Source organism: Ranitomeya variabilis, chromosome 8, assembly GCF_051348905.1.
Source record: "Ranitomeya variabilis isolate aRanVar5 chromosome 8, aRanVar5.hap1, whole genome shotgun sequence".
NCBI classification, from domain to species: domain Eukaryota; kingdom Metazoa; phylum Chordata; class Amphibia; order Anura; family Dendrobatidae; genus Ranitomeya; species Ranitomeya variabilis.
In genome coordinates, this window is record NC_135239.1 from 48,529,940 (window position 1) to 48,674,118 (window position 144,179).

Here is a 144,179-nt window from a genome sequence, read left to right on the forward strand (position 1 = left end):
TGATAAAAAATAAAAACACCAGAATTATTTTTTTGTTGCCGTAACATTGCAATAAAATGCAATAACAAGTGATCATAAGATTGTATCTACCCCAAAATGGTATCGATAAAAACATCAGCTCAGCATGCAAAAAATCCCGACCCCAGATCCTGAAAAATAAAGACAATACTTTTTTTTTAAAACAAACTTTGGATATTTTTTTCACTACTTAAATAAAACAGAACCCATACGTGTTTGGTGTCTACAAAATGGAAATGACCTGGAGAATGATAATGGCAGGTCAGTTTTAGCTTTTAGTGAAAATGGTAAAATAAAAAAAATAAAAAAAAAACAATTGTGGAATTGCACTTTTTTTTACAATTTCACAGCACTTGGAATGTTGATGCATATGGCAGGGGATATTTTGTCTCATGCATCAACAGAGGGGCATTTGCAAAGACACATCACCGACCTGTCAGTGGCAGAAATGAAACAGCTCAACCCTCCTTGTCTCGGATCTTCTTATATCAAGCACCATAGTACAAGCAGAGCGGTAGGCAGAACAATAGAGTTTTACTGGAAACCAGCTGAGAGCAAAGTTGTAAAACCACACATGCCTCTATTTTAATGTATATAGCAAAAGATGAAATTGGTTAGGCAGAGTTGTGTACAGAACCTTGAAGTGCATAGAATAGAAGGTAATCAAAACATGGATTGGCAAAATGATGTGCCAAATATCCGTGGCAGATGGAGCTGAGCACAATACAGCAGGGTTGTGCTTTGAAGCCTATGCTAATTAACATATTCAGTAAGGCTACTTTCACACTAGCGTCGTTTGGCCTCCGTTGCAATGCGTCGTTTTGGAGAAAAAACGCATCTTGCAAAAGTGCTTGCAGGATGCCTTTTTTCTCCATTGACTTGCATTAGCGACGCATTGCGACGGATTGTCACACGTCGCATCCATCGTGCGACGGATGCGTCGTGTTTTGGCGGACCGTCGGCCCAAAAAACCGCTACATGTAACTTTTTTTGTGCCGACGGTCCGCCATTTCCGACCGCGCATGCGCGGCCGGAACTCCGCCCCCTCCTCCCCGGACCTTACAATGGGACAGCGGATGCACTGAAAAAATGCATCCGCTGCCCCCGTTGTGCAGCGCTTGCACAGAATGTGTCGGTACGTCGGGCCGACGCAGCGCGACGGCCCCGTTCCGACGCTAGTGTGACAGTAGCCTTAGCCAGCTTTTAGCAGTTAAAAACTCCGAGAGATGGAGTGAGTCAGGAGCACTGAAGAGGGGGAAAGGCATGCAGCACTGAGGAGAAGCAGTGTTGTGCTGAGAAAATGTTTTAGCAGTACAGTACAAGAATATGTCTGCTCATTCAGGTATGTGAAGCTGGATGCAAAAAGTGGCAGAAAGGAATGAAACCAAACAAAGGCACAAGAAAGCATACATCTTGGGCTGTATATTAACAATCAGTATGTATATATAAAAAGAGGTTGCCGCGCTGAAGGCACTTACAATTTGAAGTGTAGTCCTATGTAGAAAATGTCCGTATTATACAGAAAAAAATCTTCTCCACTATTCAGTGGTACTCAGCAATGGGAGCGTCCTCCCCGTGATTGCAGTCCCCCGAACGATACCCGCCGCTGTGTATCAGCGGTAGCCTCGGCCGATGGCGCCGCTGTAGCGTGGCGAGGTTAGCGGGGGGCGTGGTGTGTTGGTGACGTCACCTGTCCGTGGTTGACGGACGTGTGCAAGGGCCAATCCCGACGCGTTTCGAGGGAACCGTCCCTCTTCCTCAAGGTATCCTCCTGACAGTTCTGCACACCTTACTGGCTGGTTTGCCTGCTGCTGTTCCTTTCCAGGCACACGTGTTCAGCGCCTTTGTGATTTTTTAGTGTTCCTAACAATCAGTATGTGTTTACCGCGTTTTGTGAAAAATAATGTGATCGTAGGAAGAATTCTTACAATTTCACCTTCTGTAAATGCAGACAACATCTGATCAAAGATTTGTGAATTTTATAAATGTATTTGTGGTAGCAGACAGCTTTTATGGGGTTATATACTGCAGAACAACGGGACATTAGCCACATGTCTGCCATGACACAAAAGCCTTGCTTACCATTTGCTTAACTGTGGGTGGACTCAAAAGCTAAAAAGATTTTCTGCAGGTACCCGATTACCAAACAGCTTTTCTGAAGACCTTCCTATCGTTACAAGAAATTAGCCACAAGTCTGTCTCACTACGAAGGATCTATGAGTGAACTTCATCTAACAACAAAGTACCCTGAAGAACAGTTTGAAACAAAGCTTTACACTCTGCACTTACAATCATGGACACACCTTGCATCAAAAATATAAAGGCAGAAAAAAATGACAACTTTTTGGAACCCAACAGGAATTGTTTTACTGTGTTGTTATGAAGTCACAACCTTTACGTGCACCAGAGAGTTTTTTGCCATAAGGATCGACAAACAGCAGAAGACCTCTACAAAAGAGACATTTGCATTTTCTCATGACTTCTTAGTCCATCACACCAATTTTTGTTTTTGAAGCCCAACTGTTACCACATTGGTAACAGTGGTAATGAGAAATGGTTACAATAAAAAATGGTTAGGAGACATTATTTTGGAGTAAGGTTTGATGGTAACCAACAAATATTTGATTGAAAAGAATATGTTAAGGTGGTAGAACCAGGGGTGGAATGTATTGTAAAATGTTAATTTAATGGTTCATTTTGATTTTAACCCTTTAATATTGATTTAGCTTTTGAAAAGGTGGATGTCAGAGTCAAGGGAATACAAGGTATGTTGGCACTTCCAGGACAAAGGCATTCCAAAGTGTGAGCTCAAGGTCTCCAAAGACTTATGACACCAGTCTACAGTTTAGTCAGGGGCATCCACAACACAAGGAGGGGGATGTCAAAATGTTCCTAGGGTAGAAAGTTTGAGTTACACAAAAGGCAACAGAGTCCATATGATACTGCAGGATGGATAGACTATTCTTGATAATTTAACCTTCTAAACTACTGGGCTTCAGAGCTGGGGGGGAAGGAGGTAGAGTAACCCAGATATGCAAGGTTATCCCATATCTTTTGATATCTTGTCTGCTTAGCTATTGAGAATATCTTTTGATATACTGCATATATTTTGCCATCTTATAAGGTTTTATATTCTCTTGCATGTATTTTTCATTAGGATTTCAGGAAACTGAATTTTTTCATATAGCCAATGTGTAGGAATCAATTTATCTTCCATCTTCAAATCCATGATAGAACACCAGCGTTTTAGGCCTCCACAGATTTATTGTAACTTAGAAACATACATTGCCTGCATTTGTGTCATACATTATAGTGAGATATGACTAGAATTTAAAGTAGGAATGCTTATAGCTTGATACATGTATAATGTCATAAATAGAAAGTGTTTGGATTACTGTATTTGTAAAGGAAAAGATAGGAAACAAGTTGTAATTTGAAAGAAATGTCAAAAGTACCTACCTCCTGGAACACTGTAAACTTTGTATGCATTTTCATTCAATGACACAGCTTTCAATTACAGTACTTACAAGAACACAGAGTTCATTTGATAAGCATTTTTTAAGGATTCCATTCTGGTTATTATAAAAGAGTTAAAAAGAAAGCTAGCCCTTCTACAATCTTCATGTGGCTTAAAAACTCATGCTTACTGTTATTTTTATTTAGGGAATCCTTTCAAAGATCTATAATTCATGCTGACATTATTTAAAATAAAAATTCCTTTTTACGTGATGTCCAGTAAAATAAAAATTATGAAAATCTTGTTTTAGACAAATAAAAAGGCCAAAGTCATGTCATGTAGGGAGAAATTTGTATCTTTATCTTTTATCAAATATTCAGAATTTCTAAAGATTATTAAAGATGATCAAACAGATTTGGCACAAATTTAATTAAAAGTTGAATTTTATTAAATTTGTAGGTCCTGGAAAGTTTGAACAATATGCATCTCATTTTAAGTAAATTGTCAAAAAAATAGCAACCACTATTTTACAAATTGCTGAAGTCACAGAAGGCCGACATGTTCTCAGGCATGACCACTGTCGTATTATCACATGGGATAGCGCAGTCAGTCAGGAGACACTATTATGTAGTCTGTATAAAAGTCTAAGCAGTGAATGCAGCTGCCACTTTAGTGTTATCTTTAGAGAGAAGACATCAGAGATCACAGCGGACCAGTAGAGAGAGGTAAAACGGTGAAAAACTTCTGATAAATACTCCAGACAGTAGTGTCTTGAATATATGCAACAGTAAAGAAGATAAGAGTAGGAGCATGCAAATAAGTCTGGAGTCACACTAGAAAATGGTATCCGATGCAAAATGCTAATGACACTCGGCTCCAGCTCTGTTGGGAGCGTGAGCTGAGTATAAGGGTACCGTCACACAGTGCCATTTTCATCGCTACGACGGCACGATTCGTGACGCTCGAGCGATATCTTTACGATATCGTTGTGTCTGACACGCTACTGCGATCCGGATCCCCGCTGATAATCGTACGTCGTAGCAGATCGTTTGAAACTTTCTTTCGTCGTCTAGTGTCCCGCTGTGGCGGCATGATTGCATCGTGTGACACAGGTTGTATACGATGTGCTCACAGTAACCAACGGCTTCTACATCGCAAATACGTCATGAAATTATCGCTTCAGCGCCGTGTATTGCAACGTGTGACCGCAGTCTACGACGCTGGAGCGATAATCATACGACGCTGCAACGTCACGAATCGTGCCGTCGTAGCGATGAAAATGGCACTGTGTGACGGTACCCTTAGTGCTCTGATCCTCTCACATGAGGGAATCGCAGCACAGGTGCAGAGGAGACGGAGAAATTAATTTTGGGTGATATCTGAGTGAAGTGAGATGCTTCACATGCACCCATAGATTTGTATCTGTATTTGATCCAAATCTCGGATGCAATCGCACCGTGCTAAGATTATTTTCTCATGCCAATTCGGGATGTAAAAACAATCACAGATGCGAGCTGCCCCATAGTTTAACCCCTTCAGCCCCCAAGCCTGTTTTCACCTTCATGATGAGGCCAAATTTTACAATTTTGACCAGTGTCACTTTATGTGGTAATAACTCTGGAACGATTCAACCAATCTCGCAGTTTCTGAGATTGTTTTTTGTGACGTATTATACCTCATGATAGTGGTAAAATTTCTTCTATATGACTTGTGTTTATTTGTTTAAAAAAATAGAAATTTGGGAAAAGTTTAGCAATTTTGAAAATTTTTATTTTTACGCCTTTAAATCAGAGAGTTATTTAACTTAAAATTGTTAATAAATAACATTTCCCACATGTCTACTTGATATCAGCACAATTTTTGAAATATAATTTTTCTTTGTTAGGAAGTTAAAAGGGTTTAAAGTTGACCAGTAATTTCTCATTTTTCCAACATAATTTTCAAAATCATTTCTTTTAACTGACCACATCACATTTGAAGTGACTTTGCATGGCCTATATGACACAAAATGGGCAAAAGTTACACCATTCTTAAGACTGCACCCATCAAGGTACTCAAAACCACATTCAAGAAGTTTATTAACCCTTCAGGTGCTTCATCTGAATGAATGGAATGGGAAATGTGGTGGGATGGCTTTTATGCCATTTTTGATCAAAAACAGTATTACTAAAAACTGTGTTATTTAGATGCACTTTTTGCTTTTTACTTATTTACAGCAGGGGTTTTGCTCATTTTTTCTCTTATAAGTTTTAAAATCAGGTATTATTAGTTTGGAATCTTCGAGGGGTGAGGTCCATACAGGGTCAGAAAAGGTAGGCGGTGGTTCGGATTCTGTCCTGGAGAAAGAGGAGGAGGAAAAATAAAGTAAGATGGGATCCTCCTCCTCACTGTCAAGGCCAGAGGCAAGGAAAGTGTATGCCTTCTCCCCTGAAACGTATGCCTCCACCGCTGAATACCGGGTTTGAGATGAGTGGGATTTTTTTTTTTTACGTATGCGAGGCCGGTCAGTGATGTGCGTAGGGCGGATGCATGGATGTGGTGCAAAGGGGAGGAGGAGAAAAAATGAACAGGGACAAAAAAAAGTCCTTGGCATAAACAAGAACTTGTGCTAATCAGTGGTGTACGTCTGATCAGTGACTGCAGGACATACACACAGAGTGGTGCAAAGGGGGAGAAGAAAAAATAGTCAATGAAAAAAAAAACTTGTGGAAAACAGTGAGCACAAGTGTGGATCAGTGATTTGAATCACTGATCAACATCCAGCAGCTGCTGGATGCACGCACGGAGGTGGTGCAAAGGAAAAGGGTAGAAAAATGAACACCAACAAAAAAAAAAGTACTGGAAACCAATGAGCCCGGACGTTGATTAGTGATGCACACTGATCAGCGCTTGGCAGCTGCAGGATGCATGAAAAAGAAGAAAGTGCCCCAAAAAACAAGCGATCAAGTACTGATCAGCACTCGGCGGCAGAGGGGGGAAAGGGGCATTGGGGTAGATGAGGAGAGACCAGACAAGCAGGAGCGGTGATAATCAGGCAGCAGCAGCAAGATCTGTGTTGTCACAAATGGACAGAGTGACCGCCCTGAACAAATCCGAAGCTAGAATGAGGAATTAGAGCACTAGCCTATGATCGACGCTCTTACAGCACCTATCTAAGCCTGGACATCAGAGTTTCGGGCAATCTGATTGCCTGAAACTCTGAGAAACGCTATGATTGGCTGCTCAGAATTGAACAGCCAATCACTGCGATCGTACTTGCAGGGTGCATCGCCGCCCCCCGGGACGACAACTCCAGATGGCACTGGAATTTTAATGCCAGCACCGTGACCACGGTCGCAGTGCTGCATTAAACATGAGACGTATCCATATGCCCTAGTTCACAGGGACATATGGATATGTCTCCAGTGGTAAAATGGTTAAATTGAAAAATAAAATTAAATTGTTTTGGGTGGAAAAAGAAAAATAAAGAACTAAAATAATATGGTTGCATAAATATGCATGCGTAACCTTAAACTAGTACTTTGCTGAAGCATGCTTTGAATTTATGACAGCATATAGTCTTTCTGGGTAGGAGTCTATCATCATGGAACATTTCTAGAATTGGAAATCTTTGTCCATTCTTCCTGGCAGTAGTGCTCTATATCTGTCATAACATTTTCTCACATGCTTTTGGCAGTCTTCATGAAGGTTTGTTAAAAAAACAGCTGCATTTGATGTTTTTCTTTGCAAGAATAGGTTTCTGTCCTGCCACCCTACCCCACAGGCCAGACATATGAGGACTACAGGAGATTGTTGTCACGTGCAATACATGACCAGTACTTGCCAGAAATTCCTGCAGGTCCTTCAATGTGGCTGCCTCCTGGACCACTTTTCATCTAGTCTTTTCATGAGGGGCGTCGAGTTCTAGGTAACGTCACTGTTGTGCCAATTGTAGCAACTTCTTGATGACCATCTTCACAGCATTCCATGGTGTAACTAATGCCTTGGAAGAAATTTCTGTACCCTTCTCCTGGTAACTTTCAACAGGGTGTCAGGGTGAAAAAGCCACGCGAAACGCGCGTCCGGGGGGACCGAGTGAGGTGGGGAGGCCATACCTGATCCACAATGGGTAAGCAGCGACTATATGTACATATGAATACGTGATCATTAGTGTTGAGCATTCCGATACCGCAAGTATCGGGTATCGGCCGATATTTGCTGTATCGGAATTCCGATACCGAGATCCGATACTTTTGTGGTATCGGGTATCGGTATCGAAACAACATTAATGTAAAAATGTGTAAAAGAAAGAATTAAAATAAAAAATATTGCTATACTCACCTCTCCGACGCAGCCTGCACCTTACCGAGGGAAGCGGCAGCGTTCTTTGTTTAAAATTCGCGCTTTTCTTTCCTTACGTGAAGTCCCAGCTTTGTGATTGGTTGCGTCGCAGTCACATGGGCGACGCAACCAATCACAGCAAGCCGTGACGTAATTTCAGGTCCTTAAGGATTTTAAAATTACGTCCCGGCTTTGTGATTGGTTGCGTCGCAGTCACATGGGCGACGCAACCAATCACAAGCCGTGACGTCACGGGAGGCTGGACACGCGCGCATTTTAAAATGCGCGCTTGTCCAGCCTCCCGTGACGTCCCGGCTTGTGATTGGTTGCGTCGCGATCAACCAATCACAAGCCGGGAGGCTGGACACGCGCGCATTTTAAAATGCGCGCTTGTCCAGCCTCCTGTGACGTCCCGGCTTGTGATTGGTTGCGTCGCGATCAACCAATCACAAGCCGGGAGGCTGGACACGCGCGCATTTTAAAATGCGCGCTTGTCCAGCCTCCCGTGACGTCCCGGCTTGTGATTGGTTGCGTCGCGATCAACCAATCACAAGCCGGGAGGCTGGACACGCGCGCATTTTAAAATGCGCGCTTGTCCAGCCTCCTGTGACGTCCCGGCTTGTGATTGGTTGCGTCGCGATCAACCAATCACAAGCCGGGAGGCTGGACACGCGCGCATTTTAAAATGCGCGCTTGTCCAGCCTCCCGTGACGTCCCGGCTTGTGATTGGTTGCGTCGCGATCAACCAATCACAAGCCGGGAGGCTGGACAAGCGCGCATTTTAAAATGCGCGCGTGTCCAGCCTCCCGGCTTGTGATTGGTTGACCGCGAAGCAACCAATCACAAGCCGGGACGTCACGGGAGGTTGGACAAGCGCGCATTTTAAAATGCGCGCGTGTCCAGCCTCCCGGCTTGTGATTGGTTGACCGCGAAGCAAACAATCACAAGCCGGGACGTAATTTTAAAATCCTGAAGGACCTGAAATTACGTCACGGCTTGCTGTGATTGGTTGCGTCGCCCATGTGACTGCGACGCAACCAATCACAACGCCGGAACGTAATTTTAAAATCCTGAAGGACCTGAAATTACGTCACGGCTTGCTGTGATTGGTTGCGTCCCGGCCACATGGGCGGCACGCGACCAATCACAAGCCGGGACTTCACGTAAAGGAAAGAAAAGCGCGAATTTTAAACAAAGAACGCTGCCGCTTCCCTCGGTAAGGTGCAGGCTGCGTCGGAGAGGTGAGTATAGCAATATTTTTTATTTTAATTCTTTCTTTTACACATTAATATGGTTCCCAGGGCCTGAAGGAGAGTTTCCTCTCCTTCAGACCCTGGGAACCATCAGGGATACCGTCCGATACATGAGTCCCATTGACTTGTATTGGTATCGGGTATCGGTATCGGATTGGATCCGATACTTTGCCGGTATCGGCCGATACTTTCCGATACCGATACTTTCAAGTATCGCTCAACACTAGTGATCATGTATTTTGGGCAATTTAGCCATGTGAGTTGGACATAGTGACTGCATTTGGTCATACGTTTTCTCTATACTTCGAATTGATGCTGCCACCCAAAAGGTTTATTTGTGTGCTCCCCCCTGACCTGGTCATTGCCGCATTTTCTCCTTTATGTGTCTTCTGCTATATGGCTGTATTGACAATACACCCATGTTTTGTATCTTACATATCTGTATTTGTATATGATTGTTATTACTTAATAAACCTTTTGAATATTGTTTTCTAAATATGTTTAAGTGGACTTTTTTCCTCCGTGTTCTTGTTTATGTAAAGGGGATAAAGTGTAGTGGCAAATAAAGTCTAATGTAGTAATGTTCATGATGCCACCTGTGGTGCTCGGCTTAAAGGGATCTGCTGGGGCCAATGGTAATGCAGCTTAGATGGTTTTGCTCTCCACAGGTGGAGCGGAGGCCCCAGGGCTACCAGGACAGTCTATGACGGGTTGTAGATGTTGGGATGCAGGAAATAATTGGAGGACACAGGATTTGCAGTCTCTTTACCTTTTACTGGTGAAATTGCAGTCCAGGGCAAAGGTTACAGGTGATCTTTGAAATTTGGGCAGCCTGGAAGCAGTTAGGTTGGGTTGGAAGCCTTCCTTTCCGTGCTGAATTCTAGGTTCTTGAGCATTAGCTTTCCTCAAGTCCCTCTCTCAGTCTGTCCTTTTAGTGGAACACTACCCGCATGGCAGGCATCTCGAGCCTTTTTACAGGTGTCCCTCTTTCGTGGTGACTCGGGCTCCAATCTGCTGCTGTGCCATCGGGTGTCAGTTGTGGCCGGGAGACCTGCAATCTCCTGCCCTCTGGTTTCAGCTATGAGGCATACAGTTCCCACATAACCTCGGACCCGGTGTCCGGTTTCTTGCGCTCAATCCTGGGGGTGAGCTCAATCGCAGCTCCACTCCCAGTTTCTCTCCCACTTGCTCCTTCTCGCTTCACTGTCTCACACAGACTGACTTCTAACTCCTCCTCCAGACCAGAACTTATAGTGAAGCTACCCTGAAACTGGGTCTAGAGCTCCCCCTTCTGGCCTGGAGTCAGGAAAGTGTTGTATGCTAGTGTTACCTGCTAAGGGGATTCCTTCTCACCTCCAGGCATGGCATCACCCTCCCCGGGAGGCAGGCAATACCACTGTGACAACCGGATTCCTGGGGTGTCACAATAAAACATCGGAGAGCACTCAGCCATGTTATACTGCAGTGTGAGCTTACCCTATATGTGATTGGCTAATTCTGAACGCAACTACATCCTCATTTATAAAAAGGGTACTCACACTTATGCAACTACATTAACCCCTTCATGACCTTGGGATTTTCCGTTTTTCCATGTTTGTTTTTCGCTCCCCTCCTTCCCAGAGTCATAACTTTTTTATTTTTCCGTCAATATGGTCATGTGAGGGCCTATTTTTTGTGAAACAAGTTGTATCTTTGAACGACATCATTGGTTTTAGCATGTCGTGTACTAGAAAACAGGAAAAAAATTCCAAGTGCGGTGAAATTGCAAAAAAAAGTGCAATCCCACACTTGTTTTTTGTTTGGCTTTTTTACTAGGTTCACTAAATGCTAAAACTGACCTGCCACTATGATTCTCCAGGTCATTATGAGTTCATAGACACCAAACATGTCTAGGTTCTCTTTTATCTAAGTGGTGAAAACAAATTCAAAACTTTGGTAAAAAAAAAAATTGCGCCATTTTCCGATACCTGTAGCGTCTCACTTTTCATGATCTGGGGTCGGTTGAGGGCTTATTTTTTGCGTGCCGAGCTGGTGTTTTTAAGGATAGCATTTTGGTGTAGATACGTTCTTTTGATTGCCCATTATTGCATTTTAATGCAATGTCGCAGCGACCAAAAAAACGTAATTCTGGCATTTCGAATTTTTTCTCTTTACGCCGTTTAGCGATCAGGTTAATCCTTTTTTTATTGATAGATTGGGTGATTCTGAATGCAGCGATACCAAATATGTGTAGGTTTGATTTTTTTTTATTGATTTATTTTGAATGGGGCGAAAGGGGGGTGATTTAAACTTTTATATATATTTTTTTTCACTTTTTTTTCACTTTTTTTTTACTTTTGCCATGCTTTAATAGCCTCCATGGGAGGCTAGAAGCTGTCACAATTCGATCGGCCCTGCTCACCGCCGGAGCCCGCATCAAAGCGGGGGTTCTGACCTCGGACGTACTATCCCGCCCAAGGTCAGAAAGGGGTTAATTTTAATTTTGTTACTTTTACTTTCCATCTCAAAATGATTTCAGTTTCTTTCTCAATGACTTTCTACAGATTATGGGTAACATTAATGGAAGCAAAAGTTTAGAAATGATTCTTCTTGGTATCATTATCGTATGATAAAAACCTGGCATTTTGACATGGGTCTATGGACTTTTTCCACTGTGTGCCATCTTTTTACAATTGAAAATTAGATCAAAGTGCACAACCTAACTGAAAAAAATATTCTGTAGCAATTCTCATTTGTGGTAAGTGAAATTATCTTTCCAAAAAAAAGAGCAATAACATATTAATTTCCTCATTAATCTTTCTACCTGAAAATTATTGATGACAAAATTAACACAAGAACCCCTAAAGCACTTTCATATGAGCGCAATATGTTATATTTCTTCTATAATGAACGTAAGCCTTATGAGCACATTAGTTCCCTTTAATAAGAGGACATTCATCACCACTGATCGTAAACATGGAGAACCACTAACTGATTTTGGAATACATTTTTACCAGAATCCTATGTGTTACATAGCAAAATACCAAAATAACAAACTAATGGTCATTCACAAAAAAAAACCCTGAAAGGGTACTTACAATTTTATGGCTGAACCACACTTCAATATGACTTTATTATAATTCTCAAGGTCGGCACTTGGATTTGGCAATCCTAAAACTAAACCTTTTACTTCAGTCTTTTTTAACCATTCTTTTGTGCAATGTTTTTTAGTATGAAAAATGGGAAAGAGCAGTGAAGTGGAAACAAAAAAAAAATCAGTCAATGACTTTGCGACATATTCTTCAGGTCAGCATGAGGATTGCAAGAAACGTTTGCATTTTTTATATGTTAATGTTTTAATGACTCTGTCACCCCCCTCCAGCCGTTATAAACTAAAAGAGCCACCTTGTGCAGCAGTAATGCTGCATTCTAACAAGGTGGCTTTTTTAGTTTGTGGTGCAGTTACAGCCAAAATAAAGCGTTTTATAATTTCGCCAAAATACTTCTCTTTAGCCCTGGAGGCAGGTCTTAACCCTTTTGATGCAACCGCCACACTTCAGTGACTCAAATCTTCTTCGGCGCCGGGCGCCGCCCCCTCCGCGCTGTTTTCCACTCAAATCCGGCACCCTCGTTGTTTAGTACTGGCTGGGGCAGGCTCTGGCCGTCTGACCTCACATGCAGTCTTAAAGACTGCGCCTGTGCGGCCACCCAGCTTGTGAATCTCAGCCCCGCAGTGTGTTATGGATTATGCACAGTGCGGGGCTGGGCTGGGATTGGGTGTAGGTGCGGACAGGTAACCTGCAATTAGTTGTCCTGCTGGTCTCTGAAATAAGGAGTAGAGGTCCTTACTCCCTCGGTGTTCTGGCTACCGGGATTCTGCGCCTCAGAAGGAGGCAGCCTGAGCGGGGCTGGTCCCCTTCTGGTATCCTCTCCCTTGCATCAACTTCCTTCACGCTCGCTGCAATGGAATTCTGCCTTTCAATGTCTCTTTCTGGGAGCTGCAGCTCTGAGGGCATGCACAGCTCCGTTAACCTTCTGTCCTCCTCAGACTCAGGTCTGGAACTGACTTCTACAGAACTCCTGTCTGAAGCTCTGTCAGGAACTAACTAACTTTCCCTACAGACTACCAGTTATATATATATGTGGGGAGTGACCTAATAAATAGGAGCAGAAGCTCTCCCTGGTGGCCTGGAGTGTGAATGTGTTCATGTTTGTGATACCTGGATGCAGTTATCCTCTCTTGCCTCCAAACGTAGCATCACTCTCCCAGAGAGGAAAGCAATACCACTGCGATGACCAGGACCCTGGGGCGCCACACTTTTTTTTTTGTTTTACTTTTGCACCAGCGAACTGTAATTTTTAGGGCACATACATTGTTTGAATACATTTCTAATGAATTTTTTTTTGCGAACTGTGGCAACAGAAAGATGCACATTTTTTTATTTCACTTTCTATCCCTTTACAGCATTTACTGTACTGGTTAAATAATTTTGCATTTTGACAGATCAAACTTTTGCTTACATGGCAATACCATGTGTATTATTTGTAAAAAAAAAGTGTAACTGTTTTGAGAAAAGAGGAACTTTTTTTTTTTTTTTTATATAAAAACAGTCCTTCTAGGGGACTTGAACATATGATTATTTATTATTGCTGTCAGGAATCATCCCTACCACTTCCACCAATTTGTCCTGAACACCACTCACTCGCAACACACGTGCCTTGGATGCTACTGTAAAGGGTGACTCCGCTACCCATACTCACTAGTCCACTCACCAATCATCATAGGCTGACAATGAGAGCACCCCACAGCCAGTTCTCACATCCATACCACACATTTTGCTGCCACAACTTGCTGTTTTGATAGGTCAACAACACAACTACACTGTGTCACACACACCACCTAGCTTTCCCGAGAGCCTGATAGGTACTCTTCTTGACCTCTGACACACACAGGGTAGCACAATCAAGCTATTCAGGGTTTGTGGGTACGTTTAGAGCAGCAAAGAACAAACTTATTACATTTTAGATTTATGTATACAAAAAATAGTACAGTGTATAAAAAAGGATACAAAGGGTAATATAACAAAAACACACATACCGCCAAAACCAATATAAAATAAAGGGATAGAATACAGATAATTCTTACAAAGTAGATTCGTTAGAGCTACTGGCAGAGGAGAACGTTGTTGGAAATATGGACAGATCTGCAGTACTTGCTGCTTTTCCTGGGGTCTGACATGCATATTTCTTAGATACCATGATATAAGTGTACCAGACCCTTGCACCTCCCTCAGCTGAGGTCAGGGGAAGACGGCTGATTAGATTTGATTCTAATCGAGTTTTAGGCTATATTTTGGCTGTCAGTTATACTTTCCTCCAAGAACCTCCTAAAGAAACAATATAGCCAACATCTTACCAAACATTAGAGTTGAGCGAATTTGTTCGGGTTCCTTCTTACTCGGCAAGATATAGCGCTTGCCGAATAAGCTGCAGAGGGATCCCGGCTTCCTGGATCGCGCCAGCTGATCGGCGCCGCAACTGCATGTGTCACGGCTGTGTCACAGTCACAGCATATGAATGGAGAGCCTGTTTGTTGGGCTCTCCATGCATGTGCTGTGACTGACACAGCCGCGACACGTGCAGTTGTGGCGCCGATCAGCTGGCGCGATCCAGGAAGCCGGGATCCCTCTTCAGCTTATTCGGCAAGCGCTATAGCTTGCCGAGTAAGAGGGAACCAGAACAAATTTGCTCAACTCTACCAAACATCCTTCAAGTATTCTATACATATCGCAAATAAATAAAATATATAAAAAATAAAATATATCCTTGATTTATTAATCTTACTTACAGAGAGCCAGCACTGTCCCCATTGGGGCTCACAATCTAGATTCCCTATCAGTATGTCTTTGGATTGTGGGAGGAAACCCACGCAAACACAGGCAGAACATACAAACTCCTGCATATATTCTCCTTGGTGGGATTTGAACCCAGGACCCCAGCGTTGCAATGCTAACCACTGAGCCGCAGTGCTGCTCATAATTCAGGGAATATTGCTTTCCTGTGGGTTGCCATCTACCAAACCTTTTGCAATTTTAGTCATATATTTGAATACGTTCCCCAATCATGGATATATCCATGGATTGTGTCAAACTTGGATTTTATAGATATGGCATAGAAAATTTTCTACTTCCTTTGCCATGGGAGGTCTCTGATATGGAACCGTACTGACTGCAGATATCTTCCCCTTGCATTGAAGCACCTTTTTGGTAATCAGGCTGTACACAGTCAGTTTGCCCTTCCAACAACTATTCATTTGAATGTGTGAAAAACGCTGCAAAAACAATGAAATAAATGATATGTTGCAGATATGAAAAGAACAGCTTTGATGGTCCAAATTTGCTAGGAAAAAATAAGCATTGTGTGCATGAGATTTCAGAAATCTCATTCACTTTGCTGGGACTGTAAAGTGAAGTGTTTTTTACCATTAAAAAACATGTGGAAAAAAAAACGGGACAAAAACATAATGTGTGAATAAGCCATTGGAAGAAAAAAAAACTCTAAGGCAATGTTCCCAAGTAGTGTAAATGCTGTTTTCCTGATGCATACCCACTGTGCGTTTAAAGATGCGGCAGAACTAAAGTATATCTTTGCCAAATGCTACTTTCCATATACAGGCAGGCATACGAAATATATCTCCGCTGTTCCCATGAGAAAAGTCAAAGAGACAATGATAGTCAGATATTGCAGGAAATTATTTGTAAAGTGACCTATTATCTTTCCAAAAGAAATTTGCTTTTGGCTAAGAGCAAAATAAGAAATACAGTAAGTGATTACTCAAGAAAAATGGTTAATCATCTATCTCATGGGTAAAGGAGATGTTCAAGCCTTGTGCTCTATTAAACTGGGAAGTATTATTTATATGAATTAACAAGAAAAGTTAAAGCAGACAAATTTAAGAGGTTGTCCAGGCCTTTCACGAACGTGTGCAGTCAATCTATGTGACTGCAGATTTGTGAATCCTCACATCATCATTGATCAGAGATCTCAATCTGCGCAAGTGCTGCCACCGGCAGATATTTTCCTAAAGCCTACCACCAGGAGAGCAATATTTAGTGCGGGGACTCCACTCCTGCTTGCACTGCTGACATTTTGATGAAGCCCACCACTGGGACACCCCCTCCTCCAAGCCCAGGGCGCACAGCATCGGCCCACTCTTTCTGCTGAAGGCTTCCTGCAGCGGCGATCTTGTCTCCTATGACACCATTCTGCCACACCCAGTAAGCTACATTCGAACAATAAGACACCCCCCCAATATCCTCCCAAATTGTGGGGAAAAATGTGTCTTATAGTCCTCAAAATAAGGTAGTCAATTTACATAAAAGGTGCATCTATGCTACAGCAGGGAGAGGGGTTTAAATAGTCTAACGGTACAAACCACAAAGGAAAGAAACATAATCGAAGGTACCAGGGGATAGCCTGGAAAGCATATTGTGATGAAAGGAGAAAACCAAGACATCCACCAGGTCTGCTATAAGGTCTGGGAGTATGTGAAAAATGTAGCTAACAATATGCCGACAGTGTCTGATCGCTGGATCCAAGTTTCACTAACAGCCAGAAGGTTAAGGGAATTAGAAAGAAAGAAGTCGTGAATGTTTGTTACACACTGACCTTGAGTTCCAGAGGGCACAATTAAAAGAGACAGGAGAAGGCATGCACTGAATGTTAGTAAGATTAGCAGTATTTCTATGTGCAGCAGGAAGAGAGTTATATTTACTAATGGAAGGAGGGCAATGGTTAGAGGAGATGTCGCCAGTGACTGCTTGTGATTATTTACCTTGTACTTTTGGCATAACATGGTAGTTTACAATGAGGGGAGCCACATTCACATATGATCTACCCCTCTCTTAAGTGCTAACTGGGCATAAAGGGGACCCATATTATTCCCATAGGTGCAGGGTCCACTTTCGTAGCTACTATCTATCAGGCATTTCTAGCATATGATTTTGATATGCCATCAATATCTAAGATGGTAATGCTTCTAAGTTTTTATTGCTGCCCTTAGGAAGTGATTCAACATGACTTGACATGACATGGCCACATCCTTTGGACCAGAAAAGCTTGTGCATCCCTGGTCTAATGATAGGTTAGCTGCACGATACCTGCTGATCAATAATGAATCCCAGTAGATGCAATGTCAATGGACATTTTCACTTCCTGATGTCATTTCTGGCCATTTCAGAACTCTCCAGTGTTTTTGTTTCCATCCATCTCAGGGTGGTTCTTGAAGTATGTTTGGGGGTCATTGTCTTGCTGGAAGACCCATAACCTAGGATGCAAACCCCGCTTTCTGACATGAGCACTACATTGCCACCCAAAATCATTTGGTAATCTTCAGATTTCATAATGCCTTGCATACAGTCAAGGCACGCAAGGCCAGAAGCAGCAAAACATCCCTAAAACAGTTTTGAACCTTCACCATATTTGACTGTAGGTATGGTGTTCTTTTCTTTGATGGCTCATTTTTGGGAGGTAAACAGTAGAAACATGTACTTTACTAAAAAGCTCTATCTTGGCCTCATCTGTCCACAAGATGCTTTGCCAGAATGATTTTGGCTTACTTGCCTACATTTTGGCAAACTGCAATCTAGCTTTTTTATGTATCTGTCAGCAGTGCGATGCTCCTGGGTCTCCTGCCACAGCACTTCATTTAATTGAAATGTCAAAGGATAGTTCACGCTGATACTGATGCACACTGAGCCTGCAGGACAGGTTGAATTTCTTTGGAACTTGATTGGGGCTGATTATCCACCATCCGAACTATCCTGCGTTGCAACCTTTCATCAAGTTTTCTCTGCCGTCTATGTCCAGACAGATTAGCTAGAGTGCCATGGGATGTAAACTGATCTTTCCTGTATTGGAAAAACCTGTCATGTCGGACGCTGTTCATACCAGGGCGTTCGACAGACAGCGGTAATTCCGCTTTTGTCCACTATGTGCTCAGTGGCATCGGCTAGATTTTATCTAGCTGGTCCGGGGTTAATTTAGCTGGTGCTCGGATTGGAAGCTGGGCCATGCCCACTGCCTTTAAATAGTTCTCCTGAACATTGGGCGTCACCGATTATAGCTTCTGTCTAGTGCTTGGTTATCTCGGTCTGGAGTGGTGAGCTAAGTAGTTGGAGTATCGTTGCTGGTGGTGTATTTCCCTTTGTCTTATTTACTCCTTCCTATATTTGTATTTGTTTTGTCCTGCGTATTTATAGTGTATTCCTGAGTGACTGCGGCGTGGTGTATATTTTCCGTTATCCTTGTCTGTGCTAACTGTGGGTATTGGTGTATTAACTCTTCACTGGGTGGTGGGGTGGTGGTTTCAGCCTAGAGTTGAAACAGGAGATAGGGTGAGGGTGGAGGCCTAGACATGCACACCATCAGTGTAAACTCTAGGTAGAGGGTCAGTCAGGATTTCCCTAGTCTGAGGGAAATTGCAGGGGCCCAGGTTATTAGCTCTTGCCCACCTAGGCTTCCCGTGACATTATAATCGGCCATATAAAAAAAAAAAAAAAAAGGGGTTTACTTTTTTTTTTGTTTTGTCATGGATTCCATGACTTCCATAACCCGCCAGTTGGAGGCGCTGTCCCTACAGATCACTGAGTTGAGGGGGGCAGTGCAGCAACAGGGACTAGCAGTATCTAATGTGCAAGCCGGAGTGACAGGTAGAGTTGCTGAGCCTAAGTTTCCTCTGCCTGAAAAGTTTGCTGGGGAACGTGTTATGGTTCTCAATGGCAAGAGAACATAGCCCAGCATACATAGGAACTAGCTCTTGGAAGGATGGAAACTTAAACTGACCATGAACTAAACCTGCCGCACAACTAACAGTAGCCGGGTAGCGTAGCCTGCGTTTTATCCCTAGACGCCCAGCGCCGGCCGGAGGACTAACTAATCCTGGCAGAGGAAAATATAGTCCTGGCTCACCTCTAGAGAAATTTCCCCGAAAGGCAGACAGAGGCCCCCACATATATTGGCGGTGATTTAAGATGAAAATGACAAACGTAGTATGAAAATAGGTTTAGCAAAATCGAGGTCTGCTTACTAGATAGCAGGAAGACAGAAAGGGTACTTTCATGGTCAGCTGAAAACCCTATCAATACACCATCCTGAAATTACTTTAAGACTCTAGTATTAACTCATAACATCAGAGTGGCAATTTCAGATCACAAGAGCTTTCCAGACACAGAAACGAAACTGCAGCTGTGAACTGGAACAAAATGCAAAAAACAAACAAGGACAAAAGTCCGACTTAGCTGGAAGTTGTCTGGTAGCAGGAACATGCACAGAAAGGCTTCTGATTACAATGTTGACCGGCATGGAAGTGACAGAGGAGCAAGGTTAAATAGCGACTCCCACATCCTGATGGGAACAGGTGAACAGAGGGGATGATGCACACAAGTTCAATTCCACCAGTGGCCACCGGGGGAGCCCAAAATCCAATTTCACAACAGTACCCCCCCCTCAAGGAGGGGGCACCGAACCCTCACCAGAACCACCAGGGCGATCAGGATGAGCCCTATGAAAGGCACGGACCAGATCGGAGGCATGAACATCAGAGGCAGTCACCCAAGAATTATCCTCCTGACCGTATCCCTTCCATTTGACCAGATACTGGAGTTTCCGTCTGGAAACACGGGAGTCCAAGATTTTTTCCACAACGTACTCCAACTCGCCCTCAACCAACACCGGAGCAGGAGGCTCAACGGAAGGCACAACCGGTACCTCATACCTGCGCAACAATGACCGATGAAAAACATTATGAATAGAAAAAGATGCAGGGAGGTCCAAACGGAAGGACACAGGGTTAAGAATCTCCAATATCTTGTACGGGCCGATGAACCGAGGCTTAAACTTAGGAGAAGAAACCCTCATAGGGACAAAACGAGAAGACAACCACACCAAGTCCCCGACACAAAGCCGAGGACCAACCCGACGCCGGCGGTTGGCAAAAAGCTGAGTCTTCTCCTGGGACAACTTCAAATTGTCCACCACCTGCCCCCAAATCTGATGCAACCTCTCCACCACAGCATCCACTCCAGGACAATCCGAAGATTCCACCTGACCGGAGGAAAATCGAGGATGAAACCCCGAATTACAGAAAAAAGGAGACACCAAGGTGGCAGAGCTGGCCCGATTATTGAGGGCAAACTCCGCTAAAGGCAAAAAAGCAACCCAATCATCCTGATCTGCAGACACAAAACACCTCAAATATGTCTCCAAAGTCTGATTCGTCCGCTCGGTCTGGCCATTAGTCTGAGGATGGAAAGCAGACGAGAAAGACAAATCTATGCCCATCCTAGCACAGAATGCCCGCCAAAATCTAGACACGAATTGGGTTCCTCTGTCAGAAACGATATTCTCCGGAATACCATGCAAACGAACCACATTTTGAAAAAACAGAGGAACCAACTCGGAAGAAGAAGGCAACTTAGGCAGGGGAACCAAATGGACCATCTTAGAGAAACGGTCACACACCACCCAGATGACAGACATCTTCTGAGAAACAGGAAGATCCGAAATAAAATCCATCGAGATGTGCGTCCAAGGCCTCTTCGGGATAGGCAAGGGCAACAACAATCCACTAGCCCGAGAACAACAAGGCTTGGCCCGAGCACAAACGTCACAAGACTGCACAAAGCCTCGTACATCTCGTGACAGGGAAGGCCACCAGAAGGACCTTGCCACCAAATCCCTGGTACCAAAGATTCCAGGATGACCTGCCAACGCAGAAGAATGAACCTCAGAAATGACTTTACTGGTCCAATCATCAGGAACAAACAGTCTACCAGGTGGGCAACGATCAGGTCTATCCGCCTGAAAATCCTGCAAGGCCCGCCGCAGGTCTGGAGAAACGGCAGACAATATCACTCCATCCTTAAGGATACCTGTAGGTTCAGAATTACCAGGGGAGTCAGGCTCAAAACTCCTAGAAAGGGCATCCGCCTTAACATTCTTAGAACCCGGTAGGTATGACACCACAAAATTAAACCGAGAGAAAAACAACGACCAGCGCGCCTGTCTAGGATTCAGGCGTCTGGCGGACTCAAGATAAATCAAATTCTTGTGGTCGGTCAATACCACCACCTGATGTCTAGCCCCCTCAAGCCAATGACGCCACTCCTCAAAAGCCCACTTCATGGCCAAAAGCTCCCGATTCCCAATATCATAATTCCGCTCGGCGGGCGAAAATTTACGAGAAAAAAAAGCACAAGGTTTCATCACGGAGCAGTCGGAACTTCTTTGCGACAAAACCGCCCCAGCTCCGATTTCAGAAGCGTCGACCTCAACCTGAAAAGGAAGAGCAACATCAGGCTGACGCAACACAGGGGCGGAAGAAAAGCGGCGCTTAAGCTCCCGAAAGGCCTCCACAGCAGCAGGGGACCAATCAGCAACATCAGCACCCTTCTTAGTCAAATCAGTCAATGGTTTAACAACATCAGAAAAACCAGCAATAAATCGACGATAAAAGTTAGCAAAGCCCAAAAATTTCTGAAGACTCTTAAGAGAAGAGGGTTGCGTCCAATCACAAATAGCCCGAACCTTGACAGGATCCATCTCGATGGAAGAGGGGGAAAAAATGTATCCCAAGAAGGAAATCTTTTGAACCCCAAAAACGCACTTAGAACCCTTCACACACAAGGAATTAGACCGCAAAACCTGAAAAACCCTCCTGACCTGCTGGACATGAGAGTCCCAGTCATCCGAAAAAATCAGAATATCATCCAGATACACGATTATAAATTTATCCAAATAATCACGGAAAATGTCATGCATAAAGGACTGAAAGACTGAAGGGGCATTTGAAAGGCCAAAAGGCATCACCAAATACTCAAAGTGGCCCTCGGGCGTATTAAATGCGGTTTTCCACTCATCCCCCTGCTTAATTCGCACCAAATTATACGCCCCACGGAGATCTATCTTAGAGAACCACTTGGCCCCCTTTATGCGAGCAAACAAATCAGTCAGCAGTGGCAACGGATATTGATATTTAACCGTGATTTTATTCAAAAGCCGATAATCAATACACGGCCTCAAAGAGCCATCTTTCTTAGACACAAAGAAAAAACCGGCTCCTAAGGGAGATGACGAAGGACGAATATGTCCCTTTTCCAAGGACTCCTTTATATATTCTCGCATAGCAGCATGTTCAGGCACAGACAGATTAAATAAACGACCCTTAGGGTATTTACTACCCGGAATCAAATCTATGGCACAATCGCACTCCCGGTGCGGAGGTAATGAACCAAGCTTAGGTTCTTCAAAAACGTCACGATAGTCAGACAAGAATTCAGGAATCTCAGAGGGAATAGATGACGAAATGGAAACCAAAGGTACGTCCCCATGCATCCCCTTACATCCCCAGCTTAACACAGACATAGCGTTCCAGTCGAGGACTGGGTTATGAGATTGCAGCCATGGCAATCCAAGCACCAACACATCATGTAGATTATACAGCACAAGAAAGCGAATAATCTCCTGATGATCCGGATTAATTCGCATAGTTACTTGTGTCCAGTATTGTGGTTTATTACTAGCCAATGGGGTGGAGTCAATCCCCTTCAGAGGTATAGGAGTTTCAAGAGGCTCTAAATCATACCCACAGCGTTTGGCAAAGGACCAATCCATAAGACTCAAAGCGGCGCCAGAGTCGACATAGGCATCCGCGGTAATAGATGATAAAGAACAAATCAGGGTCACAGATAGAATAAACTTAGACTGAAAAGTGCCAATTGAAACTGACTTATCAAGCTTCTTAGTACGCTTAGAGCATGCTGATATAACATGAGTTGAATCACCACAATAAAAGCACAACCCATTTTTTCGTCTAAAATTCTGCCGTTCGCTTCTGGACAGAATTCTATCACATTGCATATTCTCTGGCGTCTTCTCAGTAGACACCGCCAAATGGTGCACAGGTTTGCGCTCCCGCAGACGTCTATCGATCTGGATAGCCATTGTCATGGACTCATTCAGACCCGCAGGCACAGGGAACCCCACCATAACATCCTTAACGGCATCAGAGAGACCCTCTCTGAAATTCGCCGCCAGGGCGCACTCATTCCACTGAGTAAGCACATACCATTTACGGAATTTTTGGCAGTATATTTCAACTTCATCTTGCCCCTGAGATAGGGACATCAAGGCCTTTTCCGCCTGAAGCTCTAAATGAGGTTCCTCATAAAGCAACCCCAAGGCCAGAAAAAACGCATCCACATTGAGCAACGCAGGATCCCCTGGAGCCAATGCAAAAGCCCAATCTTGAGGGTCGCCCCGGAGCAAGGAAATCACAATCCTGACCTGCTGAGCAGGATCTCCAGCAGAGCGAGATTTCAGGGACAAAAACAACTTGCAATTATTTTTGAAATTTTGAAAGCAAGATCTATTCCCTGAGAAAAATTCAGGCAAAGGAATTCTAGGTTCAGATATAGGAACATGAACAACAAAATCTTGTAAATTTTGAACTTTCGTGGTGAGATTATTCAAACCTGCAGCTAAACTCTGAATATCCATTTTAAACAGGTGAACACAGAGCCATTCCAGGATTAGAAGGAGAGAGAGAGAGGAAGGCTGCAATATAGGCAGACTTGCAAGTGATTCAATTGAAAGCACACTCAGAACTGAAGGAAAAAAAAAAAAAAAAAAAAAATTTGTCAGCAGACTTCTTTTTTCTCTCCTTTCTCTGCCAATTAATTTAACCCTTTGTGGGCCGGTCAAACTGTTATGGTTCTCAATGGCAAGAGAACATAGCCCAGCATACATAGGAACTAGCTCTTGGAAGGATGGAAACTTAAACTGACCATGAACTAAACCTGCCGCACAACTAACAGTAGCCGGGTAGCGTAGCCTGCGTTTTATCCCTAGACGCCCAGCGCCGGCCGGAGGACTAACTAATCCTGGCAGAGGAAAATATAGTCCTGGCTCACCTCTAGAGAAATTTCCCCGAAAGGCAGACAGAGGCCCCCACATATATTGGCGGTGATTTAAGATGAAAATGACAAACGTAGTATGAAAATAGGTTTAGCAAAATCGAGGTCTGCTTACTAGATAGCAGGAAGACAGAAAGGGTACTTTCATGGTCAGCTGAAAACCCTATCAATACACCATCCTGAAATTACTTTAAGACTCTAGTATTAACTCATAACATCAGAGTGGCAATTTCAGATCACAAGAGCTTTCCAGACACAGAAACGAAACTGCAGCTGTGAACTGGAACAAAATGCAAAAAACAAACAAGGACAAAAGTCCGACTTAGCTGGAAGTTGTCTGGTAGCAGGAACATGCACAGAAAGGCTTCTGATTACAATGTTGACCGGCATGGAAGTGACAGAGGAGCAAGGTTAAATAGCGACTCCCACATCCTGATGGGAACAGGTGAACAGAGGGGATGATGCACACAAGTTCAATTCCACCAGTGGCCACCGGGGGAGCCCAAAATCCAATTTCACAACAGTACCCCCCCCTCAAGGAGGGGGCACCGAACCCTCACCAGAACCACCAGGGCGATCAGGATGAGCCCTATGAAAGGCACGGACCAGATCGGAGGCATGAACATCAGAGGCAGTCACCCAAGAATTATCCTCCTGACCGTATCCCTTCCATTTGACCAGATACTGGAGTTTCCGTCTGGAAACACGGGAGTCCAAGATTTTTTCCACAACGTACTCCAACTCGCCCTCAACCAACACCGGAGCAGGAGGCTCAACGGAAGGCACAACCGGTACCTCATACCTGCGCAACAATGACCGATGAAAAACATTATGAATAGAAAAAGATGCAGGGAGGTCCAAACGGAAGGACACAGGGTTAAGAATCTCCAATATCTTGTACGGGCCGATGAACCGAGGCTTAAACTTAGGAGAAGAAACCCTCATAGGGACAAAACGAGAAGACAACCACACCAAGTCCCCGACACAAAGCCGAGGACCAACCCGACGCCGGCGGTTGGCAAAAAGCTGAGTCTTCTCCTGGGACAACTTCAAATTGTCCACCACCTGCCCCCAAATCTGATGCAACCTCTCCACCACAGCATCCACTCCAGGACAATCCGAAGATTCCACCTGACCGGAGGAAAATCGAGGATGAAACCCCGAATTACAGAAAAAAGGAGACACCAAGGTGGCAGAGCTGGCCCGATTATTGAGGGCAAACTCCGCTAAAGGCAAAAAAGCAACCCAATCATCCTGATCTGCAGACACAAAACACCTCAAATATGTCTCCAAAGTCTGATTCGTCCGCTCGGTCTGGCCATTAGTCTGAGGATGGAAAGCAGACGAGAAAGACAAATCTATGCCCATCCTAGCACAGAATGCCCGCCAAAATCTAGACACGAATTGGGTTCCTCTGTCAGAAACGATATTCTCCGGAATACCATGCAAACGAACCACATTTTGAAAAAACAGAGGAACCAACTCGGAAGAAGAAGGCAACTTAGGCAGGGGAACCAAATGGACCATCTTAGAGAAACGGTCACACACCACCCAGATGACAGACATCTTCTGAGAAACAGGAAGATCCGAAATAAAATCCATCGAGATGTGCGTCCAAGGCCTCTTCGGGATAGGCAAGGGCAACAACAATCCACTAGCCCGAGAACAACAAGGCTTGGCCCGAGCACAAACGTCACAAGACTGCACAAAGCCTCGTACATCTCGTGACAGGGAAGGCCACCAGAAGGACCTTGCCACCAAATCCCTGGTACCAAAGATTCCAGGATGACCTGCCAACGCAGAAGAATGAACCTCAGAAATGACTTTACTGGTCCAATCATCAGGAACAAACAGTCTACCAGGTGGGCAACGATCAGGTCTATCCGCCTGAAAATCCTGCAAGGCCCGCCGCAGGTCTGGAGAAACGGCAGACAATATCACTCCATCCTTAAGGATACCTGTAGGTTCAGAATTACCAGGGGAGTCAGGCTCAAAACTCCTAGAAAGGGCATCCGCCTTAACATTCTTAGAACCCGGTAGGTATGACACCACAAAATTAAACCGAGAGAAAAACAACGACCAGCGCGCCTGTCTAGGATTCAGGCGTCTGGCGGACTCAAGATAAATCAAATTCTTGTGGTCGGTCAATACCACCACCTGATGTCTAGCCCCCTCAAGCCAATGACGCCACTCCTCAAAAGCCCACTTCATGGCCAAAAGCTCCCGATTCCCAATATCATAATTCCGCTCGGCGGGCGAAAATTTACGAGAAAAAAAAGCACAAGGTTTCATCACGGAGCAGTCGGAACTTCTTTGCGACAAAACCGCCCCAGCTCCGATTTCAGAAGCGTCGACCTCAACCTGAAAAGGAAGAGCAACATCAGGCTGACGCAACACAGGGGCGGAAGAAAAGCGGCGCTTAAGCTCCCGAAAGGCCTCCACAGCAGCAGGGGACCAATCAGCAACATCAGCACCCTTCTTAGTCAAATCAGTCAATGGTTTAACAACATCAGAAAAACCAGCAATAAATCGACGATAAAAGTTAGCAAAGCCCAAAAATTTCTGAAGACTCTTAAGAGAAGAGGGTTGCGTCCAATCACAAATAGCCCGAATCTTGACAGGATCCATCTCGATGGAAGAGGGGGAAAAAATGTATCCCAAGAAGGAAATCTTTTGAACCCCAAAAACGCACTTAGAACCCTTCACACACAAGGAATTAGACCGCAAAACCTGAAAAACCCTCCTGACCTGCTGGACATGAGAGTCCCAGTCATCCGAAAAAATCAGAATATCATCCAGATACACGATTATAAATTTATCCAAATAATCACGGAAAATGTCATGCATAAAGGACTGAAAGACTGAAGGGGCATTTGAAAGGCCAAAAGGCATCACCAAATACTCAAAGTGGCCCTCGGGCGTATTAAATGCGGTTTTCCACTCATCCCCCTGCTTAATTCGCACCAAATTATACGCCCCACGGAGATCTATCTTAGAGAACCACTTGGCCCCCTTTATGCGAGCAAACAAATCAGTCAGCAGTGGCAACGGATATTGATATTTAACCGTGATTTTATTCAAAAGCCGATAATCAATACACGGCCTCAAAGAGCCATCTTTCTTAGACACAAAGAAAAAACCGGCTCCTAAGGGAGATGACGAAGGACGAATATGTCCCTTTTCCAAGGACTCCTTTATATATTCTCGCATAGCAGCATGTTCAGGCACAGACAGATTAAATAAACGACCCTTAGGGTATTTACTACCCGGAATCAAATCTATGGCACAATCGCACTCCCGGTGCGGAGGTAATGAACCAAGCTTAGGTTCTTCAAAAACGTCACGATAGTCAGACAAGAATTCAGGAATCTCAGAGGGAATAGATGACGAAATGGAAACCAAAGGTACGTCCCCATGCATCCCCTTACATCCCCAGCTTAACACAGACATAGCGTTCCAGTCGAGGACTGGGTTATGAGATTGCAGCCATGGCAATCCAAGCACCAACACATCATGTAGATTATACAGCACAAGAAAGCGAATAATCTCCTGATGATCCGGATTAATTCGCATAGTTACTTGTGTCCAGTATTGTGGTTTATTACTAGCCAATGGGGTGGAGTCAATCCCCTTCAGAGGTATAGGAGTTTCAAGAGGCTCTAAATCATACCCACAGCGTTTGGCAAAGGACCAATCCATAAGACTCAAAGCGGCGCCAGAGTCGACATAGGCATCCGCGGTAATAGATGATAAAGAACAAATCAGGGTCACAGATAGAATAAACTTAGACTGAAAAGTGCCAATTGAAACTGACTTATCAAGCTTCTTAGTACGCTTAGAGCATGCTGATATAACATGAGTTGAATCACCACAATAAAAGCACAACCCATTTTTTCGTCTAAAATTCTGCCGTTCGCTTCTGGACAGAATTCTATCACATTGCATATTCTCTGGCGTCTTCTCAGTAGACACCGCCAAATGGTGCACAGGTTTGCGCTCCCGCAGACGTCTATCGATCTGGATAGCCATTGTCATGGACTCATTCAGACCCGCAGGCACAGGGAACCCCACCATAACATCCTTAACGGCATCAGAGAGACCCTCTCTGAAATTCGCCGCCAGGGCGCACTCATTCCACTGAGTAAGCACATACCATTTACGGAATTTTTGGCAGTATATTTCAACTTCATCTTGCCCCTGAGATAGGGACATCAAGGCCTTTTCCGCCTGAAGCTCTAAATGAGGTTCCTCATAAAGCAACCCCAAGGCCAGAAAAAACGCATCCACATTGAGCAACGCAGGATCCCCTGGAGCCAATGCAAAAGCCCAATCTTGAGGGTCGCCCCGGAGCAAGGAAATCACAATCCTGACCTGCTGAGCAGGATCTCCAGCAGAGCGAGATTTCAGGGACAAAAACAACTTGCAATTATTTTTGAAATTTTGAAAGCAAGATCTATTCCCTGAGAAAAATTCAGGCAAAGGAATTCTAGGTTCAGATATAGGAACATGAACAACAAAATCTTGTAAATTTTGAACTTTCGTGGTGAGATTATTCAAACCTGCAGCTAAACTCTGAATATCCATTTTAAACAGGTGAACACAGAGCCATTCCAGGATTAGAAGGAGAGAGAGAGAGGAAGGCTGCAATATAGGCAGACTTGCAAGTGATTCAATTGAAAGCACACTCAGAACTGAAGGAAAAAAAAAAAAAAAAAAAAAATTTGTCAGCAGACTTCTTTTTTCTCTCCTTTCTCTGCCAATTAATTTAACCCTTTGTGGGCCGGTCAAACTGTTATGGTTCTCAATGGCAAGAGAACATAGCCCAGCATACATAGGAACTAGCTCTTGGAAGGATGGAAACTTAAACTGACCATGAACTAAACCTGCCGCACAACTAACAGTAGCCGGGTAGCGTAGCCTGCGTTTTATCCCTAGACGCCCAGCGCCGGCCGGAGGACTAACTAATCCTGGCAGAGGAAAATATAGTCCTGGCTTATCTCTAGAGAAATTTCCCCGAAAGGCAGACAGAGGCCCCCACATATATTGGCGGTGATTTAAGATGAAAATGACAAACATAGTATGAAAATAGGTTTAGCAAAATCGAGGTCCGCTTACTAGATAGCAGGAAGACAGAAAGGGTACTTTCATGGTCAGCTGAAAACCCTATCAATACACCATCCTGAAATTACTTTAAGACTCTAGTATTAACTCATAACATCAGAGTGGCAATTTCAGATCACAAGAGCTTTCCAGACACAGAAACGAAACTGCAGCTGTGAACTGGAACAAAATGCAAAAAACAAACAAGGACAAAAGTCCGACTTAGCTGGAAGTTGTCTGGTAGCAGGAACATGCACAGAAAGGCTTCTGATTACAATGTTGACCGGCATGGAAGTGACAGAGGAGCAAGGTTAAATAGCGACTCCCACATCCTGATGGGAACAGGTGAACAGAGGGGATGATGCACACAAGTTCAATTCCACCAGTGGCCACCGGGGGAGCCCAAAATCCAATTTCACAACAGGAACGCAGTAAATTTGTTTCTTTTCGTGAAGCTTGCAAACTATATTTCCGTATGCGCCCGGTCTCCTCGGGTACTGAGGCTCAGCGTGTGGGCCTGGTGTTGTCTTTGTTAAGTGGGGATCCCCAAGCATGGGCGTTTTCTTTGCCATCTGATTCTGCTGCATTTGACTCTGTGGAGAGTTTTTTTTCCTTTCTTGGAAACATTTACGATGAGCCTGACAGAATGGCTCTAGCAGAATCTAAGATACGCACTATTCGCCAGGGGGAGCGAGTTGCAGAGGATTACTGTTCTAAATTTCGTTGCTGGGCGATCGACACACAGTGGAATGATCCAGCGCTGCGGAGTCAGTTTATTTATGAGGTTTCTGGAAGGGTTAAAAAAGCCCTTCTGATGTACGAGACTCCTGCTACTCTAGATTCCGCTATGAGTCTGGTTGTCCGCATTGATCGCCGTTTGCGTCAGGGGGAGCATGAGACACCACCTATGGGAGAGGGTTTAGGTTCACGTGAGGTTGCTGCAGGTGAGCCCACGGAACCTATGCAAATCGAAGGGGTGTCACATGTTAAGCGCTGAGCTCCTGTGCTCAGGAAGCAGGGAGCCTGTTTTTACTGCGGTGAAACTGGTCATTTGGTTAACATCTGTCCTCTGCTGTCTAAGAAAAACGCAACGGCGGAAAACTTCTAAGCTTAGAGGGTGTGGAGGAGGCCAATCTGAGCTTATGTATATCCTCCATGGTGGTTTCTCAATGCATGCTCCCTGCTAAGGTTATTATCGCTGGCAGTGAGCTGCCAATTACTGTTTTTGTGGATAGTGGTTCTGCCACAAATCTCATTGAGGAGTTTGCACGCTCAGCAGGTTTTAGGATTGAAAAACTGCCTCATCCTATCCGCGTGGTCACCATCAATGCTGCTCCTCTCTCACAGGGGGAGATTATTGAGTTTGTGGCTGAGGTTAAACTCCACATTGGGGTTCTACATTCCGAGCAGGTTACATGTAAGGTGCTCAGGAATCTTCCTGCAAAGGTGGTTTTGGGTTTTCCATGGTTGTCTATGCACAACCCGGTAATTGACTGGAAAACTCAGGACATAATTAAGTGGAGCGAGTTCTGCCAGGAGAATTGCCTGGCCACATGTGTGTCTGCTGTGACTTCAAGCGTTCCGGAGTCACTTCTGGATTTTGTGGATGTGTTCTCTGAGAAGGGTTGTTCAGAGTTGTCACCACATCGTCCCTATGACTGTACTATCAGGTTTAAACCAGGGGCCAAACTGCCTAAAGCAAGGATGTTTAACATCTCCGGTCCGGAGAGACAGGCGTTAGAGGATTACATTGCTGAAAGTTTGAGCAAAGGGCACATCAGGCCTTCATCCTCGCCTGTGGCAACAGGGTTCTTCTTCGTGAAGAAGAAAGATGGCGGATTACGCCCGTGTCTGGATTTCAGGGAGTTGAACCAGATTACGGTTCGTGATCCATACCCTATGCCATTGATACCGGATTTGTTCAATCAGGTGGCAGGTGCTAAGTGGTTTCCCAAGCTTGACCTCAGGGGGGCGTACAACCTCATAACAGTCTGTCAAGGTGATGAGTGGAAGATGGCTTTTAATACCCCTGAGGGTCATTTTGAAAATTTGGTGATGCCATTTGGGTTGACTAACGCACCTGCAGTGTTCCTACATTTCATTAATGATGTGTTCTCGCATGTTTTGGGGAAATTCGTTATCGTGTACCTAGATGACATTCTCATATATTCTTGCGACCGTGATACTCATTTAGATCATGTCAGGCAGGTGTTACAGCTTTTCAGAGAGAATAAGCTGTATGCTAAACTTGAGAAATGTGTATTCTCTGTTCAAGTGTTGCCTTTCTTGGGTTATATTGTGTCTGCTTCTGGTTTTAAAATGGATGCCGCTAAGGTGCAAGCGGTTCCTTGGGTTTTCTAACTACTATAGGAAATTTATCAAAGATTTTTCCATCATTGCTAAACCGCTTACTGACATGACTAAAAAGGGTACCAATTTCTCCGTTTGGCCTGAGGCTGTTGTGCACGCATTTGAATTTCTTAAGAACAGTTTTGTTTCAGCCCCCATTCTTGTGCAGCCAGACTTATCAAAACCTTTTGTTGTGGAAGTCGATGCGTCTGAGGTTGGTGTGGGGGCGGTACTATCACAAGGCTCATCTTTGAGTGATTTGCGTCGATGCGCCTATTTTTCCAAGAAACTGTCGCCCGCCGAACGTAACTACGATATCGGCAACAGGGAGTTGTTGGCAATCAAGTTGGCCTTTGAGGAATGGCGACACTTCTTGGAGGGGTCGGTTCATCAGGTTACCGTTATTACCGATCATAAGAATTTGCTTTATTTGGAGTTTGCCAAGCATCTGTCTCCCAGGCAGGCTCGCTGGGCATTGTTTTTCACGCGGTTCAACTTTGTGGTCACACTAAGGCGGATGCTCTGTCCAGGTGTTTTCCGGGGGGAGGACCTTGGGAGGATCCAGTACCCATCCTCCAAAAGGGTGTTGTGGTTTCGGCTCTCACTACCGAGGTTGAGGCTGAGATTGCCGAGGCTCAGGAGGAGGTACCATCTGAGCTTCCCATCAACAAATCTTTTGTACCGCTTCATCTCCGCTTAAAGGTTTTGGCGGAGCATCATGATGCTGTCCTGGCTGGCCACCCAGGGGTTAGAGGTACCTTGGAGTTTGTGTCACGTCGGTTTTGGTGGCCCAAGATCTGACAGGACGTGGTCTCATACGTGTCAGCTTGTACCATGTGCGCTAGGGCTAAGACGCCCCGTTCCCGTCCTGTTGGCACACTACTTCCTCTCGAGGTGCCTAGTAAGCCATGGATGGAAATCTCCATGGATTTCATTACTGATTTGCCCTCCTCAGCTGGGAACACGGTCATCTTGGTGATTATTGATCGGTTTTCAAAAATGTCGCACTTTGTGTCTTTGCCTTCATTGCCTAACTCTAAGACTCTGGCTCAGGTATTTGTGCAGGAGGTGGTCAGACTTCATGGGGTTCCGTCTGACATCGTGTCTGATAGGGGTACTCAGTTTGTAGCAAAATTTTGGAAAGCATTTTGCTCACGGCTGGAGATCAAGTTGTCTCATTCTTCGGCGTTTCATCCTCAGTCAAATGGTCAGACCGAGCGTATGAACCAAAATTTGGAACAGTACTTACGCTGCTTTGTCTCTGATAACCAGGAGGAGTGGTCAACGTTCCTTCCTTTGGCTGAGTTTGCCATCAATAATCTCCGCCAGGAGTCGTCTGGGGAGTCTCCGTTTTTTTGTGTTTACGGGCTACATCCTCAATTTTGTACTTTGAGTCAGAGGGGCTCTTCCGGCGTTCCGGAGGAGGACCAGTTAGGAGCACAATTGTCATCAGTCTGGAGGAGAGTTAAACAGCGCTTGCTGAGTGTGGGTGCTAGGTACAAACGTGTGGCTGACAGTAGGCGTGTGCCAGGTCCGGACCTGAGTGTGGATGACTGGGTGTGGTTATCCACAAAAAACATAAGACTCAAGATACCATCCCTTAAATTGGGTCCAAGGTTTATTGGTCCATTTAGGGTCGCCGCCGTCATTAACCCTGTAGCGTACCGATTGGAGCTTCCTACGGTGTATAAGATACACAACGTGTTCCACAGATCGTTGCTAAAAAAGACGGTGGGTCTTGTGGACACGACACCTATGCCTTCTCCAGTCTTGGTGGATGGTAATTTGGAATTCGAAGTCTCCAAGGTGTTCGACTCTGGTGTAGTGCGCCGCACTTTACAGTACTTGGTACACTGGCGTGGTTATGGGCCTGAGGAAAGGTCCTGGGTGCCAGCCTCGGACGTTCATGTGGATCGGCTGGTCAGTATGTTTCACCGCCGTCATCCGGACAAGCCGGGTCCTATAAGCCGTGAGGGCCCTGGGGTCCCTCGTAGAAGGCGGGGTAATGTTCATACCAGGGCGTTCGACAGACAGCGGTAGTTCCGCTTTTGTCCATTATGTGCTTAGTGGCGTCGGCTAGATTTTATCTAGCTGGTCCGGGGTTAATTTAGCTGGTGCTCGGATTGGAAGCTGGGCCATGCCCACTGCCTTTAAATAGTTCTCCTGAACATTGGGCGTCGCCGATTATAGCTTCTGTCTAGTGCTTGGTTATCTCGGTCTGGAGTGGTGAGCTAAGTAGTTGGAGTATCGTTGCTGGTGGTGTATTTCCCTTTGTCTTATTTACTCCTTCCTATATTTGTATTTGTTTTGCCCTGCGCATTTATAGTGTATTCCTGAGTGACTGCGGCGTGGTGTATATTTTCCGTTATCCTTGTCTGTGCTAACTGTGGGTATTGGTGTATTAACTCTTCACTGGGTGGTGGGGTGGTGGTTTCAGCCTAGGGTTGAAACAAAAGATAGGGTGAGGGTGGAGGTCTAGAAATGCAAACCATCAGTGTAAACTCTAGGTAGAGGGTCAGTCAGGATTTCCCTAGTCTGAGGGAAATTGCAGGGGCCCGGGTTATTAGCTCTTGCCCACCTAGGCTTCCCGCGACAAAACCATTACCAGTGCTATCCGTGTCCTTGTGTTACATATGCAGCGCCCCAGAGTCCTGTTCGTTGCAGTGATGTCGCTCTGCCACTAAGGGGAGTGATGTTACGTCTGATTGCACTAAAGGAGTTTCTCTGATCAGGTAACACTCGCACTACACTTCACACTCCGGCCACCAGGAGGGGTGGTTCTATCTAGTAGGCCACTCCTCACACTCTGGTAAAACTGGGGGTTGGACAGGAAGACAGGGAGAGAAGTAACTGGGAAGAGCTAGTGAGAGGACCTGTCAGGGATGGGATCCTGGCAGACTCCTAAGAGCAGAACTAACCAGTGAACAACGGGAATACAGAAAAGAGGCATTAGGACCAGAAGGAGTCGTGCTGTTAGACCGAGGCAACATCCTTCTGAGGCGCAAACAGTCGGTGGCCGGAACGCCGAGCAAGTAAGAGACTCTAAGTACTACTGCAAACCACGGCCGGACAGCCAATTATAGGTTGGCGGTCTCACACAAATCACCTAAGCAGACAACGGAGGCAGCTGTGGGAGAGGGGCGACTCTAGGGTCCCGGAAGAACTCCAGGCCTACCCCGTCATACGGGTGCGTCCTACCATATCACCTGGGGGATGGAGAGAACGAACATCAGAGACAGACAGAATCAGTTGTGAGGACTATCCCGGGAGCTCAGCAGGGAAGGACTACAACACACAGTGCTAGAAGGTAGACACTGATTCCCACCTGTAAAGAGAACTCCTGATGTGCCTTTGGACCGGCCGGTCTCAAACAGCCCTGTTGACAGCGCTCTGGACTGAGGATTCTAAAACCTTCAGTAAAGAGGTAAAGAGACTGCAACCTGGTGTCCTCGTTATTTATTGCGACCGGCACTTCACAACTTCACCATCATTCACCACTCTTTTACCGGACGTCCCCCTGACAGGCAGGGCCACGGACCGGGCTTAGCCGCCGTGACAACCCCCCCAGAACAGAGACTCTGAGGCCCGATGCCGGGTACCCCTCGGCCCTGCGGCAGTGGGGGCGCTCCATTTTGGCGTCACGAACAGGATCTACTTAAGCCTGAAGAATCAGGTCATGTGTGCCTTGGAACTGTGATTTATTGTGCTTGGACTGTGTATTGCCATTTACCGCCAAAATTCGCCATTGCCGCGCACGGAGGGAGGAGCCTTAGCTTTGTGGGCAGAACCGGCCAAAAGAAGCGCGGAACGGAAAGCGCGGTAAGGCGCCAATCCCGGAAGAGGAACTCCGACTTCCAGCAGGTTAGTGGGAGGAAGGGACAGCCATGTCCGAGTCGGGAGGAGAGGAGGTGGCGGCTGCAGCCGCGGACGCAGGGGCAGCTCCGGTCCCCGCAGCGGGCGAAGCCACGGCCCTAATACCACCACTGGCGGCCCCGGAGCCCGCTTTCCCCATCAGCCAGGCGGACACCGCCGCTACCACAAAGGCCATAATGCCCTTCTCTATGCCATACCTACCCGGAGCAGCCTGGCTCCCGCGATACTCTGGGGAGTCACATACATTCACTGACTTTAAAGAAGGGCTCTGCAGCCTGCTCGAGTTCTATCCCCTGACCGAGCCTCAGAAGGTTCATATGATAATCGGCCAACTCTTTGGAGCAGCTCTGAGAGAAGTGAAGTCCTGGCCCGCCGCAGATAAGGGAACGGCACAGCAGATTTTTGCAAAGCTTAAAGCCACCTTCGATACCCGTACAGCTACAGAAATTAAATTGACTTTCTATGGATGCAAACAGAGACCGCAGGATAGCTTACGGGACTATGCCCTTAATCTCCAGGCGGCGATGCGGGCCATTAAGCAGAGTGACCCCGACAGCATGCAGGATGAGGATAAACTCCTGAAGGAGCGGTTCATTGAGGGGCTCCTGTGCAGTCACCAACGGGGCCAATTGTACTTCTTGGCCATGCAAAATCCAGACTTGACTTTTGCGCAATTCAAGGATAAAGCTATCCAGGCATTGCAGGAGCGACAGCCTAGCCGTGCAGCACCTCTCAGGCGCCCCGCTCTCACATACCACCAGGAGGTGGCGTCGGATGTTCCAGTCGCCGCCGAGGCCGATGCCCAGAGCCTAGAAGACGATTCCCCTGCAGGACTCCGCCTCCAGATGCAGGAGCTGACCAAGAGCGTTGCTGCCCTGGCCCGGACGGTGCAGTCCCTACAGGAGGCCCCCAAGGAGAAGATCCAGCTGGCCTCCAGACTGGAGGATGTTCCTTGGATGCGACAGAGGAGGACTCCGCCGACCAGAGGCCGGGCCGACGATCGCTTCCATCAGGATGGACGACCCATCTGCCGCCGCTGTCATCAGGTGGGCCACCTTGCAAGGTACTGTCCTTTAAACGAGCAACCCCTGGGGCAAAGGGCCAACCCCCAGGAGTAGGACGGTCAGGCCCGCAGCATTGGAGAACCAAATACATTGGAGGACGACCAGTTCTCCCCGTAGTGGTTGATGGGATCCCCTTGAACGCTTTGCTGGACACCGGTTCTCAGGTGACGACTATACCTTACGTGCTTTATAAACGGTATTGGGAGGACACCGATATTACTCGTGGCCCTGACGATGATTTCACCATAATAGCCAGTAATGGTCAGCCGTTACCACAAGTGGGGTATAAGGAAGTCACCATCAAAGTGGGGCGGGTGGAATTGAAAGCCCAAGGGATTGTGATTGTTGATATTGATCGTCGAGAATGTAATCCCATGATGACTCTTGGTACTAATGTTATAGAAAATTGTCTTGCAGAAGTTATTGTTTTGTTGCAACAGGTGGCAGAAACTGCTGGTCACAGTGAGCAACGTGCCCTGCAGAAGGAAATCAGAGCTCTGATGCAGAGACAGCAGGTAGAGCTGACTGGTGGTGAGATTGGTCGTGTCACTGTGAGTGATTCAAACCCCATCGCGATACCCCCCCAGGAGTGAAATGTTAATATGGTGTCGGGCAGCCATAGGCCTCAGGGGAAAGGACTACCAGGCCTTGGTAGAACCCGTATATTCAGACAATAGGCCTACTATTCTAACCGCCAGGGGGGTGGTTGACGTTCGCCAGGGGAGGGTGCCTGTACGTGTCCTCAATTGTGGGGAGGAAGAAGTTCACCTCACCAAGTATGCCACACTCGCCAAATTGTTCACTGTTAATAATAGTGTGATACAGACACCTGAACCCTTGGTCCCGTCAAACGTGGCAGGGGACAACGCTTCTGCAGAGCACTCGAAAGACTGGTATCGGGAATTGCATGTGGGCACTGATTCTACCCCATTCCATCAAAAACAGGGGCCTACAGGGTGGTACACGAGTACGAGCAGGTATTCAGCAAACACCCCTTAGATTTCGGGCAGGTGAAAGGGATCCAACATCATATCCCCATGGGAGATCACCGACCCATAAAAGAGAGATATCGTCCTGTACCCCCAGCTCATTACCAGTGTGCCAAAGACATGTTGCGGGAAATGAAGGAGGTTGGGGTGGTGAGAGACAGCTGTAGCCCCTGGGCAGCTCCGTTAGTCCTTGTTAAAAAGAAAGATGGTACAATGAGGATGTGTGTTGATTACAGGCAGTTGAATCGCATTACACATAAGGACGCATACCCACTGCCCAGGATAGAGGAGTCTCTGGCTGTATTAAAATCTGCTAACTATTTCTCTACCTTAGATCTCACCAGTGGGTACTGGCAGGTTCCTGTGGCGGAGGCGGACAAAGAAGACGGCCTTCACGACACCAATGGGTCTCTGCGAATTCAATTACATGCCCTTCGGATTGTGCAATGCTCCAGGGACGTTCCAGAGGATGATGGAGTGCTGCCTGGGACACATGAACTTTGAAACCGTGCTGCTGTATTTGGATGATGTTATTGTTTTCTCTAAGACCTACGAAGACCATCTGAAGCACCTGGCCGAGGTGTTTGAAGCTCTGTCCAACTTTGGCTTAAAGGTGAAACCGTCCAAGTGTCATCTGCTGAAACCTAAAGTGCAGTACCTGGGCCATGTGGTGAGCGCTGAAGGAGTGGCCCCAGACCCAGACAAGGTCACGGTGATCAAGGACTGGCCAAAGCCCAGTGACCTCCACGAAGTCCGGCAGTTCCTCGGGCTGGTCGGCTATTACCGAAGGTTCATCAAGGACTTCACCAAGAAGGCCACACCCTTGCAAAACCTGTTGGTGGGACAACCAAAGAAGACTAAGGGGAGGAACACCCCATTTGACTGGAATGAGGAGCTGGAGGGATCCTTTACTTGTTTGAAGTCGGCACTGACGGGTGAAGAGGTACTGGCCTACCCCGAATACGACCAACCGTTTGTGCTGTACACGGATGCCAGCAATGTGGGATTGGGAGCCGTGCTGTCCCAGGTCCAGAAAGGCAAAGAGAGGGTGATCGCTTACGCCAGCAGAAAACTCCGTCCCACGGAAAGAAACCCTGACAACTACAGTTCCTTTAAGCTGGAATTCCTTGCCATCGTCTGGGCAGTGACAGAGAGGTTTAAACACTACCTGGCCTCTGCGAAATTCACCGTCTTCACGGACAACAATCCGCTAACGCATCTGGACACTGCCAAACTCAGGGCCTTGGAACAGCGGTGGATGGCCCGGCTGTCCAACTATGATTTCACCATCAAGTACCGGGCAGGACACAAGAATGCTAATGCCGATGCCTTGTCCCGAATGCCCAATTTGCCAGAAACGGGAGAAGACCCGGAGGCACTTGAAGAGGTGGAGCTGCCTGCCTTCCATCGCCCCAAAGCCACTCAGAACTCTCATCATGTGAAGAACAGGCACAAGAACCAACCAGATGCCACGCTGAATCCCCTGCCCCATCACGGATGGGCGGAAACCCAGGATGGTGACCCCGCGGTCCGTCGGGTGAAAGAGCTCTTGACGCAGGTAGGGTTGCACCCTGGCCCAGATGATCCACAGGAGACCCAACAGCTGTGGAAGGGGAGAAGCAAATTGTTTATCCATGATGGCAAGCTGTGCCGGAGGAGCATCGACCCACGTACTCATGAATTGGTGTGGCAGATAGTGGTGCCAAGGCGAGATGCGCCCATGGTTCTGGGAGCCTACCATGATGGAGCCGGACACTTCGGATGGAGGAAGCTAGAGAGGCTACTCCGAGGGAGGTTCAATTGGATTGGCATGAAGAGAGCCATTGAGAAGTGGTGTCGGGAGTGTGGTCCATGTAGTCTACGCAGGAAGGACCGTGGTAGTCAACGGGCTCCCCTGCGGCCTATCATCACCAAACGGCCGCTCGAACTGGTCACACTGGATCATGTGAAACTGACACCTAGCCGGTCAGGCTATATCTATGCCCTTACCATCGTAGATCACTACTCCAGATTTTTGGTGGTCGTACCTGTTAAGGATCTAATGGCTAGGACTGCCGCCAAAGCCTTCCAGCAGTACTTTTGTCGGCCCCACGGCTACCCGGAGAAGGTACTGACCGATCAGGGACCAGCATTCGAAGCAGAAGTGTTCCAAGAGTTCTGCCAACTGTACGGGTGTAAGAAGATCAGAACCACCCCATACCATCCTCAAACCAATGGGATGTGCGAAAAGATGAACCAAGTGGTGATCGACTTATTGAAGACCTTACCCGTGGAGGAACGGAACATGTGGCCGACCAAGTTGCCTGACTTGGTGGATATGTACAACCACATCCCAGTAAATTCCACCAATTGCACTCCAGCGTACCTGATGCGAGGAAGGTCTAGCCAGTTACCTGTTGATCTGGACATGGGGGTCCTAGTCTCCGAAGATACCTTGTCGGATGCGGATTGGGATGCAGAAAGGCAGCGAAGGTACCGCCAAGTACAGGAGTGCGTGAAAAGAAGTCATGCCCAGGCTAGGCAGAAACAAGAAAGGGACTACAACCAGCGTGCTCCTGCGATTCCCCTGTCCCCTGGTGAGCAAGTACTCAAGCGAAAGAGGAGACTACACAAGCTCGATGACCAATGGGAAGCGGAACCTTATACCATCCTGCCATCCGATTTCGACAACACGAAGGTCTGTCTCATCAGCAAGGACGGAGGGGAGACCTCGACAGCGATATCCAGGGATCACCTTAAGGTCTGCCCCGATAAGTTGAGAGAGAGGGAGGCGGCCCCAGAAATCTCCGCACCGGTGGAAAAGGAGAAGATGATCCACACCGTCCTTGGAGACTTTCCCCAGTCCTGGACTCAGATAAATCACGCCATCGTGGTACCTGTTCTAACGTTCCCACAGCCGGACCCACCAGAAACAATGGTAGTACCCGACCATCCGGCCCCGCAACCTCAACAAGCCCTACCTGAAGATGCTGTGCCGACCGCTGAACTGGCAGATCCTCCCTCTGCTATCGGTGAGCCTGCCGTACCCACTGTTGCTAGCAGCAGCCCTGAGAGCTCTAGCCTGCCAGCGCTACCCAGACTCACTAGAAGTGTAGCCAGAAGACAGTGCACTACACCAGCGGTAGCAAGTATAGCGGGCCCTGTTAGGTCAATAGCAACCCCTGCGCTGCGAAGGTCCACGCGCAGCACTCAGAATCAAACTCCCCTCCGCTACAAAACTTGGAGGTATTAATAAGGGCTGCTATTTAGTTGAAAATGTTTGTGTACATATCTTTTGTTACAGGTTGTAAAATGGACAATAGAGTAATGGACAGTGAATTGCTCAAAAACTTTCCAAAGGGGGGACCCCTTTGTTTACCCGGGGTCCCCGCTGTTTCAATCATTGAACTGAGAGTCATAAACTGTGCATGACCTAACTTTTGCAACGTTCAAGAGTCCTCACCTCCCATAAAGGGAAGCACTGTTATGTTTAATTGTTTATGCTATTTCAAAATTTTGTGTGTTTTCTGTTAACATGTATTGTTGTTCTTGTTTTCCCAGTCCGGGAGTACTGGATTTAACCGGGGGGGAGTGCAGCGCCCCAGGGTCCTGGTCGTTGCAGTGATGTCGCTCTGCCACTAAGGGGAGTGATGTTATGTCTGATTGCACTAAAGGAGTTTCTCTGATCAGGTAACACTCGCACTACACTTCACACTCCGGCCACCAGGAGGGGTGGTTCTATCTAGTAGGCCACTCCTCACACTCTGGTAAAACTGGGGGTTGGACAGGAAGACAGGGAGAGAAGTAACTGGGAAGAGCTAGTGAGAGGACCTGTCAGGGATGGGATCCTGGCAGACTCCTAAGAGCAGAACTAACCAGTGAATAACGGGAATACAGAAAAGAGGCATTAGGACCAGAAGGAGTCGTGCTGTTAGACCGAGGCAACATCCTTCTGAAGCGCAAACAGTCGGTGGCCGGAACGCCGAGCAAGTAAGAGACTCTAAGTACTACTGCAAACCACGGCCGGACAGCCAATTATAGGTTGGCGGTCTCACACAAATCACCTAAGCAGACAACGGAGGCAGCTGTGGGAGAGGGGCGACTCTAGGGTCCCGGAAGAACTCCAGGCCTACCCCGTCATACGGGTGCGTCCTACCATATCACCTGGGGGATGGAGAGAACGAACATCAGAGACAGACAGAATCAGTTGTGAGGACTATCCCGGGAGCTCAGCAGGGAAGGACTACAACACACAGCGCTAGAAGTGTCATGGTTCCCAATGGCAGGGACTCAGGCAAAAACGGACTAGCTCTAGGAATGATGGAATCTCAGATGACCGCGACGCTGAACCTAACACGCAACTAATAGTAGCCAGGGGTGTGCCTACGATTATCCCTAGACACCTCGCACCAGCCGGAGATCTAGTTACCCCCTAGTAGAGGAATACACAGACCTGGCTTGCCTCCAGGGAAACCCCAAAAGTGATAGTAGCCCCCCACATATAATAACGGTTAGGTAAGAGGAAAACACGTACGCAGTATGAATATAGATTCAGCAAAGAGAGGCCCTCTGACTAGATAGCAGAAAATACAAAAGAGGACTTTGCGGTCACCTCAAAACCCTAAACAGCCATCCTGAAATTACTTTAACTCCGTTATCAACTCATGACACCGGAGTAGTAATTTCAGATCACTAGAGCTTCCAGCAGCAAGAGAAATATAAATGCATGCTGGACAAACAAACACAAAAAATGCCAAAGATCCAACTTAGCTGAATTGCAGACTTGGAGCAGATAGCAAGCAACAGAGGTGCTCTGGTAACATTGATTGCCGGCACTAGAATGACTGAGAAGCCAGACTAAATAGGAAACTCCCAGTTTCCTGATGGGAACAGGTGCAAGACAAAAGTCAGCCAGTACCACCAGTAACCACCAGAGGGAGCCCAAAAACAGAATTCACAACATAGAAGGTAGACACTGATTCCCACCTGTAAAGAGAACTCCTGATGTGCCTTTGGACCGGCCGGTCTCAAACAGCCCTGTTGACAGCGCTCTGGACTGAGGATTCTAAAACCTTCAGTAAAGAGGTAAAGAGACTGCAACCTGGTGTCCTCGTTATTTATTGCGACCGGCACTTCACAACTTCACCATCATTCACCACTCTTTTACCGGACGTCCCCCTGACAGGCAGGGCCACGGACCGGGCTTAGCCGCCGTGACAACCCCCCCAGAACAGAGACTCTGAGGCCCGGTGCCGGGTACCCCTCGGCCCTGCGGCAGATGGGGAGCTCCACATACATGTGGCATCCGTGTGCTGCATCAGTGTGACACGTACCAGTGCCTTGGAAAAGCAGTACACTTAGTGCTATTGCCAGGCACTGGGTGCTGAATGCAGCTTTCATTATTGTCGCCTGGTCTCCCTGCAATCATCATCGGTCACAGTGCTGGCTCACGCTGCGTGAGAACAGCAGCTCTCTGACTGGCAGTAATAATCTTACTGAAGATCAGAGCCACTGATGCTTCTCATGGTGTCATTCAGATGAGAGCATGGGAAACACCCGATGTTTTTGGGTGCCGACTGCCGAACCCAAACAGTAACACGGTTCCTGGAGAAGTCCGTGTTCAGGATTCATCCCCAACTTTACAGGTTCGTCCATCTCTAATTAATGCCCATGTCTCACGATGATCCGGATGGCTTGGTGAGCGGTCACATCAATGATATGACCGGTCACATCAATGATATGACCTCTCTCCATGCCAGCTGGAACACAGTGAGCCTCGAGTGTTAGAACCGCTGCCTGTGACTGGAGATAACCTTAATAACGTCACCGCTGGTCACAGGCTGCCGCGTTCTCATGCTCAGACGTGTGTTCCAGCTGGCGTGGTGAGAGGTCATATCACTGATGTGACCGCTCACCAAACCATCTGAATCCTTGTGGAATATTATTATTATTATTATTTATTGTTATAGCGCCATTTATTCATGGCGCTTTACAAGTGAGGAGGGGTATACATAATAAAAACAAGTACAATAATCTTGAACAATACAAGTCATAACTGGTACAGGAGGAGAGAGGACCCTGCCCGCGAGGGCTCACAATCTACAAGGGATGGGTGAGAATACAGTAGGTGAGGGTAGAGCTGGTCATGCAGCGGTTTGGTCGATTGGTGGTTACTGCAGGTTGTAGGCTTGTCGGAAGAGGTGGGTCTTCAGATTCTTTTTGAAGGTTTCGATGGTGGGCGAGAGTCTGATGTGTTGTGGTAGAGGGTTCCAGAGTAGGGGGGATACGCGAGAGAAATCTTGTATACGATTGTGGGAAGAGGAGATAAGAGGGGAGTAGAGAAGGAGATCTTGGACATATGGACAATATGGACATTAATAGATTATTGGCGGAAAGGTGAGCATAAATTTGCTTTTTAATTTTTATTTTTTGTGAATAAATGGGCAAAAGAGGATTAGGGAGAGTTTATTTTACTTAAAAAGACTTTATGTCTTTATTACATTTGACTTGTGGTTACTAATGGGAATGTCTGATAGACGCCTCTCTATTACTAACTCCTGAGCTTGATGTCAGCGGCCATAAACCAGCTGACATCAACCCCACAACTATTACCCCACTTGCTACCGCACCAGGGCAAGTGGGAAGATCGGAGACTAAGCGCCAAATGTGGTGCATCTAGTGTATGCACCATTTCTGGGGTGGGTGAGGGCTGATGTTCTTAGTCTGGGAGGGGGACAATATCCATGGCCCCTTCCTAGGCTGTTAATATCAGCCCACAGCTGTCTGTTTAGCCTTTGCTGGTTAGTAAATATAAGGGGGACCCCATATCTTTTTTTTTTTGGGGGGGGGGGGTCTCCCCTATAAAAATAAGTAAAGTTTAAGAAAACAGCCTGGGAACCTTCATGGCTATAGGCTCCTTTTCAGAATATTAATATCAGCCCCCAGCTTTCCCTCAGCTGGATAAGAAAATGAAGGGGGGACCCACACTTTTTATTATTTAATTCACGCTATGCACACACAGCGGGTGCCGACTCCAACTCCCATCAGTCGCCTGATCTCGCTGATCGCAGGGAGACCAGGAGACAATGATGAGAGTCGCCTTCAGCGCCTGGGAACAGCGCTAACAGAACTGATACGTGTCACACAAAAAACAAGCCCTCGTATGTAAATGGATAGAAAAGTGATGGCTTGGCTATGAGGAAAAAAACAAGTGTACAAAAATGAAAGCTAGACTATTGCCATTTACTACCCTCTTTACTGAATGTACTGACCCCCCGCAAAAAATCATCATGTGTGAACAGGACTTATAATACCCTGATAAAAACATGTAAAGAACTAGCAGCCTCCCCACAGCCGCACGGTGACTGCACAGTGTGAGGAGGAGAAGGGCTGCTCCCGCCTCACACGCCGCTCCCCTCCCAGCGCCTCGTTCGGTAATTTCCGTCCTCGTGTCGTCGCTCGGCTCGCCCAGCACTCGGCTATTTCCGTCACATCGGGCGGCGCCATTTTGTTTATATCTGGAGTCGGCGCGGAGCTGCAGTTTAGGATCCCACAAGAAGGAGCGGTGACCAATCCGGCAATGGACGGGTAGGTGTCTTCTCCGGAGGTTGTGTGTTTGTGTGTGTCCCCGCTGATATCTTCCATAGATAGGACCGGTGTGTGGCGAGCGCGGCGGTTACCTCAGGAGCTGCAGCAGCTCCGTTATGGCGGGAAGGCGCTCGGGCTGTGTCCACCCTCCGGTGCGGAGGCCGCTACGCAGCACAGCCGCTCTGTGGAGACGGTGCGAGGCGGCAGCTCACAGGCCGTGAATCCGGGCGGAGGAGGAGGGAGAGCTTCCCACTGCCGCCATTGCCCGGGCCTCCATCACTGGGGACCTGCTGCCCTTATGGCTGCGGGATGGCTGCCGTCTATTGTTCTCTGGGAGCAGCCATTCCAGGCTCTGGCCTTGTGAGGCGGCCACTGGCTATATGCAGCCATAATGTACAGGGATAGTTCAGCCACAAGAGAATCCTCACATAGAGTCCCTTTTATTAAAGAGAATCTGTAACTACCCCCGAGACATATATATAACCCAATAATATGGGCATACAGGAGATAGAAATGTTACACTAGTCCTACTTGTATGCCTCATGTTAATCTGTCACTCCCAGGAACCTATATGACCTATTAATATGGGTATACAGGAAATAGAAATGCTCCACTAGTCCTACCTGTATGCCCATATTAATCTGTCACCCCCCATGTACATAACCTATTTAATATGGGCATACAGGTGATAGAAATGTAAGGGTATGTGTACATGTTGCGAATTTGCCTGCGGATCTGCAACGGATTGGACGCTGCGGATTCGGAGCAGTTTTCCATCCGGTGTACAGTACCATGTAAAACTATGGAAAACAAAATCCGCAGTGCACATGCTGCGGAAAATGCCGCGCCGAAACGCAACAGTTTATCTTCTGCAGCACATCGATTCTTTGTGCGGATTCCGCAGTGTTTTACACCTGTTCCTTAATAGGAATCCGCTGGTGTAAAAACAGGTGAAATCAGAACAAAAAAAGCAGGTAACACGCAGTGCGTTTTACCTTCAGATTTTTTTAAAATCTGCCTGGAAAAGTCCGCACACGAATCTGCAATGTGGGCACATAGCCTTACACTAATCCTACCTGTATGCCTCCTATTAATCTCACCCCCCCCCCCCCCCCCCCGGGACATATGACTTAATATGGGCATACAGGTGATACAAATGTTACTCTAGTCCTACCCGTATGCCCATATTAACGGCCTTGTTGCTGAGAAGTGTTGGGTTTTTTTATGTTAATAATTTCTTCCAGGCTGCGGGACGTGCAGTGCTGGAAGAAATCCCTGCTTCCTGTCTTCATAGTACTACTACCCCCCTACTACTTCTGCGCAGGTGACTTCTGCTCTGGTGACCTCTGGTGTGCGTGCCGATAAGGTGCTCTCCCCTCTTTTTCCCTGCATAGTCATCACGTACACACATGGTTCCTAACGATGACTGTTCAAGGAGGAAGTGGGGAGAGCACCTTATTGGAGCGCGCGCAGGAAGTCACAGTGACTCGCCAGCGCAGAAGATCCCTGAATGCAGCGCCCATAGAAGGGAGGATGAGGTATGGATTTCTGAGGGGGTGCAGGATTCTGAGGCCATAACTGATGCTGAATGGAGGGGGTAGTATTACAATGAAGAAAGGAGGCAAGGATTTTTTTTTCCTAGGCACCGCAGTTCCCAAGCCTGGAATCAAATCATTAGCATACAGAAATATAATATTTCTCAGCAACAAGATCATTACTATGAAGTATACAGGTAGGACCAGTGTACCATTTCTATTACCTGTATGCCCATATTAATAGGTCATATAGTTCACTGGGGGAGCCTGTTTGTTGGGCTCTCCATGCATGTGCTGTGACACGGCTGCGACACTGATCAGCCGGTGCGATCCAGGAAACCGGGTTCCCAATGCAGCTTATTCAGTAAGCGCTATAGCTTGCCGAATAAGAGGGAACCTGAACAAACTCGCTCAACTCTACTCATGACACACAGGAAGTGTCTGCTCAGCCAATCAATGCCTGTGGGTGGTGCCTTGTGACTGGCTGAGCCCATGTTTCTGATTGGACCAGGAACCGCAGAAGGGCATCAGCAAAACAGGAAAATCACCTGGAAAGTTCAGAAATATTATGTTTTTTAGGGTATGTGCACACTTATTTTTTTTCTATAAAATATTTTTTATCGTACAAAAGCGCAAAAACATAAAAAAAATGATATAAACGAGGTATCGCGTAACGGTATAAACGACCCCCCAAAGAAATTAATGAATAGCTGGTTTTTGGTCATCCTGCCTCATAAAAATCGGAATAAAAAGCGATCAAAAAATGTCACGTGCCCGAAAATGTTACCAATAAAAACGTCAACTCGTCCCGCAAAAAACAAGACCTTACATGACTCTGTGGACCAAAATATGGAAAAATTATAGCTCTCAAAATATGGTAACGCAAAAAATATTTTTTGCAATAAAAAGCATCTTTTAGAGTGTGACGGCTGCCAATCATAAAAACCCGCTATAAATAGTAAATCAAACCCCCCTTCATCACCCACTTAGTTAGGAAAAAATTAAAAAAATGTATTTATTTCCATTTTCCGGCTAGGGTTGGGGCTAAAGTTAGGGTTAGAGTTTGGATTACATTTACGGTTGGGAATAGGGTTGGGGTTAGGGGTGTGGTTAAGGTTACCGTTGAGATTAAGGTTAGGGGTGTGTTTGGATTAGGGTTTCAGTTATAATTGGGGAGTTTACACTGTTTTAGGCACATCAGGGGCTCTCCAAACGCGACATGGCGTCCGATCTCAATTCCAGCCAATTCTGCGTTGAAAAAGTAAAACAGTGCTCCTTCCCTTCCGAACTCTCCCGTGCGCCCAAACAGGGGTTTACCCCAACATATAGGGTATCAGCGTACTCAGGACACATTGGACAACAACTTTTGGGGTCCAATTTCTCCTGGTACCCTTGGGAAAATACAAAACTGGGGGCTAAAAAATTTTTGTGGGGAAAAAAAAAAAATTATTTTCACGGCTCTGCATTTATAAACTGTATTGAAACACTTGGGGGTTCAGAGTTCTCAAAACACATCTAGATAAGTTCCTTGGGGGGGGGGGGGGGGGTCTAGTTTCCAATATGGGGTCACTTGTGTTTTTTTTTTTTTTTTTTTTTTTTTTTTTTTTTACTGTTTAGGTATATTAGGGGCTCTGCAAATGCAATGTGATGCCTGCTGACCATTCCATCTAAGTCTGCATTCCAAATGGTGCTCCTTCCCTTCCGAGCTCTCCCATGTGCCTAAACCGTGGTTCCTCCCACTTATGGGGTATCAGCGTACTCAGGACAAATTGGACAACAACTTTTGGGGTCCTATTTCTCCTGTTACCCTTGGAAAAATACAAAACTGGGGGCTAAAAAATAATTTTTGTGGGGAAAATTTTTTATTTTTACGCCTCTACATTATAAACTTCTGTGAAGCACTTGGTGGGTCAAAGTGCTCACCACACATCTAGATAAGTTCCTTAGGTGGTCTACTTTCCAAAATGGTGTCACTTGCAGGGTGGATTGATTTAAATCACGCCGATTTAAATCATGATTTAAATCACGATTTAAATCAAAAGATTTTTTTCTATTTAAATCGGATCGATTTAAATCATGATTTTAATCATGATTTAAATCACTGATTTAAATCAAAAGGTTTTTTTTTAATATAAATCACGATTAAAATGAGAAGTGAGAGCAGTGCGCATGTGCGCCCATAGTTACACGGACGAAACTAGGGGCAACGATCTAACGCCAGGGTGAGGGGGGGACCCCAAAGTAAGTAAAAATCTTTTTTGTTTTACTATATGGCAATAGGTAGGTGTTTAAAAGCAGCATGTCTTAATTGTATAAACTATTAATAGCCTCCACATTTTGTTCATACTGCCCCTTTAATTCCACACTTCTAGCTTGGTTTCACTTTTGGTTTAGTTTCTTTTTCCATTCAGTTGACATGCCCAAACTTGTTGGATAGTCAGCATCCTACAGAAACCTCTGGAAGAGCATGGCATTGTGAATGTTACACATATACAGCCTTTATTCTACTGAGTTAAACAACTCAGCTTTATCTCATGATGGAAGAACCTTTGGATGGTAAAATATTTTCCTCAAAAAGCAGTTTATTGAAAAAAATCCGATTTAAATCAAAAAAATCCGATTTAAATCAAAAAAATCCGAGTTTTTTGATTTTTTTAAAAAAACATTGATTTTTATCCACCCTGGTCACTTGTGGGGGGTTTCAATGTTTAGGCACATCAGTGGCTCTCCAAACGCAACATGGCGTCCCATCTCAATTCCAGTCAATTTTGCATTGAAAAGTCAAACGGCGCTCCTTCCCTTCCGAGCTCTCCCTTGCGCCCAAACAGTGGTTTACCCCCACATATGGGGTATCAGCGTACTCAGGACAAATTGTACAACATCTTTTAGGATCCAATTTCTCCTGTTACCCTTGGTAAAATAAAACAAATTGGAGCTGAAGTAATTTTTTTGTGAAAAAAAAGTTAAATGTTAATTTTTTTTTTTTTTTTTTTAAACATTCCAAAAATTCCTGTGAAACAACTGAAGGGTTAGTAAACTTCTTGAATGTGGTTTTGAGCACCTTGAGGGGTGCAGTTTTTAGAATGGTGTCACACTTGGTTATTTTTTTTATCATATAGACCCCTCAAAATTACTTGAAATGTGATCCCTAAAAAAAAATAAAAAAATGGTGGTGTAAAAATGAGAAATTGCTGGTCAACTTTTAACCCTTATAACTCCCTAACAAAAAAAAAAATGTTACTTATTAAGTATTTTGTGTGACGTATCTCTGTGATTTGAGGGCATAAAAATTCAAAGTTGGAAAATTGCGAAATTTTCAAAATTTTTGCCTAATTTCCATTTTTTCACAAATAAACGCAGGTAATATCATCAAAGAAATGTTACCACTATCATGAAGCCCAATATGTCACGAGAAAACAGTGTCAGAATCACCATCATCCGTTAAAGCGTTCCAGAGTTAGAACCTCATAAAGGGACAGTGGTCAGAATTGTAAAAATTGGCCCGGTCATGAACGTGCAAACCACCCTTTGGGGTAAAGGGGTTAATGTATTCCTCTGGACAGCGGCTGTACCTTGCCCATAAATATTGCAATATGCAGTTACAGTAAGCTTGTGTATCACTGGCCTCTGCTCATATGTGAATGTAGTGGTTAAATATCAGCCATTAATCATATTTTTGAACCTGATTCAATAGTTCTCTAATGTTTAACGAGTTTTCCAACCTCCATGTAATCCTCTGCAGTTACTTTGTGATTACTGCCAGGATTCTGCGCTGTAGCTTGAGCAGTTGTGTGACCACGAGTATACTATTTTAATACTAGAAGTCTTGTGCTGACAAACTTCTCATCCACTTCTCACACTAGAACTCTGAGAGTTAGGCAATGTTCACACTTTGCGGCGTCCCTCTGCGGGTTCTCCCGCAGCGGAATTGATAAATCTGCAGGGCAAAACTGCTGCGGTTATCCCTGCAGATTTATCGCGGTTTCTGCTGCGGGATTACTCCTATACTATTGATGCTGCATATGCAGCAATATGCAGCATCAATAGTAATGTTAAAAATAATAAAAATTGGTTATACTCACCCTCCGATGTCCGGATCTCCTCGGCGCTGCACCCGGCACTCCGGTTCCAAAGATGCTGTGCCGAGAAGGACCTTCGTGACGTCACGGTCATGTGACCCGGGCGTCATCACGGTCATGTGACCGACGTCACCACAGGTCCTGTTCCCACAGCAACTTTGACCGGCCGGCCGCGTGCAGCGCTGAGAGGTGAGTATAACATGATTTTTTATTTTTATTCTTTTTTTTTTTTTTACCCCAAATATGGTTCCCAGGGCATGGAGGAGAGTTTCCTCTCCTCCACCCCGGGTACCACCCGCACATTAACCGCTTACTTCCCGCAACGTGGGCACAGCCCCATGCGGGAAGTAAGCGGTTCAATGCATTCCTATGGGTGCAGAATCGCAGCGATTCTGCACAAAGAAGTGACATGCTGCGGTTTTTAAACCGCTGCATTTCTGCGCGGTTTTTCCCGCAGCATGTGCTCAGCGGTTTGCGGTTTCCATAGGGTTTACATGTAAATGGAAACGCTATGGAAACTGCTGTGGAGCCGCAGCATCAAAATCGCCGCGGTTTCGCGGTAAAAACCGCAAAGTGTGAACATGGCCTAACAGGAAAAGTTGCTAGTTATGTGACCTCAGCTGTGTACAGTACTGGTCACGTGACGACCATTCAAGCTAGCTAGAGAGCAGAATTCTGACTGTAATTTGCATGCTGTCAGGATTCGATAATCTGCAGTCACAGCGAAATGCATGTGAAGCTTGGAAAAACCTTTAATTCTACCACTGCCTTCCACAAATATATCTACTAGATGGTGGCCCGATTCTAACGCATCGGGTATTTTAGAATATGTATGTATGTATATAGCAGCCACATAGTATATAGCAAAGGCCATGTAGTATATAGGAGCCATGTATATTGCAAATACTATGTGGCCTGTGCTATATACTATGTGGCTGATAGATAGATGGATACATACATACATACATACATACATACATACATACATACATACATACATTAGAATACCCGATGCGTTAATACTGCCCACGCAGTATATCCCTGTTAAAAAAAATATATATATATATATATACTCACCCGCCGGGATCCAGCGAAGCTCTGGCGATGCGCGCGCGGCTGCCGCCATCTTTCGTTCCCAGGATGCATTGCGAAATTACCCAGATGACTTAGCGGTCTCGCGAGACCGCTAAGTCTTCTGGGTAATTTCACAATGCATCTCTGGGAACGAAAGATGGCGGCAGCCGCGCGCACATCGTCGGAAGGTGAGAATAGCAGGTTTTGTTTTTTTATTTTTAACATTACATCTTTTTACTATTGATGCTGCATAGGCAGCATCAATAGTAAAAAGTTGGGGACACACAGGGTTAATAGCAGCGGTAACGGAGTGCGTTACACCGCGGCATAACGTGTCCCGTTACCGCTGGCATTAACCCTGTGTGAGCGGTGACTGGAGGAGATTATGGAGCAGGCGCCGAGCATTGACTGACTGCAGGGGAGTAGGGAGGGACTAATTGGACTGTGCCCGTCGCTGATTTGTCGTGGCAGCCATGACAGGCAGCTGGCGAGACCAATCAGCGACGCGGGAATTCCGTCATGGAAGTTGCTGACAGAAAGACGGAAGTACCCCTTAGACAATTAGATCTACTATATAATTGTCTGTCTAAGGGTCACTTAAGTCTGTCTTTCTTTCTGTCTGTCACGGATATTCATTGGTCGCGGTCTGTCTCTCATGGAATCCAAGTCGCTGATTGGTCTCGCCAGCTGCCTATCATGGCTGCCACGACCAATCAGCGACGGCCACAGTCCGATTAGCCCCTCCCTACTCCCCTGCAGTCAGTGCCCTCTCCATACTCCACGCAGTCACCGCTCACACAGGGTTAATGCCAGCGGTAACGGACTGCGTTATGCCGCGGGTAACTTACTCCGTTACCGCCGCTATTAACCCTGTGTCACCAAGTTTTTACTATTGATGCTGCCTATGCAGCGTCAATAGTAAAAAGATCTAATGTTAAAAATAATAATAAAAAATCATTATATACTCACCTACGCCGCCTTTCCCGCTCCTCGCGACGCTCCGGTGACCACTCCATGCAAGCGGCAGGTTCCAGTGGCAAGGATCTTGCATGACGAGAAGGACCTTCCATGACGTCACGGTCATGTGACTGTGACGTTATCACAGGTCCTGCGACCGCGACGTCGTCACACCCTGGGACCGGAAGCTGCCGCCTGCACCGCATACAAGCGTCGTTCACTACAAGGGTACCCTCGGAAGGTGAGTATGTTTATTTTTTATTTTTTAACCTATGACATACGTGACTGGGCAATATACTACGTGGCTCGCCGATATAGTACGTGGCTGTGCAATATACTATGTGGCTCTGTGCTGTAAACTACGTCGCTGTGCAATATACTACGTGGCTCTGTGCTGTATACTACTTCACTGGGCAATATACTACGTGGCTCTGCTGTATACTACTTCGCTGTACAATATACTACGTGGCTCTGTGCTGTATACTACGTGGTTGGGCAATATACTACGTGGTTGGCCAATATACTACGTGGACATGCATATTCTAGAATATCCAATGCGTCAGAATCGGGCCACCATCTAATAAATAAATAAATGTATGTATGTATACACTCTCTTAAACCAATTTATAGGAAGATAATAGTTGTTTTCTACGAACGCTTGGTTTTGCTTGGCAAGGTCTGAGGATGAGTAGTGTGGGAAGGATTGAGCATGTTGGACTTTACAACCTGATCTCTTTAAATCGTAACCGTTTTACTCTTTATTTCATAAATAAATAGTACTCATGAAAATAAGTTGCCTTGTAATATGTTATCTGAGAAATTTGCTTCTTTCTCTGCCAAAATTGATCAGTTATCAAAATTCTCAATCCTGTTGTAAAATCCGGAAGTCAGTGAAGACCTACTTTCCCATTAGGAATCTTTTACACATACCGGGTATTTTGCGGCCCATTATTGTGGGCCGTACCACCACGATTTTCACGGTCTTCCGCAATAGCGGACCACTGAATGAAATATTCCAGTTGCAAAGCTTTATTCATTACATAGTGGAATGTGTTGAGAACAATAAAACATGGAGATGATCAATGTAAATCCAAATTAATATCCCACGGAGGTCTGAATTTGGAATGATACGCAAAGTCAAAGTGGAAAATTAAATTACAGGCTGATCCAACTTCAGTGGATATGCCTCAAGATAAGGAATTGACGCTCAGTAGTATGTGTCCTCCACGTGCCTGTATGACCTCCCTACAATGCCTTTGCATACTCCTGATGAGGCTGCAGATGTTCCCCTCAGTGATCTCCTTCCAGACCTGGATTAAAGCATCAGTCAGCTCCTGGGCAGTCTATGGCATTGGTGGATGGAACAAGACATGTGCTAGATTTGATTCATGTCTGGGGAACGGGCAGGCCATTCCATAGCATCAATGCCTTCATCATACAGGAACTGCTGACACACTTCAGCCAAATGAGGCATAGCATTGTCATGCATCAGGAACCTAGGGCCCAGTGAACCTGTGTATGGTCTCACAATGGGTCTGAGGATCTCATGCTGGTGCCTCTGGCTAGTACATGGAGGGCTGTGTGCCCTCCAAAGAAATGCCTCCCCACACCATTACTGACCCACTGCCTTAACCGGTCATGCTGGAGGATGTTGCAGGCCCCAAAACGTTCTCCCATGGCGTCTCCAGACTGTCATGTCTGTCGTGTGTTCAGTGTGAACCTGCTCTCATCTGTGAAGAGAGCTGGGCTTCAATGATGAATCTGCCAACTTCGTTCTCTGGCAAATGCCACTCACTCTGTACAGTGTTGGGCTTTAAGCACAACACTCACTTATGGACATCGGGTTTTCATACCACCCTCATGGAGTGTTTGACAGTTTGAGCAGGCACTTGATGTCAGTTGCCTGCTGAAGGTCATTTTGCAGGGCTCTGTCACTGCTCCTGTTCCTCCTTGCACAAGGGAGGAGGTTGTGGTCTTGCTGCTGGGTTGTTGCCCTCCTACAGCCCCTTCCACATCTCCTGGTGTACTGGCTTGTCTCCTGGTATCTGTTCCATGTTCTGGACACTGCTGACAGAGCTATACTTCTTGCCACAGCTTGCATGGATGTGCCATCCTGGATGAGCTGCACTACCTGAGCAACTTCTATGGGTTGTAGACTCATGCTGCAGTACCTCTAGGGATGAGAGCAATGACAAAATGCAAAAGTGACCAAAACAGCCAGCAAGCATGAGAACAGAAATGGTCTGTGGCCCCCACCTGCAGAACCACTCCTTTTTATAGGGGTTTTCTTGCTAATTGCCTATTATTCCTACCTGTTGTCTGTTCTATTTGCACAACAGCAGGAGATATTGATTCACAATCAGTGTTGCTTCATAACTGGACAGATTGATTTCACATAAGTGTGATTGACTTGGAGTCACATTGTGTTGTTCAGGTGTTCCCTTTATTTTGAGTAGTGTATTTATACCTTTTTTCTATAGGAGACGTCCTGTTGTTCATGTTAGGATGAGCATGTGTAGGTGCATCACTATCGTCACCTGTACAGCGAGTTCAGCTTGTCTGCTCAAATAAACAGGACACTCATGCGCAGCGCAACGTACAGACAGCTCTGTGCTCACCCTAGTTTCTCATTTTGTATTAGTGCTGCTCAGCTGCATGATGGCAATATCTGAGAGTCCAGAGGACCAAAACTCCCCCAAGTATCAGCACTGCTCTGTTGCTGTGGTCACACAGAGCATGGCATTACACACGTCGACTAGCCAATAGAAACAAAGCTGATGACCGTCACGTGTACAACAGCCAGGTGATTGCTTCTATTAGTAACTAAAGCGCTGAGATCTTGTTGCCAAGATGTCCATTTGAGCATGCACCGCCCCCAGCAGCCATTTTCCTGGAGTCCACCGCGTAGTAAACCATGTAAGTGCTGGGGCTCTGGGCTTTCACAAAATGTCGGCAGAGCCCCTGCCCCACTGAACACCGGCAGCGGCCCACATCCGAACACACCCACACCCACCCATCCCCATCCCAGCCTGCGGCCCGCAGCAACGCTCCACCACTCTTGCCTCCTCCAGCAGTGACACTGGGACCCTGCTTCACCGCAGCCACCACCCCCGGTAAGCAATAAGACACATGGATTATAAGAAGCACCACCATTTTATAAAAAAAAAAAAATATCCTATTTTTCTACTCAAGATTGGGGTGTCTTATAATCCGCAAAATACGGTATATCGCGGAATGTCTAACGCGATTCTGTGAAATCTCGTAATACCCATTTGGTGTCTCCCAGTGGGTGTTGTTGGGCCTGAGGCTATTCGTTTTTATTTTGTGATTTATAGGGAATCCATCTCTAACAGCAGTTCTCATTTCCCCCCCAGAAATTAACAGCGGTTACTACAACTATACAACTAGAACCTCAGTGATGGCTAAGGTGCTTCTCTCTCTTTTTTGGGGAGTAGAATGCTGTAGATAAGCCCCTGATGGCAGTGTGTGTGTGTATATATATATATATATATATTTAGTACAATTGTAACCTGTGTACTGTCCATTATAAGTACCCATATTTTTCGGACTAGAAGATGCACCGGACCATAAGACGCACCCCAAATTTTCAGAAGGAAAATAGGGAAAATAAATTTAATGTGTCAAATGGGGGTCCGAATTCCGCTTACTGCGGAGAATCTGCAGCTCTGGTGGAGCGCTGTCACGGGGTGTTTTGTGGTCTGGTGATATGACTCCCATCCCAGACTGGTGCTGCAGATTTGGTGGTGTGGGGCTCCACCGACACTTTCTGAAAGCCTGGAGCCCCCGCACATCCATAGCTGTAATGCAGTGGCCTCCCGGAAATCCTATCCCAGTCTGGTGCGGCAGGTTCGGCGCTGCTTTGTGGTTTGTGGTTTCGTGAAAGTCCAGAGTACCCCCGCACATCCATTGCTGCAATGCAGTGGTCTCCGGGAAAATGGCCACCGGGAGCGGCACATGCTCAGATTGTGATCTCAGCAACGATATCTTGTTGCCGAGATCTCAATCTGAGCATGCGCCACCCCTGGCAGCCATTTTCCTGGAGGCCACCGTATCGCAGCAATGGATGTGCGGAGGTCTCCGGGCTTTCACAAAATGCTGGCAGAACCCCCTGCATGATGGAGAACCTGCCGCACCAGCCTGGGAAGGGAGTGTGATCATTGCCCTGCAGCATCGGACCGGGACCGCCACAGAATCGCCCGACTCCTGCTGCCGCCACACTACTTGTATATATTCTGACTATAAGACACACCCCCCATTTCCCCCCCCAAAGAATGTTTTGGGGACAAAAGTGCGTCTTATAGTCCACAAAATACGGTAAGTTAACAAAGACAAGATTTGTAAAATTGTCCTAACCTGTGAAATATCACTGCCATTGCATATGGATCACATGGACATCATTCTATTTTTTTTCTTTTGCGGTGTCAATCTGCATCTGTGCCGCTTTTGATATCAGCCCACTAGGCATAGGCAAAATGACCAGGGCTACATGACCTGATATAGCATTTGTTTAGTTCCCCCCCCCCCTGTATCCTGATGCTTTGTTGTCTGGGATTTCTTTCCCTCCCTGTTTGTGTTGTAGCTGGCGTAAAATAAGGGCAGCTGTTTTATCTCTACACATTGTAGTCCTGGCACACTGATATCTTTTACCACATTATTTGTATAATCTAGTGGTTTTATTCAGTAAACTTTGAAGCTCAGTGATTGGGGGGGGGGGAAAGACAATGTTGTGAGGACAGTCTGGCAGTGGTCGTTTCAGCCATATGCAATTGTTCCTTTGTATCCTGGCATTGATCCAGAGAGCAGTCAGCACATTGCATGGCTCTGTCTGGTGATGGAAGGGAGGAGGAGGGGGTCTGCTTATTGTGTCCAGCACAGCATCCGCCTTCCTAAATGCAGCTTGATGGAGATAATTGAGCCTTGTGGTGAAAAAGCAGACAAAACAATGGCCTGGATGAGATTAGGCTTTGGGAACACCCTATAATATAACTGTATGTTTCGTGGTGTATCTAATATATAAAGCTGAATGTGTGTATGTATGTATGTGTGTATGTCCGGGATTGGCATCTGAACCGTCGCAGCTACAGCCACAAAATTTTGCACAGTCACACGTCTGGACCCCGAGAGCGTCATAGGCTATGTTGTGAGGTGAAATTTTAACCCCGTGCTTTCCAATTCACCAAACAATTTTGCCCCTATCTACATAATGGGGAAAAAATGAAAGGAAAAGTGTTGGAGGCAAATTAACAGCTGCCAGATGTGAACAAGGGGGACTTAAAGAATGAGAGCGATGGCGCCAAAGAGTATATACTGTACAGTTGCTAAGGTGGGGCCCCGACATGGGATAATCACAACACCACCACAGGGATATGAACACACACAAAATGCGCCACACACTACCACGTGCTCAAACACCTATACCACCCTCAGCGCACATTTCACCACACATACACCAACCTCGCCACATAAAAGTTGAAACACAAAAGTCGCCGCTCAAAACTCGCCACACGCAAAACTCTCCACATGCAAAACTTGCCACACGTGCAAAACTCACCTCATGGAAAACTCGCCACACGTGCAAAACTTGCACACGCGGAAAAATTGCCACATGCACAAAAGTTGCAACACATGCAAAAGTTGCCTCACACAAAACTTGCACATACTCAAAAGGCACCACACATAAAACTCGCCACGCGCAAAACTCGCCATGCGCAAAACTTGCTGCACACAACTTGCTACACTAACCTGTCACATGCAACTCGACACACAAAAAGTTGCTACACGCATGTCGCCACACAACTCATCTCACAAAAGTCCCTACATGCATGTCACCACACGCAACTCAACACACACAACTTGACACACGAAACTCGCCCTAAAACACACACAAGTCTGGTATTATCCTTCAAAAATAAAAATCTGATTAATAAGCAGACAAACTACAAGAGCAACAAATGTACCATATAGGAATCCGGCAGCTGTCAGTCACATGACCAGTCTATTATGTGTATGTGTGAGCTAATATATACTGCCAGGGGGTGGGCTTACTGTTGGCTGGGGATTTATCAGGCTGCCAATTTAGCTTACAAATACTGAGGTAAAAATACTGACCAAATAACGTGTGAACGAGGTCTAATACAGGAGGAGATGACATACAGATATATACTATTTACAGGGGCGATGACACAGGTATATACTATATACAGGAGGAGATGACACACAGATATATACTATATACAGGAGAGATGACACACAGGTATATACTATATAGAGGAGGAGATGACATACAGGTATATACTATATACAGGAGGAGATGACACACAGATATATACTATATATAGGTGAGATGACACAAGTATATACTATATACAGGAGGAGATTACATACAGGTATATACTATATATAGGTGAGATGACACAGGTATATACTATATACAGGAGGAGATTACATACAGGTATATACTATATATAGGAGGAGATGACATACAGGTATATACTATATACAGGGGAGATGACACACAGCAGGTATATACTATATACAGGGGAGATGACATACAGGTATATACTATATACAGGAGATGACATACAGGTGTATACTATATATAAGGGAGATGACAAACATGTATATACTGATGTGAAAATGAGAGGTGTGAGGTGAAAATGAAAAGGTGTGAGTGCAAAATGAGAGGAGTGAGGGAAAATAGTGGAGTAATCGGAAAACGACAGATGTGAGGTCGAAATGACAAGTGTTAGGGGGGAATGAGAGGAGGGGGAAAATGAGAGGTGTGAGGGAGAAAATGAGAGGTGTGAGGGGGAAAATGAAAGATGTGATGGGGAAAATGAGAGGCGTGATGGGAAAATAAGAGAAGTGAGGTGCTATAACTAACCACAGATATTTACTATGCCCAGGCAACGCCGGGCTCTTCAGCTAGCTTAGATTTACAATCTCCATGCTTTTCTCATGGTCAACTTTATGTGGCCTGTTCAAGAGTTGGAACAGCCAAAAATCTGTTTGTCTTTGCACCTGAAGGAAAAACTAAGAATGTCGTTTATCAAAAGGCTCTCGAATAAGTAGTAGAAGATTACTTCACATTACTTGGCCAATTTAGTTAAATCTGTGTGGAATATCTCTGGTGTTGAAATATATGTTGTATAATGCTTCTATTAGCTTAGTTTTTGCCTTTTAATAATTACACTTCTATCTATTTGTTTTGTGTTTTTTTTTTTTTTTTGTGCAGAATATATTTTTGTTAACACATTCTATTTTGCTAACAGCAGTTATTACCCCGGGCGAAGCCGGGTAGTACAGCTAGTTGAAAATATAGTTACAAACACTGTTCTAACCGAGCCCATGTATATAATGGGGATTTTGTCTCCTGTCTCTTTTAAACTTGATTATGAAGCAATTAGCGTAATCTATTAAAATATAGACTTGCAACTATTTTAATATATGCTGAAAAACCCAGGAGCTCATGGTAACTATACAATTTTCATTCTACAAGCATCAAGTTTATCACAGTATATGCCTTTATTATGTGCACCCATATGATTCTTGAATCAGTCTTGTGGTCTTCAGTTATGGGTATTGGTGCCTTTTTAAAGGGGGTTCTCTGGAAATAGAAAATGTTTAAATCGTGTTATTTAAAAAAAAATAAATTTCAAAGATGCGTTTGTTACTAAATCGCACTGGTTTTATCTGGAAAGGTGATGTCTAATCCTTTTAAAATGTGTGATGCCATGTTCACACGCAACTTTTTTTTTTCAACTTTTTCAAACCTATTCTTTTGGCAGGAAAAAACCCCACTGCGTTCAAAATAATCTACTTTTCAACATTCTTGTTACTTTTTTTGGATGTGGATCACATCTGTGCTTTGTGTTTTATTAACCAAAATCTTTTGCAGGTTTTATTTTTTTCACTTTATATAAATGACATTTTCTTGGCTATGGGGAGGACACTGCCTGGAGTATCTCTGCTTCCATAGATTAGTTTACATGAAGGGTGAGTTAACAGTGTAATGTGTAAAGACCGATCTCTGCTCTCCTAATCTCACTGCAGAGCTGTGTGTGATTTATACCTAACACATTTCAGGTTCCTTTGAGCTTCCATCTCGCAGGCAGAAGGAGCTGCAATATTGGTACAATACAGCAGAGCTCAGAGTGCTGCAAAAAAAATGTGTTTGCAAGAAGAAAAAAATTATATAATTTCTCCTGTCTTGGGTTAGTTACTTGTCTCACATTGGTAACTCCTCCTTCATGTAAAATAATCTCTGGAGGCAGAGTTGTCTTCCAGGCAGTGTCCTCCCCATAGGCTGGAAGAGGTAATTTACATAAAGTGATGAGAGGATTTTTCACCATCAATGCATCTGATATGAGACATACAGGTATCACTCTTTTTCCGCAGTCTATAACCTGCATGTCCATATTAATAGTTTAGATGGGACAAATGTGGTGACAAATTTCCATTAAAGAACTAGCATGCAGTAGATTTTGGGGGGAAAAAAAGTACCAGCATTCTGAAATCTCATAACTTCTGCTATTACTATAAAAAGCATCTTTTAATTTAAAAAAAAAAAAATGCTGCGTGTGAACATAGTCTCGATGTAAATCTGTCCAGAAATATTAATAGAAAAGGTGCCTTTGAGCATGTGCACTAGGAAGCTTCACCTCTCCCTTCATATGCAAGATATTGTGTTCACTGGATATTCTAGTCTTATACTGGAGGTACGAGGGGTGGCTAGGTAAGGAGAAGCTGCTCACACTATTGTCCTTTTGAATGTCTTTTTAAATGTGACTGCTGTGACCTGAGACTGCTAACACTGTGGTATATGTTCTCTAGGCCAGTGCATTCACTGCACATTAAAAAGATGGAGTGGACAGCATTGAGAGCAGCCTTTCCTTAACCTCAGCTCCCCTGGTATTCCCAGTATCCAGTGTTGGATCAAATGGATAGCAGTGTGAGCAGTAAATGTTGGATAGCATTTGGCTGAATAATTGTTTGACCCCCCCACCCTTTATACAGGAATGCTTAAGGCGATGTGCACACGTTCAGTATTTTTCGCGTTTTTTTCGCTATAAAAACTGTGATAAAAATGCTAACATATGCCTCCTATTTACAGTGTATTCCGCATTTTTTGTGCAAATATTGCATTTGTTTCCGCGAAAAAAATCGCATCGCGGAAAAAAAAGCAACATGTTCATTAAAAATGCGGAATTGCGGGGATTCCGCACACCTAGGAGTGCATTGATCTGCTTACTTCCCGCACGGGGCTGTGCACACCATGCGGGAAGTAAGCAGATTATATGCTGTTGGTACCCAGGGTGGAGGAGAGGAGACTCTCCTCCACGGACTGGGCACCATATAATTTGGTCAAAAAAAAGAATTAAAATAAAAAATAGTCATATACTCACCTTCGATGGCCCCCGGAGTGTTCCCGCCTCTCACCGCTGCGTGCTGCCGCTTTGGTTCCTAAAGATGGTGTGGTTCAGGACCTGCGATGACGTCGCTGTCTTGTGATTGGTCGCGAGACCGGTCATACGATACGATACGATACGATACACTTTATTGATCCCGTGGGAAATTATGGTATCACAGCAGCACAACTTACATCATAAGAATCATAAAATGAATTACATAATTGACATGACAGTTTGTTGACAGAAGGACATTATCCATTAGAATAGGACAAACACAGCGGGTGAACTGAAAAGTAGAAGAAATAAAGTAGACAATCCCCTTTATGATTTAACCCTAATGTTATTGTTGTACATCCCCATAGCAGTTGGCACAAACGATTTCCTAAATTTTTCCTTCTTACACCTCAGAAGTATTAGCCGGTTACTGAAGGTGCTCTTCTGTCTCATGAATAGCTCGTATAGTGGATGTGCATTATTGTTCATGATTGCCATACACTTTTTCAGAGTTCTTCTCTCCACTACCTCCTCAAGAGAGTCCAGATTGCAGCCGACAGCAGAGCTTGCCTTTTTGATAAGCTTATTCAGCTTATTAGCATCAGAGGCCCGCACACTATTACCCCAGCATATGATTGCAAAAAAGATGGCACTTGCCACTACAGATTGGTAGAACATTTCTAACATTTTGCTACACACATTAAAAGACCTCAGTTTCCTTAGGAAATACAGTCTGCTCATCCCCTTCTTGTAGACAGTCTCTGAGTGGCATCTCCAGTCCAGTTTGCTATCCAAATGGACCCCCAAATATTTATAACTCTCCACCTGCTCTACCTCCTGACCAGCAATAGTGATCGGTAAGCATTCCAACTTAATCCTGCTATAGTTGGCCACCAACTCCTTGGTTTTCTTAACGTTTAGTTGTAGATAGTTACCATTGCACCAATCCACGAAATTCGACACCACCCTTCTATATTCCTCATCCCCCCGATCTCCCCTAATACATCCCACAACCACGGAGTCATCCGAAAATTTTTGAAGGTGGCAAAGATCAGATTTATACTGAAAGTCTGATGTATACAGTGTGAATAGAAAGGGTGCAAGCACCGTTCCCTGGGGGGCACCTACACTGCTCAGTAATCTGCTTGACACAACTGCTCCCATCTGTACAAACTGTGGCCGATCTGATAGGTAGTCAGTTATCCAATTTCTCATCCCCACCTCCACTTTCATATCAGTCATTTGTGTAGTAAAGGTGGCTGCAAGGAATTAAATGCACTCGAGAAATCAAAGAACATCGCTCGCACCATGGTTCCTTCAGTCTCCAGAAATGAATGTACACTATGTAACAGAGAAAGAATAGCATCATCCACCCCCAATCTATGTCGGTAAGCAAACTGAAGGGGATCGATAAAAACATTGACCCTTGGTCTTAAGTGAGCAAGCACTAATCTTTCCAAGGCCTTCATAGCGTGAGATGTTAAGGCTATCGGACGATAGTCATTTAGGGTTGCAGGAGAAGAAGTCTTGGGTACCGGCACCAGACAGGAAGTTTTCCATAACACAGGTACCCTCTGTGTTTGTAGACTTCCATTAAATAGGAGTGTAAAGACAGTACACAGCTGGTCTGCACAAACTTTAAGGACACGTGAGCTGAGTCCATCAGGTCCAGCAGCTTTACCAATGTTAAGTGACTTAAACTGCCTCCTCACATCATTTTCGGATACTCTAAAATTAGTCTGCTCCTCCTCCAATATCGATGTTGCAGAATTTGCACCCAATTCCCCTCCACTTCCAGTTGGCAGTACACATGTACTGCTAAATCTATTGAAATACTCGTTCATCTCATTAGCCTTGTCCAGATTTCCTCCCCCGTGATCAGACCTTACCTGAAGCCCAGTCAGTAATTTCATTCCTGACCAAACGTCCCTGGTATTATTGTGGGACAGTTTCTTTTCAAGTTTAATTCTGAAGGCTTTCTGGGCCTCCTTTATTTTATACTTCAATTCATGCTGTATCATTTTAATTTCCTCTTTGTCGCCTAATTTAAATGCCTTTTTTTTCCTGTTGAGCAAATGCTTCAATTCCTTTGTTATCCATGGCTTGTTGTTTGCAAAACACCTAATCTTTTTAGCCGGCACCAGCATATCAATGCAGAAGTTAATGTAGTCAGTCACTCTACCAACCACTTCATTAACATTTGTATACTCGTCCATTGTCCCAAGCAACACATCCCAGTCTGTAAGATGAAAGCAATCCTGTAAAGCCTGTTCATTTGTTGGACTCCACATTCTAAAGGTACCGTCACACTAGGCGATATCGCCAGCGATCCGTGACGTTGCAGCGACCTGGATAGCGATATCGCTGTATTTGACACGCAGCAGCGATCTGGATCCCGCTGTGAAATTGCTGGTCGCTGCTAGAAGGTCTGCACTTTATTTGGTCGCTAGGTCGCCGTGTATCGCCGTGTTTGACAGCAAAAGCAAGGATACCAGCGATATTTTACACTGGTAACCAGGGTAAACATCGGGTTACTAAGCGCAGGGCCGCGCTTAGTAACCCGATGTTTACCCTGGTTACCAGCGTAAAAGTTAAAAAAACAAACAGCACATACTCACCAGCGCGTCCCCCAGCCTCTGCTTCCTGACACTGACTGAGCGCCGGCCCTAAACTGAAAGTGAAAGCACAGCGGTGAAGTCACCGCTGTGCTGTTAGGGCCGGAGCTCAGTCAGTGTCAGGAAGCAGAGGCTGGGGGACGCGCTGGTGAGTATGTGCTGTTTGTTTTTTTAACTTTTACGCTGGTAACCAGGGTAAACATCGGGTTACTAAGCGCGGCCCTGCGCTTAGCAACCCGATGCTTACCCTGGTTACCCGGGGACCTCGGCATCGTTGGTCGCTGGAGAGCGGTCTGTGTGACAGCTCTCCAGCGACCAAACAGCGACGCTGCAGCGATCGGCATCGCTGTCGCTATCGCTGCAGCGTCGCTTAATGTGACGGTACCTTAACTGATTTAATTGTAGCAGGCTGTTTTCTAACAACAGGTTGGTAGACTGGTGACAATAGTATAAGATTGTGATCAGACTTCCCCAAGGGCGGCAGGGTAGATGATGAATAAGCATTCTTGACATTCGCATAGAGTAAGTCCAAAATAATGTTGTCACGTGTTGTACATTTAACAAATTGATAGAATTTAGGTAGAGCAGTTGAAATTTTAGCCCGATTAAAATCCCCAGAGATTACAGTAAGCGAGTTGGGGTGTTTCATCTGGAGCCGAGCAATGACTCCTGACAGCACTTCACCTGCAGCCTCATGGTTTGCAGTTGGTGGTATGTACAACACTATTGCAATAACAAGCGAGAATTCTCTAGGAATATAGTAAGGTCTGAGGCCAACAGCTAGCAGTTCAATGTTCGGACAACAATGGCGCTCCCTTACAGTCACATGCCCCTGATTGCACCATCCATTGTTTATGTAGAATATAACTCCTCCGCCCTTTTTTTTGCCGCTCTTCATAGTGTCTCTATCAGCCCGGACCATGTGAAATCCTGGTACTGAAACACTCGAGTCAGGGATCTCGCCGCGTAACCATGTTTCAGTACAACACATCAAACTGCATTCCTTGTAATCCCTCTGGGTCCGTATTAATGCTAACCGTTCATCCGACTTATTTCCCAGTGATTGAACATTCCCCATGATGATGGACGGAACTACAGGTTTAAACCGTCTTCGCCTTGCCTTTAGTTTTTTGCCCGCTCTGCAGCCTCTGAAAGGTCGCCTTACCTCACTAGGGACACGTGGTCTACCCACTGCAGGAGAAGACATTAGCCTGCGCAGCTCCAGAAGTCGGCCCCTTGAGTAAGCAACACGTTTAGGAACAGACTTTGAGACATCCATCAAAACCTTGGCCATATTAGTCGCACCAAGCATGTCCGTGCAGGGTGGCATACAGTGCACGTCTCCAGACATAGCTGTGCCAATTCCCAGACAGGTAGTGGCCACCCGGCCGTAGGTGCATATAAAAAAAAAAACCAGACCTAAGTTGCAAGGTGATCACAAATGCACTGTATATCCAGATAGCTGTGGGTAGTAGCAAACATCCAAGGGAAACATTTCAAAGGAACCCAGGTTCAGAAGCTTATATCCAGAAGCAGTGGGTAGCAGTATGCATCCAGGGGAAACAAATCAGAGGATCCAAGGTTTAGAAGCAAACATCCAAGGGGAAATCCAAGGGTTCAGCATAAATCCAAGGGAAGCATTCCAGCGGATCCAAGTTCAGAAGGAGAAGGTACTGGGGAAAAGGTTCCTTAGAGTTCCAAAAACTGAGGCTCAGAAAGAAAAAAGGTTCACACATAACAAAAATAATTCCTAAATAAAACTATTGCTGCTGCAATGGGCTGCCACTAGCACGGCGCCTTATTGTCCTTATCCAGCAGAGAGCAGACAGACACGTCTGCTCTCTTCAGTGTTCAGGCCATACACATGTGACCGCTCACGTGACCGCGACATCATCGAAGGTCCTGAACCACACCATCTATAGGAACGGACGCCGCTGAGGATAACGGCTGTCTGCAGAGGGTGAGTATAACCATTTTTTTTTTTTATTATTATTATTTTTAAACATTCTATCTTTTACTATAGATGCTGCATAAGCAGCATCTATAGTAAAAAGTTGGTCACACTTGTCAAACACTATGTTTGACAAGTGTGACCAACCTGTCAGTCAGTTTTCCAAGCGATGCTACAGATCGCTTGAAAAACTTTAGCATTCTGCAAGCTAATTACGCTTGCAAAATGCTAAAAAAAAGCGAAAAAAACACAAAAAAAAAATGCGGATTTCTTGCAGAAAATTTCCGGTTTTCTTCAGGAAATTTCTGCAAGAAATCCTGACGTGTGCACATACCCTGACTCTTCCAAGCCCTCCTGTGACCTCTGAGAGCCATTGCCATACTCATGGCAGCAGCTTATCTTCTGGAGAATAAAGCTATCAGTCGTTGGAAATTCGGCATGCCGATCTTTCTCTCCTCTGACATCATCTGGGAGAGTTTGCAGGCCACCATATACATTAGATAGCCGTATGATCCCGACGTTATCGGCTTCAACGTGAAGTGATCTACAACACCTGAGTAACTGGATGTTGCTATATTATATCAAACGCTTGTGTCCCTGCAGCTGTCATTGTATCATACTTTTTGGCTCATAAACACAATTTTTTTTTTTTTTTCCCCTTCAAATTTGGGAGGAAAATGGGGCTGCGTTTTATAATCTGAATGTAGCTTACCGGCTCTGGTGGTGCAGGGTCACAGGAGGCAGTGTCGATGCTGCGGTCCCTGGGCTGGGAGGACAGTGTGTCCTGGCAGTGCATAGCTGCAGGCCCTGGGCTTTCATAAAATGTCGGCGGTCAGCAGTCTCATTGATTTTTCCTGCAGTGGGCTTCAGGAAAATAACCATGGAGGTGGTGCATGCACAGACTGACAGGGCCCACAACATCGCCTCATGGAATCTAACTCCATCACAGCCACACCCTCCCTCCCCAAAATTTGGAGTGCATCTTATGGCCCACTAAATACGGTACATACATTTTTGCGCAATTTTATGAGAAATACAAGTATTTACTTTTATTAGATGTGTCAGAGCTGCCAGGTTCTTTACCTAAATATTAATATCCCATTTTAAAACTGGGGGTAAACAGGTTGGCTTTTAGTCATGACTGTTGTGTAGAGTGGCTGAATAAGTATTGTAACACCTGCTGAAACATCTGTGCGATTAATTATGTGATGGAAAATCCAACTTTTTTTTTTTTTCTTTCCACAAATGACTTGTCATTCTTAAGCCTACATGATACATTTTTTAGCAAGAAAAAATAATCCTACTAAAAAGTTTGTGCGTATTATTGTCTGAATGCAGCTTCCTCTGATCAAGGAGAATGTTGGTTCTGTGTCCTTCCTAATCACCGAGAGAACAGCACACTCCTGCCCCACACTGATCTATGTTCATCAGTCCATGGCAGGAGAGGAAGCTTTTGTGACTTGCAGGGATGCTGCTCATCCTGAGTAGCTGAAGGACCTTTTGGGTCACATGCCTGGAAGGAACTTCAGAATGTGGTGTGTGTTAAGCTATATGTGTATAATGCACATGTGGCAGAAAAATAACCATAGCTCTATTACCTCCTTACGCCACTATACGGCATTAAACTTGGTGAAATTAGCTCCTCGACTCAATTTGATTGACTTGTAAATGTAACCTATGACCTGCGTTACTTTCTTTGCTATATAGGTATTTGAGGCTCACTGAACTTGTTTAATGTAACCACTGTTTCTGGCCTGTAACACTCCTCTTGACCAGTCTCTTCTGGTGTCAGAATGTGAATGCACCCTGCCTCCCCAGCGCAGGAGGTAGGAGGACACGCCATTGTGCACGCATTGGTTGCACAGTGATTTACTTGCTGGACTTTCTGCCAACACTGGGCTCTGGACTGCAGACTGGCTGGAATGTGATTTCCATTAGGAACTTTTGCCAAACAAAGATTTGATTTGTGATCCTGGCTTACTATAAATGGTGAACTTAATGCATTCCTTTCCTGACAGTTTCTGTGTTACTTGTTTGGCTCCTGTACAGGTCTCTCTTCAGATTTGATCCCATTCATTGTTTATATGATCTGCTTTAAATCTTGTTTGGCTTCTTATCATGGAGGTTTATTGTTGTGGGCTCGGGCATATTTTCTCATTACTAGTTGTGTATAATATCAGTAATATTATTGAACAAATTCAATTAACTTTTTGTTACCTCTTTTGACAGCATTGTTACTGATGTTGCAGTGGGCGTTAAGGTAAGTTTATATTTTTTTTACACTATCTCAATCATTCTTGACTGCGATTAAAATGGGCTGCACAACCTGATGAAAGTGTTGGCGTTTTAGATTTCTGCGGGTCCATGGTCAATTCAGATTTATTACAGGCTAGGGCTACAGTCGTGCCACAGCAATATCTGTGCGACTTGCTGTCTTGTGACCTATTTTAGAGCACTGATTTTGTTGTAAAATAAAACAGCCAGGTTGCAAGTCACCTGTTATTTGCATCTTGCTTTTGAAGTATTACAGCAAGTGAGTGACTAGCAACAGAATATCCAGTTTGCAATGCAGCACTATGGGAAACAATTAGATGTGATGTCGCAATGTGACACACCAACTTCAGTGTTGTGTGACTGTAACCCCGGCTTAAAGGGAGTCGGTCACCCCCAAAATCGTATTTGAGCTGCGGCCACCGGCATCAGGGGTTTATCTACAGCATTCTGTAATGCTGTAGATAAGCCCCCGATGTATCCTGAAAGATGAGAAATAAAGGTTATATTATACTCACCCAGGGGCGGTCCGGGTCTGATGGGCGTCGCGCAGGAAAAAGGTCAGAGAGGCCCGGCGCCTGCGCACTGCAGTACTTTGCTTTGCCCTCAACAGGGCAGACAAAGTACGCCGGAGCTGCGGCAAGAAGACAAGAATAGGACGTCATCTGATAAAGATAGGAGGCGCCGGACTGCGACGCCCATCGGACCTGGACCGCCCCTGGAATGTGTGGGATGGAGTGGTGTAAAGCATTCAGACTCTAGAGCTGTGTACACCGGTTGTGGAGTGACTAACTGCACTGTTCTGTCTGGCTGTATGAGTCTGTAGAACATTACCTGCCTGATTGCACTGAACTGTAAAGTTTGAAAAAGAAATAATGCGATGGGGCTGTTTCTCAGTGGTTACACTAGACCCATTAGTTCCATTGCAAGGAAATATGCTTCAGCATGCCAAGATATTTTGGACAATTGCATGCTTCCAACCTTGTGTGAACTGTTTTTGCACTGATGTAAAGTCATACTGGAACTGAAAAGGGCCCCCCCCCCAAAAAAAAAAAAAGAGTCCATAAAGTCATGGTTGGGTGTGTTTTTCGTGTGGAAGAACTTAAATTGCTCACAGGGCTCTGACCACAACCCAGTCGAACACCTTAGTGATCATCTGGAACAGATTGTGAGCCTCGCCCTCTCATCCAATATCAGTTTCTGACCTTGAAAATTCTTTTGGATGGACGAATGAGCAAAAATGTCCCCAGACGCAGTCTTTAGGTGTCCAAATATGTTATTCTAGATCAGTGGTGGGGAACCTCAGGGCCATTTACAGCCCTCAATGACCTTTTATCAGGCCCCCCCCGGGCAGATTCTCAGGGACGACATTCTTGGGCAGGGAGCTGTATTTTGATTGCCACAAGCTCATTCATTTCTTCTTGCTCTATCACACACACACTCACACACTCACTCACTCACTCACTTCACTACTGAACATTGAAGGGCATGCAGTGAAAGATTACGTCCTGAAACCAGTGCCTGAGTCTGGATGTACTTTGTGGGCGGCGCTTGTACGGCACTCGAAGGATGGTATAAATATCCAAATGGCCGCAGAAAAAAGATTCCCCACCCCTGGTCTAGATTGTGTCCTACTGACTTTGGCTCAGAAATGCCACACTTGGTACCTGGCTTAATGAAGAAAAAAAAATTGTTTTATATTTTGTCTGGAGTACAAAGTTGCTTTAAAAGGATCTTATAGTAAATGTGCAGTTTGGATTTTTCAGGGCGTAACAAATGCAATCTACGTATGGCCAGGTTTTGGTTAGACAATTGGGAGCGGCCTTTTAACCTGTTCCATTAATTTCCTTTTCAGAGAGGTTCAGACGAGCTGCTTTCTGGAAGCGTTCTTAATGGTCCTAGTTCTAACATGACCAGCCTAGTTGTGACGGGTGAGTAACTGGTATAGTTTGATCACGTAGTTTTGGTTTTTGTGAGGCTAAGTATTTCTGAATAAACAAATCTCATCCAAAATAACAGAAGAGACTAGCGCACGCTGCAAGTTTTATTCACGCGTCCATGCAGTCTGTCTTATTAAAATTAACAAAAAAGGTACCGTATATACTCGAGTATAAGCCGACCCGAGTATAAGCCGACTCCCCCCCCCCCCCCCCCTAATTTTGCCACAAAAAAACTGGGAAAACTTAATGACTCGAGTATAAGCCTAGGGTGGAAAGTGCAGCAGCTACCGGTAAATTTCAAAAGTAAAAATAGATACCAATAAAAGTAAAATTAATTGAGACATCAGTAGGTTGTGTTTTTGAATATCCATATTGAATCAGGAGCCCCATATAATGCTCCATAAAGTTTGATGGGCCCCATTAGATGCTCCATATTAAAATATGCCCCATATAATCCTGCATAAAGGGTAATAAGGGCCCCATAAGATGCTCCATAGAGATATTTGCCCTATATAGTGCTGTACAAACGTTATGGCCCCATAAGATCATCTGGTAAATATCATGTCATATTTACCTGTTAGTGTGGAACGCGGACAGGTAAATATGACATACTTACCTGCTCCCGGCGTCCCTGGCTCCTTATCCCGGACAGCTGGTCTCCGAGCACTGCAGCCTCTTCCTCTGTCAGCGGTCACTGGCACCGCTCATTACAGTTATGAATATGCGGCTCCACCCCTATGGGAGTGTAGTCCATATTCATAACTTTAATGAGCGGTGCCACGTGACCGCTGAACTGGGGAAGAGCTGCGGCACCCGAAGACCGTGGGACAGGCAGGGACAGCGCCAGGAGCGCCGGAAGCAGGTGAGTATGCGACACTGCTCTCTCCCCCCTCACCCACCGACCGTGACTCGAGTATAAGCCGAGAGGGGCACTTTCAGCCCAAAAATTTGGGCTGAAAATCTCAGCTTATACTCGAGTATATACGGTAATAATGAAAAATGTTGGTCCCAGTGCTTTTTTTTTTCAGTAACTGTATAAGGTACTTGTTCAAAGCTCTTATTTGCTGTACAGAGTTCAGTCTCATAATTCGAGAGCAGAAGGTGTTTGTTATATAAATCTTTATCACAGGGCTGTATTGACTCAGTCTTGAGTCTCTCCTCCTTTTCTGTCACAGGGTGAGTTATTTCAAATTGTCATATATAATTATAAAAACAGATTATTTAACCCCTTTCCGATGTTGGGCATAACAATACGCTCACGTCGGACTCCCCCTGTTTGTCGGAGGCTGCACCTTTCTGGGCACATGTTAGCTGATATATACACCTGACATGTGCCTGCAACAGCCGTGGGTGGAATCTCGATCCACCTGCGGCTGTTAACTAGTTAAATGCCACTGTCTGTTTCTGACAACGGCATTTAACTCGCACTTACCAGAAACACGTCCTTTATTCTACCTATCGGGGAAACAACCCCCCCCCGCAGACCTCTATGGTTGTCATAGCCAGTGAGCATTTCTGCTACATACAGACGATCATTGCCTGTGTGTAGCCGAAGCGATCTGATTATCGCAGCTTCTATTGAAGTTTGACTATTGAAGCTTGCAAAAAGTAAAGAAAAAGTTCAAATCGCCCCCTTTTCACCCCATTTAAAATGGTAAATAATCAAATATAAACACATTTGGTATAGTCACGTTCTGAATCGCCCGATCAGTATTAAAAAAAAAAAAAAAGGATCGCTAAAACATGAAAACGCCAGAATTACTTTTTCATTGGTTGACGCAACGTTTCATTAAAATGCAATAACGGGCGATCAAAAGATCGTATCTGCACCATGATAGTATCATTAAGAACGTCGGCTCGGCATGCACGCCCTCGCCCGACCCTAGATCACGAAAAATGTAGACACTACGGGTATCGGAAAATGGCCAATTTTTTTAGAATTTTTCACCACTTAAAAGAACCTATACATGTTTGGTCTCTAAACTCATAATGACCTGGAGAATCATAATGGCAGGTCAGTTTTAGCATTTAGGGAACACTGTTTTTTTTTTCTTTCTTATTTTTCAGTACATGATATGTTAAAACCAATGGTGTCTTTCAAAAGTATAACTTGTCCCACAAAAAACAAGCCACCAAGCCATGGCACAGATTGCGGCATAGAGAAGCATCGTGCAGGGAGGGGGCTGCCCGCTTCCATCAGGCCAACGCGATGCGATCGCTCTGGCCTGATGGTCTCCATGGAGACCCCCGGCACCAAGATGGCCGTGGGGTCCTGGAGGGAAGGTGGCTTGCAAGTGCGTGCTGAGAGCAGGCACCGGCATGTCTCCTTCCCTGCCTGTCAGATCGCTGATCTGATTCTCAGCTGTGCAGTGTCAGATCAGTGATCTGACACTATTTAGTGATGTCCCATACTGGGACAATGTAAAAAAAAAAAAATAGTGTAACATAATTTTTTTTTTTTTTTTTTAATCCCTACATGAAGAAAATATTTTTCCAATAAATACATTTATTTCTCCTACGCCTCATTGGGGGACACGGGACCATGGGTGTTATGCTGCTGCCACTAGGAGGACACTGAGTTAACACATAAAGAATAACTCCTCCCCTGCAGTATACACCCTCCTGCTGGCTCTAAGTGAACCAGTTCTTGCTTCGAGTCTGTAGGAGGCACTTGGGTCTGTTTCAGACCCCACCGTTTTTATTTCTATTCTATTTTTTACTTAACGGAGCGAATGGGGGCGACAGATCCTTTCTAGGTTCCAATCTCCCCCCGAACCACCAACAGGCAAGTACGTGGAGCGTTCCTCCCGTATCCTTTCCTGCAACGTTGGATGCCAGCCCTGAGCTCACCTTACGGGCGACGGTTCCTTCGCGTTCCTATCTCCCCCCCCTCCATAGCAGGCGACCACATGGAGTAGCCCTCCATCTACCTCTCCTGGAGCCAGGTGCATAGCCAGACATAAATATGTATGACGTCCGTGCAGCCCCCCACTGCATCACCACTGATATAGCAGATGACGCATGGCGGCAGAAGCTCTCCAGCCCCTCGCTGACTATGGCGACGGTGGATTGAGCACCGGCCCAGCGCATCTACCGTGAGTACACTGCTGGGGCTGGGGCGGTCCTGGTCCCCAGGGTATGAAGGTCTGCATCTCTAGCAGGGCATAAAGCCTGGGTCCGTGGGTAGTCCACAGTGCGGTGTTTTTAAGAAGGAGCGTGGTTCAGGGGCACTAATAGCGGTCGCGACGCCGCAGACCACAACCGCAATTTTCAAAATTTAGTCCCCGGCTTTTCCCTCATACAGGCTGTAGTTCTTAGCCACGCCCACCGGCAATTACCACCGCCCATCTTTTCCAGCGCTCCTCGATCCCTGAGAAGCGCTCACAAGATTTCGGCGGCCATCTTGGGACACCCACAGCGCTGATCCTGCAGCGCTGCTTCAGCCTAATCTCCGGATACGGTCTACAGCCTTCAGGACCATACATTGCGGACCTTCCCTGGGGACTCAAGACACAGGACCTGGGTAAGCTGCAGATACATAGCTTAATCCTTCCCCTGCTAGTAAGCGCTCTCCTCAAGGCTATGTCTCAATCAAGGCCTCACAAAAAGTCTGGGAAAACCCACACTGTATTCTTCGCTGCATGTACCTCTTGTAAGGTCTCATTACCCCTGGGTCACAATGCCGCATTGTGCACAGCTTGTGAATCGGTGACTGTTCAGGAACCACCTGTTACTGATACCGAACCTAGTGAGCCTGGTTCCCCTGAGTGGGCTACCTCCCTTACCCAATCTATGTCATCCCTGGCAAAAGCGTTAGAATCGTTCCGAGACCCCTCCTCTAACCAGGGCACTCTTACGGACGACGCTTCTGATCCTCAAAACCCCTCGTATTCTAGGGGTTGTACCTTGCCAAGGGGCTCTCGCCCTTCCAGAAAAAGGACTCATGCCATTTCCCCAGACCATCACCGGGTTTCGGGTTCTGAGAGCTCCATTTCTCGCTCCCCTTCTATCGGGGTTAGCAGAGAACCTGTTTCAGATGATTCTGACATGTCCCTAGATCAGGAATTTCATCATGATCAGGAGACTGAGTCAGTGAATAAGGCTTTGAAACTTGAGGAGGAACCTTTATCTAAAACGAATCATGCCGTGTCCTTTAAGAGGACCAAGCAAGCTCACAAAGTATTCACTACTCATCCCGAATTAAAGGAAATCATTGAATCTCAAAGGATCCATCCCGATACACGATTCACAGGGAAGAAGCTCATGGAATCAAAATATCCCTTTGTCCAGGATCTAAGAAAAGATTGGTCTCAACCTCCCCTGGTAGATCCTCCGGTATCACGCCTGGCTACTAAAATCTATTTTATCCTCTTCGGAGGGCGCCTCTACTAAAAACCCAACCGATTGTCAGATCGACAATATGGCGCGTTCAGCCTTTGAAGCCTCAGCAGCTGCACTCTCCCCATCTTTTGCTGCTACGTGGGTGGCTAAGGCTATGACCCACTGGGCTGAGGTCTTGTCTGCAGCAATGCTGGATACCGATCTACCCCTTGAGATAGCAGACCTTGCTACTCAGATAGCCAGAGCTGGAGATTTAGTAGTTAACGCGTCCCTGGAAGCTGCTAACTGTGCTTTGCAAGCAGCAGCAAACACCATCACCATCCGGAGGTTCTTATGGCTCAGGGACTGGCGTGCGGATTCGGCTTCCAAAAAGTCATTGACTTCTCTTCCCTATCAGAGCGGTCGACTTGCGGCCTTTTCGGAACCAGCAGCAGCAGGCTCGGTCCCGTGTGTGGTGGTAACACCCCCCCCCCCCCCCCCCCCCCCCCCCCCCCCCCGCTTCAACTTAAATTGGTCCTCTGCTTCCACATCTTCCGGACCTGGCCAGGCACAACGTAGGGATAGAGGTCCTCAGACCTCTTACAAACCTTCCCCTTCTTGGAGAGGCAGGCCTGGGCAGTCAGGGTCCAGAGGGTCCAGACCAGGCAGGTCTCCCACACAATGACTCCCTGCAGTATCCGGAGGACACCTTCAAGGTAGGCGGCCATCTACTTTCCTTCAGCGACACGTGGCTCTCGGTCGTTCATGACGAATGGGTCCGTGACCTAGTGTCCTCCGGATACAAGATAGAATTCTACTCTCTTCCACCAAATCGCGTCTTCCCCTTCCCAGGGCAAAGGCATCAGAGTTCTTCCAGGCCATAAGCTCTCTAAAGGAAGATGGGGTTATTATCCTGGTCCCTCAAAGCGAAGGGTTCCAAGGTTTTTATTCAAACCTGTTCATTGTTCCAAAGGACGGTACAGTCCGGCCCATACGACCTAAAACTGCTGAACAAGTTTGTCAGGGTGCGACGGTTCCGGATGGAATCGCTTCGTTCTGTCATCATCTCCATGGAAAAAGGCGAGTTCCTGGCGTCCATAGAGATACAGGACGCGTACCTCCACATTCCCATTTTACCTTCTCACCAAAGGTTTCTTCGCTTCGCAGTTCAGGAAGATCACTTTGCTGCTCTGCCCTTCGGCCTTGCCACCGCTCCCAGAGTATTCACCAATGTCATGGCGGCCGCCGTGGCCATCCTTCATACCTGTGGTGTTACCGTATCTAGACGATATCCTCATCAAAGGCTCCTCTTTCCGCACCTGCAAGGAGGCCGTGAACATCACAATAGATACTCTTTCTTGCCTGGATTGGAAGATAAACTTCAAAAACTCTTCCCCAGTACCGGCTCAGCGAATTTCCTTTCTAGGAATGATACTGGACTCGTCTCGGGGGTTGGTACTTCTTCCCCTGGAAAAAATCTGTCTTACAGCAGGAAGCTTAGAAGCTCTCCCAACCTCATTCTCACTCTCTTCGTTTCAGTATGAGAGTCCTCGGCAGGATGGTCGCAGCTATGGAGGCGGTCCCTTTCGCTCAACTACGCCTTCGCCCCTTACAAAATGCTCTCCTGGCTGTATGGGACAGGAACCCGTTCTCTCTCGATCGTTTCCTCCTTTCCCAGCGAGTCAGACAGTCTCTCTCAGGTGGTGGACTTTGAAGTCCTCCCTGAATCAAGGGAAGTCTTTTCTCCCAGTACATTGGCTAGTTGTGATAACAGGATAACAGATGCCAGTCTTCTGGGCTGGGGAGCAGTGTTCCACCATCACACTGCTCAGGGTCGCTGGTCTTTGCAGGAAGCTTGCCTGCCCATCAACATCCTAGAAATATGGGCCATCAGGTTGGCTCTTCTTCAATTCCACCCCTTCCTGGCAGGTCGTCCCACCAGGATTCAGTCCGCCACAGCAGTGGCATACATCAACCGGCAGGGGGGAGCACGCAGCAAGGCAGCCATGTCCGAGGTAGGCCACTTTCTTCGTTGGGCCGAGTTAAACCGCTCAATGATATCAGCGGTTCACATCCCGGGAGTGGAAAGTTGGGAGGCAGATTTCCTCAGCCGTCAAGGTCTCGACTCCGGAGAGTGGTCTCTCCATCCGGAGATCTTCCACCAGATCTGCTGTCGTTGTGGAACCCCGGACGTCGATCTGATGGCCTCACGGCTAAATTCCAAGGTTCCCAATTTCATAGCTCAGTCCCACGATCCGGCGGCCATCAGTGCAGATGCATTTGTCCACTCGTGGCATGAGTTCCAGCTTCCGTACATATTTCCACCGCTTCCCTTGCTGCCGAGAGTCATCAAGAAGATCAGAGCGGAGGGAATACCAGTAATTCTGATTGGGCCAGATTGGCTGCACAGGGCCTGGTACGCCGAACTAGTTCAACTAGTCGCCGATGTCCCCTGGCGATTACCGAATCGCACAGACCTGTTGTCACAGGGCCCCATTTACCACCAGAACTCCGAGGCCCTGTGTTTGACGGCATGGCCGTTGAGTCCTGGGTGCTGACACAGGCAGGCTTCTCTCAAACTCATTTCTACCATGATTAGTGCTAGAAAGCCTACGTCTATGCGTATATATCATCGCATTTGGAAGATCTTCTCATGGTGCAAGGACCGAGGACGCCCTCCTCTTGAACTTTCCATTCCTTCCATCCTCGAATTCCTTCAGTCAGGTTTTGACTTGGGTCTCGCCCTTAGTTCCCTCCAAAGGGCAGATTTCAGCCTTGTCAGTCCTGTTCCAACGTAAAATTGCCAACAGATTACAGGTAAAGACGTTCATTCAGGGAGTCTCCCATGTGGTGCTGCCCTATAAGATGCCATTGGAACCAGGCCGATGGAGCGGAGCATATTGAGGAGGAGCTGATGATCCACAGTATCGAATGCTGCGGAGAGATCCAAGAGAATTAGCATGGAGTAGTGACCATTAGATTTAGCTGTTAGTAGATCATTAGAGACTTTAGTGAGGGCAGTTTCAGTAGAGTGTAAAGAGCGGAAGCCAGATTGAAGAGGGTCGAGAAGAGTTAACTGAGAGATAGCGGGTAAGACGGGAGTGGACCAGTCGTTCGAGGAGTTTAGAGATGAAGGGAAGATTAGAGACAGGTCTATAATTAGCGGCACTGTTTTGGTCGAGGGATGGTTTTTTTTAAGTAATGGATGTATGATGGCATGCTTAAATGAGGAGGGAAAAATACCGGAAGTGAGAGAGAGGTTGAATATTTTTGTTAGGTGAGAGGTGACAGCTGGGGAAAGGGACTGGAGGAGATGTGACGGAATGGGGTCACTGGTGCAAGTGGTCGGGCGAGAAGATGCAAGGAGCCCGACTACTTCAAAAATCCGCAAAATTAATGAACATGCTGCGTTTTTTACCGCGATGCGTTTTTTCGCTGGAAAAAACGCATCATGTGCACAAATTGCGGATTGCATTCTAATTGATGGCATGCATATGTATGTGTTTTTATAGCGAAAAAACACGTGTGCACACAGCCTTAATGTATCGATCTAGAAATTGTCCCTTTTAAATGATGTGTTGGACAACGAGGCAGTGATATATTATACATATATGACCAAAGCCTGACTTTTTTGGGGGGTAGTCTAGATTTTTAAAATATGGTATTTAAGAATTTATTAAAACTGGAACAAATCCTAGCTGTGTTGTCACTCTATTCAAAATGCTCCATGATTGATTTCAGAAGTTTCAACTTTCTGGGTGATAAGTGTTCAATTTCTCCATTCTCATGCTTTTGTGCACTTATTTTAATTTTACCTTCAAACAGCCATAATCTGGCCCTCCAAAAGGATTTTTTTTTTCTTTCCCTTTTGCGTGTTCTCGCTGAATGTGAATAGCGGTTTTGTAAAAGCTTACATTTAGGACTCTTTAAAAGTAAATCTGTTCAGAATGTGTAGAGCCTTTTGTTAGCCGGTAAATGGGATTCAGACATGCAGTGTAGAATTCTTCCCGATGATTATGACATTGTAAAGGATCTATTCATTGGTACTTTCCTCACTTATTCCAAGGTCGTTTTCTGCTGGGAGAAGACAGGAAAGCAGGTGCAGAAATGCCCATGAACAGAGACCTAAATGTTTTACATTGGCAGTTCTCAAACAAAACATGGGATTTCTCTTCTGCAAGAACAAAACCCCTGTGTATTTGTGTTATGGAAATTGAAGCACTTTCATATAATGTTTATTTTACATTTTGTTGTTTTCACCTTTTCTGTTTTATAGATATACCCCAGATTTCCAATGTGCAGGCACTTTGATAAATAGTAAAATATTTAATTATTAATAGGGGGTATATTTTGTAAGCTTTTTATGGCACTATTTTAAGGACTAACTTTAAAGTACCGTAATAAAAAAAATTGCAAATGTCAGTTTACTGTAAATTCTTGAAAAAGCCCATAATTTAAATGTTGGGTTCAGAAATCTTTCTGGTATATACAGCACTGTATATACCAGAAAGCGCCCCCCTCTCCTTCACACCCCACGAAACGTACGTCGGGGAACTGGACCAAAGCCAGGACTAGACACCAATTATCATGGGTAAATACCTAGAACTATCAGAATACCAAATTAGTCCTCTTAATTTCTCAATAATGGCACTTCCACTGAACATCAAAACATTTTGCGGACTTATATATACTTTGCCGCATGAAGAGACCCATACATAAATTTAAAAAAGTTAACTCTTTATTAAGTATCAATAAAATACAACAATATACAAAACCCAAAATAAAATAAACAAAGTGCCCAGACAAATGGAATAGAACAGATAGGCTAGAGATTATAAATTTATCTGCAATACATAACCATATTTATAGCTGACCCTTGTGGAGTAATAGAGAATAGTCACCACATAAATACGATATTTATTATAACAATAGTATATAGTGAGGGGCTGTAACCATCCCATCATATGCTAAACACCGCATGTAGCCAGTATCCCTTATATCCATTAAGCATACATAGAATCACATATCCCACAACTTGTGCCAAAAAACCATAGAGGGGATAATCCGGATATACGGCAGTATACTTACAATAAGGGAGTATCCAAAGAGGGGTCAGCTATACCGATCAAAAGCCCGCCGGTCTTTCCACGAGCGCCCCGACGCGCGTTTCGCCCATAAGCTTCTTAAGCTTATGGGCGAAACGCGCGTCGGGGCGCACGTGGAAAGACCGGTGGGCTTTTGATCGGTATAGCTGACCCCTCTTTGGATACTCCCTTATTGTAAGTATACTGCCGTATATCCGGATTATCCCCTCTATGGTTTTTTGGCACAAGTTGTGGGATATGTGATTCTATGTATGCTTAATGGATATAAGGGATACTGGCTACATGCGGTGTTTAGCATATGATGGGATGGTTACAGCCCCTCACTATATACTATTGTTATAATAAATATCGTATTTATGTGGTGACTATTCTCTATTACTCCACAAGGGTCAGCTATAAATATGGTTATGTATTGCAGATAAATTTATAATCTCTAGCCTATCTGTTCTATTCCATTTGTCTGGGCACTTTGTTTATTTTATTTTGGGTTTTGTATATTGTTGTATTTTATTGATACTTAATAAAGAGTTAACGTTTTTAAATTTATGTATGGGTCTCTTCATGCGGCAAAGTATATATAAGTCCGCAAAATGTTTTGATGATACCTAGAACTATGTAGCTTGACTTGCTGCATTATTGGTAACAGTGTCCTCTATATGCGATTGTACTTACCCCATTTTATGCACAGACACTTTATTAATGTACTAATGGAGCCTTGTATAGTGATTCATTAGGTAACCCTTTGACATCTTATGCATTCGGCTATTTTTTAGCACTGTTTGGTATGGCTCTTTACCTGGGTCAGCCCTGACTTTGGTCCCTTTTGGGTGTTTATTTATTTATTTTTTTGTTTTCTCCTTGGGTCACACTGTGTTAAGACCTATTTGTATCCATCATACAGTTTTATATGTTGAATAATTTTGAGATACTGATATTAACATTTTTTGGAATTTTTATTTTTGTAGCTTATAATTGACTTTGTTCCTCCTGACTATGTATACAGTACTGTGGCATTTTTCCACATCTACATTACATTTTTGAAAGTATTCTAACTAGGTAAAAATTTGAAGTTTATTTTGATCAATCGACAAAATGAAAATGAATAAACAAAATTAAAATCTAAATTGTCCTTATTGGTATGACCACCCTTTGCCTCCAGAACAGCATCATTCTTTTAGGTGCACTTTGACACAGTATTTGGTGGAACTCTGCAGGTACGTTGTACCAGTTATTTTGGGGAACGTTAACCACTGACCTTGTGTGTAGGCTTGTGCAATTCCTTCATTCTCTTCATGTGGTTCGATGGGGCCATATCACTTCCAGGACTCTTCGTTCTTTATGCTGATGATACAGGTGCTTCTCACAAAATTAGAATATGATCAAAAAGTTAATTTCAGTTCTTCAATACAAAAAGTGAAACTCCATATATTATATAGTCTTTACAAACAGAGTGATCTATTTCAAGTGTTTTATTTCTGTTGATGATTATGGTTTACCGCCAATGAAAACCCAAGTGTCCATTATCCCAGTAAATTAGAATACTTGATGACACCAGCTTGAAAAACGATTTTAAAATCTGGAATGTTGGCCTACTGAAATGTATGTTCAGTAAATGCACTCAATACTTGGTCGGGGCTCCTTTTACATCAATTACTGCATCAGTGCAGCGTGGCATGGAGGCGATCAGCCTGTGGCACTGCTGAGGTGTTATGGAAGCCCAGGTTGCTTTGATGGCAGCCTTCATTCAGCTCGTTTGCATTGTTGGATCTGGTGTCTCTCATCCTTCTCTTGACAATATCCCGTAGATTATCTATGGGGTAAGGTCAGATGAGTTTGCTGGCCAATCAAGCACAGTGATACTGTTGTTTGTAAACCAGGTATTGGTACTTTTGGCAGTGTGGACAGGTGCCTAGTCCTGCTGGAGAATGAAATTTTCCATCTCCAATAAGCTTGTCAGCAGAGGGAAGCATGAAGTACTCTAAAATTTCCTGGCAGACGGCTGCTCTGAATTTAGTCTTGATAAAACACAGTGGACCTACACCAACAGATGAAATGGCTCCCCAAACCATCACTGATTGTGGAGACCTCACACTAAACCTCCATCAGCTTGGATTGTGGCCTCTCCACTCTTCCTTCAGACTCTGGGACCTTGATTTCCAAATGAAATTCAAAATTTACTTTCATCTGAAAACAACACCTTGAACCACTGACCAACAGTCCAGTTCTTTTTCTCCTTGGCCCAGGTAAGACTCTTCTAGTGGTGTCTATTGGTCATGAGTGGCTTGACACAAGGAATGCAACACTTGTAGCTCATGTCCTGGATACGTCTGTGTGTGGTGGCTCTTGAAGCAATGACTCCAGCAGCAGTCCACTCCTTGTGAATCATGAATGGCCTTTTTTTAACAATCCTTTCAAGGCTGCTGTTATCCCTGTTGCTTGTGTACCACCTTCTACCACACTATTTCTTTCCACTCCACTTTCCATTAATGTGCTTTAGCAATGACCTTTTGTGGCTTACCCTCCTTGTGGACTGTCAGTGACTGCCTTCTGGACATCCGTCAAGTCAGCAGTCTTCCCCATGATTGTGGAGCCTACTGAAACAGACTAAGGGACCTTTTCAAATGGTTAGGAAGCTTTTGCAGGTGTCTTTTGTTAATTATTCTTATTTACTGAGATTACTTTTTGGTTTTCATTGGCTATAGGCCATAATCATCAACATTATCAAAAATAAACACTTGAAATATTCACTGTAATGGCTATATGAGTTTCACTTTTTGTATTGAAGAACTTAAATTAACTTTTTGATGATATTCTAATTTGTGTGAGAAGCACCTGTAGTTCTTAATGACATTGGCTGTATGTTTGCAGTCGTTGTCCTGCTGCATTATAATTTTGGAGCCCAAACAAGCCTTCCCTGATGGTAATTGCAGGATGGATAAGTATCTGCCTGTATTTGTCAGCATTGATGACACCATTAAACTGTACCAAATCCCAAACTCCACTTGCTGAAATGCAGGGCCAAACTTCCAAACAATCACCACTGTGCTGAACAAAAATTGCTTTGTTTTATAGTTTCAAATTCTGACTCCTGCGTCCAGAGCGCCTGCTGACATTTTTATTTTTTTTTTGCACCTCAGTTTCTATGTTTTCATGCATAATTGAGTTACTTCACCTTATTTCCACGCCCAAAGTATGGAATTTTTATTCGGACTCCCATGACAGCACTACGAGAGAGGGGATCCGCCCTTCAGGAACAGGAAACCTATAGATACAAAAGGGCGGCACCTCTCCCCATGCATCAGTTGGTTTCCTGTTCCTGGAGGGACAGATTCCTACAGATAAAGATCCTATAGGACCCAGGCCGGCCGGCCGAATCAGGTAGCGAGGGGGTCTCCTACCTCGGCCGGTACGGGAGTCCCTGGAGACGCCACGGTGGTCCTGGATGGACTGCACGTCGGTGGCGTATGGCAGCAGGGAGCAGAGTCCGGAGGATCTTCTTGCCTCCATCAGTGCCAGCGCAGGTATGTATGCCCGTCCCTTCAGGTCTGGGCGGCGGTACAGCGGGTTTGCGGTGTGCCGGCGTCAGGAGTTGGAGGCCGTCCGGAGCGCTGCTGTCCGTTCCCGGCGTCCTGCACTGCTCTCAGCGTGTGCTGGAACATTTCCGGGCAGCGGTGACGTCGGGGGCGGAGTCGGCGGGCGCTTCCGTGTCGCGGGGTGGTTGCGCATGCGCAGTCGATCCAAGATGGCGGCGCCCATCGGATCCTGAACGCTGGATTCATCACAGGACCCGCTGACCTTCCAGCTGCAGCCTGAATAGCAGGGACCAATGGGATGGTGCCTGGCAGTCTGCTGACCGGATTCCGAGGGGGATTTAAGCAGGTGTCGGTTTTAGAACCCTGCTTTTGGTCACATTCTCATCATGGAGGAAAGTGATGGTGAGCAGCAGCCTCTGCTGCTGGATGAAGTGCGACAGAAGCCCAAGGGAAAGGAGCATGTCGGGAGGGACCAGTCTAGTCGTAAGAGCTCATCCAAGCAGGGATCCAGAGCATCGGCTAGCAAAGAACCCCCTCGTATTCCGGTACCTGTTTTGGCGTGCACTGGTAAGTGATCTACGTGAATGTTCACTCAGTGACGCGGGCCCCTTATACTTTGTACTTTTCTCCCCCTAAAATGACAGGCAAGACGAAACATGAGTGCGCCCTCTGCGGGATCCCCTTACCAGATTCTTACCCAAAAAAATTATGCGCCACCTGTATACAGCAGACGGTGAGGTCTACAGGAGTGGTGGGGTTGAGTGACATCAGGTCGGTTAGAGGTTACCACCCTTATTGTCCTCTCCTAGGTAGCGGAAGAATCTGCGAGTGCGGCCAGTTTAAAGGAGATGATCCGCATGGAAGTAAGGGAATCTCTGCGATCCCTATCCCAGGCGGGTGGTCCAAAGCATAAATCTCCCTTGGTGTCTGATTCTTCGGAGGAAGAAAGCGAAGAAGGTTCTTATGCCTCTATTCCCTCTTCCTCTTCATCTGAAGAGGACTCTGGCCGATTTTGCCTACCTCTGGACCGGGTTGACAAATTAGTTAAATCAGTCAGAGACACAATGGGCCTGGAAGAGCCTAAAACTCAACCTTCCAGGCAAGAGATTATGTTCAGCGGGTTGGATCATAAAAAACGTAGATCCTTTCCGGTGAACGATAAAATTCAGGTTTTAATTCTACGAGAGTGGAAGAAACCTGAAAAAGGCTCATTACCACCAGCATTGAAGCGCAGATACCCCTTCGATGATACAGCGGTGGTTACCTGGGACAAGGCCCCTAAATTAGATGCTGCAGTGGCGAAAGCATCAAAGAAAGCCTCCATTACCATTTGAGGATATGGGGACCCTTAAAGATAGGAAGGCAGACACCTTCCTTAAAGGTACCTGGGAGATGGCGGCCGGATCTTTGAGACCGGCAGTGGCCGCAACATGTACGGCCAGATCGTTAATGGTCTGGCTGGATCAGTTGGAGTCACAACTTAAAGAAGGCGCGTCCAGGAATACAATCCTCAATGCGCTCCCGGTAATTCAAGATGCTGTGGCCTTCCTGTCGGACGCTTCGGTTAACTCAGTCAGAATGGCGGCCAGGGCAGCAGGACTTTCCAATGTGGCTCGTAGAGCCTTATGGTTGAAGTGTTGGTCTGGAGACATTCAATCAAGATCCAAGCTCTGCGCCATCCCATGCAAGGGGGAATATCTCTTCGGGCCAACTCTGGATGAGTTGCTTGAGAAAGCAGGGGATGACAAGAAAAAGTTCCCCAATTTAGCATCAGCATCTTACCGTCGCCCTTTCAACAGGAGGAGATTTGGTTGCTGAAGGAAACGCGTATCCTCACCCTCTAGAGATAATTTTAGATGGGAGGATAGACGCAGGAGAGGTACGGGCTACATGTTTCGCCGTTCCTCAAAAGAACGTAAAAAGCCAGACCAATGACTAGCAATCCCTGTGGGAGGGAGATCGGCAGCCTTCTCTTCCGCATGGTCTGACATCACAAATAGTGACTGGGTCCGAGGCATTATATTGGCCTCGTGATACATTTAAATTAACCCCCTTATGTTCCTCCACGGTTGAACAAACCGCTTTGGAAGCTGAAGTCATGAAATTATGTCTTAAAAAAGTGCTGGTTGAAATCCCAGATTCAGAAAGAGGAAGAGGGTTCTACTCTCCTCTATTTCTGATTCAAAAACCAGATAAATCATTTAGATCTATCATTAATCTTAAATCCCTTAATGAATTCCTAGTTAATAAAACCTTCAAAACGGAGTCAATCAGTTCTACAATAAAGATGTTGTTCAAACACTGCTTCATGGTAGTTGTAGATCTAAAGGATGCATACAATCATATACCTATCCATGAGAACTTCCAGAGGTTCCTAAGGGTTGCGGTGTCTATAGAGGGAACTGTTCGTCATTTTCAATTTAGAGCCCTTCCCTTCGGTATTTCAGCAGCACCTAGGGTGTTTACTAAAGTAGTCGCTGAGGTTATGACGCATTTACGGGAATTCAATATCCTCATTATTCCTTATCTGGATGATTTCCTTATTGTGGGAAATTCAGCAGGTCATTGCCTTTCACAAGCAAAGATAGCTACGACCAAACTAGAGCATCTGGGCTGGATTATAAATTATGAGAAATTCCGTTTACAGCCCATAAAAATTCAAAGATTCCTTGGGCTGTTATTAAATTCAGAGACCCAACAATGCTGTCTTCCACCTGATAAATTGCTCCACATCCAACAACAGGTGTTAAAGGCGATTAATAGACCGTCCATGACCCTTAGGCAGGCTATGTCACTGTTAGGATCCCTAACTTCGTGTATTTCCCACGGTGCGTTGGGCCCAATACCATACCAGACCTTTACAGTATGAGGTACTGGATAATGATAGAGCCTTACAAGGGTCCTTGCAGGGTCAGGTGACATTAAGTTCGGTAGTTCTTACATCTCTCAGATGGTGGCTAGAAGAAGATAATCTGTCAGCAGGAGTCCCCTGGGTGACACATGTGACTCGTGTAATAACAACAGACGCCAGCCCTACGGGGTGGGGGGCACACATGGGTGACATCGTAGTTCAGGGGCTATGGGACCCCCGAACATCAGCCTCCTCTAATCAGAGTTAATGGCAATTGAATTGGCAGTTAAGGAACTCCTCGTGTATCTACAGGGTCACCATGTCAAGATCCTCTCCGACAACCAGGTGGCAGTGGCCTACGTAAATCACCAGGGTGGAACACATTCCGAATCTCTGATGGAAGTAGCGGACTGCCTGCTTCAGACAGCAGAAAGCCATTTACTATCTTTAACTGCGCTGCATTTAAAAGGGAAAGAAAATATAAAAGCAGACTTTCTAAGCCGCAACACCTTAAAACAAGGAGAATGGTCTCTTAACAGAGACATCTTCAATCAGATTGTCCACATGTGGGGTCATCCAGAGGTGGACCTGTTTGCCACCAGGGACAACAGGAAAGCAAAAAAGTTCTGTTCCCTAAATCCCAGGGAGAATCCGTTGGCAGTGGATGCTTTCCTGATCAGATGGGATTTCCAACTGGCTTATGCGTTTCCTCCACTGGGCCTATTGCCTCTTGTGGTCAGAAAGATAAGGGAGGATCAAGCAATAGTCATACTGGTCGCCCCTTTCTGGCCCAGAAGGGCTTGGTTTCCATGGCTCAGGACCATGTCGGTGAAAGACCCCTGGGTACTCCTGGACATTCCGGATTTACTCCATCAGGGTCCAATCAGCCATCCGCAAGTGAAGGGGCTCCATTTGACGGCATGGAGTTTGAGAGGTCGATGTTAAAAAAACAGAGGTTTTTCCCCAAATTTAATTGATACCCTTATGAAGAGTAGAAAACATATAACAACAAAGATCTACTCTAGAACCTGGAGGAAGTTCCTGGCCTCTTCAGATTTTAAAATCGAAGAAGGGATACCAATTAACCAGATTTTAGAATTCCTGCAGAAAGGGTTAGAGCTAAATATCTACAAGTACGTTAAAAGTACAAGTCTCAGCCCTAGGGGCCCTATTTTCTTGTAACATTGCTAATAATTATTGGGTATCAAGGTTTATAAAAGCATCTAGTAGAGCTAGACCTATACACAAGAACAGGTCGGTGCCTTGGGATCTCAACCTAGTCCTTTCTGCCTTGACTGGAGAACCGTTTGAGCCCTTACATTCAGCCTCAGTTAAATTATTGTCCCTCAAAACAGCATTTTTAGTAGCAATAACATCTGCTCGTAGGGTAGGGGACATACAAGCACTCTCTAGACTCTCCCTTTATACCGAATTTCTACAGGACAGAGTAGTCCTCAAACCGGACCCAGCCTATTTGCCAAAAGTGGCCTCACATTTTCACAGATCACAGGAGATAGTGTTACCGTCATTTCTCCCTAAAATCCTTCTAATTCTAAGGAAGAACTACTCCATACATTAGATGTTAGGAGATGCCTGTTAGAATATATCGCAGTCACTGACGCTTGGAAGAGAGAGAATGCGTTATTTTTATCCTTCCAAGGTCCTAGGAAAGGGCTTAGCGTATCGAAGTACACACTAGCGAAGTGAATTAGGGAGGCTATCTCTCTGGCTTGTACTACAGGTGGAGGTCCGGCTCCGCAGAATCTGAGGGCGCATTCCACCCGGGCCATGGCTACATCCTGGGCGGAACGGTCTGGAGTATCAATCGACCAGATATGTAAGGCAGCTACGTGGTCGTCCCCTTCCACCTTTTTTCAAACACTATCGGTTGGACTTGGGGTTCTCCTCTGATCTCACCTTCGGGTTAAGGGTGCTACAAGCTATAGTCCCTCCCTAAGGCTAGGGTCACATTGCGTTCTGTGACCGCGTTTAACGGACTACGTTACACCGCAGCATAACGCAGTGTTAACATAGTCCGTTAACGCCGCCATAGCCTGTAATGGAGAACGCGTCGCTAGCGCCCGCCCACATTGGGCGGGCGCTAGCGATGTGGCGTCATTTGAGTGACGGACCTCTGACGCTGCTTGCAGCGTCCCCGGCGCGCCCGAGGTCCGTTCCTCGCTAGTGCAGATCGGGTATCTGCGCTAGCGGGGACGCCGAACGCGGACCCTAGAGAAGCATTGCGTTAGCGCAATCCTCTAGCGCTATGCGCTTAACGGATTGCCCTAACGCAATGTGACCCTAGCCTAAGGTAGTTTTACATCTCTGTAATTCTCTCGTAGTGCTGTCGTGGGAGTCCGAATAAAGCATTAAGCTACTTACGGGTAGCGGCATTTTTCGGAGGCCCATGACAGCACCCTTAGTTCCCTCCCTTTTCACGTGGGGGTTGCACTTCCTATAATATATATAAAGAGATATATAGATCTCACGTGTGATTTCTAGTTATATTACAATGGATTGATTTGGTATATAATCTGTATATAATGTATATAATATATATTTGTGTGCTACTAACTGCGGTAGTCCTCTCAGGCTCTAATATACAACTGATACAAAAGGGCGGCACCTCTCCCCATGCATCTGTAGGTTTCCTGTTCCTGAAGGGCGGATCCCCTCTCTCGTAGTGCTGTCATGGGCCTCCGAAAAATGCCGCTACCTGTAAGTAGCTTAATGCTTTTTTTTACCACAATTCTTCTTTAGCAAGACCTCCAAAGATGGGATTAGCTGGTTCCCATTGGATTCCTGCTAGCTCTGAGCTGATGGCACTGATTGACATCGATTGCTTTCAAATGGAAGTAAGCATGGTTTCTTTCATCTGCTACGGTTTCCTTGGCCGACACTATATATATATATATATATATATATATATATATATATATATATATATATATATATATATATATATATATATATATATATATATATATATAATTATATTTTTTTTTTTTGGCTTCATGCTTCTTCAAAAGAGCTTGAACAGTGCATGGTGAAAGCCCATGATGTTGAAGGTTGAAGTTTTTTCCTGGGTGAGACCTATAGCTGATCCAGTATAACTATCTAATGGCTCAGTTTCTATAGTTTCATGTACCAGGTCATACACCATCTTCCAACATGTTCACTCTTGTAGCAGAGTTTGGCTGTTCATCACCCAGTTTTAAACCTCCTGCACAGCAGTTTTGTTTCAGCCTATATATGAAAATGGTGAACATTATCCCCAGTTTGGTATAATTGGTTACTCGTGCACCTGACTAATCCTACAAAATCCCTGAATTTGTGCAAGTGTACCTAGATGAATTGATGCTGTTTTGAAGGCAAAAGGTATTCACTAGTGATGAGCGAGTATACTCATTGCTCGGGTGATCTCCGAGTATTTGTAAGTGCTCGGAGATTTAGTTTACATCGCAGCAGCTGAATGATTTACAGCTACTAGACAGCTTGAACACATGTGGAGATTCCCTAGCAACCAGGCAACCCCCACATGTTCTCAGGCTTGCTAACAGATGTAAATCATTCAGCTGCCATGATGAAAACTAAATCTCTGAACACTAACAAAATACTCGGAGACCACCTGAGCGTGCTCTGGAAAACCCGAGCAACGAGTACACTCGCTCATCACTAGTACACACCGAATTTTGATGTCATTTAGATCTCTCATATTCATTCACTTTACATTTTAATTGATGAAAATAATCTGACCCTTCTATGTTTGAAAACCTTCTTGCTTGCCAGCAGTTTTTGTTCCACACCTGCCTTGAATTTTTGCACAATTCTGTGTATTTTAGTAGAGTGCTTGATACGTACGTACGTACGTACGTACGAGTGTGTAATATAAATATATATATTTTATATTATACTCTAAGCAAATGATTGGGTGATCACTATGGATTCAACATGTGCAAGCCTGAGATTATGGCTCTGCAGCAATGTCTTGAATGGAGCAGAGGTGTTGATTTTTTTTTTTTTTTCTTTCCTTTGGCCAGTAGAGGCTGCAACAAGCCAGGTGTATTGCGTGTATTGCACATGTAGCATTACATGGAGGACATTAAACTAATTTTCCCAAAATAGGAAATTATTCTCTATCCAAAACATGTGCGATAACTTGTTGACTGCTTGGAGGGCAAATGGTAGGAATCCCGACTATTCCACTGGAATCTCTGAAATGTTGGTGATAAAGGGTTCTTCCCAAAAATTACTAGTTAAGATGAAATTGTGTATTTTCTTGCCTTTCAGGCGATGTTCACACTTTGCGGTTTTTACCGCCGATCCGCGGCGATTTTGATGCTGCGGGTCCACAGCAGTTTCCATAGCGTTTACATTAACATGTAAACCCTATGGAAACCGCAAACTGCAGTGCACATGCTGCGGGAAAAACCGCGCAGAAACGCAGCGGTTTACAACCCGCAGCATGTCACTACTTTGTGCAGAATCGCAGCGATTCTGCACACATAGAAATGCATTGATCCGCTTACTTCCCGCATGGGGCTGTGCCCACGATGCGGGAAGTAAGCGGATAATGTGCGGTTGCTACCCAGGGTGGAGGAGTGAAGACTCTCCTCCAGGCCCTGGGAAGCATAAATAGTGTAAAAAAAAAAAAAAAAAGAATTAAAATAAAAAATGATATACTCACTCACCTCTCAGCGCTGCATGCGGCCGTCCGGTATCAGGATTGCTGTGTGAGCAGGACCTGCGGTGACTTCGCGGTCACATGACCGTGACGTCACGAAGGTCCTTCTCGGCACAGCATCTTTGGAACCGGAGCGCCGCGTGCAGCGCCGAGGAGATCCAGACATCAGAGGGAGGGTGAGTATAACCAATTTTTATTATTTTTATCATTACTATTGATGCTGCATATTGCTGCATATGCAGCATCAATAGTATAGGAGTAATCCTGAAGCGGAAATCGCAAAACAAACCGCGATAAATCTGCAGGGATAACCGCAGCGGTTTTGCCCTGCAGATTTATCAATTCCGCTGCGGGAGAACCCGCAGAGGACCCCGCAAAGTGTGCACATAGCCTCAGAGTCAATGATTTTCATGTTGTGTTATTTTATTTATTTTTTTTCCCCCAGCCAATGGCAACGATAATAAAAAATTTAAAGGAGACGATAAAATGGAAGGTTCGGCATCCCGGGTGCTTCATATCCGAAAACTTCCTAGTGAAGTAACCGAAACTGAAGTTATCGCATTGGGTTTACCTTTCGGGAAAGTGACAAATATTCTAATGCTAAAAGGAAAAAATCAGGTACTGTGACTTTGTGTTTTTGTTCCTCAAACAGTGTAGCTGTTTCTGAGAAGCTGGAAGTAGAACTTTCTATTCCCAAATAGCCCTCTTAAACATGACATGAAACCTGGAAAATAACCTTTCAACACGATAGAAGAACCTCCAGAAAACGACCTGCTTGAGGCTGCCGTCACACTATCAGTATTTGGTCAGTATTTTGCATCAGTATTTGCAAGCCAAAACCAGGAGTGGGTGATAAATGCAGAAGTGGTGCATATGTTTCTATTATACTTTTCCTCTATTTGTTCCACTCCTGCTTTTGGCTTACAAATACTGATGTAAAATACTGACCAAATACTGCTAGTGTGACGGCAGCCTAAGGGTCATTCCATGTCAAGTGAACCAATGATTTTTACCACTATATTTTTAATTCTTTTGAGATTTTGGTATTTGGTAATAGTTTGTCAGAGAATGCAAAATGTGAAGAAAAAAAAATTCTAGATATTTTTTTTTAAATTTTTTATTGATTTTCAAAGTTCGGAAAAAGTGCGAATTTCGGTGTTGCCTGCCCTTACATTTCTCCCCATAACTCAGGCTAGAAAAGAGATAGAGAAACAAAATAAACACCATTCTACTCAGAACAGTACAGGCTTTCACCAGATATGTAACAAGAGTATCTTTGATAATAATTTACCTATGCGAACGCAAGCGCAAAACTTTAAAACCCATTTCCGAAAAAAACGTTTAATTTAAATATTTCAAAAACTGCACATGTGCCTGTTATGCTCCTAGCCACTTCTGCACCAAAATACAAGCTGGGATCGTGATGGGATCATATTTTAAAAAATAAAACTATTACAGTGTCAGTTCAAAAATCTTGATTTCAGGTCTGCTCAGCCTGTGGTGTAGAAGTGTGGGGTCTAGATTTACCAAATAATCCATGATTGTTAGCTATTCCTGTATTATTTTATTATGTTACCACTTAGAAATAGGAGAGGACAGAGGAGAAGCTTTGTTAGGGCTGAGAATGACCAGGGGTAGACGGTGACTGCAGAGCAGATGACAGGCCGGCAGCTCGAGCCTCCACAGACCGTATTCACACCAAATCTGAACACACAGGCAACTCCTCAAATGGAGGGAGAAAAATACTCTTAACATCCAGTTCATGTATTGTACAAACCAGGACTACGAAGAGGAGGAGGAGAGTTTGTTATATCGGTTACAGGAAGCAGAACCCATCACAGGGACTCAGCAATACCGGACTGTCGTCCCAGGTAGTGGAAATAAAGACAGTGACGTCCATGACGTGGTAGAAGGCGGCACAAGATCGGCAATGGATGACACAACTGGCGATGTGACCTGTGAATATGATCGGCGCTGGTGGCGGCTACTGGACTCTCCAAAGATTGTGAAAATGAAGACGTAGAAGTGACTCTTCTGCACCTTCTGGTCCAGCACCGTCCTTTGTGTATCCAAGAAAATCAGACATTGTAAAAGTGAACAAAAATCAGATATAACTCAGGCGGAGCCGAGCACCATGACAGCCGCACATACTCTGACACAGAAGGAAACGACCATTGCTAGTGAGCGCTTATGGACAAGATGACATTTCATCCACTAGAAGGGACACATTGATGATAGAAGGCCAGTGTAAAAACCTACTATTAATTGTTTGATTAGTTCATATTTTATAGTACGAGGATTTAACTACTGGACTATTCTTCTTAAACACTTCAGAAATGACATGTTTAGTGATATAGTAGAAAAAAAATTGTTCCATGTATAAATGGGTGGTAAAAATATTGGTTCTTTTAATCTTGTTTTTAACATATAATCAGGATGAGACTGTATTTAGAAAACCACACTTGAGGATGTGATCACGTTTTTTCTTTTGGCTTGTTCAATGAATTCAGGTTGAAAATGCTGAGCCAGTTGTTATGATGATTAAGATGTATTTATTCTGGCACTTTGGTAGTTGTTTTTTGCGTTTCTTTATTGTTACATATAAATGCTGAATGCAATAAGTTGTAATTTGAAAAGAAAAAGGGAAGAAGCTCACACAAACATAAAATCAGATGATTCAAGGCTTAAAAAAAAATACAAATGTGATAGGTCCCAAGTTGAATCCCTGTACAAATATAAACAAGGACACAAGTAACACACATGCATGTTTTCACAATTTTAAAACATACGTTTTTTTCAGAATTGCGCATCAAAATGTTTAATTTGATTTCTCCAAAACAAAATATAAAGAAACATAGTCTTGTGACATATCAAATGAAAGCCGGTACCATTCTGAGAAAAATGATGCCTCTCCCACCTCTATATCTTAATCATAGCCCGAGATATGATAAAAAATGTAAAGCCATACCAGGCCAAAATCAGCGCTTTTTTAAAACTTTAAAAATCTGTAAAAAATTAACTGATGAAGAAAAAAATTCTAAACTTTTAGGGTACGTTCACACAGGACTTTTTTGCTGCTTTTTTTTGCTGCTTTTTTTTATGCTAATTTTCAGCTGCTTTTTACAGTACCAGTAAAGCCTATGAGATTTCAGAAATCTCATGCACACACGTTGGTTTTTTGTTTGATCAGTTTTTTTTGCTTTGCTGCTTTTTTTGGACATAGGGCATGTCACTTCTTTCAGCGTTTTTGCTGCGTTTTTGCAGCGTTTTTTCACCCATTGACTTGAATGGGTGATGGAAAAAACGCTGCAAAAACGCTGAAAACGCATGTAGCATTATTTGCTGCGTTTTTTGTGCAGAAAATCATGGCCAGCAGGAAGGGATCTCACAGCCAAGAGCTTAGGGGTGTGGTTAGTGAGGTGTGAAGAGCCATTGTGAGTCATTGTGAGGTGTGAAGAGCCATTGTGAGGTGTCCTGTTTGTGATCTATTGTGAGGGAGTTCCTGGTAGTGAGGTGTGAAGAGCCATTGTGAGCCATTGTGAGGTGTGAAGAGCCATTGTGAGGTGTCCTGATTGTGATCTATTGTGAGGGAGTTCCTGGTAGTAAGGTGTGAAGAGCCATTGTGAGGTGTGAAGAGCCATTGTGAGGTGTCCTGATTGTGATCTATTGTGAGGGAGTTCCTGGTAGTAAGGTGTGAAGAGCCATTGTGAGGTGTCCTAGCAGCTGAAAATTGGCATAAAAAAAGCAGCAAAAATCTGCAGCAAAAATCTGCAGCAAAAAAGTCCTGTGTGAACGTACCCAAAAAACGCACCAAAAAAACGCACCTAAATTAGCATAAAAAAAGCAGCAAAAAAAAGCAGCAAAAAAGTCCTGTGTGAACGTACCCTTAATTTGTAATTAACTAAAGTTGTACTTCATAAAAACAAAAAATAAAAAAAATCTAAAGACGTCAGGTAAAAAAAATATTCATATTTGGATCACTTGATATGGAATGACCCCTAAGACTTAACTTTGTGTCTAGGGAAATGGTAGTGTTCGCCCCAGGCCTCCTCTTTGTACGAGAGGGGCTGGCTCTTGGGACACAAAGCTTATTGTCTTCTATTATAGTAGGTGAACTATAGGCTACTATGTGGAGAATTCTCAGCTAAATGAAGACGTATTTATAATCAAAGCATATTCTGTTGAATACCAACCTAATGGAATATAGTTTTCCCATTTAAAGTGGCAGTGTTATGAAATTTAGTCTGAAAATAAGCAAGTTTGCAATTAACTTGCTTTTTTCCGATCCAGCCAAGATTATGTAGCCCCCCCAGGAGACCATCCTAACTTGTCCTAAATAGTAGTATATGTTCCCGGACAATATTTTTAGTGGTGATGATTTTACTTTTGAACATAATCATACTACATTATCCTAAACTGGAAACTGCTGTGCAATATGCCATTTTGCCAAACCAATATTTTCTACCTGCATTCTGCAAAAGACATTGGCAGCAAGTCGTGTTGCACACTCCTTTTCGTCTTGTTACGAGACTTGCATGTATTCCGGTAGATCACTGTTGCATGCGGTCACCAGTTGGAGAAATTAATGGAAAATGTAGATCACTGATTGACATGCAGGGCTGTGGAGTCGGTAAGCCACACCACCTACTCCAACTCCTCAATTTCCCTGACTTCCGACTCCACAGCACTGCTGAACAGGTACATAAAGTGCGGCACAGAATCATCTTGACTAAAAGCCGATATCTGAGACCAGGAACAGAACATTCATTTAGAGGACATTTTATATCTTTCCCAAGTTATGAAAACCTTTACCGCACCTCCTGCACTGAACTACTAAACCCATTTTATTTATTATATATTTTTGGAGTCAGTCCATTTTATGCCAAGTTTGACTCCATATCCCTGTTGATATGTTCATGACTCAAATTCAGGTGCAGGCAGCCCAGGAAACGCTGAGCACCCTTTAACCTGAGCGCATCACATAATGAAGAATAATGGGAATGGTTTCAGCACTTCTGATATGAACAACTTCCATATACCCAAAAGCTGTCGTTCCGGTTCCCACAATGCCAAAGACCTGTTTTGCCATCTAGGACATAACTTTGATGGTACTTTAATTTTGAAACTCACGCAAGTCTTATCAATGTTACCATAATGACTAAAGTCACCGTGTAAAGCTGGGGTAGTACGAAAACAGAAACTACATATTTCACTATAAATTATGAATGTCCGCTGTGGTGCGTTCGGACATCCCAGTCAGTTGTTATGCTTGATTTTCTGAGGTTTCCAAACGCCAACGTGTAGTAGCCACTATATGAGAGATGTGACTACTCAAAGAAAATTCCCTTTCTGATGGATACCCACAATGGCTGAGTTAATGTTAATACACTTCCAAGAATGTCCATCAGAACATTGGCTATGAGTGATCCAAGCCAGAGGTTGAAGGCAATTTACATAGCACAGATTGTTTGCAAGTAAATGGCGTGTTACCGCCCCCCCCCATCGTCTGTTATTCATAACAGCTATAATATGCTGGAGTATCTGATCAGAGAAATTTCAATCTTTTTTTTACTTTGAGGGCAACACAAAATCTGCAATTTTACAAGGTTTGGAATTTAAATGACAACACTATGGTAGACATGCCATACAATTCAACCACATAATGTGGAAGATTTGGCAGTTTTATAGTAAGAATGTAATTTGTTCTCCATGGCAACCAGCCAGAGCTCCTTTTCATCTTACCAGAGCTCTTTAATATATGAAAGCTGAGCTCTGGTTGCTATGGGCAACAATGACCTTCTTACTAGAAGACCGTTAAATCTCCCCCAATGTAATTTTACTATGAGAGCTTTTATCTTACATAGAGTACAGCTTGTTTTGATCACTACAGCCTGTATGCCCTGTAGTTACATTTTGTGCTGACACGTTAACTCCTAAAATCCCAGTCGGCTCTCTCCAGCCCATTTGATTTCTATACAGCAGTTTTCTGCTAATCTCTATCTCTGCTCCTGAGCTAATGTTAGTTCTGCTAAATCACCAGCCCCGCATAATCCGCATTTTCCAGAGCAGTTCTCATTTTCGCAAAGCCGTGAGTTTGTTCATAGTCCCTGTTATGTCCATATGTAAATGTAGTAGTGGTAACCATGCACTGACAGACCATTAATGTGTCACAGTATCAGGTTATGGACCAGAACTGTCACTAAAATCTGTATGCCTCCCCCCCCCTCCCTTCTTATTCACAGCAACAACTAAGGAAGTAGATACAGAAGTTTGCTGCCCACAACTAGTGAATAACACTTTTTTTTAATTCTATTTTGACTTGATATTATGTGCATGTTGGGTTTTGTAGGCTTTTTTGGAATTGGCTACAGAGGAAGCGGCTGCCACCATGGTTAACTATTATACTTCACTGACCCCTCACTTGCGTAACCAACCTATCTATATCCAGTACTCCAACCATAAAGAACTGAAAACAGACAGCGCTTTGAACCAGGTATTTGTTTTAAGCTTTTATGTTAATTTCTGTTCTTCAACAATGTAGGGGTTTACAACACCACAAAGAAATTACCAGGCACTTGTACTTGTACTATTATCTGTTGAATGGGGCTGGGCTGCAGTGAATTCTAGTACTTGGCACAGTGCAGAGCTGTGCATTGTAAACCATGTGCACTGCGCATTTAGACAGCTGACTAGTACGATGTGCCAAGTGTAGGACCCCAATTTATCTGATCTGCTTCCAGTCAGTGCAATATTGATAGGCTTCTTGACTCTGACCAACCTGAGGACTGCAGGATACACACAGTGGTTGTCTGATGAAGGCAATCCTCCATGTTGCTTTTTGGGCAATATGGTTTTCATAGCGGGTGATCTCCTCCTCATTGTCCTCTAAATAAATAGTAAAGCATACAAGGGATCGCTGGTCTTTTCAAATTTTCATTCATGACCCTCCTTGTATTTGCATACATTCATCTTAAAGTGAGTTTTCTGAAAATCGCTGGTCATCCTAGAGAAATATTTGCGTGATGAGACTCTGTAGAGCACTGTCATGGAGCTTGCTAGACCTCAGTTGCATTGTTCTCCAATACAATGGCTTTTATAAAATGCTACACTTTAGCCTTATGAACTGGGCTTGCTCCTGCTCCCCTTGGCACAAAATCCTCAGGTTTTAACGCAGACCTTATGCATGGTAAACCAGTGTTGAATCTATACAGCATTAAATTAATATATGCTTCAGATTTATGGCCCGCACTGCCGGTCAGTTTCCGCTGCAGATATTTCTCTGACGCCCACGACGGCACCACGGAGAGAGGGGTCTGCCCACCAAGGACAGGAAACCTACAGATAAAAAGGCGGTACCTCTCTCCTGCATCAGTTGGTTTCCTGTCCTTGATGGGAGACCTACAGATTCACCTCCGTCAGAAGAAAAAGGATTCTTCGTGGGAATTCCGGGGCCAATCAGCCGATCCAAGCAGTGGGGGCCCCCCTGCCTCGGCTAGATGTGGTGACCCGAAGCGCCACCGCTAGGGGCTAGTCGGCCTTTTAGGGTGCACGGGGAGAGGTGGCAGGACCAACGCCCACCTCTCTAGGTAAGACTCACCAGCAGCAGCCATGTCCAGGGGTGTCCCTCTATGGACAGGAGCCGATGTCTTGCTCCTTGGCATCAGTCTGCGGGCTGCAGCTCCCGGGAGTCCCGAGGAATCTGTGCGCGGCGCCATATTGCCCCCGTCTGCGCACGCGCGGGATACGCCGAGATTTCAGGGCGCGCGCGCACTGCGATCCCCGCCCTGTGCGCGCAACCTCTGGAGAACTGCGCAGGCGCGGGATTTTGCGCACGATGCGAACTGCGCGGGAATTCGGGCACGGAGCTTGTCTGCGCATGCGCAAGGGGGAAAAAAAATGGCGCCTTCCACCGCTATTTTAAGCAAGATTCCTGGGAGAGAACGCTTCCAAATGGAGACCGGGTGCTCACCATTGAGCGATATGGAGCAAGTATCTCCCCTAGCCAGGGCATCTCCACAGCCGCCGCCACAGCAGCAGCAGAAGTGACAAACCCAGAAAAGCCACCAGGACTCTACCGGGAAAGGGCGTTCTGGATCACTGCGTAGCAAAGGGTCCAGCGTGACGTCCGGCTCAAGGGATAAATTGACTACAAACATGGATCGTCCCCAACCGGTATTTATGGGTCCATAAGGTGGTAAGTGATCTTCGTGAAAGTTAGCGATAGTGAGGGCCTATCTTTGTGTCTTTTTACCATAGGGGAAGAAAAGCACAAGTAAAACCAAACATAACATATGTGCCTTATGTAAAGAAGATCTTCCATCCTCATGGGAAAAAAGATTGTGCAGTATCTGTATTCAGCAGACAGTGTCAGAAGGCCTACCCGGGTTCGCAGCAGACCTCAAAAATCTGATTAAAGTCCAGGTAGAAGAGACCTTTAAATCCCTCAAAGGAGGAAAAAAGCGAAGGAAGACTAAGCATAGATCTCCGTCTCCTGGATCTGGTGATTCAGGGGAAGATATGGATTCAGACACATCCAGTTCTTCCTCCTCATCATCCTCGTCATCATCTTCTTCCTCGGGGGGCCGTAGTTGCTTTCCCATAGAAGAAACTGACAGCCTGGTTAAGGCCGTTAGGAACACTATGGGGCTGGCAGACCCTCACCCAAAAAGATCCGTTCAAGACATAATGTTTGGGGGGCTTGACCAAAAAAAGAGAAGGGCCTTTCCCCTTAATGAAAAAATCCAAGCTTTGATTAAAAAAGAATGGAAAAAGCCTATAAGGAAGTCCCTACTCACTCCGAAGAGGAAGTATCCGTTTGATGATCAATCCTGTTCCTTCTGGGATAAGGCGCCCAAACTGGATGTGGCAATTGCTAAGGCATCCAAAAAATATGCCCTTCCGTTTGAGTACATGGGGGTCCTGAAAGACCCAATGGACAAAAAGGCAGATGGCTTCCTCAGAGGTTCATGGGAAGCGGCTGGTGGATGCCTCAAACCGGCAGTCGCTGCCGCATGTACATCTCGCTCCCTGATGGTATGGTTAGACCAATTAGAAAGCCAGCTCAAAGACAGATCATCCCGAGATTCAATCTTAAAAATGTTACCTGTTATGCGGGGAGCTGCCGCCTTCTTGGCTGATGCCTCTGCGGACTCAATCAAACTATCCGCCAGGTCAGCAGTGTTTTCTAATGCCGCAAGGCGGGCCCTCTGGCCGAAATGCTGGCCGGGAGACCTCCAGACAAAGGCTAAATTGTGCACCATCCCCTGTGAAGGAGAGTTCCTATTCGGGGCCACTCTAGATGATATACTGGAGAAAGCGGGATAAAAAGAAGTCATTTCCCTCCCTGGGTTTCCCTTCATATAGGAGGCCCTTTCGGAGCAAGAGGTTCTTCCGAAGGAAGCCGGGGAAAAACCAGGATAGGTGGGAAGACAAGCGAAACAAGAATAAGGGTTTCATATTCAACAAAAACCCTAACGACAACAAAAAGCCCGCACAATGAATGCTTGCCCCAGGTGGGGGGGAGACTGGCCCTCTTCCTCTCAGCCTGGGAGAAAATTACCAGCAATCCTTGGGTTTTGAACATAATAAAATCCGGACTCAAATTAAAATTCCAAAAGCCCCCTCATCCCTCGTTCATGACAACATCGCTAAAATCTTCGGAGGAAGAGCAACTAGCACTAGAAAAAGAGGTCATGGGACTGGTAAACAAAGGGGTTCTCATGGAAGTTCCCCCACAAGAAAGAGGTCAAGGGTATTACTCCCCTCTGTTCCTGAGGAAGAAGCCGGACGGTTCCTTCAGGACTATTATAAATCTGAAGGGCCTAAACAAATTTCTAGAAATCCAGCCATTCAAAATGGAAACAATAAAAACCTCGATAAAAATGTTGTTTCCACTGTGTTTCATGATAGTCCTGGATCTGAGGGATGCCTACTATCACGTCCCTATCCACAAAGATCATCAGAAATTCCTCAGAATAGCAGTCCACATAAGGGGGGTGATTTACAATTTTCAATTCTTGGCCCTACCCTTCGGGCTAGCTATAGCCCCACGGGTCTTCACGAAATTAGTTGCGGAGGTAATGGCTCACCTGAGGGAGCAAGATACCTTGATAGTACCGTACCTCGACGACTTTTTGATAATAGGTTCCTCTCCACAACATTGCGAGGAACAGTTGAAAACAATCACATTCACTAGATGAACTGGGCTGGTTAGTGAACTTTAAAAAAATCCAGGTTGTTACCATGCCAGATCCAGGAGTACCTGGGTCTCACTCTGGACTCTATAAATCAAGTATGCCGTCTTCCAGAGGAAAAAATTCAAACCGTCAAGTCTGGTATCCAGAAGGCGAGACAACCCCGTCATAACCCTGCGCCAGGCGATGTCCCTCCTGGGATCCATGACGGCCTGCTTCCCGGCAGTCCAATGGGCTCAATTACACTCGAGGGAGCTTCAATGGCAGAACTTGTCAGAAGAAGTCTCTCTAAAAGGGAATTTAGAAGGTCGGCTAAATTTATCTCTAAACACGATTCGGTCACTAGACTGGTGGACCTCGCATCACAATCTTGCTCAAGGAGTCCCGTGGGTATCTCCAGTATCTCGGATAGTAACAACAGATGCGAGTCCCAGCGGGTGGGGAGCACACCTGAACGACCTGCTAGCCCAGGGGGCTTGGCCTCCATATTTGAGGAAAGTGTCCTCCAATATGAAGGAACTTCTGGCGGTAAAATTTGCACTATTAGAGTTCCTGGGACCTCTCCGGTCTCACCATGTCAGAGTCATGTCGGACAACAAAGTGGTGATAGCATATCTAAATCACCAAGGGGGTACCCGTTCTCGGAGTCTGATGGAGATAACCAGATCAATCTTCCACATAGCCGAAACCAACCTTCAATCCCTATCAGGCCTGCATATAAAAGGGGTGGACAACTACAGGGCAGATTATCTAAGCCGCACTCGCTTAAAACAAGGGGAATGGGAGCTGAATCAGGCAGTATTCGCTCAGATCTCATTAAAATGGGGTACACCAAGCATAGACCTCTTCGCAAACCATCTAAACAAAAAAGTGAACTCCTTTTGCTCAATAACACCGTTGGGGAACCCTGTTTCCCTAGATGCGTTCCTGATATCCTGGAACCATCCACTAGCATATGCTTTTCCCCATATTGCTCTGATTCCAGGGGTGCTGAGGAAAATTCGGGAGGACGGGGCTCACATAATCCTGATTGCTCCGTTCTGGCCGAAGAGGCCTTGGTTTTCTTGGATGATGAGAATGTCCATCTCCGATCCATGGGTACTTCCGGATCTCCCGAACCTTCTCTCCCAGGGCCCAGTTCATCATCCACAGGTGGCAAGTTTGCACTTGACAGCTTGGCATTTGAAAGGGAGTTACTAGAAAGCAGGGGGTTTTCCCCAGGGCTGGTATCTACACTGCTACAAAGAAGAAAACCCGTCACAACCAGACAATACGGGAAAGTATGGAAAAAATTCCTTTCATCTTCAGGTGCCAAAATGGGGGAGGGCGTCCCCCTTAAAGCCATTCTTGAATTTCTGCAGAAGGGATTAGAGTTGGGTCTGGCCACAAGCACCTTGAAAGTCCATGTAGCGGCTTTAGGGGCTTTATTCAACTATGATTTAGCAGGGAATCGGTGGATATCTAGATTCATCAGAGCAGCCGGTAGATTAAGGCCTCTACCCGTGAAATCTACCCCTCAGTGGGATTTAAACTTAGTTCTCAGGGCATTATCTAAACCTCCCTTTGAACCCTTAGCGGATACTTCAATTAAAATCTTAACCCTTAAGACTTCCTTGCTTGTCGCGCTTACTTCCGCACGTAGGGTCAGTGATATCCAGGCCTTATCCGCCAACCCCCCTTTCACGCAAATCATGGATGATAGGGTCATCCTAAAAACTGACCCGGCATATCTCCCAAAAGTGGCATCCCGTTTTCATAGGACACAAGAAATATCCCTGCCCTCCTTCTGTCCTAACCCCAAAAACAAGGAGGAGGAAGCATTACATACATTGGATGTGAGGAGATGCCTGATGCATTATATAGAAGCCACTAGGGAGAGTAGGGAGGATTTCTCTCTCTTTGTATGTTTCCAGGGTCCCCGGAAGGGGAAGAAAACATCTAAGAGCACCCTGGCGAGATGGATTACAGAAGCCATCAGCCTGTCATACTCATCGAGTGGCGTACCCGTCCCGGGAAATATCAAGGCGCACTCAACGAGAGCAGTGGCAACCTCTTGGGCGGAGAAGGCCGGAGCTACAATTGAGCAGATATGTAAAGCTGCTACCTGGTCTTCACCATCCACCTTCTATAGGCACTATAGATTGGACCTTATCTCCTCTTCGGACCTTACCTTCAGTAAAAGGGTTCTGGAAGCGGTGGTCCCTCCCTAATGTACAAATCTCTGCAATTCTCTCCGTGGTGCCGTCGTGGGCGTCAGAGAAAAATATAGTTCTTACCGATAACGGTATTTCTCTGAGCCCACGACGGCACCCGTACATTCCCTCCCTTCACTTCTTGGGTGTGCACGTTATTATAGTGCCTTATGCTAATAGTGTAAATAGTCACTCGGTATCTCAAGATTAAGTCGTTAAGTAATGTTTAAAACAAGTCTCTGTTCATAGTCTCCCATCGTTCTCTAGTAAACAAACTGATGCAGGAGAGAGGTACCGCCTTTTTATCTGTAGGTTTCCTGTCCTTGGTGGGCGGACCCCTCTCTCCGTGGTGCCGTCGTGGGCTCAGAGAAATACCGTTATCGGTAAGAACTATATTTTTTCCGCTGCAGATATTTTCCGCTGTGTGTGGAAGAGATTAATAAAATGTCATCCACTCTGCTGATGCTGTATTACAATATCAGCCGTGTATCTGCCCACATGTGAATATTCTCTAAGGGCCTGATTTTTGAAGGTATAAAACTCCTTCACAGGTCGCAATTTTTATTTTTTTTTTTCTTTTCTGCACGACGTGGATTTGCTCAGAAATTGACTTTTGGCCTGATGCGCCTCAATGGGTGGACCAGAAATGGGAAGTGGCAAAGACGGCATGACAAATTTAGTGAAAAGTTGTGGCATACCTGACACCAGAAGTTTCTGTTTGGAGTAACCTTTCTGATATGGGCACACACCCTCAGTAAGATGCGAGTGTTATTCTCCTCTTAATGATGGGTGAGCTGGAGAAAGATGCCCCAATGATGACGTGTGCATGACACCAGTCATAGTGAATCTGGCCCTAAATGTCACATTCGGTGAATGGATTTTTGACCATTGTTGAGAAGATATCACTTATATCGCAAAATATAATCTAGAAGGAGCAGATGCTAATGTGGCAGGAAGTGTGAGGCTATGTGCACACGTTCAGGATTTTTCAGCCGTTTTCTGCTGAAAAACGCTTAAACGCATACATATGCATCCCATCATTTTTAATGCATTCTGCAATTTTTGTGCACATGATGCTCTTTTACTCGAAAAGAACGCATCACGGTAAAAAACGCAGCATGTTCATTCATTTTGCGGATTTTTCGTGTTTTTGCTGCTATTTTACGCATTGGGAAGCTCCAGAAAAAACGCACAAAAAGCGCGTAAAAAAAAAAAAAAAAAAACGCGAAACAAACACATGCAGATTTCCTGCAGAAAAAGTCCGGTTTTGTTCAGGAAAATTCTGCAGAAAATCCTGACGTGTGCACATAGCCTAAGTCTTTCCTATATTTTTGTGGTTTACATGAATTTTTCCGTGTGTGTGTGCTCAGTGTTCTATCATATAGTACACGTCTGCAAATTCCCTTTTATTCCCTCGTACAAAGCAGCTGCTCTTTCCCACCACCTCAAAGTTGTTTGTTTTTTCTTTCAGCGTGCCCAAGCCATGCTTCAGGCGGTATCTGCTGTTCAGACTTCCAATTCCTCTGTGACCAATACTGCGGGAAGTGAGAATACACTATCTTCTGCACAGAGCCCAGTGCTGCGAATAATCATTGACAACATGTACTACCCCGTAACACTCGACGTCCTTCACCAGGTTTGTGAACTGAATGCTCTGTTTTTCTGAACTGTTTTTTTTTTTTTTTTTTGTACAAACATCGATGTGTTTAACATCCCTCCTTTTTCTGGCCTCCCCTCCTTCAGATCTTTTCCAAGTTTGGAACGGTCTTGAAGATAATCACTTTTACAAAAAACAATCAGTTCCAAGCCCTTCTGCAGTATGCGGACCCAATGAATGCACAGCAAGCAAAGCTGGTAGGTGACCTTGTAGTGGATTTGGGTGGGAAGAAAAACATTTTTCAAAGAGTAAAAGATCAATCGTGTGAGGGGGTGATCTTGAGATTTTTCCTTTAATGTATGGCTCATGACTTAACACCTGCAAAGTTAATTTCTATTTTGTTTTTTTTTTCCAGGCGTTAGATGGTCAAAATATCTACAATGCTTGTTGTACACTCCGTATTGATTTTTCCAAGTTGGTTAACTTAAATGTGAAGTACAACAATGATAAAAGTCGAGACTATACACGTCCAGACTTGCCATCTGGGGATGGGCAGCCGACTTTGGATCCAGCAATAGCTGCAGCATTTGCCAAGGAAACATCACTTCTAGGTAAGTCTTCCCACAATCGTGTCTCCTTGCTTTCCCGTATATGGCTTGTTTCACCGGGATGATGAGCTCTGCTGAACTCGTCATCTGTTTTATGTGAGTGCTGCCTTGTTCCCGGCAGTAACCGAATATGGTGTTTTCCAGGTCTGCTTACAGAAATTAGGAGACAGATGCATAGAACAGTTCACATCAGGAGAAAATGTTTATACAGTGATATTTATTTAAGATCAGACTTTTTAGAATTGTGTTCTATTGAACCACTGCTTCCTTACAGTACAATCTGCTTTGTATCAGATTTCAGGAACTACCACAGGAGAGCTTTACTGACACAACATTCGCTACCTCCCTATAGCTCTCATTAACTTCTCATAGACCATATTCGTACAGCCAAGAAAATGCCAACAGTAGCCGTATATAAGCTGTTAGGGATTTAAAAGCAGAAAATCTATTCTTTATTCTTGTTCTTATGGTCTCCTTGTGCTAAAGCTTAATATTAAGGCTAGCCTCTAGGTACAATGTGTAAGGCCGGCTTTACAGGCCATGATCAGGGCCGTTGAATGTGCTACCTGTAAGCTGATCGTTTAATGGCCTGTTTAGACAGTATGATCACAGTTCTATACACACAGATCGGTCATTAATATGATTCGTTCTGTATGTACAAAATATTATGCAGCACAACTCAATTAATATAGTACCATATGCTGCGAGGACCATAATTTTTAAGCAAGATTAGAAATCCTTGCACCTAACACATAAGCGGTTTTTTTTTTGTTTGTTTTTGTCTGATTCCAACTATATGGAAAAGCACAAGACTACATGTGTTTTCCTAATGAAACCTTATGTGCAACATGTACAGTTGAAAATGTACATTGAAGGGAGGAATACATCTGGCAGAAGGTTTGATCGTTGTAGTCACAAGCCCAGTGCATATTATATTTGTGTTTTTCAGTGTAAATCATATTAAATGTCCTTATCACAGGGACCATCTTATTGTCAAATGCCGATCAGACAAGCGTATGCATGCTATGGCTACACTTTGAAGATTATCAACACAAATTCTGATGTTGTGTTTTAGCTTTGAAATAAAAAAATTACCGGTACATATGGCCATTTTCGTACAATCTGGAATGTGGGCTAAAAAAATTGCTCCATTGTGCAGATCATTGTGGCTGGCAAAAGAGCTGAAATTACTCTATTAAGGGGAATCTGACAGGTTTTTGTTAACTCATCTGAGAGCAGCATAATGTAGACGGAGACCCTGAATCCAACGATGTATGATTTAGCTTATTCGGTACCGCCAGAGTTTATATTTAGCCTGCAGCAGAGCTGAGAGAGCATCCCATGCCCTCACCAGGCTCTCTAGGTACAATGTCTATTGACAGTAAGCTGCTTATCACAGGAGGAGGCACAGGACCAGTGCTCTAGCTAGCCAGTCACCGCAATGATTATGTCCCAGTGATAAAACCTTAACTGTAAGTAAACGGTACACAGCCTGATTTGTGACACATCGTTGAATTCTGTTTTAACCCCTACCTCCTGCTATGCCCAGATTACATTTCAAAAACTTACTGATTCCCTTTTATTGCCATATTGCTGCATAACTGTGTGGTCATTGGCATTGAGTGTTCTTTTTTTTACCCACTGTCCTTTGAAAATTGCACATAAATCGGGCACATGGGTGTGTTTTTTGAGCCGTAACCTGTGAAGAGCCTATAGTTATGGAAAGAGGCAGATTCTAACCCCTGAAGCTCTCTGGGCTATTAATGCTACAGTTTCAGGTACCTAGCGTTACTGTATTTCTCTCCTTAGGCTTTTTTACCTTCATCTCATTCTTGTAAAGTTGTTGCGATTTTTTTGCACATGAGTTTGTTTAAATTTTGCAGCTGTTCCTGGTGCACTAAGTCCATTAGGAATCCCGAATGCCGCTGCTGCGGCCGCTGCTGCTGCCGCGGGCCGTGTTGGAATGCACGGCGTTACAACAGCTGGCAACACTGTTCTTCTTGTAAGCAATCTGAACGATGAGGTCAGTGACACAAATTCATAACAAATACATGTAACAAAACAATACTTTTTGTACAGTCAAGTTTTCTTTATTTTTTTTTACAAAAGTTTAACCTGGTACATTAATAAAATTTACACATGTGAAGTGGCGTTTATTGTGAACAGATCACTGATAGTCATGGTCATGCTATAACCTCTCCTGCTCTTTGTCTCCATTCATTGTTATTCACATTGTACGAGTTATCACGGCTCCTGATTTTATTTTTTATTTTTTTTGTTAATAGCTCCCTTTATTGTATGCTTCATACTTGCCTTTTTGTTTTTCTTATCATTGCTACAGTTCTCAATTTGTATCGACTGCTCTAATACATTTTTCTTTCAAGGTTCTTCCAAAGATTTTGATGAAGCGCCCTTCCTGTCTTAGTAATTTTTATTCTTTCCAGTATCTGGCCGTACTCTCACCTCTGTTGCTGTATCTATCTCTGAGACCTGTCTCTCCTCTCCTAGTGCTGCCATGTTTGCGCTGTCCTTCATTTTCTGTCTGGATGCTGAGTATACTGATATGTGCAAAGTTTTGGGAACTTGTATTTCCCGCCGGCTGCTTTCTCATGTTCTGTATTATGTATTGCCATGTGAAGGTGAGCAGATTGACGCTCTCCAGGAGTTGGTCTAGGAGTCCTCGATCCTAGAGAGCAGCAAGCTGATTCATTCCTGTACATCTGTTCATCTCCCTGCTAAGGCTGCTCCACGTGTACATTGTAGGTCTCTCATCATTTCACATGTCTTAATAATTAGTCAGCCATACACTTTGATACGTCCTACTCCTCTCAAAGCCAGCCATGCCTTATGCAGTGAGATGTAAGCCCATGATTTCTACAGCATGCCTTCCCATGTCAATACAGATTAGTATTGTGACTTCTGATTATGAATGTGACTTTTTTCTCATATGTCTTGGATGACAACATTTTTTAGTTTTTATTTCTTGTACAGTACATAAGCCAACCATTATTCTGACCAAACTCCTGCATTTCCTTTGTACTGACCTTTATTTTATTTTCTCCCCACTTCTTTTTTTTATTTTGTTCTGCATCATCTCCCATCCCTCCCTCCCTTCCCCTTTGCATCCTTATCCTCCTCATGTGTGATGTTCATGTTTCTTACTGTTTTCCAATTACTGCTGTCGAACTTTCCCCATCTTGTGTGTCCATCTTCACCCTCTCCCTCTCTCCTCCCCTCCTCCAACCCTCCCTATGTTCATGCTTCTTTGCTTGAACAATTTGTTCCTGGGACCAACTTGCCCCAATTAACTGCCTTGAACCATGATCCATGACCACCTTCACCATTCTGCGGGATCCACCCTTCGTTATGGATGATCTGTTCATCTCCGCTCTTCCTCGACTCTTCTCTCTTCTTGTCTTACGCTGCTTGCTCTTCTCTCCTTCTAAAGATGGTTTCGCCCCAAAGTCTGTTTACCCTCTTCGGTATGTTATTGTTAGCACTATACTTTTATTATTAATTTCATTTTTATTTCACTTAAATTTGTTTTTGTTTTTTTATTATTTGTAGCTAGCACTTTGGCGTAATTTTCAGTAGTAATTTGATTTTATTCCTTTTGTTTTTTATATATATATTTTTTTTCTCATCATTGTTTTCTTCTTTTTATAAATTCACCATAGTCACAATTGTTTTAATGCATGTAAATTTATTTTGCATGGTCTTTTAATTTATCATTCACATAGCTTTGAGGGTATATCAAATATATTCTTATCCGGAATTCGCTGTTCAAGATCTTCTTTCATTCTTGTGTATGTGAGGCCTGGTTGAATGGTACTTTTTTGATGTCTGGTTGTTTCATTTGACCTTTCAAATCCAATGTTGGTAACCAAACTCATATATTTGGTAATTAGAATTTTTTTTTCCTCTTGCATTTAATAAAAGGTGTTTATGGAGATGTGCAGCGCGTGAAGATTTTGTACAATAAGAAAGACAGTGCTCTCATACAAATGGCTGACGGCAACCAGTCACAACTGGGTAAGAGGTGCCTTATGTGTTAAGTACTTCAAAAAGTTCTATAAGCAAAATACTGTCGTGGTTTTTTTCCCCCTTCTAAAAGAAAACCTGTTCTCTTCAATCTGAGGGGGCATTTTGTTTTTCTTCTGTTATGAAGTTTAAGGTAAAAGTAAAGGTTAAAGTGTTTTATGCCAGGGATGCGTAATGACTTGGTAGGCATAAACCCAGTAGAGTTTTCCAGCCGCGTGAAACCCTACAGAAATTTAGTTGGTTCTTCTGACTTATCAATATTACTAAATAAATCTACTCCACATGTGAGTCACTTATTAGAAATGTTCAGTAAGCTGTTCCTGTTATTCTTCTGGAAATGTATGAATAAATTGATACCTGGGTGTTACAACTTGGGAACTTGTTCATAGTCTTGCGCGATCTAATTCAGTGCTGGGACTGTTGACCAGAGGAATGGTAACACCCAGGTATTTTAATTCGTACAGATCCAGGTAGAATAACTGAGGAATGTGCAATGCAAGGCTTAAAGATACTCCAGAATGATCTTCCGGGGATTACATGTATTTACTGAAAAATATAGCTGTTACTTAATTCAATAGTTCCCGATACAGTAAGGTATGCTTACTCAAGTATGCTCAAGTTATTTGGTATATTTTGTTCAAACCTGACCATTTCGCTCGAATCGAAGCACATATAACATTTGCACATGCGTCATTCAAACAGAATTTAGAGCTGTGTACCACAGTGAATATACCTGATTTTTATTGTGGAATTTTTGCGAGAGTGTGAACTTACTTTTGCAGAATTCTTAGCTGTGGCCTCCCAATAACCGCTTTAGATTTATCCTATCTGTCTCTACCATAAGTTAATACTCTGCAAGCAAGACCAGAACGCTTAGGGTATGTGCACACATTGCGGATTTGGCTGCGGATCTGCAGTGGATTAGCGTTGTACAGTACCATGTAAATGTATGGAAAACCAAATCCGCAGTGCACATGCTGCGGAAAATTCCGCTTGGAAACGCTGCGGTTTATTTTCCGCAGCATGTCAATTTTGTGCGGATTCCGCAGCATTTTACACCTGTTCCATAATTGGAATCTGCAAGGTGTAAAAACGCAGGTGAAATCCGCATAAAAACTGCACAAGATCCACGGTGAATCCGCAGGTAAAACTGCCTGCGTTTTACCTGGATTCTGTAGAATCCGCTTGGAATCTGCAACGTGTGCACATAGCTTTAGACACTTCAAACAAGTTCTCTCCTTAGTGCTCTTGAAGCACTTAATTGGGTACTACAACCCCTTCCCAACATGGCCAATTGTTTTTTTTCCTCTATATAATAGTTTTTCTGTCCATAAGGACCGTGTGTGTGTGTGTGTGTGTGTGTGTGTGTGTGTGTGTGTGTGTGTGTGTGTGTGTGTGTGTTTTTTTGTTTTTTTTTAAGGAATTGTTTTTAGGCTGTACATTGTGTGATAAGTGACCTAGCACAGTACAATTACAGTTACCAAAACTGTCCTTATATCCCTCCACACCCCTCTAAAAAAAGAAAAAAAAAATGGAAATACAAAAAAATTGATGCCCACTGCCAGTTTGACAGCAGTAGTTCAGTTTGAGTCTCTGGTGGCACTCCAACCACCACTATTAGAGGCCAGTCCTGGCTGTAACACAGCCTTTATCTTCGCACCCTGTGAACCTGCTACAGACTTGCGCCGTGCATGTAGTAGCCCCATTATAGTCTAAGGGTATGTTTCCACGTGGCGTATTTGCTGCAGATTGGACGCTACGTACAGCTGCAGCGTCCAGATGTTACAGCATAGTGGAGGGGATTTTATGAAATCCCATATCCACTATCCGTACAAAAACGCAGGTGGCAAACCTACGTATACGCACATGTGACGCGTCTTTATATACTGCAGCATGTCTATTTATCTTGCGGAGACACTCTGTCTCTGCAAGATAAATAGCACCGTTCTATGTATAGGATGTGGTGATTCCGCATGGTTCAATGAACACATGCAGAATCACCACGCGTACAAAAGCCGGCAGCGATTTGGGCGGAGCAGTGGTCCTCTGCGTTCAAAGCACTGCTGGTACGCCACGTGAAAACATAGCCTAAGGGGTAAGTTTTCCCCGGAGAGTGACATGAGTGATACTCCTTAGATCCCAGTCTTGGCCTCTCACCTAGCCAAATCAGATCTCATTCTTTGCACTGAAGAGGGGCAATACCTCGAAACAGTGTCTGTAAATTGAGATTCTGATTTGGCTTTTATCCCAAGTCCTATTGCAAGGCTTGTTAAAAGGTCGACATTGACTTGTAGGATCATTTCTTCCAATACGTGGCACTGCAAGAGTTAAAGTCCTCTTCCTCTCTGAAGAGACAACCTGCATATTTAGCCCCACTATATAAATTTATAAATATCTATACTTGCCTCCCGTGCCCACCTGTACACATGGCTGAGAGTGAAGGAACATCATCGGTCCAGGAGACTGTACCCTGCTAGTCTTCTATCATGGTCTCATGCAGCTGATCAGCCTTCATACTGCCATCCGAGCAGAAGAAACTGTTCTTCCACTTCGATGGGATTGTGCATGTTGCAGCCAGTCAGCGGTCACCTGACAGTGTTTGTCAGTAAAATTAAGTAGCAGCCGACAGCACTTCAACGCAGGGGTGCACGTTCCAGTCCAATGGCCCAATTGGAAAGAAAACAGTCCAGTACAAAAAAGGAACAGCATCCCATCCAGGTGGTGATGGATTAAAAGAGCTTTATTCTGCCATGATGCATCTGGACAGTGTTTGTCAGGAGATCTGTGGAGGACCGACATGGCTAGGAGTGACGCCGGCGTGCCAGCCAACTATAGATTTTTATAAATTAATATAGTGGGGCTATTAATGAGGGGTTGTCCTGTAGTGCCCATATAAAGAGCTTAACTGCTTTTGCTTTATGTCTGTTTTCTACATGATCAGGAGGTCCTTATTTTTGCCATATGTGCAACTTGTAGTGTGAATGCACCCTACAGGCTAAATGAAGCACTGGCTGGGGCTAGTCCCATACACACTTCAGGTTGAACTTGCATTTGTGGAGCATGAACAATTTTCATGGAAATGACAGAGGTCAATAGGCCACTGTAACTTCCATAGCCAACCAATGAAAATTGTGACCACAATGATGGCAGAAATGAGGGGGTTACATTCAGGTAGGTCTAGTTCCGTAACTTTACTTTGGGTTTTGTGATGTTTTCCTACGGTTGATTTTTGAACTATGGTCTCACTTTAGTTACACTATGGGGTATTTCATCTAGCACAGTCATTGCCTGAGCGTAATGTTTAATGCTGGTATTTCTTCCTCAGCAATGAGCCATCTTAATGGACAGAAGATGTACGGAAAAATTATCAGGGTTACATTGTCCAAGCATCAAACAGTACAGCTACCTCGGGAAGGGCTTGATGACCAAGGGCTAACTAAAGATTATGGCAACTCTCCTCTTCATCGTTTCAAGAAGCCCGGTTCTAAAAATTTTCAGAATATCTTCCCACCATCGGCAACTCTTCACCTGTCAAACATTCCGTAAGTAACTTGTGCCCTAATCATTGCACACTTCCCATTCTGGGACAAGCTGGTCATGGGAAGAACAAGGTGGAAGATGAAATTGGAAAGGTTAAAAAAATACTTTTTTTTTTTGTCTTCTAGGCAAACCATTACTGAAGATGATTTGCGCACACTGTTTACCAACACAGGAGGGACCGTAAAAGCGTTCAAATTTTTCCAGTAAGTTATAATGTAATTTGTATATAGAAAATGGCAGACTTGAGTATAAAGGATGTATATATTTTCCACTGCAAGGCAAGTAAACTGCGTAATTTAGATTGTATATGTCTTTAAAGGGAACCTGTCGCCCCGTTTTTTCGGTATGAGATAAAAATACTGTTAAATAGGGCCTGAGCTGTGCATTACAATAGTGTAGTTTGTGGACCCCGATTCCCCACCTATGCTGCCGAAATACGTTACCAAAGTAGTCGTTTTCGCCTGTCAATCAGGCTGGTCAGGTCAAAAGGGCGTGGTGTCTTCCCCCAGATTTTGCGTAGTTTTCCGTTGGTGGCGTAGTGGTGTGCGCATGCCCAAGGTCTGGAATCCTCTGCCAGGGTATTTAAAAGAGCGCGCTGTTCGTTATTTCATTGGTGATCGGTGGGCGCGGCCATCTTCCTTTGGCCACGCGTGCGCAGAAGCGGCGCTCTGCTGGCCGCGGCTTCAGGAAAATGGCCGCGGGATGCCGCGCGTGTGCAGTTGGATATCGCGGCGGCCATTTTCCTGAAGCCGCGGCCAGCAGAGCGCCGCTTCTGCGCACGCGCGGCCAAAGGAAGATGGCCGCGCCCACCGATCACCAATGAAATAAGGAACAGCGCGCTCTTTTAAATACCCTGGCAGAGGATTCCGGACCTTGGGCATGCGCACACCACTACGCCACCAACGGAAAACTACGCAAAATCTGGGGGAAGACACCACGCCCTTTTGACCTGACCAGCCTGATTGACAGGCGAAAACGACTACTTTGGTAACGTATTTCGGCAGCATAGGTGGGGAATCGGGGTCCACAAACTACACTATTGTAATGCTCAGCTCAGGCCCTATTTAACAGTATTTTTATCTCATACCGAAAAAACGGGGTGACAGGTTCCCTTTAAAGAAAGTAACATATCGCTATTTTTTTTTTTTTCTTCCTTCTGATCTCTCTTTAGGGACCATAAAATGGCTCTCCTCCAGATGTCTACTGTGGAAGAAGCTATACAAGCATTGATCGACCTCCACAACTACAACATCAGTGATAATCACCATCTGAGAGTTTCATTCTCCAAGTCAACCATTTAAAAGATGTGGGAGGAGGGTCGACAAAACAAAAAATACATGGCGCGTCTGGTTTATTTGCATTGTTCAGTGTATTGTCGCCAATAGACTGTTCAGAGAAGTGGGGACCTGAGCCTTTTGTTCTTCACTCTGTTATCATTCCTTGGTTCATTACGTAAATTCGTTTTAAATGCAGTTAACATTTAGCTGCAGGTTGTACAAGGTGACTAGGGAAAGCCACTTGTGTTTTTAAGTTTCCATTTCAGCTTTTACTTTTTTTTTTTTTTTTTTCTTCTTTATCCATGGACATGTGCCTTATGAAAATGTGTATTGTTTTCTTAAGTGTTACCATTTTAGTACATCATCATGGGCACATTGTTACATGTGTACAAATGCATTATGCACTAGTTGATGTGTAAAAAGGTTAAGCTTTGGTTCTTCTACTGTGAACCATTCCCATTCCCTTTTCTTCCCGCTCCACTTCACTTAATTCCCTTGTTACATGTTCTAAAGTTGGTTTTTTTTGTTGTTTTTTTGCCACCCACTTAATCTCTCAATTCGGGATTTTCCCCCTCAATCTATAGAAAACCTTGTTGATTCTTAACCTTTTTGTACACTGTTGTGAGACGCATCATCTAAATGTGAGCACTAAAGTAATGTCTTGTTTGTGGCTGAATATTTTCTGTAGTTTTTGAAGTTGACATGACTGATGTGCATTTAACTATATATTGCCATCTTTTGTTTGTAATTCTACTTGGCTATAGTTGTGGATTTCTGAGCATGTGCAGACCGGTCAAGCAATTTCAGAAACAGGTGCATGTATTTCTACTATGGCAGGGAGAGCCTTTTGTCAAAAGAAGAGAATAGTGACAGTTTTTGATAACTGACAACCAGGTGGGACCAAAGTTTATGTGCCTTTAGTCTTAATTTTTTTTTTTCCTTGCATTGTAATATGTTTTAATAAAAAGAACTTCAGAAATATTTTGTATTTTAGAAACAGACCTGACTTATAGACATGGCTCAGAATCTACAAGCTGCAATCAAGAAAGCTGCTCCTTTTTATTTCACTGAGCTGTTAACTTGATTCTCTTAAGGACAAGTACATTTTTTTTAAAGTGATGTATTTGGTTACAATCCATAGATTCTGTTTATGTAGGGGGAAAAAATGGTCATGTATATTTTCTATTAGTTGAGTTTTTACATCTTTTAGAAATGTAAAATTTCAGTCTAGTTTTGGTTGCGGCACAATTAAAAATTTAATTTTCTAACAAAGTTGGAAGGTTTGACGGTGGTTTTGATTTCATCTTGTGTGTATTCTGCTTACCTCTGTAGCATGCTCAATAAACACTTCTGTAGCTCTGTATTCTCTCTTCTGTCTCTCTCGCTGCCTCTTCTTTCCTCAGCTCTGTTTCTTTCTACTATGCTTCTAAATTCACACTTCTCTACCAGGGTGACAAATGCTTACCTTTTACCTTAACTTAATTGTCCTAAAGGTCAGAAGACCAAGCAATCCATGCTAATTTCCTACCCTTTTTAAAATCTAGTACTTTCATGGACTTGCCATTTGGATTGTCTGATTTTGGGGTCTTAATTGTCTCACTATAAGGGCTCGCTAACACTGGCAAGTAGCCAGAGTATAACTGACGAGTTCTATCCAATATTTCATCAGATAGCATTCACTCCATGCCATGCCAATGGTGCATCAAGCACCTGTGCTTGGTTTTGAACAGTCATTTTTATGCTGAAACGCCCTTTTAAAGATTAACCATTGTAGCAATTTTTATTAATAGTGCAGGTGAAAATAAACTTTGTAATACATAATGTTAGAGAAATTCACTTCTTACCGCATATTGGACAGATCATTCTCAAAATAAAGGATCAATAAAATGGGGAGTTGAGCTATTGGGGGATTAAAAAAAAAAATGTACATCCCACACACAGATTTCATACAGCTATGTTGATGGTGGTAAAAAAAATGTTTATGGAACATGAAACTTCACAATAAAAAAACCAAAACAAAATAGTTGGTCCTCAAGGTAGAAAAAGAAGTTGAGTATTATGGGATTAAAAATGTTCTAAATGGCCAGAATAATTTTATATAGCAATGAAAAATCTCTTCATATCTGCATAGTCCACTGCTAAATTATTAGCATCAGTTGTAAAATAAGTACAGTAAATGACTTAAGAGCGACTGTAGATACTGGCCCCACTTCATCAAAACCGGTGATTTTTTATTTTTATGCAGATCTTAATAAATCAGCAGGAGCGTCTGACTGCTACAAGTCCCCTCAATAAGAGGAGTGAGCCTCCATGCATCACACCAGGAATCTTGCTCCAGTCCCAGACTTTAGTAAGATTTCTGGTGTAAGAACTGCCACAGGTTGTCATGAATTAGATGAGCTGTGGTGTAACTCTCCCTGCCCCCTTCCTCCAGGTCTGCCAATTTAAGCTGAGCTTTGAGTTGTGCAAACATTGTGTGACTTTTCAACGCCATTAACTACAGTTTTCTGGCAGAATTGATTTGATGATCCTGGGCCTGTTAGTATGAAAAGCAATGGTCATTAAGTTACTCAAAGATCTTTTAAAACTTATGTTGGGGTATGTTCAAATAAAGACTGAATTGTTATATAAGGTAGCTGAATGCAGAAAAAAGCTGTTCTTTAGATGTAGCAATGTTTTAAAGGACTTGTCCACTACTCACACGAATCCTCACTGTTCCCCCAAGTAAACTAATAACATCTATACTGTGCTGAGGTGTTGGCACTGGATTTCCCAGAGCTTGCATGAAATGATCAAGGCTAATCAGCTGCTTCATTATGTTCAGATATAACTGACGTCCAGAGGAAGTAAGAGCTGTGGTTTCGTCACTTCCTCTTGATGTCTTATTTGTCCAAAGGAGAGAAGTGGCCACAGTGATCACCTAACAATTTCACACAAGTCTTGAGAGAGTAAATGCTGACGCCTCTAGAAGAAGGCACCAGAGGCACGTATAAGTACGTATAAGTGTTATTTTACTCAGGGGAAACTACATGATTGAAGGGGTTACCTAGTAGTTGACAACCTCTTTTAAGGCGTTTTTTGAGGGGTTTCCATTTTCTTGATTGAATTTGAACTTTTCCATCACTAACATGGTTAGGGGTTTAAAAACCAAAGTACAAATCAAAAATAATTTTTCAAGATTTGTGTATAGTACTACAAATATTTGACATTTTTCTAAAACGAACAATGATAAAATTTAGGTTTTCAAAGCAAACATTTCATCAATTTCCAAACAATTTGAAAACTTCTTTCCAATTATAATGTTTAGTTTATTTTGGGTCTCTCCTGAACAGCTTCTATTTGTAGCTATAATTTTATTACTTTGTTGCACTCTTAAAATTTTCCATATGACCTAAAACCTTTAGTACAGAACTTGCTTTGTCAGCATGATCAACATTCATCGCCTAGGTATATTTCTACCTTCCTCAGTCTTTACCTTATACTATGTCTTGCCATTTTCTCTATTTGCCTCTGCTATTTTTCTATCTCAAACCTATATTGCTTCTTCTTTAACTTTCCCTATTGCATAGAGCTCTACTGTTATGTCTGTTATTTCAACTATTGTGAAATACTTGTCTTTTAATTCTATTGTTCTCACGCGTTCTGTATGTCCACAGCAGAGTTTTGTAAACCTATGCGGAGAATGGTTGTGCACTTCTTGCCCTTGTTTCGCTTTTAGTAGTAGTCCAGGTACACTTAAGATATATCTGAGAAGGCTGGTGCCCCATTAAGATAATTGATCCGATTAATAAAACCATAAAATAGGCAAAAGACACTCTTTAAAATAGTAAACATAATTTGATTATTTCCGGCCACTTTGTTAACCTGGCGATTGGCATTCTTTTAAGTGGCCAGTTTTTGCTCTTATAATATTATGCTCCTGAAATTTATAATATAATTTTATTTTTAATCTACCATACAGTTATAAAAGTCTTGGCCTTTTTATTCAATATTTTTCATGGTCTTTGCCATGGTGTTGATGATCACAGGAGTCTGGCGGGTGTCTCTTTTAGGCCGTTAAGCTTTTTGTATATTTAAATCCACTATGCTCTGGTAATACTAGACAAGAATGCAGAATACTCAGGGGAGCAGCCGGAATAAAATAAAACTGGCCAGTAGTTGGTCTGGCATATCAGTTCTCGCCCTTTTAGAAGTTTTATTCGAAGTACAATCCCTGGCATAACTTGGATTTGACACACAATGATTTCTTGATAACTGACAAATCTGGTCTCATAAAACCTTATTATGCAAATTTTTTAAAAAAATTCTACCAATTCAAAGACAAGAAACAGACAATACTGCTGAGGAACATCACACAATCTGAAACCTGCTAGTGGATGTATATACATCATGGTGTAGTAATCTGGTTGAGGTCCCAATTACGGACCATTGTACAAAATATTTATAACGTGATGTAGTGTAGAGACCCAATTAACATTATCTGGATTATGGGCACTTCCACGTTTAGCAGGAAACTGAGCAATAGTTTAAAAAAAAAAATATATGGATTCCCTTTTAGGTGGGGTTTTCTTCTTACACCACTTGTTACATATTATGTAACATATAAAAAATGACATCCTACCCCTCCCTCAAAAAAAAATTTAAGATCAAGACTATAATGCCACATGCACACGTTGCAGAAAGTCTTGTGGATTTTTCTGGACTGATTTTGGTAAATCCGCAGGTAACCCACACTGAGTATTTCCTGCAGATTTACTGCTATTTTTGTGCAGATTCCACCTGTGGTTTTACACCTGCGGGTTCCTATTAAACCGCTGTGGAATTGACATGCTGCGGAATAAACAACGCTACGTTTCCGCTCGTTTTTTTTTCTGCAGCATGTGCACTGCTGATTTTGTGTTCCATAGGTTTACATGGTACTGTAAACTCAGGGAAAACTGCGGCCAATCTGCTGTGGATCTGCAGGAAAATCTGCAACGTGTGCACATACCCTCAAAATTGATATTCAATTTTCGGGTTTAGTTTAAATTAACGGTAAATATATATTAAGAAAAATATGCAACGGTTCTGTAAAGAGAAAAAATGGCTGGAGAGTAAGGGTCGTTTGGGGATCGCAAAATACTAGTGATGAGGGAGTATACTCGTTACTTGAGATTTCTTGAGCATGTTCGGGGGTCCTCCGAGTATTTTTTAGTGCTCGGAGATTTTTTCTTGCTGCAGCTGAATGATTTACATCTGTTAGCCAGCATAAGTACATGTGGGGGTTGCCTGGTTGCTAGGGAATCCCCACATGTACTTATGCTGGCTAACAGATGTAAATCATTCAGCTGCGGCAAAAAAAACTAAATCTGAGCACTAGAAAATACTCGTAGGAGCCCCGAGCATGCTCGAGCGAATATACTCGTTACTCGAGATTTCTCATCACTACAAAATACCTCTCCCTTTATGGATTATTCAAAGATCAGTGTTTTCAAGCCAAGGTAACCCCACCAGAGAAACATCATAGTTCGTCTTGTAACAAGATGTGCGGTTCCGAGTTGCTAACATTTTTAACTTGTTTCCTGAGCATTGGTGACTAACTTCCTTATTGAAAAAACTAGGGAGCACTAGTGCAAATAGGATGATACCCGTGATACAAAAGGGTGAATAAACAGGCGGTGTATGCTCACCTTGTTTGGTTGCAGTTGCAACAATGAGTATGCTTGACATCAACAGATTTCTACTGTAATTAACAAATATCTTAGAAATCATAGCAAATTTGGAAAAACCGAAGTCCTATTATTTATCAGCACGATGAATTTGGTATAAAACCGTTCAGACATCGTTGGCACCAAAATCGCTGTTTACCAGTGTTATACTTTTCTTCTGAATCATCCACTTCTGGTTTTGGCTTACAAATACTGAGGGGAAAAAACTCACGAAATACTCAATGTGTACACATGGCCTTAAAGAAGTTGTCTACTATGTGGACAACTTCTCGCACCCCCTTGCTTTGCTTCGATGACATAATAAAGCTTATGCTCTTCTTGGGCTGGCTCTGTTCCCGCGGTGTCGGTAGATGCTTTATCAGGGGCTGTCGTGCAGTGTTGTGACACGTGCTGCTGGAGCCCAATCAGCCCTGGTGTCACTGTCTCTGCCTTTGGATGTTTTGAGCATGAAGAGGAAGCCAGGGATCAGCTGCAGCCTGGAATTCCTCATGTTCAAAACGTCCTGCAGAGACAGTGACCCAGCACTGATTAGGGGCCGGCATCACGTGTCCCAACACTGCACACCAACCCTAGAACCGGCATAGGAGGTGAGTATAGGCTTTATGTTATCGGGGTCAAACCTTTTGATCATGAAGGGGTTGTCTTAGTAGTGGACAACACCTTTGAGAACACCTGAAGATCAGTAAAGGTAGCACTAGATGGCAACTTCGCCCATAACCCAGGACACCCTGCCAATCATCTACATGCCACTGCCTGGCAGTGGAATGCAGGTTACTGAGGTTGCAAAAAGTCAGATTCAATTAAAGGTACTGTGGCAAGGCAGTCACAAAACATCATGTGTGGCATTGTTTCCCCCCTTCACCAGTGTTATGATGCAATGCACTAGTGGCACATAGTAATCTATGACAGTGTACAAATTAGGCATGAGGCTAAGTGACACAGCTCACATTTTAGAGTTTGCTGGTGCCAGGAAAAAAAACGACATCTGAGGGATTGATATTGGCACTATAATTATTTATATATAAAATTTATTATGAGATAGATGTTCACATCTATGGAAATGTAGTCCGGGACCAAAGCAATAAGCCTGCAGTAGTGTAGACCGAAAACTTTGAGCACAGAGCATTGTTATGTATCATTGAATATAAAATATCGTAAGGGTAAGACCTCTCAGGGATTGGATCTACTATGTTATTTTAAATTTAGTCATCACATGTCGTTGTTTGACTTCCTTACATTCTGCTGCTATGATTCATCTTTCTTGAAATACGGTAGTAAATTTCTGATGGTCATCACCATGGTGGCCAAGGGGTATGAAATAAACTCCTTGAATAGACTACCACATAAGAGAATACATTTGCGAAGTGCTGTCTAAAGCAAGTAGTCCAAAAACCAAATAAGAGATCATTGCCTTGCAACAAAGTAAGGGCAAAGTCAGACTGCTTTGTTTTATGGTCCATGTATTAACCGTATTTCTTGGACAAAGTGCCAGTCTCTTGGCCAAAACTTGTGGCCTTTACGCTGTCTTGAAGGCCAGGTACAAACGCATTGATTGTTCCTATAGGTACGAGTAGACACCTGGTTCAAAGTTGCCTAAAGACCAGCTCCACTACCTGGTTGTAGAAGGAGAAAGCTGTTGTCTGTTGCCACCAGATTCCTGAGAAGGCATGTGAAAAACCATCAAGTGACTGCAAAAGACATGCAGTAAGATTTATTGGTAGCTGGCACTCAGTTTGCACAGTAAGGCACATATTAAACGTCAAAGATCTCCATGGCTGTACTTCCTCAACTTGCACCTCATTTCAAAAGCACAAACAAAATACAATATTCTCAATCCTATAACTAAACAACGTAAGTTTTGGGATTTATTTTGTTCTGTGGAGCATTGAAATAAAATTGAAATTTTTTTTTTTAAACCTATGGATCATCATTATGACTGGAGGAGGAAAAATGAAGCATACACTGGAAAGCACACTCTGCCTATAGTGTTTCCAATATCTGATGAGAAACAGTAATCAATGATTATGACAATCTGTGTTGTGAATTTGGATTCTGGGCTCCCCCGGTGGCCGCTTGTGGAATTGGACTTGTCATCCTCTTTCCTGTTTCACCTGGTTCCATCAGTAGTGGGTGTCGCTATTTAAGCTCATTTCTCTGGTGGTTTCTTGCCGGTCATCAATGTTATCTGATGCCTCTCAGTGCTTGTTCCTGCTTCTAGACTACTACTAGATAAGTTGGACTTTTGTCCATGTTTTGTTTTGCCTATTTGTTCCAGTTCACAGCTGAAGTTTTGTTACTGTGTCTGGAAAGCTCTCGTTGATCAGGGATTGTGGAGAAAATTTTGGACTCTCGTGTTTCCAGACGGAGACTCCAGTATCTGGTCAACTGGAAGGGTTACGGCCAGGAGGATAATTCTTGGGTCAATGCATCTGATGTTCATGCTTCTGATCTTGTTCGTGCCTTCCATAGGGCTCATCCTGGTCGCCCTGGTGGATCTGGTGAGGGTTCGGTGCCCCCTCCTTGAGGGGGGGGTACTGTTGTGAATTTGGATTCTGGGCTCCCCCGGTGGCCGCTTGTGGAATTGGACTTGTCATCCTCTTTCCTGTTTCACCTGGTTCCATCAGTAGTGGGTGTCGCTATTTAAGCTCATTTCTCTGGTGGTTTCTTGCCGGTCATCAATGTTATCTGATGCCTCTCAGTGCTTGTTCCTGCTTCTAGACTACTACTAGATAAGTTGGACTTTTGTCCATGTTTTGTTTTGCCTATTTGTTCCAGTTCACAGCTGAAGTTTTGTTACTGTGTCTGGAAAGCTCTCGTTGATCAGGGATTGCTACTCTGGCGTTATGAGTTAATGCCAGAGTTTAAGGTAATCTCTGGATGGGGTTTTGTTAGTATACTTTCATGGTCAGCAGAAAAACACTATCTGTCTTCTGCTATCTAGTAAGCGGACCTCAAATTTGCTAAGACTATTTTCCTGCTGCGTTTGTTGTTTCATCTGAACTCACCGTCATTATATGTGGGGGGCTACTGTCTTCTTTGGAATATTTCTCTAGAGGTGAGCCAGGTCTTATATTTCCCTCTGCTAGCTATTTAGGTCTTAGGCCAGAGCTGGGCATCTAGCGATAAATAGGAAATGCTACCTGGCTATTTCTAGTTGCGCGGCAGGCTTAGTTCATGGTCAGTATAGTTCCATCTTCCGAGAGCTTGTCCCTCTATAGGCTTGCTATGATCTCTGCCTGCAGAGATCATGACAAATCTGTCTCTTTTTGTACTGAATTCACACCTGTGTATCCTACTTTTCCATTATGTTTTCTAAGTTGTAATTTCCTGTAATCCTTTGATATCTTAAAGGGAACCTGTCACCCCCAAAATGGCTGGTGAGGTAAGCTCAACGGCATCGGGCTTATCTACAGCATTCTGTAATGCTGTAGATAAGCCCCCGATGTTACCTGAAAGAGGAGAAAAAGACGTTAGATTATACTCACCCAGGGGTGGTCCCGGTGCGGTCAGGTCGGATGGGTGTCTCCGGTCCGCTCCGGCGCCTCCCATCTTCATTCCATGACGTCCTCTTCGGGTCTTTACACCGCGGCTCCAGCGCAGGCGTACTTTGCCCTGTTCAAGGCAGAGCAAAGTACTGCAGTGCGCAGGCGCCGGGCCTCTCTGACCTTTCCGGCGCCTGCGCACTGCAGTACTTTGCTCTGCCCTCAACAGGGCAGACAAAGTACGCCTGCGCGGGAGCCGCGGTGTAAAGACCCGAAGAGGACGTCATGGAATGAAGATGGTAGGCGCCGGAGCGAACCGGAGACACCCATCCGACCTGACCGCACCGGGACCGCCCCTGGGTGAGTATGATCTAACGTCTTTTTCTCCTCTTTCAGGTTACATCGGGGGCTTATCTACAGCTTTACAGAATGCTGTAGAGAAGCCCCTGATGCCGGTGAGCTTACCTCACCAGCCATTTTGGGGGTGACAGGTTCCCTTTAAAGGGAACCTGTCACCCCCAAAATCGATGGTGAGGTAAGCTCAACGGCATCGGGCTTATCTACAGCATTCTGTAATGCTGTAGATAAGCCGCCGATGTTACCTGAAAGAGGAGAAAAATACATACTCACCCAGGGGCGGTCCCGCTGCGATGGACGTCTCAGGTCCGGTACAGCGCCTCCCATCTTCATTCCATGACGTCCTCTTCTGGTCTTCACGCTCCGGCGCAGGCGTACTTTGTCTGCCCTGTTGAGGGCAGAGCAAAGTACTGCAGTGCGCAGGCGCCTGGAAAGGTCAGAGAGGCCCAGCGCCTGCACACTACAGTACTTTGCTCTGCCCTCAACAGGGCAGACAAAGTATGCCGAAGCCGCGGCGTGAAGACCAGAAGAGGACGTCATGGAATGAAGATAGGAGGCGCCGGAGTGGACCTGAGACACCCATCGGACGGGACTGCCCCTGGGTGAGTATAATCTAACCTCTTTTTCAGGTATCATCCGGGGCTTATCTACAGCATTACAGAATGCTGTAGATAAGCCCTTGATGATGGTGAGCTTACCTCATCATCGATTTTGGGGGTGACAGGTTCCCTTTAATTCACACCTGTATATCTGCCTTCCCTGCTGTCTAGCAAGTATATGTCCACATTAGCTCTTGCGTCTTAAAGGGAACCTGTCACCCTGTTTTTTCAGTATGAGATAAAAATACCGTTAAATAGGGCCGGAGCTGCGCTTTACAATAGTGTATTTTTTGTCCCCTGATTCCCCACCTATGCTGCAGAAATACCTTACCAAAGTCGCCGTTTTCGCCTGTCAATAAATGGCCGCGGGATGCCGCGCGTGCGCAGATGGAGATCGCGGCGGCCATTTTCCTGAAGCAGAGATGCGAACTTGGCTTCAGGAAAATGGCCGCCGCGATCTCCATCTGCGCACGCGCGGCATCCCGCGGCCATTTTCCTGAAGCCCCGGGCAGCAGAGCACTCCATCTGCGCACGCGCGTCCTCAGGAAGATGGCCGCCGCCACGGAAAAGCCGGTGAATATCCCAGATTGCGCTCTTTGCCGCTGCGCAGTGCATTCGGCAGTTGCGCATGCGCAAAACACTACGCCAATGCCGGGAAGATAAGCAAGAGGTGGGGGAGAAACAGCCATTTCACCACACCCTTTTGACCAGACCAGCGTGATTGACAGGCGAAAACGGCGACTTTGGTAAGGTATTTCGGCAGCATAGGTGGGGAATCGGGACAAAAAATACACTATTGTAGAGCACAGCTCAAGCCCTATTTAATGGTATTTTTATTTCATACTGAAAAAACGGGGTGACAGGTTCCCTTTAATTACCCTTGCTGTGATCCTCTGAACTGTAGCTCTTCACTCCTGCCCACCCACATCTCGTCTAATCATCTTAGTATAAACTTACCTTGTAATGTCTTCACATCCAGATGTGTCCGGATCCCAGAATTCCAAGCGGAAGTTTACCGATCGCCATATTGGGACACCCAAGTGATAAGGGTCTCAATATGGAAACTGCTCGTGGTACCAGCCTCTTGCATGGTACCACCAGCGGAACACCGTCGTGAACACGCCGCCGCCAGGATTAGCCGAATGATTCACTGACCGCCGCCATCTTTGTATAGGAGGAGTGCATGCGCAGTTTTCACTCCACGATACAGTGCCACTGCTTTCTACAATGCCACTCTCGCATCAGCTATTGACGCGGTCATCCCTCTCTTTCATGGCAGTGCGACGTATCATAAGACAACCCTGGCACAATAATATCACTAAAAATCTCCGGCAAGAGTCCAGGGTGGCAGAGTGACTTTGGAAGAAAAGAAATTTGTAAAATGATTTAACTTGACTCAAACAAGCAGCACTCGCTTTCAAATCTGCCCTAACCTCTGCTACACAGACCTACTTCACAACCCTCGGATCTTTTTTTTAATCATGTATTTTTTATTAAAGCATATGAAACGCCAATAACACAGTCCGATACAATTTCCAGACAAATATCGTACCTTAGATTCATGACCTGATAATACATTTTCATTTTACTAAACACCCTTAACCAACCCCCCTCTCCCTCCCCCCAATCTCTTGCCCATTATCCCATACAACCATCTAACAACATCACCTCTTGAGAAAAGATAAGCTTTACAAAAACACCTGTACATGTAGGAGTCCCCCCAGAATCAACTAAACGACACCCATTCTACATTGCAGTAACTCAGCAGACGCCACACCTGGGTAATCCATACATCCACCCCCCACATTTTCAAATTTTGTATTCTGACCTCCCTTACTGTATATGTTTCTTTCCATAAGGACAATAAAATTCATCTTGTTGATAAATTCCTTTTTCCCTGGCGGTTTTTCATCCAACCAATGCATTGCGATAAGCTTTCTCGCAGCATACAACAATCTTGCGATAGCCTTCCACATTCATCCGTAGCAATATCATCCATACAGCCCAAAAGGCAAGTCAGCGGGTTACGCACCACATCTACTCCTGTCACCTGGATCAAGTTAAGCACCTTCACCCAAAAGGGTTGGAGGCGAGCACACGACCACATCATATGTAGCAGATTAGCACTTTCCTCACCACACCTGGGACACTTTGAGTCACCTCTCAGTCCTGCCTTCCTCATCCATGCCGGGGTCCTGTACACCCTATACACCAGGTATAACTGTGACACCCTTTTAGCCTCACTCAGGGAAGCCCTGGGGATATATTGAAGTATGGACTCCCACTGGGACTCCGACAAGGGGCCCACATCCGCTACCCATTTCTCCTTAATCCTTAACGGATGCTTCAATAAAAAGGTATCCATCAGACCCCTGTACATCAAGGTGATGAACCCCCTCGTACTCCTCTGAGGCCTAATAAGATTCAACAAGCTATCTGACTGCAGATTCACGCGCGACACCTCATTTTGACAGTTTAGGGCGTGTCTCAACTGCAGGTACTGAAAGAATGACTTCTGGGTTAAAGGAAACTCAGTCCTAAGTGTCTCGAATGTTTTAATAACATCCCCATCAAGCAACTGAGACACAAACCAAATGCTAATGCGCCTCCACTGACCGAACCCCCGCAATCTCTTAAGCTCTGCCAACCTAGTTCAAAACAAATTGGCGTATATATCTCGTAAATTCCGTTACTCCCCTCCATTGCTTAATTTTCTGCCATACTTTTCCCATCATAGCTATTGTTGGGAATTTTGGGGGGGTTAATTCTGAATCTACCTGCTTCAAGACTGGCCAACAATGGGCCCTTCCCTACCGCGCGTTCAATGATTATCCCCACTGAAGAGCTTTGTTCTGGTTTTCCCCAACCTACCATGTGCTGGCATTGAGATGCTATATAGTAAATCCATGGATTGGGGACCGCCAGACCACCCTCATCCTTTGCTCTTTGCAGATGTTCCAATTTGATGCGCGCCCGTCCACCCTTCCAGATTAAATCCCTAAATAGAGTATTGATCCTATAAATTTACTCTGAGGCAGCCACACTGGAGCATTATGCAATATGTAGAGGAGCTGAGGCATAAGTATTTTGATCAAATTGGCTCTGCCTGCGACTGACAGAAATAGCTTCTTCCAGGCCCCAATCTTCTGCTGGAACTTCCCAAGCAAAGGAGTCGGGTTGAGCCGCACATAGTCCTCTATTTTGTCCGAAACCACGATGCCCAGATATTTAAACTCATGTACTACTCTTAAAGGAACTCCAGGGTCAAGAGTCAGAGGAGCCACCACGTCCATGGGCAACAACACAGACTTCTCCCAATTAATAGATAATCCGGAAAGAGCCCCAAATTTAGAAATACTGTTCACAGCGGCTCCCAGAGACTCCTGTGCATCTTCCAAGAACAATAACACGTCGTCAGCGTACAGGGCTATTTTTTCTTCATAGTTTCCATACCGAAACCCCTTTACCTCCCTGTCACTCCGTATTGCCCGCGCCAAGGGCTCTATAGCAATTGCAAACAGCAGAGGAGACAAGGGGCACCCCTGCCGCGTTCCCCTATATAAAGGGAAATCCCCCGACAGGACTCCATTTACCCGTATCCTGGCTCTTGGAGACGCATACATCAGCTGCGCCAAACGTATGAACCTCTCACCAAAACCCAGAGCCTTCATGACTGCCCACAAATACCGACACTCCACACTATCAAACGCCTTAGCGGCATCTAAAGACACCACAACCCTCCGACCCATATTATCCACCTTTACCTGCATATTGAGAAACAGTCATCAAAGATTACACGCTGTAGAACTATTGGGCATAAATCCGGACTGGTCCCGATGTATTAATGTCATTATCACCTTGTTAAGACGGTTAGCCATCATCTTGGCCAAGATTTTGATATCTATCATTAATAATGAGATTGGGCGATAAGAAGCTAGATCCCTCGGATCCTTATCCTGTTTTGGCAGTACAACAATTATTGCCTCCCACATGGACCTCGGCAGCTCCCCTTCCACCAGACCAGCCTCATACACCTCCAATAAGGCAGGAAGCAGTATCTCTTTATATTTTTTATACACCTCCCCCGGGATCCCATTTACCACCGGGACTTTATCATTGGGCATAGAGATCAATGCGGCATCAAGCTTCTCCAAATTAAACGGCTCCTCGAGAAGTCCCCGATCGGCAACTGAGAGTCTGGGAAGTTGTACCTCTGTCAAGAAACCATCCACCTCCTCCATCGTTGGCTGTACCCGTGATTTATAAAGATCTGAGTAAAACTCCGTCATCACCTCCAAAATTGCTTTGCAACTGGTGTGATCCTTCCCATCCCTTCCCTTCAAAGCGACTAAATGTGTGGAATCTCTCTGCGCCATCACTATTCTGGAAAGGAGATGGCCCACCCTGTCCCCCTCTTCAAAGTATTTAGCAGTTTGAAACATACTTCTACATTCCGCTGTTTTCATTGCCATCTGACATACTCTATTCTGCGCCACCTTTAACCCCTTCCCGACCTGTGACACAGCGTATGCGTCATGAAAGTCGGTGCCTTCCCGACCTGTGACGCATATGCTGTGTCACAGAATGATCGCGTCCCTGCAGATCGGGTGAAGGGGTTAACTCCGATTTCACCCGATCTGCAGAGACAGGGGGAGTGGTACTTCAGCCCAGGGGGGGTGGCTTCACCCCCCGTGGCTACGATCGCTCTGATTGGCTGTTGAAAGTGAAACTGCCAATCAGAGCGATTTGTAATATTTCACCCAAAAAAACGGTGAAATATTACAATCCAGCCATGGCCGATGCTGCAATATCATCGGCCATGGCTGGAAAACCTAATCTGCCCCCACCCCACCCCACCGATCGCCCCCCCAGTGCTCCGGTGCGCGGTCCGCCCCCCTAATTCGTTCTGTCCGCTCCTCCGTCCTCCTGTCCGCTCCCCCCGTGCTCCGGTGCCCCCTCCCTGTGCTCCGGTGTCCCCCCCCTGTGCTCCGGTCCCCCCCCCGTGATCCGATCACCCCCCCTTCATACTTACCGGGCCTTCCGATGTCCGTCCGGCTTCTCCATGGGCGCCGCCATCTTCCAATATGGCGGGCGCATGCGCACTGCGCCCGCAGAGTCTGCCGGCTGGCAGATTCATTTCAGAAGTATTTTGATCACTGCGATATAGCCTATCGCAGTGATCAAAATGAAAAAAAAGTAAATGACCCCCCTTTATCACCCCCATAGGGACAATAATAAAAATAAATAAAATATATATTTTTTTTTCTGCTAGGGTTAGGGTTAGAACTAGGGTTAGAACTAGGGTTAGAATTAGGGGTAGGGTTAGGGTTAGGGGTAGGGTTAGGGCATGTGCACACAGTGCGGATTTGGCTGCGAATCCGCAGCGGATTGCCGCGGATCCGCAGCGGATTGGCCGCTGCGAATTCGTAGCAGTTTTCCATCAGGTTTACAGTACCATGTACACCTATGGAAAACCAAATCTGCTGTGCCCATGGTGCGGAAAATACCGTGCGGAAACGCTGTGTATTTTCCACAGCATGTCAATTTTGTGCGGATTCCGCAGCGTTTTACACCTGTTCCTCAATAGGAATCCGCAGGTGAAATCCGCACAAAAAAACACTGGAAATCCGCTGTAAATCCGTAGGTAAAACGCAGTGCCTTTTACCTGCGGATTTTTCAAAAATGGTGCTGAAAAATCTCACACGAATCCGCAAAGTGGGCACATAGCCTTAGGGTTAGGGTTGGAATTAGAGTTAGGGTACCGTCTCACAGTGGCACTTTGATCGCTACGACGGTACGATCTGTGACGTTCCAGGGATATCCATACGATATCGCTGTGTCTGACACGCAGCAGCGATCAGGGACCCTGCTGAGAATCGTACGTCGTAGCAGATCGTTTGGAACTTTCTTTCATCGCTGGATCTCCCGCTGTCATCGCTGGATCGTTGTGTGTGACAGCTATCCAGCGATGCGTTCACTTGTAACCAGGGTAAACATCGGGTTACTAAGCGCAGGGCCGCGCTTAGTAACTCGATGTTTACCGTGGTTACCAGCGAAAAAAAAAGTAAAAAAAAAAACAAAAACGTACATACTCACATTTCGGAGTCCTTCAGGTCCCTTGCCGTCTGCTTCCCGCTCTGACTGTCTGCCGGCCGGAAAGTGAGAGCACAGCACAGCAGTGACGTCACCGCTGCGCTCTGCTCTCACTGTACGGCGGCACTCAGTCAGAGCGGGAAGCAGACGGCAAGGGACCTGAAGGACACCAAAATGTGAGTATGTACGTTTTTTTTTTTTACTTTTACGCTGGTAACCACGGTAAACATCGGGTTACTAAGCGCGGCCCTGCGCTTAGTAACCCGATGTTTACCCTGGTTACCCGGGACCTTGGCATCGTTGGTCGCTGGAGAGCGGTCTGTGTGACAGCTCCCCAGCGACCACACAATGACTTTCCAACGATCACGGCCAGGTCGTATCGCTGGTCGTGATCGTTGGTAAATCGTTATGTGAGACGGTACCCTTAGGGTTGGAATTAGGGTTAAGATTAGGCTTGTGGTTAGGGTTAAGGATAGGGTTAGGGTTGTGTTGGGGTTACAGTTGTGGGTAGGGTTGGGATTAGGGTTAGGATTAGGGTTGGATTTAGGGTTACGGGTGTGTTGGGGTTAGGGTTGTGGTTAGGGATGTGTTGGGGTTAGGGTTGTGATTAGGGTTATGGCTACAGTTGGGATTAGGGTTAGGGGTGTGTTGGGGTTAGTGTTGAAGTTAGAATTGAGGGGTTTACACTGTTTAGGCACATCAGGGGTCTCCAAACGCAACATGGCGCCACCAATGACTCCAGCCAATCTTGCGTTCAAAAAGTCAAATGGTGCGCCCTCCCTTCCAAGCCCCGACGTGCGCCCAAACAGTGGTTTACCCCCACATATGGGATACCAGCGTACTCAGGACAAACTGGGCAACAACTATTGGGGTCCAATTTCTCCTGTTACCCTTGCAAAAATAAAAAAATACTTGCTAAAACATAATTTTGAGGAAAGAACAATTATTTTTTATTTTTACGGCTCTACGTTATAAACTTATGTGAAACACTTGGGGTTTGAAAGTGCTCACCACACATCTAGATAAGATCCTTTTCGGGTCTAGTTTCCAAAATGGGGTCACTTGTGGGGTGTTTCTACTGTTTAGGCACATCAGGGGCTCTGCAAATGCAACGTGACGCCCGCAGACCATTCCATCAAAGTCTGCATTTCAAATGTCACTACTTCCCTTCCGAGCCCTGACGTGCGCCCAAACAGTGGTTTACCCCCACATATGGGGTACCAGCGTACTCACAACAAACTGGGCAACAAATATTGGGGTCCAATTTCTCCTGTTACCCTTGTGAAAATAAACAATTGCTTGCTAAAACATCTTTTTTGAGGAAAGAAAAATGATTTTTTATTTTCACGGCTCTGCGTTGTAAACTTCTGTGAAGCACTTGGGGGTTGAACGTGCTCACCACACATCTAGATAAGTTCCTTGGGGGGTCTAGTTTCCAAAATGGGGTCACTTGTGGGGGGTTTCTACTGTTTAGGCACATCAGGGGCTCTGCAAACATAACATGATTCCCGCAGACCATTCCATCAAAGTCTGCATTCCAAATCGTCACTACTTCCCTTCTGAGCCCCGCCATGTGCCCAAACAGTGGTTTACCCCAACATATGGGGTATCAGCGTACTCAGGAGAAACTGGACAACAACTTTTGGGGTCAAATTTTTCCTGTTACCCTTGGGAAAATTAAAAAATTCTGGGCTAAAAAAATATTTTTGAGGAAAGAAAACACATTTTTTATTTTCACGTCTCTGCGTTATAAACTTCTGTGAAGCACTTGGGGGTTCAAAGTGCTCACCACACATCTAGATAAGTTCCCTTGGGGGTCTAGTTTCCAAAGTGGGGTCAATTGTGGGGAGTTCCTACTGTTTAGGCACATCAGGGGCTCTGCAAACGCAACGTGACGCCCGCAGAGCATTCCATTAAAGTCTGCATTTCAAAACGTCACTACTTCCCTTCCGCTCCCCGACGTGTGCCAAAACAGTGGTTTACCCCCACATATGGGGTATCAGCGTACTCAGGAGAAACTGCTCAACAACTTTTGGGGTCCAATTTCTCCTGTTACCCTTGGGAAAATAAAAAATTGTGGGTTAAAAAATCATTTTTGAGGAAAGAAAAATAATTTTATATTTTCATGGCTCTGCGTTATAAACTTCTGTGAAGCACTTGAGGGATCAAAGTGCTCACCACACATCTAGATTAGTTCCTTGGGAGGTCTAGTTTCCAAAATGGGGTCACTTGTGTGGGAGCTCCAATGTTTAGGCACACAGGGGCTCTCCAAACGCGACATGGTGTCAGCTAATGATTGGAGCTAATTTTCCATTCAAAAAGCCAAATGGCGTGCCTTCCCTTCCGAGCCCTGCCGTGCGCCCAAACAGTGGTTTACCCCCACATATGGGGTATCATCGTACTCAGGACAAACTGGACAACAACATTTGGGGTCCAATTTCTCCTATTATCCTTGGAAAAATAAAAAACTCCGGGCTAAAAATCATTTTTGAGGAAAGAAAAATATTTTTTTTATTTTCATGGCTCTGCGTTATAAACTTCTGTGAAGCACCTGGGGGTTTTAAGTGCTCACTATGCATCTAGATAAGTTCCTTGGGGGGTCTAGTTTCCAAAATGGGGTCACATGTGGGGGAGCTTCAATGTTTAGGCACACAGGGTCTCTCCAAACGCGACATGGTGTCCGCTAACGATGGAGATAATTTTTCATTCAAAAAGTCAAATGGCGCGCCTTCCCTTCCGAGCCTTGCTGTGCACCCAAACAGTGGTTTACCCCCACATATGAGGTATCGGCGTACTCAGGAGAAATTGCCCAACAAATTTTAGGATCCATTTTATCCTGTTGCCCATGTGAAAATGAAAAAATTGAGGCTAAAAAAAATGTTTGTGAAAAAAAAGTACTTTTTCATTTTTACGGATCAATTTGTGAAGCACCTGGGGGATTAAAGTGCTCACTATGCATCTAGATAAGTTCCTTGGGGCGTCTAGTTTCCAAAATGGGGTCACTTGTGGGGGAGCTCCAATGTTTAGGCACACGGGGGCTCTCCAAACGCGACATGGTGTCCGCTAAAGATTGGAGCCAATTTTTCATTGAAAAAGTCAAATGGCGCTCCTTCGCTTCCGAGCCCTGCCGTGCCCACAAACAGTGGTTTACCCCCACATATGAGGTATCAACGTTCTCAGGACAAATTGGACAACAACTTGTGTGGTCCAGTTTCTCCTTTTACCCTTGGGAAAATAAAAAAATTGTTGCTAAAAGATCATTTTTGTGACTAAAAAGTTAAATGTTCACTTTTTCCTTCCATGTTGCTTCTGCTGTTGTGAAACACCTGAAGGGTTAATAAACTTCTTGAATGTGGTTTTGAGCACCTTGAGGGGTGCAGTTTTTAGAATGGTGTCACTTTTGGGTATTTTCAGCCATATAGAACCCTCAAACTGACTTCAAATGTGAGGTGGTCCCTAAAAAAAATGGTTTTGTAAATTTTGTTGTAAAAATGAGAAATCACTGGTCAAATTTTAACCCTTATAACTTCCTAGCAAAAAAAAAATGTCTTTCCAAAATTGTGCTGATGTAAAGTAGACATGTGGGAAATGTTATTTATTAACTATTTTGTGTCACATAACTCTCTGGTTTAACAGAATAAAAATTCAAAATGTGAAAATTGCGAAATTTTCAAAATTTTCGCCAAATTTCCGTTTTTTTCACAAATAAACTCAGAAATTATCGACCTAAATTTACCACTACCATGAAGCCCAATATGTCACGAAAAAACAATCTCAGAACCGCAAGGATCCGTTGAAGCGTTCCTGAGTTATTACGTCATAAAGGGACACTGGTCAGAATTGCAAAAAATGGCAAGGTCATTAAGGCCAAAATAGGCTGGGTCATGAAGGGGTTAACCTTCCCTGTGCCTCTGGGGATTGATTGTTAATTAATGCCTCCTCAGCCTCCTCCAATTCTTTTATCAACATCTGATCCTGCCTGTTTCTGCCTTGATTCGGGATGTCCCTTTAATACAGAGCCCTCTGAAATAGGCCTTCATGGCCTCCCATACCGTCAATACCGAATCCGACCCAGCATTAATTTTAAAATATTCCTTAATTTCCCCCCCTATGTGTCCATCTAAATCAATAAGGTGTAGCCAGAACGGATTCAGCCTCCACATGCACCCCCTAGCAGGCAAGGATCCCACACCCTCAAGTATCACACTCGGGGGAATGATCAGATATTGTTCTATCCATATACGTTACCTCCCCAACAAGGCCCAACATCTGATTTGCCCAAGGCCAGATCTATTCCTGACAAAGAAGCGAAAGAGGACGAAAAACAGGAATACTTATACACCCCAGGATGAGAAATTCTCCATAAATAATGCAGAGCAGTTTCCCTCAGGACGGCACCAAATGGTGTGCAATTACCACCCGACATCAACGGCTCTTGTCTCCCCATACCCCAGTGTGCGTCCGGAATGTTGTTAAAGTCCTCTATTATCAAAAACGGTATTCCCGGTGTCTCCTCCAATATTCCCAGAACTCTGTGAATAACCTTTCCACAATATGGTGGTGGAATATAAATTGAAACCAGCCACATCAGACATCCGTACAATTTACAAAGCAAACATATGAATCTACCCGACTGATCTATAACCACTTTGTGATACACAAATGGTACCCCGGCACATATGAGTATGCTGACCCCCCTGGAATATGCTGAATATGTGGCAAGGTACCCCACTTGAACCCATCTCTTAGCCAGAAAATGCATTCTCTCCTTCACCATATGAGTCTCCTGCAGACAGATCACTGACTGCTTGGTATAATTTCAAAATTTAAACACAGCTTGCCGCTTCACACCAGACGCCAAACCCCTGACATTCCAACTCACAATTCTCATTCTTCCCGCCATTTTCCCTCCTCAGTACATATTATCCCACATTCTTTCATCCATTTGCGGCCAAAGCCACAACCACAGTAACCATGGTGATGTACATTATAGAAATATTTCCCCTCCCCCCACACAACAGAGAAACATCCCCAACAAATCCCCATCCCCTCCTAACGGAGGGGAGAGCGCAGTTTATCCGGAACAGTCTGTTAACCCCGTCCAACAGTCCCGATGCTTGTCCCAAACTATTGAGACTCTCACATGACTTGTGGATTGCAGCCTATTTAAATTTCCACTCGAGATCCAACAAGGGCCCATCCCCGCCTCATAAGAACACAAAAAACCCAGGGGTGGGTGGGAAGAAGCCAATGGATCCCTCCAAAAAGAGGCAGTAAAAGAGAAACAAGAATAAGAAAAAAACGTTCTATCATCCCGCTGAGTCCTTTAATTTCACTTGACGCAAATGTTGCTTGTTGCTGTCCAGCCATCCGAGTGCCTCTATCCTCTGTGAAGAAATGCACTTTCCCTTCAGCGACCACTCTAAGTTTGGCCAGGTACATCATCGAGTAAGTGACGCCGATCTCCCTCAGCCTCTTCTTGATATGGACAAATTTGGCTCTCTGCCTCTGCACCTCTATGGAGAAGTCCAGAAACATGGAAATCCTGGAGCCATTTATCTGCAAATCCGGGTTCTCTGGCATGTCTGAGAATGGCGTCTCTGTCACAATAGTGCAAGACCTTGACTAGCACTTGTCTAGGAGGACGCCCAGGGGGGAGGGGATATGCAGGAACGCGGTGTGCTCTTTCAATAGCATACATCCAAGATAACTTGTCGGCTCCAATATGTTTTATAGCCATTTTCAAAGAACTCTGTTGGCGCTGCGCCTTCCGTCTTTTCAGGCACCCCAGTCAGCCGCACATTATTGCGCCTGGACCTATTTTCAAGGTTGTCCATTTTCACTTGTATGGCAGAAATCTCAGCACTCATGCGTTTTATAGCCTTATCTGCCTTAGCAATACAGTCCTCAGCACCGCTAATGTGTTTTTCCGCCCCTCCCATCCTTTCCTTAGTCACGTGCAAGGAATGTTGCATCTTGGACATGTCTGCCTGCATGACCCCCTTCTGTGCAGCCATATTGGTGATAGTATTATGACTGTATAAAACCACCTTAAACACATCCTTCAGAGTGGGCTCCTCAGGAATCTGCATTCCATCGATGCATAGCACAGAGCCTTTCATGATTCCCCCGCTCTCCTCCTCCTGCACTCCAGTGCTGCTCCCGCCATCGCTGTCTTCTCCCTCCTCCTCCCCCAGCCTCTCCATATCTCCGTGCCCCACAGGCTTATCTTTCACCTTGCCTGTCACCGCTGGGCTCCTGATCTCCGTCTGTCGGGCAAAGCGTTGCAGCCTGGCCGCTGCATCTGCTCTCCCAGAACCTTCCCTCGCAATCACAGGCTCCTCTGACAGCATTTCCTCCTGGCCGGCGCCATCTTGGGTCTTTTTCTCCTGCTCCCCCGCCGCCCTCCTGGAGCTCCTTCTGCCGGTCATTACCCCGCAGGCACACAGATACGCAGGCACCACACCGGACACAGATTCCCCTCTAATTTCAGGTACCTGGCCACCGATTTTACAGGCTGCAATCCTGCATATAGCTAATACTGAGAGGGAGCTCCTGCCTCAGATGACCGCTCACATCACGTTCAGGCCACGCCTCACCCTAGGATCTTTATCCTACAATCACAAACAATTCAAAACTTTTAACTCCCACCACTGCCCCCTCCAACCTCCCTCATCTCTGCTGAGAACTTTGCCACACGCTTTAAAAATAAGACCTGCCAAACAAGGCAAGTCTTGACTGTTCAACCACCCCAACCTCTTTGTATACCAGATCAAAGCCCTTCCCCATAACCTCCCTCGCCAACATCGCTGAAGGGGAGCTTAATTGTCTCCTCCAAATCACACCTCACCACTTGTTCATTTATCCAATCCCTAACCCATCTCTTCAATCTATCACTAACTTCTGGTACCTTCCCTTCTGCTTTCAAACATGCCACAATCACGCCTATTCTTAAAAAGCCAACCCTCGATCCAACTGCTATTTCCAGCTATCGCCCAATATCACTGCTCCAATTCGCTTCCAAACTCCTGGAGCAGCATGTCCACGTTGAACTTTCCTCCCACCTCTTATCTAACATGCTCTTTGACAATCTGCAATCTGGTTTCGGTCCCCATCATTCCACTGAGACTGCCCTGACCAAAATTACTAAGGACCTACTTACAGCCAAAGCTAAAAGACAATACTCTATACTCCTTCTAGACCTGTCCTCTGCTTTCAATACAGTGGACCACTGCCTTCTACTACAGGTCCTCTCTTCCTTTGGCATAAAAGACCTCGACCTATCCTGGATCTCATACCTTTCCAACTGCACATTCATCGTCTCCCACACTACCTCCTCATCCCACCCTCTCTCTGTTGGGAGTCCCCCAAGGCTCTGTTCTAGGACCCCTACTCTTCTCAATCTATACCCTTGGCCTGGGACAACTCATAAAGTCCCATGGCTTCCAGTACCACCTTTATGCTGATGACACTCAGATCTATCTCTCTGGCCCAGACGTCACCTCTGCTGTCCAGAATCCCGAAGTGTCTATCAGCTATATCCTCCTCTCGCTTCCTCAAACTCAATTTGGACAAATCTGAACTCATCATCTTTCCTCCATCTCACAGATCTTCCGTACCTAATCCATCTATAAATTACATCACCCTTTCCCCTGAAGTGGAAATCCACTGCCTCGGAGTAACCCTGGACTCTGTCCTGTCCTTCAAACTGCACATCCAAGCTCTTTCCACCTCCTGTCGCCTCCAGCTCAAAAATATTTACAGAATCCGTCCTTTCCTCAACCCTCAATCTACTGAAATGCTTGTGCATGCCCTCTTCATCTCCCGCCTCGACTACTGTAACATACTTTTCGGTAGCCTCTCTGCTAACACTCTTGCACCTCTCCAGTCCATCCTTAATTTTGCTGCGTGATTAATTCATCTCGCTACTCCTCCGCTTCTCCCATCTGCAAATCTATTCACTAGCTCCCCTTCCCTCAGTGTATCCAGTTCAAATTGCTATTACTGATCTACAAAGCCATCCATAACCTGTCTCCTCCATATATCTCTGAAATAATCTCCCAATATCTCCCCTCTCTTAATCTCCAGTCCTCCCAAGACCTCCTTCTCTTAACACTTATTCGCTCCTCACCTAATCATCTCTAAGGGTACCGTCACACAGTGCAATTACGATCGCTACGACGGTACGATTCGTGACGTTCTAGTGATATCGTTACGATATCGCAGTGTCTGACACGCAGCAGCGATCAGGGACCCTGCTGAGAATCGTACGTCGTAGCAGATTGTTTGAAACTTTCTTTCGTCGCTGGATCTTCCGCTGTCATCGCTGGATCGTTGTGTGTGACAGCGATCCAGCGATGCGTTCGCTGGTAACCAGGGTAAACATCGGGTTACTAAGCGCAGGGCCGCGCTTAGTAACCCGATGTTTACCGTGGTTACCAGCGTAAAAGTAAAAAAAACAAACCGTACATACTCACCATCTGATGTCCGTCAGGTCCCTTGCAGTCTGCTTCCCGCTCTGACTGTGAGTGCCGGCCGGAAAGTGAGAGCAGATCACAGCGGTGACGTCACCGCTGCGCTCTCCTCTCACTGTACGGCTGCACTCAGTCAGAGCGGGAAGCAGACTGAAAGGGACCTGACGGACATCAGATGGTGAGTATGTACGTTTTTTTTTTTTTTTACTTTTACGCTGGTAACCACGGTAAACATCGGGTTACTAAGCGCGGCCCTGCGCTTAGTAACCCGATGTTTACCCTGGTTACCAGCGAACCTCAGCATCGCTCCAGCGCCGTGATTGCAAAGTGTGACCGCAGTCTACGACGCTGGAGCGATACTCATACGACGCTGCGACGTCACGGATCGTGCAGTCGTAGCGACGAAAATTGCACGGTGTGACGGTACCCTAAGACTTCTCCCGAATATCCCCCATCCTCTGGAACAGGACAGTAATCCAAAGCATATCAAAGTCTTGCTTGAGTTAAGATCGATTCTGGAGTAGTCACAGATACCTAACTTGAAACACGCAGAAAATTTTGTGTGATTTTCAAAGGCAGTTACACCTGACAAACCCAATAATATTAGACCATTCCACAAGGGCAATGGCTCAAGTTTAGAGTTGAGGGAATTTCTTCAGGTCCCTGCTTATTCGGATACATGGAGCGCAGCGGCTGATTGGCACCGCAGCTGCATGTGTCGTGGCTGTGTCACTATCACAGCACATGCATGGAGAGCCCAACAAAAAGGCTCTCAGTGCATGTACTGTGAAAGTGACACAGCTGCGACACATGCAGCTGTGGCGCTGATCAGCCGGCGCGGTCCATGTATCCGGGATCCCTCTGCAGCTTATTCGGTAAGTGCTATAGCTTGCCGAGAAAGCGGGGACCGAACAAATTCGCTCAACTGAACTCAAGTTGACTAAGGCTGGGTTCACATTGCATTATGGCAGTCCGTTAGACGGACTGCGTTACACCGCGGCATAACACGGTGTAAGGCTACGTTCACATTTGCGTTGCGTCGGGCGCAGCCACGGCGACGCATGCGTCATGCGCCCCTATATTTAACATGGGGGGCGCATGGACATGCGTTGTGTTGCGTTTTGACGCATGCGTTTTTTTGGCGCGTCAGGGCGCAGAGGACGCAGCATGTTGCATTTTTTTGCGCTAAAAAAATGAACACATGCATCACAACGCTGCATTTTGCTGCGTTTTGTGTACATTTTGCATGCGTTGTGCATTGCGTCGCCGACGCAGCACACAACAACGCAAATGTGAGCGTAGCCTAACACAGTCCGTTAACGCTGCCATTAACCCCTATTATTGGGTGCATCGCCAACGCATGCCATAATCGGCATGCGCTAGCAATGTGCTGTCATTCAGTGACGGAGCCTTGGACGCGGGCTGCAGCGTCTGAGGCTCCTTCACCGCTAGCGCACATGAATCATCTGCGCTAGCGGTATAGCATAACGCGATGGCGTGTATGCTATAGCATTAACGCAACCCGTCAACGCTATGCGTTAAACCGGCTGCTTTAAGGCAATGTGAACCTGGCCTAAGATTAATTAGGAGCACTACCCGAAGCAGGTCATGATGTCGATCATAACAGCCAGAGGCTCCACTGAGTACTAAAGACACTTGTCATGAATGGCTTGAATAGTTGTGAGACTGCAGTTAGTAAAAGTGATGATTTGTGCTGAATCTGGAGAAAACCACTTGTTATATTAGGTTTGTTGAACTATTTATATTGGGTTTTTTGGAGCATTGATTTATTTCAAATAGCAGAAAGTTTGTCAATATTCTTAATATGCTTAGATTCCTATGTGGATTGAATAATTTAGATTGCAGCTATATTGATAAAATTTTGGAAAGCTGCTAAGTTTTAAATAAAAACTGTAAAGCTTTTAATTCACTCCAAATTCAATCAAAATCAGCTCACACTGTGATTGTCAGACAATGGGCTAAGCAAATTCCAGCCCTAAGGACTTGGGGCTCAAGTAACTCATTCATCAAGATCTTCAATGACTAGCCCATCCTGCTTCTGAATTAAAAGTCAGCAGAATAATATAGATTTGAAACATCTACACAGTTACTGTCCGTGAGGATTCAGGAGCTCTGGAAGAACAAAGTATTGTACTGTTTTACTGAATATACTGAACAATAATAGCCCACAATTATACTCTTATGAGCAAAACAGAATATTATTTATATTAGTAACTTTTTTCTTTACTATTAAGGAATCTACAAATGAGATTGTTGCAGCTTTATGCTAATGATCATTCCCAGCAAAATTAATTTTTTAAAATATTTTTTTGACATCTTCATGTTACTAACAATCATTTCCTTTGGAAACCATTCTTATAGTCCTAATTCTTGGTAAATAAAATTGGCAATTAAATAACAATTTCAATATTTTATAGCCTGGAAGGCCAAAATAAAATACTTTTTGAACATGTTTATTTGATTTTATTTCTTAATCCCAGTTTTGATTTTCTCAATATTTCCTCACATTGTGCTATAAGGTACATAGATGGAGGTGATTGTGGGACATGTGTGGGTTTCACCTTTTTCATTAAAATTCATCCCTTGCTCTGACTTTTTATTCACCATCCATTAAGGTAACATAATTAAATCTGCAATTTTGTAACTTCTGCAATGTCAGTAGACATTATGGTAATTAACTGAATAGCATTGCTCAACCAGGTGAGCCAGTTAAAAATGTAAATAGGTTTGTATCCCATGACTTTAGCTGATGAAGAGCAAAGCTTTAATATTGATTGATTTATTGAAATGTTTTCCTGGGTATAAACTGCCCTTTGGCTGTTATTTATTTTGTAATTTATTATATTTGTGTGGAGTCAGTATTAATCTATCATGTTGTAATAATGAGATCTATATAAGTATTCCCTTATAAAGTGACCCTTTGCTACGAGGTTTATTTTTGGTTAGATGGAGCATTACTCCACTTTTTCGCACAGTATAGTGTTATAAATATGTGCAATACTCCAACTATCATTTACTTGGACAGTACTACTGTCAAGGCTTAATATCCCATATTGTAATCCATTTTAATGTGTACATGTATTCCATCAATAGAATAATTGCAAAAGCAAAAATCAACATTTAATCCTTTCCTGTATTCAGATATTAATAAATGGCACAAAGATGAGGACAATGTTTATCCATTTCTCCATCTTCTCAAATACTGTGGGATACGGCTTTAAGGTCTGTAAGGACACCCCCTTTCTGCAAGCCTTTTGATTGCCACACTAGCTGTCTGTATGGCACAAACAACTTTAACCCCTTCCTACTTTAAATTGGGAAAAAAATGCAATTCCTCAATGTTTTTTTTAGATTTGTTTGTGTGGCACACATGTCACAGTTCCACCCCTCGTTGTGTCTGGGATGCAGTTACTGACATCTCAGCAGTCCAATCCGGTACAGGGGTGTGCTGAAACTGTCAGTACTTTGACAGCTTGGCAATCCAATCTGGTACAAGGGCATGCTGAGATGTCAGTGTGTTGATTGACAGCTTGATTATCCAATCTGTGACTGGGAGGTGTTGGCTGCCTCCAAGTGTTCACTATCCCATGTGATTGCCATGCTATTTAACTGAGCTCTTTCTCCCAGACCTCTGCAAGATGGACAATCAACAAATGAGGTTTGTGCTCCCTGTGACTTGAGTTCTGCATGGTTGATCTGTTGCTGCTTGACCTTGGACTTCATTCTAACCATCCGACTGTTTAACCCCTTTTGCTGTGATCCATTATCCTCCTGGTATTCTGACCTTGGAACGTTGCCTGACCACATTTTTGTGTCTTCTGTTTTATGACGTACTCTCTTGGCTTCTGACCTTGGATACCTTGACCATTCTGATTCACGGCTTGGCGTGAGAAGTGACTGGCGTCATATTAAGTCTGGCCTATACATTTTTTTTTCCGCCAGTATAGATCCTGTTCACATGTTTTGTGACCAGGTGGCGAATTTGACGCAGATGACTCAGGATCTGGCTAAGGATTGCCAGTCTGGAGTCATCGCAATATTAGTTGCAGGGTCAGATAAATTAATGATGACCCCCCCATAGCCCACCACTGCCAGCAGTGCCTGTGACATCAGTACCCTCTGATGTACAGTTGGTCTCTCCCGAACCTGTGATATCCCTCCTTGATAAATTTTCGGTAGAGAAATACCAGTTTAGGGTATTCAGGGAGAGCTGTAAGTTATTTTTTGCCCTGCACCGCGATCATGTCCTTACTGCGAGGGGGTCATCAGACCTGGGCATTTTCTTTGTCCCCACAAGCCCCAGAACGGTTTCTTTTGATGCCTTTTTTGACAGTTTACATCTGATATGTGACTAACCCAACAAAATCCAGGTAGCATGAACCTGGCACAAGGGGGTCGCACAGCTGAGGACTACTGTACGGAGTTCTGGCAGTGGTTCACCGAAGTTCTATGAAACGATGCTGCTCTCAGGTGCCAGTTCCAAAAAGGCCTTTCTGAAACCCTCAAGGATGCTGTGGTCCTCCATGAAACCCCTTGTTCTCTGATGGAGGTCATGACTAAGGCCATACAAATAAACTGCAGAATCGGTGAGAGATGTGAACAGCAGGCTGCTCATTATACTTCCCCGGGGCAGGTCCATTTACCCATAATTAGAGTTGCCAGTCTTCATGTTGCGGAGAGAAGATGGAGACAAGATCTTGGACTCAGTCTACACTGT

At 44.9% G+C, this 144,179-nt stretch overlaps 1 protein-coding gene across 1 annotated transcript; it reads left to right on the forward strand.

The window, feature by feature from the left end:
* Positions 1 to 44,814: 44,814 nt before the first annotated feature.
* PTBP2 (polypyrimidine tract binding protein 2) lies at positions 44,815 to 116,091 on the forward strand. Its single transcript, XM_077276732.1, has 14 exons — positions 44,815 to 44,940; positions 68,806 to 68,836; positions 70,703 to 70,778; positions 91,726 to 91,898; positions 97,630 to 97,773; positions 105,137 to 105,301; positions 105,409 to 105,519; positions 105,678 to 105,873; positions 107,754 to 107,893; positions 109,319 to 109,352; positions 109,810 to 109,902; positions 113,237 to 113,453; positions 113,577 to 113,654; positions 114,623 to 116,091. Exons 1-14 carry the CDS (start codon positions 44,933 to 44,935, stop codon positions 114,750 to 114,752), a joined length of 1,596 nt encoding a protein of 531 aa, XP_077132847.1. The 5' UTR covers positions 44,815 to 44,932; the 3' UTR covers positions 114,753 to 116,091.
* Positions 116,092 to 144,179: the final 28,088 nt, after the last annotated feature.

What these genes read in the sequence shown, in the direction of transcription:
- PTBP2 (XM_077276732.1), top strand. An exon ending in ATGTTGCAGTGGGCGTTAAG is followed by an intron (nt 68,837 to 70,702) that starts GTAAGTTTATAT and finishes TTTCCTTTTCAG; the next exon opens with AGAGGTTCAGACGAGCTGCT. An exon ending in AAGTCTGTTTACCCTCTTCG is followed by an intron (nt 109,353 to 109,809) that starts GTATGTTATTGT and finishes ATTTAATAAAAG; the next exon opens with GTGTTTATGGAGATGTGCAG.